This window comes from Pinus tabuliformis, chromosome 3_1 (genome assembly GCF_031772625.1).
Source record: "Pinus tabuliformis cultivar Carrire ecotype Pingquan chromosome 3_1, CPIR1, whole genome shotgun sequence".
In the NCBI taxonomy this organism is placed as follows: Eukaryota; Viridiplantae; Streptophyta; class Pinopsida; order Pinales; family Pinaceae; genus Pinus; species Pinus tabuliformis.
This window is the reverse complement of record NC_142301.1, coordinates 925,531,502-925,675,680: the sequence shown is the minus strand read 5'-3', so window position 1 is coordinate 925,675,680 and position 144,179 is coordinate 925,531,502.

Here is a 144,179-nt window from a genome sequence, read left to right as displayed (position 1 = left end):
TATCACCTCTGGTGATGATGAAAAGGATCCAAATGAAGGGATCTTTTCTAAAAATAGGTTGATATCGGCTCTAAAGGATATCAAGGACATATCAAAGGCAATTCCTACACAAGAGGAGAAACTGAAACTCTATGAGCTTGAGAATGAGAATTTGAGCAAAACATTAGTTGATCTAAATTCTCAACAAGAGGAGGTTAGCAAACTGACTGGGATGTTAACCCATCAACCGAGTGTGAAGGAAGCTTGCCGCGAGAGACTACAAACTGAGGTAGTCTCATTGGTACATGACTTAGAAAAGTGAAAAATAGAGTTATCTCAATATCAGAAGTTGAAGGGAGTTCAAGGCTCCAACAACAAAGAAATAAAGGTTGTTGGATAGTAGCAGCAACAAGGAAAACAACAATAGTAAGGATAACAACAGCAACAAGGGAAGCAACAAAAAGAAGGTAAGAAAAGACAATGGTAGGACCCCTCATTTTTAGAGATAGAGCCTTCGAAGAAAAGGTAACCACTGTCATCAAAATAATTTTCATGGTTTTTATTTTTCTTGTAAAAAAATTGGTCATAAATCCATAGACTATAGATGGAATTCAAGGAAACAAAGTGTGTAGGGTAGCAGTAAACCAAGAATGCAAAAAAAGCTGGGAGAAGGCATGTTGGCCATGATAGGAGTTTTGACAAAAACATTGTCAAAAGGAGTAACTCCTCTGCCCCATTCTTAGGCCAAATTAGATGCTATGATTGTGGAAAATTTGGGCACAAGAGAGCTTGCTGCATAAATGAGAAGAAACTGAATACTTCTTAGCATAAGCATGTGAATGTAGCAGCTCGGGGTTTGAAGACAAGGACAAACAATGGAGTTGAGAAATATAGACTTGTCTTCAGTGCTCTGTGTCAAGAGAGAAAGATGAAAAGAGGAGGAAGAAATCAAAAGAGTGATCCTCCTACTTTTGTAGCAAACCCCTTTGTGAGGCAGAAAGGCATCAAGAGGATTTGGGTGAAGAAAGAGGAGCTAAATGAAAAATTTCCTCTACCCATGTGCAGCCAAGGGAAGACCCAAATAGGGGTAAAGAAGAAGCAAGATGGGATTGCTTCTGTTAGAAATCGACCTTTAAAGGTTTGGAGGAAGAAGGAGGATGATCTGATCAGGGGGAGTAGATCATCTGTTTCTCTTCATTGAAGGAAGATAAGGGCCTCAAGGGAGACCGAGTAAGTCAGATGCAGGAGGCCAAGAAGATGAACATAATGGTGCATTTGTTGGATAAAGGTGGAGTGAAACCAACATGAGAAGTACACAACAATATCTCTTGTTGTGGGAAGAAGATGAGCTGCAATAGAAGTGTGGAATGACAGGAAGCTCACATTCATTTATGTCCATAGGATTAGTCCCCACACAAAGGCAAGGAAGATTTGCAGGAGATCAGGGAGCATTGGCTCAGGGGGAGTTGATTTGATAAGCAATAGCAAGAAACAATGGGCAGCCTCAAAAAGGAAGATTGCCGAGCAAAGGAAAGGTTTGCATCTTTTGTGAAATACTCTTATTTCATTTAAGTTGTAAGTATAATTATTCATAGCAATCTTGTGTTCATGAAACACAATTTGTGTAAGATTTTTCATGTCCCTTAACCCTCAATTGGTATAGCTATGTCAATTGGTTGTGATGGGATCATGTTGAGAAAACATGTGTGCAAATAGACATTTATTTTTGAGAAAATAAATAGAATATTTTTCCTGGTACAGTGTTCCATTTGTATCATTTATTTGGTGCAAATGGTATGAGATGTAAAGCAGTCCCTATTATATGAGAATGATCTCAAGGGGAGAAGTGGAGATGCTCAATGTAGAAAAACTTATAGATTCACAAGCTCATGTAACGTACTAAAGAAAGAGACAAGAAACTACTTCTACTATCAGCCAGCGGAAGCCAATAGATTGATGAAAACAATAATCAACAAGAGGAAGATAATCAAATACACATAACACAATAAGTATCCGGGGAAAGCCACAACTCAAAACCCCACTATCTGTATTGCAAATATCATAAATACAAGATGATAATACAATGTTTTTTCTCTCAATAACAATCCCAACGCTCAGTTAAATAAATCTCCAACTCATAAGAAAAATCTTGGCCAACACTTAGCCAATTTTGCAACTCTCCAAGTCCCTATTTCCTTGTGCAATTGCTATGGCTGCTCAACCCATATTAATAGGAGGCCATTGCATCCAAATTTTGCAATCCCTTCAAGGTTTAGTTCCCAATTTTAGGCATGATCTATACAACTCAGTCAATCATACAACTGATAGTACATTGTCCTTGCACTCTAGTCTTAACTGGGTCTTTCTCAGAATCGACACACATGAGTTTCTGATGAGGGAATCTTTAGTTAACTAGAGTAGCACTAGTTAATGAATTAGTGCACCAACTAACTGTTAACTCACTATTAGTTCCGCAAACAATTTGGAACTAATTTAACCGGACTTAACTCAGTAAATTGATTTAACTAATTAAACTCATACTTAACTCATCTTGTACCCCTATAGAATAGGGAGAAAATATACATGACTTCAGAAAGACTTCCAACTCGAAATTCTTAAGCTAATTAAGTTAATTAAACTTAATTAACTATTTACAAGTTTCTATGAGAATAGAATTCAATTTTAATTCTGAATTTAATTCAAGGACAAATTAAACTGGAATTTTTTGTTGCCATTTATCAACACTCCCTCTCAACAAGAAATGGATTATCAGCTACCCCGATCCTATCTTTGTGAAACTCAAATTTACATCTTGATAGTGCCTTTGTAAAAAAGTCAACATCTTGCTCCTCCGTGGGAATGTACTCTAACAACATAATTTTCCTTAATACACAATCTCTGAGATGATGATATCAGATATCAATATGCTTGGACCGATCATGAAAAACTTGATTATCAAAGAGTTTGATACAACTCTCATTATCACAGTTGGATCCATTCGCTGACCAAACAAAGCAACCAGGATCTTCCTCATCCACATGGCCTCACATGCTGCCTGACTCGCAGTCATGTACTCTACCTCTATCGAACTTAGTGCAACTTATCTCTATTTCCTGTTGTACCAAGAAACTGTCGATGACCCAATACTGAAGATCCCTCTTGATGTGCTCTTCCTGTCAGATAGACTCCTTGCCCAATCTGCATTAGTGATGCCTTGAAGCTTCACTCCCTCTATCCATCTATACCATAATCCATACTGAGAAGTGCCCCTGAGGTATCTCAACACATGCTTTTTTTCCTTCCAATACAACTTGGTAGGCCTAACCATCTTTTGACTAAGTTGTTTAACTGCATAGAGTATATCCGGTCATGTGTTCACCAAGTACATGAGTGAACCCACAAGCTTCTTCTAAATGTCTTCCACTACTTCCCTTGAAGTAGCATCCTCCTTCCTCCAGTTACCTGCAAGAGGAGTTTCCATGGATTTGTTTCTCTCCATGTAGAATCTCTTGAGCATCTCATTGGCATACTTTCATTTAGACACAAATAATTCCCCATCTCCCTGCCATACCTCCATGCCAAGAAAGTAATAAATGAGTCTCATGTCCTTCATCTCAAACTCTCTTGCAAGGTCCTCCTTGCAATATTTGATCTACTGATCATCGCTTGTCAATATGTGATCATCAACATAAAGTACAATGATCAACAACTTACCTTCCACCACTATGTGGTATAGGTTAGCATCTGCTTCACTCTTCATGAAGCCCAACCCGATGAAGTAGCTATTATATTGGTGTACCAACCACATGGTGCTTGCTTCAACTCATACAACTCTCTCTTGAGTTAGCACACATGTGACTCACAATCAAAGGTTTCAAAAACTTTAGGCTGCTCTATGTACACCTCTTCCTCAATCATGCCATTAAGGAAGGTTGTCTTCACATCCATCTGATGGATCTTCCAAACCATATTTGTTGATAGTGAGAATATAGATCGGATTGATGAGTACCTTGCAATAGGAGAAAATGTCTCATCATAGTCAATCCCCTCTACTTGTGAAAAGCCATGGGCCACAAATCTAGCCTTATGCTTCTCCACACTACCATTAGTAACTAGCTTTACTTTGTAAAGCCAACGGGAGCTCACCACTGATTTGTCCTACGGTCTCAAGACCACATCCCAAACACCTCTATGAACTATGGAGTCACACTTCTCCACCATGGCATCAACCTAAACTGGCTGCCACACTGCTTCCTTAAAGGAATATGGCTTTGTCACAACACGTTCGCCCATAAGAGCCATGTATCCAGTATACCTCTCAAGTGACCTCCTCTGCCTGTGTTGAGAAGTGGGTGCTCCCACATACTGGTGAGCGCCAGTATTGCAACAATAATGTTTCAACTCCCGGGACTCCCTTTACTTTTATCAACCCGACAGTTCGTAACAAACTTGGAAGCGACAGTGCTGTATGCACAAGTACTAGCTCTTACCGCAGCTGTCACTTGGTCAGCTGGCACAAGTCCGCTAGGAGCTTAAGCCAACTTCTATGAGCTCTGAGAAGAAGCTTTTTAACTGATGGATGAAAGCTAACTCAAATAAGGTTGCTCTACTTGCAGAAAGAAACTGGAACGCTGAAAGGAAACATAAACCTTAACAAACCCTAATTTTACCAGCTAGCCCTACTGAAGCAAGAAAGAGGGTGAAAGCTATTGAAAGAGATGTCATTGACTTCTAGGAAGGTAAATACATGTATCTAAGCTACTTCTACAGTAACATTTGAAAAAAACATCTTTTTGTATTTTTGAATAAGTTTCCAGAATTATCATGCATGCGATTTGACTATTTTGACTGTGCAGAGGTGGATTGGCGAGAGGAAATGCTTGGAGGAGGTCGGGAAGGTTCAGACAAGGCCTAAGGGGTCCCTAACACCCTTCCAGAGAGTTTCACAGAGTTTTGATATCAATAAACCTCATTCGTGAGCCTCTACAGGAAGTCTGCAGGGGTTCTACAAGATGTTTGTAATTTTCTACAGGATGTCTGTAATATTCTACAGGTTGTTTAGAAATGGGATTTTGGAGGATGGATGGAGAGAGAAAGGTGAAGGAGTGAGTATGGAGTAGGACAGGGGTGTAAGGAGGTCTAGGGCTTGGTGGATGGAGTTGAGGAAAGATGAAGATGGCTGGATTTGTTCAAGGAGGAATGAAGCAATGTTGCACAAAAATTAGGGTTATGTGAGAAAATGGAAAACGTGAGGCAAGAATCCGTGTTAGGGGATGGAGCAGATGGGATTGATGGAGTGTGGGCAGATAGAGAAGTGGTACAGGTTCTCTGCAAGTTGTTTTTCCAACTGAACCAACGAATAATTGTAAAATTAGAGACCCAGTTACGTTGACCTAATCTGATCTAGCTGATAGTAAAGAGAATGAACAGAAGTTTTATTTGCAATGAAACCAGGTATACTAACTATGCAACGAAGCAATCAAGAATCTGAACGTGTAACCAACTTCTGCAACTAAAAATCAAACACTAATGATTGCATGGCAAAGCAAAGTCAGTGTTTTTGTGGGCAGCAAGGTCACCTTGATCCCAGCTCTTGATCCCACTGAGGGAGAGGTGAAATCAGAGGTGCTTGATGGCCCATTTCTGAAGCTTTTCCCTGTTAATAACCGATCAACTCAATCTGAACATCAAAATTCTTTCTAATCATCAACAGTGACTTAGTTAATCAGCAAGATTTAATCTAATTAACAGAAATGATTTTTCAAATACATAAAGAACAAATAACAATACATAAAGGAGGCCTTGGCACTTGGGTTGGGCCCAAACCCAAGAGCTGCAGGCTCCTATAAAGGACTCAGATCTGATGCCAAGTAAAGCTGCTTCTCATCACTAAAAAATAATCATCATAAGAAAGTTATACAGCAATAGCTACAAGAAAACGAGCTGAGAAAATGAGAGCACTGTAGTGCAAATACCAACAGTTCCAAAAGTAAACTACGAAGGCTGAGGCCTTCCTATTTATACACTACGAGGGGCCTAGCAGCCCTCCTAAATTCAAGGGACTTGGCTGTTCCAACTGCTAGTAAATAGTCACTCTTCCCAAAGTTGCTCGGCTGCCTTTAGGATTCGTTTTGGTGGCCTGTTGAGCTCCGAGTTGAGGGTGGATATTTCGAGGAAGGGCCATTTAATGCCAGAGACAACCTCCCTACGAATCTTCACCTCAAGCTTGGCTGTCACCTGGCCCATAATTGCTTGGTTTTTCTCCAAAACATGTCCAAAAAACCTAAAATAACCACGTATTAGCCTCCTTGGTAGAGTGACCACCCTTATTCGTTCAAATAACATAAACATACTAAAAAACATGCATAATCTATGAAAAACGGGGGATTGAACAAGGACAATTAGGCAAAATGAGCCCAATAAGTTACCCAATTCGGGGCTCATCATCACCCCCCTGCTAAATGGGTTGCTCATCCTCTGAGCAACTAGTCCAGCTCATCATCCTGTATGGCTTTGACCGCTTCCCTCACATCCCAGGCCTCCGCGGTGATATCCTCTTCCCGGTCGTGGAATCCTGCTTTCCTTTCCACTTCCTCCCATTGTCTACCTTCCTCCTCTTCCTTAACTCCTTCTAGCAATCCCAAAAGCAAAGGAGGACTGAATTTCAGGCCAATCCAATTGGCCTGCAGATTATGTATCAATTGTTTGTAGAGAGGTACCCTTGCCAAGGCTTCCCTCATCCTGGTGGGAGAGTGGTATTCCTTTATCTTCAAGCTGTGAGGCAGTGTGTTCCACCGCCTTGTGCAGGCATGCAGGCAGTTTTCTCCCAACAGTCTCTCCATGTCCTCAAAGTGGGCAATAGCTTGAGCCTGTTGCTCAATGTATTCCGGTAGATCCTGAGGGCTGTTGGCCAAGTGCTGGTGGGCGCTTATCACTGCTGAGGGGTCATCTGGCTCTGCTCTGATCATTAGTGGCTCACTGAGTTCTCTGCCTATGATGCTGCGGACCTCTGCTACTCTCTTCTCCTCATGACTCATCCAAGAAACCATGGCCATAAGTTGGACATCTCCTATCACAGTGTTGGGATCCCATGCATTCATGTCCGGAAGGGCGAAGTTGTGCAAGTAGAACTCTGATAATTTGGCCCCGTCCTCTGATGAACTACTGCCACATAGAGCTACAAACTGATGATAATTTTGGAATGGGGTGTTTCCCCTTTGGGCCAAGGTGTTGATTTGAAACTGTAACCAATGATCCTTGAGGTATAGGGCATAGGATTTGGCAGGCTACCTACACTGCAAAGCTTCCATTGCCCAGCTAGCCATGTAGGCCAATTGGGCCTCCTTTTCTTGTACCTGCTGTTTCAGAGACTGTATCTCCAGGCCTGCTTGCAATTCTTTTTCCTGTAGCTGTCAATTCAGTGTCTCAATTTTAGCCTGCATCCCTTCCCTTCTCTGTTGTTCATCAGTGGTATATTTGGCTATTGTGAGCTCCTCCTATTGTTGTTGTTCTCCCAAGATGTGAGGCATGTCTTCCTTCCTCTGTCCCTGTAACTGTAGCTACTGTCTAAGCAGCTCATTTTCTTCCTGTAGCTTGACCCGCTGGCTGCTCTCCACATGTCGTACCATAGCCAATTACCTTCTTGCCTCTTTGAGTTGTTCCTCCAGAGGACCTATATCTGCCACACCCTTGGACTTAGCGATCTTCATCCAAGTGTGGGTCCTCACTCTCTCTTCTTCTAGTGCAAGGAAAAGTGGCACTGTGAATTTTTGAGCAATGATATTTCCAGCCTCTAGGAAGTTATAGTAGGAGCCCAAGCTGGGCTGGGGGCTAGGTTCCACAATGTTCTCCACCTTTTCTTCCTCCTATGGTGATTTAGCTGCCTCACCTTCCATTTCTTCGGTCTCCTTTAGCCTAGCCAGTGTTTCCTGTAGAATAGTCTCAGCATCCTGTAGAGAGGCCTTTGTGTCCAAAATTTTCATTCTTTCTCTCTAGGTAGATGTCTTCGGGCCTCCCCGTTCATAAGTGATGGATGCCTTGGAGGGATACCTCTCATTTTGTGTAGTTGGGGTGTCCACAATCGTGATTGGTTCTTTTGATGGTGGCTGGGGTCTGCCAGTCTTTATCCTCATGCTCCTTCTTGCCTTAAAATACATGGAAGGCTACCTATTCTGCTTCCCTTTCTACTTTGGAGATGCACTTAGGGTGGCCAGCACAGCTGCTGCCTCCCTGGCTAAAATCTCAGGTGATTTTTCCTTCTGTTGCCCTTTTTCCAGACTTCCTGTAGAAAGTCCTGTGCTGACTATTTTCTGGCTTCCTGTAGAAACGATTTTCTAGCTTCTTGTAGAAATGGTCTTCCGGCTTCCTGTAGAAATGGTTTTCACTGTTTTGGCTTGCTTGGCTGGGGGTGCCTTCTCTTTTAATTTTGTTGTGGTTGCCTTGGGTGTGCCCTCACTTGCTTGGACTTTTTCAGTCCTCTCTGCCCTGATTTGCAATTGTTTCTCCCTTGGTGTTTGTGACTTTCTTCCACCCACAGTCTTGGCCTCAGCATCTTGGCCTTTCCCTCGTTCCTCTTCTTGTTCCTTTTGTGGTGGTCTGTCCTGGGTTTCCTTAGCCTTGGCTTTCTCTTCTGTCTCAATATGCTCCCTTTCCTCACTACTGGATGAAGTGAGTTCCTCGGATAGAATCCGAATATCATCATCCTTGGACATATTGCGGGAAATCTCCCAGGAGAGAGGGACAATATAGGTATGGAGGGCATCTTCCACTAGAAGCTTGATAAGCCCATGATGGGCTAGCTGGTCCAGTGTCCCTTCCTTCAATTTTGTGCCACACTCAATTAATGATTGTAGGAGGAAATAGGGGATGCTTAACTTTTGTTCTGGGGGTAAATCCATCCTATGTCTGAGTTCACTTAGCAACCGGAAGTGGTAACCATAAACAATACTAAACTGACCCTCACAGGTAATGTATTTCATGATTTGAAGGCTGACCTCGCTCCAAAAAGGGTGTAGGCTGGCTCTCCGGAGCCCATTATTATCTTCTGAAAACTGTTCCTCTGGTAGGAAGAATTCTTTCTTGGCTTTTTGGCCCAATGCCCTCTCCTCTTTATTCCAGGGTATCCCCAATGGCAGATAATTGACTCGACTAATGAGTTGCAGGGTAAGCTTTAAGGTCAACCCTCTAAAATTTACAGTGGCCAGTGTCTTGGATTTAGGCTGCAGGGACATTAAGAACTCTTCTGTTACCTCATTGTCTGAACTTGAATTCTGTCACAGAAGGTCATCCAATTGGCACGGGTAAATAGGTCTACCACCTCGGGAGTTTCTCACAATTTCCTAGAATCCGAGGGTTCCTTTCTGATAAACCCTCCTTGCATGGTGAGAATACTCTGTTTTGGCTTGTGCTCTGATCAGAAGGGGAATTCTGTGTTTTTCCTCCCCAGAACTTTGAAGACAGTATCCCTCAGGTCTTTATATTTCACTTTGCACCAATTCCCTGGTTATAATGTTGTTGTTGCCCACAACTCGACTGTCAAAATGGAATTAGGCTCCCACAGACAGAGTGCAAAGCTTAATTTTCATCCCCAACCACATAAAAGTCACATTCTTTATGCACAGGTTAGCCCTCATAGTGGTTTATCGTTTCTATAGGAGGAATTTCTTAACAGGAACTGTGGAGGAGAATTTGACGCAGAACCAACCGAAAAATTCCGTGTATCACACAGGCAAACTACTATTCTTGACCCACAGGCAAACTTGCTTCTACTTCTCCTACTCCAGACAGTTTAATTCACCACCTTTAGAAATATCATGCATGGGAATGGTGTTTTCGAGCCTACCTCTCTTTGAAACTCCAATTTCGACACAGAAAGTCCAAGTTTCTCTACTCCGGGAGGCTATGTCGTGTTTCCTGTAGAGCTCCTTCCTGTAGAAAGCTTTGCTAGGTTCTGGAGGACGTCATAGCGCTTCTGAACAAGCTTGGGACGCGGGAGGATTTTGAAATGGGCCAAGAAGCTCGGGCTAACAAACTGCAGAGGAGGAGGACGCGTACTTTGCTGAAAATAGTTGCAAGTATAAATGACAGCGGTTCATCGTGAGTTCTTTAGTCGAGAAATTTTGAATTACAGGGCAATTCATGGTGAGGAGGTGAGGTGTCCAGGCTGATCCGTTAGCCAACGTCACGGCCATCATTCCTTGGTGTGTCTCTGACCGCCATTTCCTTTCTCTACCATTAACCGCCACCATTACTGTCAATCTGCCGATTCTCCCTGACTGGACACTTCCCACGTGTTGGTTGCATGTCTCTTTGGCGTAAACAAGCTCGTTCGGATCCGACGAGGCCATTCGACTGACTATGGGTGGCCAGTTGACTAGCCACCGAATTCATTCAATCCACACCATTTCACAAACATGCAATTTTCAGAGTATAGTTTATGCAATTTGACGAATAAGGTTAGACACTTACCTGTGTGGTCGTGGACGTGTTCTGCAGGCTTCGAGACGTGGAACGATGGCTTTGCTCACTGCTGCTTCATGCACAGGCGCTGGAACTCCTTCTTTCATTGGCTGATGCTGTATGCACGGCTTCGGGACCCGATCCTCTGGTTGTAAACGCTGCATGCACAGGCTCCGTCTGATTTCAGCTGTTGAGGAGGTGTTCACGTCCAAGCGGAGCTTGTTACATGTCCCCTGTGTCGATTTCAGCTGCTATTGACTCCATAGTATGTGCTCCAGACGGATCAGCTGCTACAGGATTCCTGTAGGACATCCTGTAGCTGCTTCTCCTCCTGGGATGCATGTTGAAACGAGCAAGGTTGTATTCGCGGATGAAGGGTCCTAATGGAGCTTTGACAGGTAGAGTGTGCGAGCCTTTGTGTGCTTGATTTGTCACTTGAGAAAAAAATTTCAATCTGAGGAAAACAAGACTCTTTGTATGACTGTGTAGGAATACATAACCAGATTATTGCAATGGCAGTGGAAAGAGATGAAACCGGTGATGGATGGAAGAGAGGGGTGGCTGCAGGCCTCATCAACAGACTTCAAGCTTTAAATCCCTTTCCAGAATCGATTTTGGCCTGCCTGAAGGCTCTACAGGATGTTTCCTGTAGAAATGTAGAACTTCCTGTAGAAAGCCCCAAAACTTCTTGTAGAAAGCTCAGAACTTCCTGTAGGAGGTTGAATCTCAACTCGAATGTGTTCAAATCCTGGAAAAAGTGAGTGGCCATGGAGGAAGTGTCTGTGAGGATTTCTGGTAGCTTGGTATGAACCCCTGTCCTCATTTTGTGCGACCTTCTTTATCTGCACTGTATTCCCTGCAACCTGCAATAATTCCAGAGATTAGACCCGTTTCTTTTACTTTTTCTCTTTTTTCCTTTTTTTCCTTTTTTCTTTTTTCTCTGAGAGATAGTAGAGGTGCCTCCATGATATTTTCACCCCCACTATCAGCCCTGGGCGCCTCAGAGAGGTTTTCACCCAAGGATCTTTTTATTCCATTTCTTTATTTTTTGAGAGGCAGCTGGGGCGCCTCCGTGAGGTTTTCACCCTCACTGTCTGCCCTCGGCGCCTCAAAGAGGTTTTCACCCAGGGATCTTTTTTATTCCCTTTTTTCTCTCTTTTTTTTTTCCTTTTTTTGTTTTTGTTTTGTTTTGTTTGATGCTCAAGGTGTGGGTGGAATAGAGGCAGAACCCTGCTCCACTACCAACACTGATTTTTCCAAAGTTTCATTGAACTCCTGCCTCGAAAGGGGTTTCCTATAGATTTTCAAACAATGCCCATTGACAAGCATGGGGATGGCTTCTTCATCAATGGTCCTAATAAGGACTGAACCATTGTCATTGCATTTCTCCACTGTATATGGTCCTAACCATATTGTCCTCAACTTTCCTTTGAAATCCTTTTATCTTGAGTCGTACAACAGCGCCCAATCTCCCGGCTGGAATTGCTTTTCATTAAGGTGTCGGTCATGCCATATCTTCCTCTGGAGTTGAAATACTTCTGAGTGGAGGAGGGCCTGCATTCTGTGTTCATCTAATCCATTCATCTACAATAATCTTTCACGTTGAGCATGGATGAGATCTAGGTCCAACTGAGCTGCCACCCTCAATGTGTTGTACTCGAACTCTATTGACAACAAAGCTTTCTTCCCGTAGACCAGCTCATAAGGTGTGAAACCTGTTGTAGTCTTCCAAGTGGTGTTGTAGGCCCAGGTGGCCTCAACCAGGTGATCTGCCCAATCCTTTCTGTTGCTTGCTCACCACCTTAGTCAAAATCCCTTCCAATTCTCTATTAGTGACTTCCACCTGCCCATTTGCTTGGGGATGATATGGGGTGGAAGTCTTGTGCTTGATCTTGTGATGAGCGAGCAAGTATTCAATTAGGTTGGAGGTGAACTCGCTTCCTTGATCGGTGACTAACTCTCTTGGGTAGCCAAACTTGTAGAAGACATTTTCCCTTAAAAACTCAGCCACCTTTTCTTCTGTTGCTACTTTGATTGCCTTTTTTTCTGCCCACTTGGTCAGATAGTTGGTGCACACAATGTTGTAAGACCTTTGCTTTGAAGGAGGGTTGATAGGACCCACAAAATCCATGCCCCACTTCTCAAATGGCTCGAAGGTCATTCGAGGTTGGAGAGGAATTTCATTCCTTGGAGTTGTTTTCCCCATCCTCTGACATCGGTCACACTGGTTGATGTATCTTCTGACATCTTGATGATGAGTAGGCCAATAGTAGCTTGCTTGTAGAATTTTGAAGGCAGTCCTTTTTGCTGCAAAGTGGCCTCCACAAGGTCCATCATGACAGGTTAGGAGGATGTCAAATACTTCCTCCTCCCTAATACAATGCCTCAAGATTTGATCTGGGCCAAGTTTAAACAGGTTGCCCCCGATCCAAGTGAATGGGGCGCTCTTCCTTACAATTCTACTCTTCTCCTTTGAGGATAGATGCGGAGGGAACTGTGCTGAGACCAAGTAATTTTCTATATCAGTAAACCATGGAGAGAGTACTGAGATAGCAAAAAGATGTTCATCTGGCATCTGGTCATCCATTGTTCCTTCTTCACCTGTAGGAAAATCCAATCTAGACAAGAATTCAGCAACAACATTTTCCTTACCTGGTTTGTCTACAATAGTCAAATCAAATTGCTGCAACAAAAGTAACCATCTAATGATACGAGCATTGACATCAAGCTTATTAATTAAATATCTAATCGCAACATGATCAGTGTGTTCAAATGTTTGATAACCAGTGATGTAATGTCTGAACTTGTTTAGGGAATGAACTACAGCCAGGAACTCTTTCTCGGTTACAGTGTAGTTCATTTCTGCCTTGGACAGGTTTTTGCTGACGAAGTATATGGCATATGGCAGTTTCTCCTCAACTTTTCCTAAGGCTGCCCCTATGGCTTTTTCGAGGCATCAGTGTGGATGTGGAAAGGTAGGGCCCGGTTTTGACCTCTTAAGATCGGGGCAGACACCAACTTATCTTTCAACTCCTCTAGTGCCCCCTGACAGTCGTCAGTCCATTTGAACTCAACATCTTTCCCTAAGAGGCCAAACAATGGCGAGGGTAGCTTACTGAAATCTTTAATGAATCTTCGATAATATCCTGCTAAGCCTAGGAAACTCTGAACATCTCTTACCTTTTGAGGAGGTGGGACCTTTTGGATGATAGCAATATTGTTAGGATCCACCTGTAATCCTTGCCGAGAAATGGTATGACCTAGCATGGTCCCTTCAGTCATCAAGAATTCACATTTTTCAGGACTGAGGGACAGGTTCATCTCAATGCACTTAGTTATGACTTTTCCCAGATTAATCAATGCTTCTTGGAAGTTGGACCCATAAGGAGTAAATTCATCCATATAGATTTCTACTGAATCATGGACCAACTCAGAAAATATGCTTAATACTGCTCTCTAGAAAGTGGTAGGAGCATTGCATAGCCCAAAGGGAAGGACTTGGTAGGCAAAGGTACCCCATGGACAAGTGAAGGTGGTTTTATCTTGGTCCTCCGGGCTTATTTGGATCTGGTTATACCCGCTGAACCCATCTAGGAAAGAGAAGAACTTCTTCCCTGCCAGTCCATCCAACACTTGGTCTATGAAAGGAAAAGGGAAATGGTATTTCTTGGTGGCTTTATTGAGTTCTCAGTGATATACACAGATTCACCACTTCCCGTTCTTCTTGGGCAAAAGCACTAGAGGTGAGACCCACTCACTACCGGAGATAGGGTAGATGAATCCTGCATCCAACAATTTTTGCAATTCTTCTTTGACAATGTCTTTAAGGGATGGATTCATTCTTCTCTGAGGCTGCCTGACTGGTTTACAATCTTCTTTAATGTATATGTGATGGGTATAGACCAAAGGATGGACTCCTTTCATCTCCTTATAGCTCCAAGCAAAAACCTCCAGGTGATTGTTCAGTAAACTACACAGCTCCTTCTCCTGGAAGGGAGATAGGGAGGAGCTGATCTTCAAGGTTCTTTTGGGGCCAAATTCCACATTCTTAATTCTGGGAGCGATCGGATCAATCACACAGAGGTCTACTAAAGTGCTGGCTTGGATATCTTCCACCAGTTCCTCTAAGGACAGTGCACTGGGAGGTGGATTTTGAATCAAAGTCTCAATCAAATCATCCTCAGTTTGAGGGCCTCCCCTGGTGGTTTCTACTGTGCACAATGGTGTAGAGTAGACCTCATCCTCATCTCCTTCTTCCAACCAGAGTGGTAAGTCATGTTCTAGCAGAGGTTGGGCAGGAGGATATAGGACTAGCTACTTGGACATGGGCCCATTCTTGATGGTCATGCTTCCAGCTCGAAAACTGATGTAAGCATCCGCAGTGGCTAACCAAGGCCTTCCCAAAATGAGGGGGTATCCAGTGAGCTTTGACTTTGGCTGAAGGACCAAGAAATCCGCAGGGTGCTCCCAAGAGTCAACAGAGACCAAGACATCTTCCACAATCCCTTCGGGAGTCACAGTGGAGAGATCTACCAACTACAGGACTGTCGAGGTCTTCCTTAAGGAACTCTGAAGGTTGAGTTTAAGCATGGTGTCCCTGGTCATCACATTAATGGCAGCCCCTAGATCAATCAAGGTATGGGGGATTATGGTGCCATTAATGTCGAAATCAACTACAAGACTCCCAGGGTCCAAATACTTTGGACAGATTACTTGCCCCAACATTAGATCGGACAGTTGTCCTATGACATTGATAGTCGAGGCATCTCTCTTTCACCTGCCTGGGTGCCCGAAACACTTCTCCTTAATCAATTTGTTGTATATCAATACATCTTTGATGGCCTAGAGAAGTGGTATTTTCACACACAACTGTTTAAGTTCTCCCAGAAGTTCAGTCTCCTCTAGGTTTGGTTGCGTGGTTACTGTTAGTCGCTTAGGAAAGGGTGGAATGGCTTTGGGTTCACTTTCCTATTTCTCTTCCTCGTCCTCTGGGGAAGGAGGTTAGCGATCTAGAAGGGTCTTCCCAGATCGCAGGTTGATCTCCTGGATCTCCACTGCATAAGTAGGGCATGTTGTCTCCCAGTGTATACCTGCTGGGCCTGTCGGTTGTTGGGGTTCAGGTTCGGTTGAGTAGGCATCTAGGGTGGTCTTGGAGGAGCAGGGGGTAATGGTTGTGGTTGAGCCGGTGGTGGAGGCAGAATGGCGGGAGGAGAGTTGTATTGGGGCCTCCACCCCGGTTGAGGTACATTCCACTGAGGTTGCGGCTGGACATGTGAGTGAAACGAATGAGTAGTGGGTTGAGTATGATATTGAGGTGGATAAGACCACGAAGGAGGTGCGGACCAGGAAGTATGAGCAGGGGGACCCCAAGAAGGCATGTGAGCAGATTAGTTGGGGCTATAATAAGCTTGGGATTTCCCTTGCATCCCTTGATTGTAAGGTCTGGGCCCATGCGGCCTCCTTTGGTTGAGGAAGTAGAGAGGTTCAATGGTTGCCTCAGTCCCTTGGTACATGGCTTTAAATCTAGGCAAGGTTGGGTATTGGTTCGTGGGGTGGTTTTCCTCACAAACGAAACATACCTCTACTGAGTGCAATGGACACTCGTTCTTAGGGTGCTTCCTTGTACATCTAGGACAAAAAATGGCCAAAGTCCTCTCAGCTTCCTCTTTCTTTTGTTGGATTCGGAAAGTATCAAGTTGCATGGAAATGGTCTGTCTCATCTCACTTTTGAGGTCTTCCATCTAATTAGCAAACTCATGCTTGGAGAAGGTAGTACTAGCTGAAAGTGGATTCCCCCTACCTCTTTTCCGGGCTGCCCTAGAGTGGTTTCTAAACACAGTCTTTATGTCCTCATAAGGTAGTTGGTAGATGTCTCCTCCAGCTAGCATGTGAAGGGTATCTAGAAGGTCTTCAGGGACTCCTCGGAGTAGAACCAGCTTTAGAGATTCAGGGTCAAGTGTGCACCTGGCCCATTTATAGCTGAGTTGGAACCTTTCCTCGTAGTCTTCTAAAGACTCATCATTTCCCATGGTCATCCGAAAGATTTCTCCCTTTGTTTCCTTTGACCTACAGTAATCCCGGTATTTTTTGTTAAAGGCTTGCTGCATCTGAGCCCAAGTGGTGATATTGTTTCTAGGTAACCCCATGAACCAGCGTAATGCTGCATCCTTGAGGGTAGAGGGAAAGAGTTGCAACTTTTTCTTGTCTTCTGTATAGTCATAAGTTCAACAAAGGACAACAAACTCAAACAGGAAGGTCTCAGGGTCTTCAGTGGTCAATCCATGGAAATGAGGCAAGGCTGAGGGACTTATGTTCTTCATCTTCATGTCCCCGTTGGTCTCTCGGATGGGAAAGGTACCTTCTATCCTCTCATCATCATTTCTGTTTTCAGCCATGGTCTCAAAATTAATGTTTTCTTGCTCTTCTTCTGTTATAGGATCTTCATATATTCTCAGGAGGTTCACCTGTAGGTTCTTCTAGGTCACTGCCACCAAAGAAGAGAGAAGGGTGACTCAGTGAAGTGGTGGGGGTGTTGGGTAGGCATTTTATGGTATTATCTTTGTTCCTACGAGGCATCAAAAGATTTTTGGTTTCTTTTGATTTTTTCTGCTTGTACCTACAAAACTGAAATAGATGGAATTGCAACTAACTAAAATCTATCTTGCGGAAATGAAAATGCGGAATTGAAATGAAAGCAGGAAAGGACTAATCTATTTTGATGAAATCAATTTGCGAGAATGAAATGCTAGAGTACGCTTGCAGAGTTGAAATTGCGGAATTGAAAGGCTAATCTATGAAAGCAGGAAATGTCTAATTTACTTTTGCATAAAGGAAATTGCATAATGGAACTAAAATAAACTACTTAGCAGAAGGTTAGAGTAGGAAAATAGAAGAAAAGCAGCAATCACAAATACTCTGACACTTCCCCAGCAACGGCGCCAAAAATAGTGGTGAGCTTCAGTATTGCAGCAATAATTTTGCAACTCCTAGGACTCCCTTCTTTACTTTTATCAAACTGGTAGTTCGTAACAAACTTGGAAGCGATGGTGCTGTATGCACAAGTACTAGCTCTTGCCGCAGCTGTCACTTGGTCAGCTGGCACAAGTCCGCTAGGAGCTTAAGTCAACTTCTATGAGCTCTGAGAAGAAGCTTTTTAACTGATGGACGAAAGCTAACTCAAATAAGGTTGTTCTACTTGCAGAAAGAAACTGGAACGTTGAAAGGAAACATAAACCTTAGCAAACCCTAATTTTACCAGCTAGCCCTACTGAAGCAAGAAAGAGGGTGAAAGCTATTGAAAGAGATGTCATTGACTTCTAGGAAGGTAAATACATGTATCTAAGCTACTTCTACAGTAACATCTGAAAAAAAAACATCTTTTTGTATTTTTTAATAAGTTGCCAGAATTATCATGCATGCGATTTGACTGTTTTGATTGTGCAAAGGTGGATTGGCAAGAGGAAATGCTTGGATGAGGTCGGGAAGGTTCAGAGAGGGCCTAAGGGGTCCCTAACACCCTTCCAGAGAGTTTCACAGAGTTTGGATATCAAGAAACCTCATTCGTGAGCCTCTACAGGAAGTCTGCAGGGGTTCTACAGGATGTCTGTAATATTCTACAGGTTGTTCAGAAATGGGATTTTGGAGGATGGATGGAGAGAGAAAGGTGAAGGAGTGAGTATGGAGGTAGGATAGGGGTGTAAGGAGGTCCAGGACTTGGTGCATGGAATTGAGGAAAGATGAAGATGGCTGGATTTGTTCAAGGAGGAATGAAGCAATGTTGCACAAAAATTAGGGTTATGTGAGCAAATGGCAAACGTGAGGCAAGAATCCGTGTTAGGGGATGGAGCAGATGGGATTGATGGAGTGTGGGTAGATAGAGAAGTGGTACAGGTGCTCTGCAAGTTGTTTTTCCAACTGAACCAACGAATAATTGTAAAATCAGAGACCTAGTTACGTTGACCTAATCTGATCTAGCTGACAGTAAAGAGAATGAACAGAAGTTTTAACTGCAACGAAACCAGGTATACTAACTATGCAACGAAGCAATCAAGAATCTGAACATGTAACCAAATTCTGCAACTAAAAATCAAACACTAATGATTGCATGGCAAAGCAAAGTCAGTGTTTTTGTGGGCAGCAAGGTCACCTTGATCCCAGCTCCTGATCCCACTGAGGGAGAGGTGAAATCAAAGGTGCTTGATGGCCCTTTTCTAAAGCTTTTCCCTGTTAATAAGTGATCAACTCAATCTGAACATCAAAATTCTTTCTAATAATCAACAGTGACTTAGTTAATCAGCAAGATTTAATCTACTTAACAGAAATGATTTTGCAAATACATAAAGAACAAATAACAATACATAAAGGAGGCCTTGGCACTTGGGTTGGGCCCAACCCCAAGAGCTGCAGGCTCCTATAAAGGACTCATATCTGATGCCAAGTAAAGCTGCTTCTCATTACTCAAAAATAATCATCACAAGAAAGTTATACAGCAGTAGCTATAAGAAAACGAGATGAGAAAATGACAGCACTATAGTGCAAATACCAACAGTTCCAAAAGTAAAATACGAAGGCTGAGGCCTTCCTATTTATACACTACGAGGGGCCTAGCAGCCCTCCTAAATTCAAGGGACTCATTTTTTCCAACTGCTAGTAAACAGTCACTCTTCCCAAAGCTACTCGGCTGCCTTTAGGATTCGTTTTGGTGGCCTGTTGAGCTCGGAGTTGAGGGCGGAGATTTCGAGGAAGGGCCATTTAATGCTAGAGACAACCTCCATACGAATCCTCACCTCAAGCTTGGCTGTCACCTGGCCCATAATTGCTTGGTTTTGCTCCAAAATTTGTCCAAAAAACCTGAAATAACCACATATTAGCCTCCTTGGTAGAGTGACCACCCTTATTCGTTCAAATAACATAAACATTCTAAAAAACATGCATAATCTATGAAAAATGGGGGATTGAGCAAGGACAATTAGGCAAAATGAGCCCAATAAGTTACCCAATTCGAGGCTCATCACATACTCCCGTGCATCATCCAACAATTTGTCATCCTCTTTGGTGTGCTTTCTTCCCTCTCTGGAAGACTTGAACATAAATCATTGTGTTACATGCATCAACCCACAAGTGTAGTGGTAGGCCTTGATCAAGCAATATTTCCCTCTTTCCACTACTATGCTTTTGTTCTTCCTTTCGGCCACCCCATTCTATTGAGGGTTATGGGGTGCTGTCAACTCCCATTTAATCCCTTTCGCTGCACAGAATTTCTTAAACTCATTTGAAACATACTCACCACTGTTATCACTCCATATAGCTTTAACCTTCTTTCCTGACTCTTTCTCAACCAATGCTTTAAACTCACAAAAATTTGTGAAAGTTTGATCCCTTTTCTGCATGACAAATATCCAACATTTACGAGAATATCCACCAACAAATATAACATAATACCTATGTTTGGATGTGGACCTTGTTGGGCGAAAGTATTGTTGTTTAATAATTTCCCAATCATTAATTGTCAACCCGATGATTTCATAGAATTACGAGGCACATGCACAATATATGCAGAATTGAAGCCAAATTAACCTAATCTAATGTTTGAAATTGAAGTACACAACTGAAGTTGAATTGCATAAATTAAATTAATCTAGAAATATGAAATTGCATAAAAGAAAACAGAAAATGAAAAACAACAAAATAACAAATTGCAAAATCAAACACATGTGAGCTCATATTCACACTAAAGAAATCTCAATCTATTACATTACATTGACTTCCAATCCTCTCCAATCATAACATTACATAACATAACCTAACATTACATTCTTCTCATATCAGATATGATCTCAAATAGAGAGAGAGCACTCATATTTATACATGAGTTGCTTTGAAAAGGAGATAAGAAACTCATAATTACAACTCCACTTTTCTCTCAAACAATTTCCATAATCACAAAATATGATCCCTTCATATCCTCATACAAATCTTGGATGAGATATTCATATCCTCATGATCTTCTCCTTGAAACAGGCTTGAATGATTATCTCCTCAAATCTCTTTGAATAATCCTTTATTGAGATATTTTCTCCCATGAGATATGTTTGACTTCTCCCAAATATTCTTTCAATCTTGAAGCGAATTCGAAATTGAACCTTGGAGGCCACATAAGAGTGGCTTGGAAACTTCTAAATCACCAACACATGTCACCAAACTTGTTCCACCTTTAGGTATAAGTAAATCTATGTTATTTTTCGAACTTTTAATCACAAATCGACTCTAAATACCTGAAACTAATAACTTTGGAAAATACTAATGTCACCACATGTGAACATGAAAATGGAGGCTAATGTAAGGTTATAGAGTTGCGAAATATGAGTGAAATAGTGGTGATGAAGGTTAAAATGTATGACATTTTGAAGACATTTTGGAGGCTGAACATACCCCCCAACTGAAGTTATTGCATGTCCTCATGGAATCTATTGCATTTATTTACTTTAATCATGATTTTATCTTTTGAATTGTCTTCCTTTTATATGAACTTTGGCTAATATTGATCTTTCAACTTCGCATAATCATTTGATAACTTTGTTCCTTTTGTGAAGTGTTCTTTTGAAAAAAAATTGATTGCAACATATTACTTTGGTTGGTTCTTGTGTGGCAACCAAATTTTATTAGTATTGGTTCTTGTGTAACAATACTTTTGTGTTGCATAAAAAATACTTTTGAAATCATTTAATAAGCTATCTAATGTGCTCATCCTTCGATCATCATTTGCAAAACATATAACTTTTGAATCATAATTCAATAGTAGTTTTTTGGAAAAGTATGTTGGTTATGATGACATGTGATATCAAAGGTGATGATGAAATATGAATGTGATATGTATCGTGAAATGTGAACATGAGGCATGAACATGAATTGGTATCCTCTCACCCGGCTAAAGGTATCTTGGTTTTTATGAAATGCGAAAGGGAATATGGTGAAGTATTTTCCAAAAATTATAATTTCAGTATTAAAGGAATTATATGATAAAAAAATAGAAAATAACATATCTTCACTTACCTAAGAAGTGGGAAAACCATGCATATCTCAAAAGTTGATGAAGTATGCAATGGGAATGTGGCTGATTTTACTGCTGGATAATGGAAAATATGGTTGTTGCCGCTTCTGGATAACATATCAAAAGATAGATTCTGAAAGTGGAACTGTGGTACTCTCATATGGTTGAAAACATACTACTGCAACTGCTAATGGAGTGATAAAAAGTATATAGTCTTCACTTGCTACAAAACTAGATGGTACAATTCTAGTCATGCGAATAAATGTGTTGATGTCGAGCATGAAGAGAATTCATTGGATTACCAACAATTAATGAATGTTGTTAACCAATGCAAGGAAAAAACAACATTAATTTTAATGAGTTCTAAGGTACCCAAGTACATCTTGCGAAGTGCGAATAGATGAGTTGATGTCGATCCACTTGCAAGATCCAATGATCAAAGGACATTGATGTATTCCCATGATTGCTAGTGAGAGAACTTGTCATTAAGGAATACATGCCTCAAGGTACTAATAAGGACTCTAGTCTTTATCCCAGAAAGGTATTGAGGTCGATGGGTCAAGACTTGTTGAAAGGTGGTCTTTAGGGAATCTCACATCAGTCAACGCGAGTTTGTACAAAGTGATTGGTAAGACTATAGATAAAATATCTCATGATAAAACCATTTTTAAGGCAAGGAAAACAAGGCAATGTAGAGATCTAGATGGTTTTATTTGTAAGCAAAAAGATGAACTAAAAAGAAGGCAAAAATGAATGTGACTCAGAAAAGTAGCCATGTGTGAAGTCATGAGGGTAAGGAAATGAATCAATGGACTCCAATATGGATGACTAATAAGCTTTAAAGGAGTAATGTGGGTAAACATATCATGACGGTTTTATTGTTATTTATGGAGATCACATATGTATGAACTTGGATTGTCTGCGCACCTGTAAAAGCTTAGTGTAAATTATGTATGAAAACTGTGAGAGCTTTTGAAAAACATAAAATGCAAAAATGAGTATGAATGCTAGCAACCAATTAAAATAAAATGAATTATTTTTCACCTGTTGTCGTTGTGTGTAAATTCCTTTGAAGTAACTCAAAGAAAGAAATTAGCATAAATGGTTTCCAAGAATTATGAAATGTCCATTTGCAAAATATTTTTGTTTTTGGTTTTAAGTTTTATTTATTTGTTTTTAATTGTTTTGATTTTTATATATATTTTTATTTTATTTTTTTGCCAACAAAGTTAACCAAGATATTCCCAGATTTTCTATTTCATAAAAATACCCTACTTATGGAGGCCAAAACGATAGACTACGCATAGACCCATTGTGGGGCATTGCCAATTTTTCTATCACTGATAAGAAGCATGCCATTAAGCTCATCTTAACTCTTACGGACATGTTGACCTAAAAAATATTCTTGTCGTAGAGGAGAGGGGTGTTAACATTTGGATCATACCTTGAATGTTGGTTCGTCAATGGAAAACATGCCCAGAGCCTCTAGTTGGCATGGCACCGATTTTCACCATTGTTGCCTTTGTGCATCATTAAGTACAATGGATAAGGTTCGATGAGGTTGCATAAAGCATGTTCGATTACAATTATTGTTGCGCTGGCATATTCAGATACTCCTGAAAAATATGGATCAAGACACAATTTTTTGGCCCTTGCTGAGGAATCCATTTATATACTTCTGTGTAAAACACAGGTCTTTGATCAGATTGACAGAACTAAAATTTCCATTCGAAATTTCTGTGGAACTTTAGTGAGAAGTAGAGAGACATCTCTAATTCCCATTATCTCTAAGAACTGCAACAAGTTTACCATATATACTGACAAACGTATGATTTACAAACCAAGGAAAAGAGAAGCGTTCAAGCACTATAAATTTTTCAGTGTTAAATACTCGTAGTGCCAAGTCGTTATTTGTAGTCATTAGTCGTGTTGCACCACTTGCATCATTGTATATCTCTACTGAATTAGTGATACCATTCTCATCATGAGATAGTTTTGTACGGAATCTCACTCCTGGTTTGTCCAAATACTTGCAAATAAGTTCTCCCTGAAAACCACCAACAACAACTAAATTGTCCTTCATATACATTGCCCTTACCTGGATCCTTGTCAAAACTTGTGGCGATGAACTGGGATGTTTCACAGATGGAACAAACTGACCAGCAACATTAAGAACTTCTTCCCCTTTCTGTTTTAGTGAAGAATAATGCATGATAGAGCAATTCTGCATGAGGTAAACATCATGCTTTGATGTTGCCCACACTAAATTCCTCAACATCATGAACGCTAATATGGATGGATCCTCTAGCCAACTTTTCAGTAGATACTTTTTCCCTGTCATGTTATGTTTCCAACATGGGACAAAATTTCATGTTCACAAGGTACACTCGCCTTTATACATCCCCTTGATGCAACCATTGTATCCCTGAAAATAAATAGAAGAGTACCTGCAAAACTACCAATATTTTTGATAAGCAATGAGACCCTTTTAATTCATCGTGTTAACACCTAGACTGTAAATTGTGTGAAGGTTTGCATTCAATAATAGTGTAATATATGTCTTTGCCCGTTCTTGGATCATTCACATACTTATGCGGATAATTTCGTCAATGTCGATTCCTTCCAATTTCTCTGCCTTCTCAAAAAACCCTGGAACTTCGAGCGTTAGCAAGGAAGAGAGCTTGTCTCTCGCTGCTACATTAATGAAGAGAATGAAAACCATGTGTAGGAAAGATAGGTCATCCTAGCCTAAACGAGGAAACTCGTTGGCGATCATTATCCTGCCTAAGGGATCAATCAAAGAAGCCTTCAAGATCTGGAGAAAGGGGAAAAATGTAGTGAAACAATGGCCACAACTATTGCTTTCAAAATCCACGTTAAAATTTACTTCGAAGCTCAGGTGATAGAAAATCCGGTACACACTTTGAAATTCTCTAGTGTTTGTGTTGAATCCTTTCTGGACCACCAATCACGGATGTCATTATAATATGGTCATAGATGAAAGTAGGAAACTGTTGTTGCAACCCCAAAATTACCTGGTGAGACAATTTCAATCAACGAACCTTCTACACTATTAAGAGCTTCATTGAGTGGAACCATTTCACCTCTCTATGAGTTACAAACTGGTGAGTTTCCCTTACATACCACATCATATATAGAATACAACTTGTCTTAGTTTTGGATAAAGAATAAACCAACATCTTTGACATTACTTCCAGGCTATGTTCATCAATTCCTGTTTGTTCCTTCATAGATGAAAAGGCCAACTGGAGAAACTTGTCCTTCATTACATCTTCATTATCTCCAGCATTTAGAACACTTCCCACTACCCTCTTATTTGCACCTTTTTCCTTTTTCTTTACCCAATTCTTCTTGTCAGACTCAAAAGATCCTCCAGGTAAGTTGTTAAAACCATCGACTTCTTTCTCAACAAGAGACCAGACTCCTTTTGTAATTGAACCATAAGTGAGGATGCACCTCTCTTTCATAGCATCAACTATGAATACTGCAACTTTAGATGTTGGCCACGCCTTTATGTCAGACATTGTATTTGGGGATTCAAGCACTATGCATGTTCCACAGGCCTCTTTAACCATTCTCTCAGTGGGTGTAACATGATGCTAAGGGTAACTACATAATGATTTATTAGAACCCTTCATGACTCCCCATATACGCTATAAGTTTTGTGCGTGAAACTACAACAAGCTTGCAGAAGTTGAGGCAGTTAAGGAATTCAAGATGTGGATAATTTTTCCGATGATAATAATTTACAACAATACAACTGCCTGCATCTTCTTAGCAACTTGTTGCTGAGCCGAATCATAAGGTTCTACATGCCGCTGATATTCATTCCACTTATGGCCCACTAGAGTTGAGACGAAAGTATGTATGAGAAGTACCCAATGTCATGCATTATGCATATTCATCATGTATTTCGATTCGATACAGTAGGCATTGAAAATGATTCCACTGTTATATTCAGATTGAATTCATTGAGAACAATGCTCTGTTTGCATGAGGAGGTATCACGGCATCTACTTTTCCTTTGCAGAAAAATATAACCAACCAAGAACTTCAAAATAAAAAACAATGCAAAATCTTGTGAATACGAAGCTTCTATCCAACGCTGGACAATTCTTTTACTTTCCACGTAGAACACTTTTGATTCACGTTATACATCTTAGAAAAATTGGAATTCTTTGATCATAGAGAATATCTTGGTGCGATTTCTTCCAACAGAAGCCTGATTTTCCTCATAGATAGATGGGTTTTGAGGATTTTTCTCCCCTACTAGCTCCGTTGACTTCTCAAAAAAACTACGAACCAATCCCAACTTATTCATGCTCCGGTTGGAAACCATGTCAAGTGGTGAGCTCAGCGAACCCTATGCAAGAAGAGCTAGGAATCAAATTCCAAGAAGGAGGTTCGATGTATCGTAAAATTTTTAAAACAAGATTTCTCCCTTAAATTTCACATCACTGTCTTTAATGAACCTAAGTTTCCTCATGGATTTTCAAGGATCTTGAAACAAGATTTTGTTTTTTTAAAGGCTGAGATCACAATTATTTCTGGTATTCCTTGTCATCAAACAGAGGTATCATTGCACCTCTATCAATAGCAAGGCTGACTGGAGTTAATGCCCAGGTAATTATGAAATGATCTTGGTTGATTCAGGGACTAGAGGGCTTCCGCTTGCTGCAAACACAAACACATAGTTTGAGGTGTCACAATATATGAACACAAAGAAAGGGAAGAACGAAGGAAGGTTGAAGGAGTGGTGGCCATAAGAAAGATATTGATTGAAAAAAATGATGGTGGAAGCTGAGCGAAACAGAGCAGATGCAGAAGCATAAGTGAAGAGCCAAAATGTTGGGCGAAGTGAATAACTAGTGTGAGGTGGCCTGCTTCAAGACCTGAACACAAAAAGAGTGGACCCACTAAGTCGACTATGAAATCAATGGTTGCTTCTCCAATCCCTGTGGGTAGGAGGGATATTAAGTGGTGGTAATTGAACAATTGTGTTTTTTTTGGTATTAAAAACTACTATTTAAAAAAATAAAAATAAAAATCCTATTCCTATTTTTTTAAATTTTTATGTTGCATCAAAAATTAAAAAGAAATTAACTTTTATTCCTAATAATTTTTTATTTTTTTTTAATTTTTTGTGTTGTATTAAAAAAAAAAAATGAATTGTATTCCTAATTTTTTTATTTTTTATGTTGTATTAAAATTGAAATCTTTAAAAAGAATTTAAATTTTATTCTAACTCTAAAACAATCTAGAAACTTTATTGATTTACGATGAAGAAGAATGTTTTTTTAGCAAATGGAGACAAAATGATTTGCACGTGAAATTGATTAAGCATATTACAAACCCTTTCTTTATTCATTCCTGAAAACGTTTATAGACATCGTACTTTCTGATCCTCGAGATTATGCAAAGATGCAAGAGGAGAGCATACTTATTCGAAACTGAAAATATCATCCTACCTACTCTATGTTAATTGGAAATTACAAACTATTACGTGTAATTAAATTTTCAATGTAACCATTCACACCGTAGTAATAAAAATATATTCATTACCAATTTTGCATTAAAAAATAATTGAATCTAGTTTTTGTGATTGTGATTTAATGAAATAAAAACAAAAACGAAATTGATCTAACTTGGTATTTGTTTGAAACCATCGAAACCATCTTTCGATAAGGCTTTCATAGGCATGATTTCCACTCTGATTCAGATCATGCTGCAACTTTTCTTTGTCCTCCTTAATCTCCTATTTGAATAATTTTTCCTCATCAGATGTACAAGATTCTTCTAAGGTTGATTCGTTGTTTTCTTCTGGAGGTGTAGTTAATCTTTTGGTTGCTATCAAGATATCTTCTTCACAAGAAGAGGAGATCCTGAATCTTGATAGGATCTGAGTGAGTTGTTCCAAACTTATAATCATCATTGAATCATCTTACTGATACACATATGGATTAGTGATATACATATGGATTAGTGGGAGCGCCCAAAACTAAAATCTGAATGTAAAACTAAATGAAAATAAACTAGTTTCATGTACTTATTCTTGCGAAAACCATAAATCATACTTTGCATAAATTAAACACACTTGCGGTTATCAAGCAAGAAAACTAAAACAAACTATGATAATCTATGAAGTAGTAAATAACAACTAGTGATTCAGTTGTCAAGCAAGCAAACTAGGATAGATGGTAAGAAAGCAGTTTAATGACAATCAAATCAAACCTAGGAAATAAAATCACTCTTGCGGAAAAGTAAACTAAACTTCGATTCATTGTGCCTCCCAAGAAACAACGCCAAAATGTTGGGTGAAAGTATTGTCATTTAATAATTTCCCAATCACTAATTGTCAACCCAAGGATTTCGTAGACTTACGAGGCACATGCACAATATATGCATAATTGAATCCAAATTAACCTAATCTAATGTTTGAAATTGAAGTACAAAACTGAAGTTGAATTGCATAAATTAAATTAATCTAGAAATATGAAATTGCATAAAGAAAACAGCAAATGAAAAACAACAAAATAACAAATAGAAAAAAAACACATGTGAGCTCACATTCACACTAAAGAAATCTCAACCTATTACATTACACTGAATTACAATCCTCTCCAATCATAACATTACATAACATAACCTAACATTACATTCCTCTCCTACCAGATCTGATCTCAAATAGAGAGAGAGCATTCATATTTATACATGAGTTTCTTTGAAAAGGAGATAATCAACTCAGAAATACAACTCCACTTTTCTCTCAACCAATTTCCATAACAAAATATGATCCCTTCAAATCCTCACACAAATCTTGGATGAGATATTCATATCCTCATGATCTTCTCCTTGAAATGGGCTTGAATTATTATCTCCACAAATCTCTTTGAATAATCCTTTATTGAGATATTTTCTCCCATGAGATATGTTTGACTTCTCCCAAATCTTCTTTCAATCTTGAAGAGAATTCGAAATTGAACCTTGGAGGCCACATAAGAGTGCCTTGGAAGCTTCCAAATCACCTACACATCACCAAACTTGTTCCACCTTTAGGTATAAGTAAATCTATGTTATTTTTCTAACTTTTAATCATAAATCCACTCTAAATACTTGAAACTAATAACTTCGGAAAATACTAATGTCACCACATATGAACATGAAATGGAGGCTAATGTAAGGTTATAGAGTTGAGAAATATGAGTGAAATAGGGGTGATAAAGGTAAAAATGTATGACATTTTGAAGACATTTTGGAGGCTCAATAGATGTTGTCAAGAACGGTCCACACAAATATGAATGGAATATCTCTAGAATAGAATTTGTTCAACTGTCTCTTTCATGAAAGGAAGACTTGGTGTATTTTCCCAAAGTAAATCCCTTTCATGTATCAACTTGCTCAAGCGTACCTTTGGGAAGGCTGCTAGAGATCTGCTGCAATATCTTCAAAGCTCCATGATGCAAGTGGCCCAATTGCCTATGGCACAACTTGCTGACGTCTGGGCTCTTCACCCTTTTTTCTTTTGAGCTCAAAGAAGAACACTCCTCTACCTCCAACTTATAGAGATTCTTCACCCAAATCCCCATCTTCTTTACTTGACTCGTGGCTATGTGTTGAAGGAACGCCTTTCCTTTCGAGAAGATCACATCAAAGCCTCTATCCTCAAGCATGGAAACGAATAGCAAGTTATTCTTCAGCCCAGGCACATACATAACATTCTTCAAGGTGAGTGGATTCCCATGCTCCCTGTGAAAGTAACTATGCCCAATCCAGTAACACTATACTTCCCGTCGTCACCCATCTCAATATGCATATGGAGATCTTTCTCCTCCAGGTCACTGAATAAATCCTTGTTGCCAGTCATGTGGAATGAAACTCCACTATCTAAGTACCATACACTTCCCATCATTGATGACACCATTCATGAAATGAGGGAAAATTCCAATTCGAATTGAGAGGCCAAAGCCTTACCTGCCACTCCTCGTGAGGACTTCTTCTTGGACTTTTTGAGTGGAAAATTTGTAGCAAAATGACCCAACTCATGACAATGAAAGAATTTAAATTTGGCCATGTCTTTCTTCTTAAATCCATGATAAGAATTTGATTTAGAATGGGAAGCTTTCCCTTTGCCCTTCTTTGCCTTAATCGCTAAGGCACAGTTCTCTTCATCATTAGTCTTTGATGAAGAGCCATCCCTAGTGTTCCCCCTGATCTCCTCCTACATCAAATCTGGCCATAGTCGTTCCCAATCTAACAGCTTCTCTCGACCATTGATAGAGTCCTGATAACTATGCCAAGGGAGTACTAGAAGAGAAAGACTCACCATATCCTCCTTGGAAACTGTGATTCTAACAATTCCAAGTTCATCAAAAAATTTAGTGAACTTGATCAAGTATTTTTAAATCATCTCACCTTTCTCCATTTTGATTTTTCAAAGTTTGTCGTTCAATGCCAATTTCCTTTGGTCACTATTGTTCTGATACAAATCTGTCAATGTTTTCCACATGGCATACAAAGTTTCCTTTCCATGGAGACTCGAGACAATAGATCAATGAAAAAAATAATCGACAAGAGGAAGATAATCAAATACACATAACAACATAAGTATCCGGGGAAAGCCACAATTCAAAACCCCACTATTTGTATTGCATATATCAGAAATCCAAGATGATAATATAATGCTTTTTCTCTCAAGAACAATCCCAACACTCATGAAAATCAATCTCCAACTCACAAGAAAACTCTTGGCCAACAACTAGCCAATTTTGCAGCTCTCCAAGTCCCTATTTCCTTGTGCAATCCATATGGCTGATCAACGCATATTAATGGGAGGCCAGTGCATCCAAAACTATGCAATCCCTTCAAGGTTCAATTCTTGATTGCATGCATTTATGTATACAACTCAGTAAATCATACAACTGAGTACACTGTCCCTGCACTCTAGTATCAACTGGGTCTTTCTCAGAATCGATATGCACGAGTTTATGATGAGGGAATCTTCAATTAACTAGGGTAGCACTAGTTAATGCATTAGTGCACCAATTGACTGTTAACTCACTATTAGTTCCTCAAACAGTTTGGAACTAATTTAACTGGACTTAACTCAACAAACTAAGTTAACTAATTACAACTCATACTTAACTCATCTTGTACCCCTATAAAATAGGGAGAACATATACATGAATTCAGAAAGACTTCCAACTCGAAATTCCTAAGATAATTATGTTAATTAAACTAAATTAATTATTTACAAGTTTCTATGAGAATAGAATTTGATTTTGATTCTCAGTTTAATTCAAGGACACATTAAATTGGAATTTCTTGTTGCCATTTCTCAACACTCAATAAAATGAGGGTAGTCTCAGAAGCAACGACAACAACGAAGAAGGGAGAGCCGAAATGCATCATTATAACTTGGTATTTTCAGTAGTAGTAATACCATGTCCAGTTTAATAAGTATCAATATTTTTGATGCAAAAGGATGCATCGGTGGATAGCGTGCTCAACCAACAACCATAAGGTGTCCAAAACTTGAAGGACAAATCAGAGGAAGTATATTTTCATGGGAACATATCACATTTTCCCAGTTTATAGAGCAACAACAATGACAATCCTGGTAGAGAGGTCTCTAAGAAATAATGCAAATCACGACAGCTAGACTCTGGTTGTCACATTCAGTGAGAGCATTGGGAGAGAAAGGCAGCTTGTAGCTGCTTTTTATTGATGTCAAAGGGGCAGAAAAGTTGTGGATAAATTGTGATGGAAAGAAGGTCATTGGTGTCTCATGCCATAAGATGTGTGGAAGAAGCTTGAGGTTTAGCCATCAATTGGAAAAGAATAGGATGGTGTGCTACAATCAATGCCAAAGGGGGAAATTATTGGATAGTTGGAATTGTGTGCATGGCCAGTGGCCTTGAGAAGGCATTTGAAAGTGTGTTGGAATTGATGATAATAGTCATGTTGAGGAGTTTTTTTGGGACGTTTTCTTGCCTAACAAATGGCAAGAGTGTTGGCATTGATGTCAACTAGACAAGCTTGGTTGCTTGTTGCAGCAGATGCTGGTAGTGATGGCTCAGGAGGAATCTCTTGGTAGCTACAGGCTTCATGTAGAAAATCATCATAGTAGCAAGCTTATTGGAAAAGCCATAAAATAATGATTACAATGATGGCCCAAGATGGAAGTCCATAGGAGTTGTAGGCCTAATGTTAAGGACACATTGTGGGTGAGTTTCCTAGTTGTCTAGAGAGGCAAGGAACAAAAGGATGGAAGTGATATTGGATCCACCTTTTGAGGTAGAATATGGGATTAGTGGCTAATTGGACCCTCTCCTTTGGAAAGTGCTCGAGAAGAGCTTTCCAATGATATGCTCAAGTACATAGATGGATTTATGTCTCAAAAGTTATGAACTGATGAAGTTTATGGGTTTGAAGCCTCAAGCAGGGGAATTGAGCATATTGGAGATCGAATATTAGAGGCTAAGCCATATCATTAATCGACAATTAGAGTGCAGCGATATCAAAAATTGCAAATAGTAGGTCTCACAAGTTGGAGCATCAGAGGTCCCGCAAATCAGAAGTCTCGCGGATCAAAGATCCTGCATATAAGAAGTTCCACAAATCAGAGGTCTTGCAAGTCAACGCATCGAATGTCCTGCATATCAGAAGTACCGCAGATCATAGGTCCCACAAATCAAAGGAAAGGAACAAGGCCAAATAAATGATTGATAGTCAGTGGGTCTAGACCATATCACATATTGATGATCGATGTTTTCAAAGTGACAACAATGGGAAAGTGCCGATCAACAAATGCCGGCTGAGCTTGAAAAGGCCGAGATAGTGAATTCTTTGTTAAATCTCTAGGAAGGACAAAAGAGAAAATATAAAGGAATTCATCGCAAAACCAAGGTGGACAAGGTAGTTTCTCTCTCCTCTAAGTAGGACATGTCGTGGCATCTGATTGGGTCCAATATGGACACATGCCATCTAGTGATGGGATCCGATGAGGACAAGTGGTAGTGTTTAGTTGGCTCCGATAAGGATAGATGGCAACATCGAAGGAGCTCTGACGATGACACATGGCAGTGTTTGGTAGGCTCTGATAAGGACAAATGGCAGTGTCTGGTAACCTCCTATAAGGACACATGGCAGTAGGTTGTGAGCTCTAATGAGAACAAATGGCAATATCTGATTGGTTTCATTAAGGGACACGTGGATGCTTACGTCATCATGACATCATGGTACGGAGGGACATGTGGCAGGTTGTTTCAGTGTTTATGGATGGCCTAATGTGCCATATCTAAGTGACATGTATCACTGGTAGAAGATGCCACACGGTATGAGATGATGTCACTTTGACAATCGACGATTGGAGGTTTGCAATGGTTGGCTCATGTGGCATAATGAACTTTCGCCACAATGCGGAATAACAGGTAGTCTGGAAGGCTTAAGGAACTAAGGGCTAGGTCTGAATAGAGGGCCTAATTAACAATCAACGATCAACGATTTGTGATGGAAAACACATTGTCATAAAGTGGAAATTTCCAATAAGGGGCTCTGATGTGCTAAGCACATGGTCTAGAGGAAAGACAAGAAACCAAGGGCATGACACTTTATAAAGGGAAAAAGGCTCCCGGACAAGATTCTATAGGCCTTAGCACCTTAAGGCTAAGCCTTAGGTCACATCCTTCAATCTTGTGGTGAGAAATGTGCAACAATGGCTATGCAGTAGGGAGCTAGGAAATCAGAGATCAACGATCGACGGTTTGTTGTTGCTAGCACAATGGCACAAATGAAACACGCCAATAAAGATGGATCTGATATGTGTTAGTGCTTAGTTTTTAGGCTACTAAGAAACCAAAGGCACAGAGATTTAACACAACGAGAAAGGCCCTCGGTAGAGTCTAATGGACTTAGTGCCTAAAGTCTAAGCCATTGGTCACCACCCTCGGTCCTATGGTAAAATTAGATAAAGGGGCCAGATAGAAAAAAAAAGGCCAAGAATGATAGGAATTCACTAGTTTCACATGTTTGGTTATGAATGAAGTTCCGATAGAGGAAAATGCTTTGATAGTGCTATGTAGTGTAAATCCTCCGATAGATCAGTAGTACAAAGGTGTATTGACGGCTGTGTGAATCGACAGTTTTGGTTTTGAATGTAGAGCTGTAAGATTGATGGTTGAAGATATACCATGCAGGCATGATAGAAATACCATGCCTAAGTATAGAGACCTGTAGTACAAAAAAGCCATGCTATAGTGCTGTCAAGCTATGTAAGCCTTGAACATGTATGGAGAGTCTCAGTGATGGGAGAGCTGTAGAAAGAGAGGATTGTGCCTAGCTTGAGTAAGAAGGTGATCTGAGAATTAATTATTAGTATGGAGAAAACATTGAGGATAGTTAGAGGCCCATTCTCAAGTGAATGTAGTGACATAGACCAAGTCCGATGCAGATAGTAGAATGTAGGGCCATGGCAAGGTACAACGTGTAGTGTTGACACAAGACAGTGTGGCAGCATCGATCGGGGAGACAACAGAGGAAAAAAACCCAGGAGCTTGATTGATCATGGGGGGAAAACAATATTTTTTCCATAGAGGCAAGAGAAAAGAGCTCTGAGTAAGTGCACTATTGTGATAGGTTGTGTAAGAGCCATTTATGTGTGTAAAGGCCAAGTGTGCCTAAGTAGAAGAAAAGAGAAGACCCCAAGAGCATCACTCTATGTGTGAGGCTAAATTTCTTCTGTGCTCTATGTGTAAAGGCCAAATTTTCCTGTGTGTAAGGCCGAAAGTGCCTGTGTATGTAAGGCATGAAGTGCATGTGTGCTGAGAAAAAGTCAGAGAATCATGTGTTGTGTGAGTAGGGTTGAGTGTGTGCCTTTGAGAGCATAAGCCCGAGATTTGAGCCTGTGCAATGTGAAGCAAGGCCGAGAACCAAGCTTGTTCTGTGGAAAGAAAGAGGTAGAGAGTAGAGAGCATAGGGTTGAGAGCAACTATTGTTGAGAGGATCACATGACTGTTAAAGAGAGTTAAAGAGAGTTGTAGAGAGTTGCAAAGTGCAACAGACTGAGCAGAGTTTAAATCTGTTATCAGGTAGAGGCACTTCCAAATCACAAAGGAAATTTGGTTCCTATTTGAATGTGGGTTGGTGTCTGCATACAAGAAGTTAGTGCTTCCATCTCTAGTGGAGCTTGATAAGGCTTGGAGATCAGTGCATCCTACAAGTTGGTGCTTTTATAAATCCCAAGAGCTACAAGTTGATGCGTGCAACAAATCCATGAGGTCGGTGCCTCATATGGTGCTTCTAGTAAGTTGGACAGGGGTCTACAAACATAGGGAGTTGGTGCTTACTACTAGTTGGTGCTAGCAAACAAATCAAAGGGAGTTGGTGCTTCCTGCTAAAAAAAATAGATTGATGTAATAGAGTGGGTGATCTTAATTTACATCAATAACAACAACAAGCTTTGTGGTTTTTTCCTGAAATGGTTTCTACGTGGAAAACCTTATGTCTATGTGTATGATGCTTTTGGTTTGTTTTCTTGTGTGTTGAGTTTATGTTGTTTCCATATTATATAATATTGTTGGTTATATGGTTGGATGCCAATTTTAAATAAGAAAAGTAAACTGGCATAAATAAGTAAAAATTAGCCTTAATACTAATTCACCCCCCCTCTCAGTATCATCATTGTTTCCCAACAAAACCTGCTATTTTAGCCTATGCTAAAGCCCTACTAAAAACCACTACCAAAAGAAGATTGTTGGGCCTAGGAATTATCCTTAAAATACATCCACTTTCACTCCATTCACACATTTTCTCACCTCTATTCCACCACCCTGTCACCACATCAGCTTCACTTTCATCATTATATGGGTTACCTTTGTGTTTTCCAAAACATTATTAATTCTTAGTATTTTTAAGAGAATTTATGGTTAAACTTTAGAAAATAATCTCCATATACTTGTACCTAACAATTAGAATGAGTTTGTTGACATGTGTAGGTACAAAGGAAGCTTCCAAGGCATATTTATGTGGCACTCTATGTTCAAATTCGAATTTGAGGAGATCATGGACCTGATGGAGAAGATCATGGACGTCATGGAGGAGATCATGGAGGATAGGGTTATGTGTCACCATTGGTTGAGAAATATGTAGGTCAAAGGAGGGAATAGTGGATTTATATTTATGAGTTTGTTATCATAGCTTTTGTATAAATAGGAGTGTTATATCCTTCATTTGTAATCTTCATTTTGTAATCTTAATTTTTAGAATTTAGAAACTTAGTTCTTCATTTGTAATTTTAGAATAATTGTGATGTAGAGTTTAGGACCTCTTGGAATGTAGAACTTGGAGCTTGTGATTGCAATTTGCAATTCACGATAAATAAAGTGGATTGGATTTTCTTCTACATTTGGCTTCTTTCTAAGCGTGCTCGTGGAGCTATGGAGGGCCCCCATTTCGTCACTTGCATACTTGTTTTGGTATAGTAAGATTTCTTTCATTTATGTTTTTAATTTCATTAGTTTAAATATCTTGATGTTGGAAATATAAATGAATAGTCTCTTGTAAGAGAGGTTTAATATTTCCTGTAATCAATTTGAATTATGTTTAAATGCCTTCATTTCTTAGTTAATTGATTAAGATGTTAAAAATATTAATGGACAGTCTCCCGTAAGGGAGCTTTAATATTTCTTACACTTGTCACAATGTCTTTAGATTTCATTTTGTTAAATGACTGAATAGGTGTTGGAGATCCCAATGAAAGACCTCCTGTAAGGGAGCTTTGGCATTTCTTCACCTAGCTTAGTTTAGTTGTCTCTAAGTCCATATATATTGGATGATCCTTGAAGTTTACTTACCCAGGTTAATAGTAAATGGAACTCTAATTTTCATCCGCATTTTAGACCAAACATTTTGGCGCCGTTACCGGGGAGGATAATTTAGAGATAGACTTAGGAAGTTATTTTTATTGCAATTTCTTTTTATGGACTAACTTGTGAAAGCTAGTGACAGCAGGATCTTCATAACATAGTTTAAGTTTGAGCATTTTTATTTATTTATTTTCGTACTTAGATTCAAATTCAGTCTTTTGAAACCCCCCATTTCTTACTAATCCATCTACGGATGAGAAAATTAAAGATGTTGAACAGGTACATCTTGGAGAGCAAGGATAATATCAAAGATTGGTTTCAAAAGAATCTTGCGTCAAATCCAAGGATCAAACATGTTACTCACATCCTTGCAAACAATCAGGTAAAAATTTCAAATTTAGATGCGAGCATTTCTGAATTTTTAGTTTGTAGATGGCTTCACTGGAAGCATTCTTTTACCTAAGAAATAAAAAAATATTCAAGTTAAAATAGCATAGATTAGAAAAATAAAACCAGATCTGGTAGAGTTTTCTTTTAGTCTTTTTTTTTTAACATAAAAATAATAAAAAAATCATCAACATTTCCCATGAATAAATTAGTAAGAGCCACTTCATGCATGCTAACCTACAAAAATAAAAATAAAAACAAATCAATAGATTAATATGCTCTCTTCCTTCGCTTCGAGCGATCAGGAAGACCAGAAAATCTATCCTAAAAAAATTCATCCTAAGTCAATAAAAAATCCTAGGTTGTTTTAGAGTAAAATAAAATTTAAATTCTTAAAAAAAAAAAGATTTTGATTTAAAATAAATAAATAAATTCAATTTCTTTAAAAAATTGATTTTAATTAAAATAAAATAGAAGAAAAGTCAAAGTCTTTAGAAATAAATTTAATATTTTAATTTGTTGCAAAAAAAAATAGAAATAGAATTTATTTTTGATTTCTAATTTAAAAAATATATCAATTTTAATTTAGTTAAAAAAAATAACAACAACATTAGAAAATAAATCAAATTAAAAAAAAAACAATAATACAAAATAAATTTCATATATATAAAAAAAACAATAAAACAAATACACAAACATTAGACCAATAAAAAATACCTCATTAACACACAAGTCACTGGAACAACCAGTTGGGACTCCCTCTCCAGTTTTCCCTGTTTCGAAGAATCCATCGTGCATCTCTCTTTTCTTTCCAAAGTCATCCATGGCGAATTTTAGAGGACTGCTCGCCATATTTTTTTCAGCACCACAACTGTTCATTATGGAAGTGGCCTACTGTGACTGGGAGGATGATTTCACGTGATTTGAGGACTCAAAATCTGCAGGGGATCCCTGAGCTCCTGAGCTCTTAGCTAGCAAAGATTAGAGTATCCCAGAGCTCTCAGCGAGTAAAGGAAATGTGATTTCACTGCGATCCAAGTAGCTATCAATTTAATTCCAGTGAATAACTAGAAACCCGTCACCATCAAAGTCTATCCCGACATTTATAGGGAGAATGTGCAAATTCCGTTAGGTTGTTAGTCACGCCATCATTTGAGGCAACTTCATATCGAGTGAATCAAGGAGATTATGAAAAGAAGAAAGGATTAAATGCAAACAAATCAAAACCAACTGCTATCCACCATCTATCATTCTGTTGCAGCTTATTTTGATCCAAAATTTTGATTTCACGGCATGAGAAATCTCCAGCTCTAGAATGTAGGTGAAGAGATATGGTTATTGCACTACCCACAATTTTTCACGCGATTTCCCAGTATCCCGCGATATCTGTGATTGGTTTCAAGATCATCGGAAACCCTAGGCCCGAGGATGAATTAATTGTCACAACGGTCATCAGGGACAACGAAAATGAACTATGCCTTGCAATATTCTCATGGAGAATTCCTGTAATAGATAGGCATGACATAGACCAAACATCCCAACCTGTAGCATTCTGTGGTCAGCTCCGGATAGGCATTTGGATCTCAGCGTTGGCTCTCAACACTGTAGCACCAATGCCAACATATAGCTCTCATGGAAATAAATGCAAATACCACTGCTTTCTCGAATCCCAACCAATACTCCCGCAATCCTTTGTTGTTCAAGAAATAGGGTAATCAAATCAGTCGTTAAATGGTTCTGCGCCATACATTACATCCTTAGAAAACTTTAGATTTCATCCTATTGTTGGATCATCACTGAGATGGACAATCTTCTCTTTCATAATGTTGGCTTGGAATTTTTTTTTAATGCTCTCACTAAATCAAGGAATGATTTTAGCTCATTTTAATCTATGGTAATTACATCGCTTGATCTTTAGGTGACGTTGAATCAATCTGTGGTCATATAAATTACAATTGTCTTAAGAACCTGGCACTGCATAAATGACAATGGTCTGCCCGCAATGGTATGGCTCAAATAAGTTACATGGATGGCATGCGATGATACAACATGGCTGTATATATTATAGCATGTCTCCATCATTCAAACAATGGTCTGCTTCTTCACAAACAACATGCTCTTGCTGGCTACAGTATGGTATAACCTCTCCCTAGCTACAGTATGGTAGGATCTCTCACTGGACACATTATTATTGGACTGTGCATACAATTTTGTGTGATTTTCTGGAACTTGCTAGTGGCCGCAAGGATGGAATGCACTACTTGATATGTATGAGAAGAATGGAGGGAGGTGAGGATCTGGAAAGGCTACCAGGGCAAGTGATTGTCGACATTCTAAGCCGACTATATGATGCTTATGGCTTAATTTGCTCTAGATTAGCTATATCATATTTTACTATACATATAGGCAATTTCTAAGGTCAACGTCTGTCTGAATAAGGGTATCGCGGGTGGTCTTGATGAAGAAGAAGATGACATTGTAGATGACTACAATGAGTTTGAAAAAAATCTAATTTCGATTGTCTTTATTATCAGTGTTATGTAACATAGTATGTTTCTTTCGATTTTATAGAAAATTGGAGTATAGCTACACTCACATGGGTTATTCTATTTTGATACAAGAGTGAAGCCAAATCCACAATCCTACAAGGGACTAGTCGAAGGAAGACTGTTGTGGCACGTGTTCTCCTCCTAGAGGACTGCACAGGTTTTGGTTGTTGGGGGATTCGGTTTTGAAACCAGCTTCAGTCACCCTGCACATTACAAGCGCACACAAAAAAATTGATCTAGTATCTACACCAAGCGCACTCAGAAAATTGATCAAAAGGATGAATGAATGAAGTACTGGACGGATGAATGAAGAATTTGAGAGAGTTATTGAAGTTTGGCTACCCCACGGGGGTTTTGGATCCAACATTCTCAGAATGTGACCAGAAAAGTGATTGAGGTTTAATTTTATTTAATTGTAAATATTAAATTAATTTAGTTTGAACATTTTAGATTTTTATTTTTATATGTGATAGAGTAAAATTTAGAAAGAAATGATTATTTAGTTTAAAACAAAAATCAAAACAATTAATTTAAAAAAAAAAGAAACTACAAAGAGCAGCCACATGAGTATGAAAACAACATTTCATGAAATTCAGGCACATGAGTATCAAATCAAGTTTCACCTGTTTTATCATGAAATTCCAAACTTTGTTATACTTTGTTTTAATATGCCATGACAAAGATGGAAATTTGAAGGAAATTTTGCTCCTCCATAAATTTAATCCATTAAAATGGATCCAGGTTAATTTTATATCTAAGATTGATAAATAAAGTTATGCATTGGCCTTTGTGAGATTCCAAAAATTAAAAAATGCACCATACACCTTTTAAAAATAGAACACTTGGAAGCAAATCTCACAAAGGAGGATTCATTTATCGAACAATTGGAGGATTATGCTTAGAGTTGGCTTCATCAAGGTTGTATGCATTTATGAGACAAATTAATCTGCAACATATGCTCTTTGTCATTCGAGGAGACAACTGACACAAAGAGGGAGATGAGTTAATTTTCATGGTTATTTTTATAAAAAATGGATTGTTATCAGCATCAGGAATTAGACTAAACTTACACTTTTGATTATCCATAATCTGTTTCATTTGGCATTAATTTTTGCATAGGAATCATCAAGGAATTGGCCATTCCTTGTTGAACACACTAATGTTTTTTTTATGCCAAGTTTTTTTAGCAGGTTTTGGATGATCAACTGAACATTAAGGGGATTAAATTGTGACGACAATTGGTCTTCAAATGACTAATTTCATGAGAAATCCTAAAGAACAAGTCCATGAACATAAATGAAATTTCCAGAAAATTACAAGTTCTTGAACTTCCAGTAATAGTTTAATGGTTTCAAATGTTGCATGACAGATAAGAAAATTCAAAGACTTGTGGATTGTTCGAAAAGGTACAAGGATGGTGAAATACCTATCCACACTTGAATTTGATGTGAAGATTTTCTATATTTGAAAGTTTGCATGCCATAAATAATTTTTTTCCCAGCAAGAGTCATTATCCAAACCTACATAACACTTCATTACATTCCACATACACTTCATTACATTTCCTTCAATCCTAACCCACCAATAAAACCAACGAAGCTCATCTACAAAATTTTTGGCCAACTTTACAGATTCATTGCTAGTTTCCTTTTATCTACGCTTGCAAATAAAACCTTGCTTCCATACACCATTGACTCCATAGTACTTGAGTCTAAATATTTTTCTAAAAACACCTTGAAGCTTGCATGCCTTAAGGGCAAGCTATCATGCCGATAAATAAGGGAATACATCAATATCCCTTGTTCGTCAGATCTTCTGAGTATTCGACAACAACAAATTCAATCATACTTAGAAACATGTGTTCAGGGCATCTTGACTCTCATCCACATCAAAGATGGGAGATCTCGTGTTGACTACTGGCATCCATCAATGGCTTTGTAAAAAGTATTTAAAAGATAATTGAATTCCAACACAATCATGGTTGTTACACAAGAACCAACCATGATGCATTCCAACGAAATATTTACAATAAAAATAACATGATCATTATGCAAAGATCATACATTGAATTTGAATGCAACAAACAAAATAGGTTGAAACACAAGAACCAACCAAGTTGCAATTCAACAAACACACTTTGCAAAAGTTAAGTAAATGATATCATGCAAAGTCTAAGTCAAAGCTCAAGTATCAAACATAATGTAATAGATTGCATGAGGACATGCAATACCTTCAGTTTGGGGGTATGTTGGGCCTAGGAATTATCATTAAAATACATCTACTTTCACTCCATTCACACATTTTCTCACCTCTATTCCACCACCATGTCACCACATCAGCTTCACTTTCATCATTATATGGGTTACCTTTTTGTTTTCCAAAACATTATTAATTCTTAGTATTTTTAAGAGAATTTATGGTTGAACTTTAGAAAATAATCTCCATATACTTATACCTAACGATTAGAATGAGTTTGTTGACATGTGTAGGTACAAAGGAAGCTTCCAAGGCATATTTATGTGACACTCTATGTTCAAATTCGAATTTGAGGAGATCATGGACCTGACGGAGATGATCATGGACCTCAGGGAGGAGATCATGGAGGATAGGGTTATGTGTCACCATTGGTTGAGAAATATGTGGGTCAAAGGAGGGAATAGTGGATTTACATTTATGAGTTTGTTATCATAGCGTTTGTATAAATAGGAGTGTTATCTCCTTCACTTGTAATCTTCATTTTGTAATCTTAATTTGTAGAATTTAGAAACTTAGTTCTTCATTTGTAATTTTAGATTTTATAATCAGTGTGATGTAGATTTTAGGACCTCTTGGAATGTAGAACTTGGAGCTTGTAATTGCAATTTGCAATTGACGATAAATAAAGTGGATTGGATTTTATTCTACATTTGACTTCTTTCTAAGCGTGCTTGTGGAGCTATGGAGGGTCCCCATTGCCTCGCTTGCATACTTGTTTTGGTATAGTAAGATTTCTTTCATTTATGTTTTTAATTTCGTTAGTTTAAATATCTTGATGCTGGAAATATAAATGAATAGTCTCTTGTAAGAGAGCTTTAATATTTCCTGTAATCAATTTGAATTATGTTTAAATGCCTTCATTTCTTAGATAATTGATTAAGATGTTAGAAATATTAATGAATAGTCTCTTGTAAGGGAGCTTTAATATTTCTTACACTTGTCACAATGTCTTTAGATTTCATTTTGTTAAATGACTGAATAGGTGTTGGAGATCCCAATGAAATACCTTATGCAAGGGAGTTTTGTCATTTCTTCACCTAGCTTAGTTTAGTTTTCTCTAAGTCCATATATATTGGATGATCCTTGAAGTTTACTTACTAGGGTTGATAGTAAATGGAACTCTAATTTGCATCCACGTTTTAGACCAAACAAAGAGCTTGCTATCAAAATTCAATGTCAACATATTGGTTTTATTGATAGTAGCAAGGCTCACAAAATAAACTAATAATCTCCATAAGAAAATATACAATAATAATCAACAAATTCCCATGATTCAAACCAGAAGTATCTACTTTAAAAACTCCATTGAGGCAAGCCTAGGTCAGTAGAAGAAATAAGAAATAATTTTCCTACTCCAAAAACGACATTGATTTATCATATGTGTATGAGAATTTACAGTTCAATAGGAATTATTATTTAGGTGTCTTTATCTACAAAAATTATCACCATGGCATCAAGATCCACAAATAAAAAGAAGGTTACAATCCAATCATGAAAGCAAACAACAATAACACAATACTTGATTTGTTCTAAGACTTGACCAACATCCATTGACTATTGCATAGTCTCATTCGATTTCTTATTTGGATACTCAGTCGACTCAAATACTCATTTGACTACCACTGACACCACTCAATCAACCTTCAACTCATTTCACTCTTGACTTGGTCTGACTCACACATACTTCAACAAAGATCATTGATTATCCTACTTGTCTAGCGGAAAGGATGACTCTTAACATGTCAGACGACATCATGCACAATCCACAGACACCATGAAAGAACCATTGACATGGTAGTGTATCTTCATCTTATCCTTCTTCTGGGAAATAGCTAGCAATAAGTGGTTTGGTCTTCCTTATCAATTATGTTATTGTCTTGTATCTGAAACATAGTGGGTTGGACACCCAAGCATTCCCCAACAATGCATGTATGAAGTAAGCTCAAGTAGAATGAATTTCACATAATTTCTCTCACTCCAACCTTTCTCTTTCTCATTACAAGTCTGTCGACTCAACACACCTCCATTTGGGGTATTGCTTACAGACTAAGAAGACCGGAATTCTAAATTTATGGTTACCAATGATAGTTTGACAAGCACACTTAGTTAGTTGAATAGGGGACTAAGGACATGAGTTATTTGATACATTCTATTTTCATTCAAGAGAATTCACTAACACAAACATGTGGAAATAGGACCATGAGTGAGAAGCTTGGCTTCTTTATTGAAGGTTGAAGACAAGACATTTGTTTTTTTTTGTAAGCAAGCATTTCTACATTATATTAATAGAACAAAATTTACACAATGTATAGACATAGTATCCATCTCTGCCTTAGAATGAGTAAACCAGAGTGTGTGATAAAAAATTCTCTGCCCCTGCGAGGGGAAACCAGATTCTAAAGTTTTCAAAGAGTTTACATGTGAAATATATTTCCATTCATCTCGTAATGGAGGGTTGAGCCTTGCGACACCATGGCTGATGATTGTAAAGACAAGATAAATTCAAACTGTAATGGTGTTAGGAGCTTCTTGGGTATATACCATGCACACTTAGGCCTATAAAAAGAGGCAAGGTTGCTATGACATCCATTAAGCCAAAACATGGTCACTGTGATATTCATGAATCAAAATTAAAGTTCAATTACCAACCTTATGCTCACCAAGTCACCGGTGGCTAACACATGTCACACTAGAGATTCATTGTAGCCATGGTGGTTTGTCTTTGTACTTGGGTGCTTCATTGGGAATCCATAGTGTTGGAATCCTCAGGGGCCTCTTCTAGGATGTAGCACCCATAAGGGCTAGGATGAGGGGGGAGGGAGGATGATCTCTATGGGGAGGAAAAGGGGATGAGTTGGCGGGAGGAGAATGTTAGGGAGACATAGCAGGGGATGGGATATTGGGGTGATAGTCAATTTTAAGGTCTCTGGAAAGTCATTTTAGCGAGGAGGTGGAATGGATGATATGTGCAGAAAGCTCCACTATCAAGCCTGAGTGGATTTAAAATTTTCAGGCTCCCTATATTTCAGCTGATAGGCCAGGAGATTGCAGGGAGCCTAAAGGGATGTGCGCCCTTGCAGGTCTCCTCCTCTTCTATGGAAACCATGTGTTGTAGTGTTTTTGAAGCACAAGTGTACCAAAAAACACCCCCTTAGCAGTGGATTGTTACCTGCAAAGGATCACAGTCAAAATTGGTGTTGTTAGTGGACATACTTAAATAAACACAACATTGTAAATAATGGATGCAATTCATACAAAAACATAAACTTAACCAAAGAGGTGCATGAACATAATAATTCTCAAATGGAGAAAACACATCAATAATATGTGGAAAAATCTCTCTTTATTGATTGCTAGTGGTAGAGGTTGAATACAATCAGAATACTAGAACACTTGAAGAGAATTCCTTGAGCTAGGGAGCTCAAAAAATCCTCAGCAAGGATGTTTCTTTTCCTCAATCCCTTTTCAAGTTTCTCCTCTCTCCCAAAGAAGTATGAAGGCTCTCCAAAGGGTGGATTTCTCTTCACTCACTAAGATTTTAGGTTTCTTAGAAGCAATTTGGCCAACATGCTAGTTCTCTTCACTTCCTTGGTTCAACAATGAAATGGTGGTTTTATTACAAGCAATTTGGCTAGGATAAAAATGTCACTTCTTTTGGTTCTCCCATGGCCTGTTTATATAGAGTTTTTTGAATCCCTCTTCCCTCTATTTGTACATGTATGATAAAGACACATGAGTAGGACGAGAGGATTCCATTGAGGCTTGCACTTCTCGAAGGCAACTCAAATTCGATTGTACTAGGCCGACCTCATATCAAGAAATCTGCTCCAAGTGTGTGGAGTGGTCTCGGACTGTTGAGTTACCTTTTCTGCAACTACGTGACTTTTTTTATGATATGTTCCGAGAACTTATCTAAGAAATGTAAGCATAACCTTAATTGATTTCCTTTATAAACTTTGGACCTTAGGAGAAACTTTGATTTTTTGAGTCTTTATAATGTATTCGGCTGGAAAAATGTCCACTTGTGCATTCTATTGGATGCTTTTAATGTCTTATGGATTGTACTAGCACGTGTACAATTTTCTGGTGTTAACACCATGCTTCTTCTAATGTGCTCAAGGATATTATTATCAAAATGGGTTACAATGGTTACATCATCCAAATTTATGGGGGGGACAACCGCATCCTCTTCTCCTACCTAGGTGACGTCTCCTTCCTCTGTCATTGCTCATAATGGGGATGCAAGGGTTGGGCATCACGAGACTATGGTTGAGATAGGCCCTATTAATTAATTCCCGATTTTATTAATGTTATATATCCCACTCCAAGTATTCTGTGTTTACAATAAGTAAAAAGTTTCGATTTTCTACTGCAGTAGAATGTAAAAAAAATGTATGAAACAACAACATAACATAATAATCTCATGGGGATGGAGTAATTGACAATTACAAAAAAATTTCTATAAAAAATGAAGGGTCTTTGTCTTCTTTCTCTGCTATTCCTAAGACCCTCAAGTTGGTTTTCCCTCTTGTCCTGTTACGATGGCAGAGGCTCTTCCTCTTGCAGCTCTGAGGTGGGATGAGGTGGGCAAGGGGTGAGGACGAAGGCTTGGCTTCCTCTTGCAGCTCAGAGGTGGGCGAAGGCGGGCTTGGACTAGGGTGATGGCGAAGGCTTTCCTCTTGCAGTTCGAAGGTGGGTAGAGGTGGGCTCGGGGTAGGGAAAGGGCTCGCGCGACAAGTTAACAAGCCGACTTTGGCTTTGTTTTAATTTTTGTGTTATATATGTGTGTGTGTGTTTCATTTTTTCTTTTCTTTTTTTGTTTTTTACTTTTTTTTTTCTTTTTTTTTTGTTTTCAATTTTTAATTAGTTCCAAGAAAATTTTGTATTTTTGACATCATTGAAATATTATGGAAAGGTCTTCTAGATGTTGGGACTGATTCTGAGAATGAGCAGTGAGGTAATTAAGATAGGCCAAGATTAGATGAACAAGGTCATGAAAGATAAATGTCATGGTGTGTTAGAAGGTGTCTCCAAAATTTTTGAGACCAAAGAGCATAACACAATAGGTGAAAATGCACCATGGTTTGGTGGAAGTAATTTTATATTGATTTCGTATGGTGAATCTAGATTTGGTTATACCTAGAGAATCCATCCATAAAAGAAAATACCTCATGCTCAATGCATTTGTCAATAAATTAATCAATGAATGGTGTTAGGGAATTGTCTTTGGGACAAGCTTGGTTCAAATCCTAAAAATAAATACAAATGTAGATAGTGCCTTGATTTTTGTTCATAAGATTGGTGATGTTCATGTGATGGGATAGATAAAACTATATTTATGAAACTTGTCGAACTCAACCTTGATGGCCATAGTTTTGGAGGGTTGAAGAAGCCTCTATTTTTTCCAGACAATGGATGTACTTATCCATGGGTTGATGTGTTGTTTGACAATGGATGGACCAAATCTAGGAATTTTAGTGTACAACTAGAAACTCTTAAAAGAGGGATTTAAAATGCAAGCACTTCCTCTATGGAACATGTTTCTTCAAGGAGAATTATTTTCTTGATGTCTAGGGTTAATTCCCACTTTAATAGTGGGAGAAATACTAGTCATATTTCCCTCTTCAAAAGTATATTGGGTAGGGATCAAGTTCTTAAGACAATCAACATATCCATGGAGAATGAAGTCTTTTGTTTCAATTACACAAATTTCTTAGGATGGGGAAAGTTGAAACACATCCTAGGGGAGGAAGAAGGATTGATGATGCATTAAATCCCATGGGTAGTCAGGTGTCATTGTTACCTCTAGAATGTCCTCACCTAAGTGAAGGATGTGGGAAGAAGGGGTGATGGACTTCTCAGAGGCATGAGTTGGTTTGATTGGCTTTTGGGTCCCATAAATATCACATGTGTGTGACACACTACTAGTTACTAAGGTGCCTATAGATTTTGAGGGAATGAAAACAAAGGAGACTTTAGCTAAGAGGAACTTGCAGCCTTACCCAAGGTCAATGGAGGGTAGGTGTTGATACCTGAGGGAAGGAGTGGCTACTATGGGAAATAAGCCTAGTAGATGTAGAAATGTAACAAATGTGTGCACAATCATGTGTATCATGGGCTCCAAGAGGATCCTAGGGAATTTATTATTGAAGATTATCTAGAGAGTTGTCCAAGGTAGGACATGGAATATCTTTCCAAGGATGCATTAAGTCAACCAAGGTAGGAGGTGGGTCCCTCTCCTTAGCAGAAGGTTGTTTGTTACACACAAAGGATGATCCTGACATAGATAAGGTGGTAGATGGTATCACCTCAAATGAAATTAGCATACACACTTGAGTTGAACCTATCTGCTAAAACAAAGGTGGTTCACCTTGATATGTGCCAAGTAACGTAGAATATTTGAAGGTCTTAGACCCAATTTGAATGTATGACAAAAATATTGACTTACCCTTATGAGGCGAAGTATGTTGTCTAGGTTAGACATTGGTTAGGGTTCATAGTGCATGATGGTTGATGGTAATGACCTTCCTATTGTGAGGAATCATCATCATATGAAATATTGATGAAGAGATGACTTCCATAGCATACATATAGCTAAATCCAATGAGTATATTGTAGTCTAAGGGTGCATCTATGACCTCAATATTTATTAAGACCATTCTTCTTGCTAGCTCTATGGGGATGTTTTGATAAATACTTGGGTTGAGATGGGTGGACATGATAAGCTCAAAGGGTTAATGGTGGATGGGGTAAGCTCAGGGGAGACCAAATTCTTCCACACATATTTGGACATGCAAGTGAGGTATTTGGAAAGCTACCAATGAGGGGAGTTAAGGCTCTATATTATCCAAATTAAATGTAATGATTTGGGAACTTTAAGGGTTGACTTCCCCAAACTCTAATAGTAATCATTCCTTTATGAAGGATGGGTTTGTAAAACCTCCAATGTTGACATAGCTACAGAGGATTAGGCTATATCATCAAGGATTCTAGAATTATGAGCTACCCTTGCATGAGGGTTGTATTGTGGTATGCCTTAAAGGCTCCTTTGGTATGCAATGTGTAGGGTTGATACAAAGGTGTGGAATCATTAAGGGAACACTCATTAGAAGTTGGATGGCTTCCAATTTGGTTGAAAGTAAGCCAAGAAGCATATTGTACTAGTATTGTCAAGTTTGGAGATGAATATTTATTGAAATCATGTAAATTTTTGGATAATTTGGATCTCTAGGTTGATCTTGACCTAGGATGACAAAGAGGAATTGAGAGAGAGGAGGAGAGAGGGAGGGATATAAAGGAGAAAGGGCGAGATAGAGGGATGGAGTTGAAGGTGGGAGGGAAGAAGAAATACAAAGAGAGAGAAGTGGAGAAAGAGAGAGAGGGAGTGACAAGGAAGAGATGGAGAGAAGGATGGGGGGAGAAGGAGAGAAGGAGTGAGATAGTGACAGAATTGGAGGGTAGAGAGAGAGAGGGAGATGGGAGAGAAAGGGAGAGAGATCAAGTAGGAGAGATAGTGAGGGGGTGGGAGAAAGAGATGGAGTTGGAGGGGGGAGAGAGGGTTGAGGTAAAAAGAAAGACGTAGAGAAAGAAAGGTGGAAACATAATTTAAGTAGTTTCTAGAAAGAAACAAATGTCAATCGATTATATTTATGTATGTCTATAAAGAAAGTATTAAGATACAAATCCAATAATCCAAAACATGTTTATTCATTTTTCCATCATATTTGGATAAGGAAATTTTAGTATCAAGTTTGAAGTTAGGGTGGAACTCCCAAGTTTTCAATGTAGAGCTTAATCAATGCATTGAACAATAACTAAATGATAGTAAAGAGGCTACATTCTTCCTGATTTGGCAATTCATCATTGCACAAAAGCATGAAGAAATAGAAAATCAGGATACTTTCATAAACATATAAAATTTAAAATCTTAGGTGTGGAAATGAATAGTGTAAATGTTGAAAATTAAATCCTAGGTGGAGAAATGGCTAGGGTAAATGTTCATTAGGGGAATTTTGAGGTCTAAAATGGGCCTCCTAAGAAAAATACACAACCAACATAAAATTTATAACAACCAATAGGATTAAAGATGATGATGTCAACCATGGGGGATGATTCACCATTTTTGGAGTAAAAAAGTAAAAAGATTAAAAAATAATAAAACTACTCTTTAAACTCAAATTTTCAATTTATCTCTCTAAGGTTTTACTCAAATTTCAAGCAGGAGTATTTATTTGATGAGAAATTTAATTCCTCATCTAAAGAGTACCCATGTTGCATACTTCTGATGGACCCTGCTACATGAACAATGGGAAATACATGAAAAAACGTGATTGCAATCACATTTTTTCATGTATTTATCATTTTTTGTGTAGCAGAGTCCATAAAAAGTATGCAACATGGGTACTCCTTGGATGAGGAATAAAATTATGCATCCAACGAGTGTTGTCGCTCGAAATTTGAGTAAACCCATAGGGAGATAAGTTGAAAATACTAGTTGAAAAATTATTTTTTCCTTTTTTCCCTCTAAAATTTGTTGTTATAATCTAATCTTATTTTATTATTTCCACTATTATTTTATAATTTCCTTAGGAGACCCATTTTAGACCTCAAAATTCCCCTAATTAAATATCATTTGAAACCCAAGGATATAATTGTTGATATCAGAGGGTGAAGTCTATATGAAGTATAGAAGGTGATGTCACATAAGAGAGTTGGGAGTGAGAGATACAAATCATAAAGTGCACGTGTGTTTGGGGTGGAATTAAGCTTATGGAACTCAATTTATAAAAAATTATGAGGAATATAAGCTTTCTAGGTTTACACAATGACTAAGAGAACCAAGAGAGGATAAAAGTTATAAGGGTGGAGCACAGACCTCAAGGAACCTATTGAGTAAAAAATGTCCAAGTGGGCATGAAAACAAAAGAAGCAGAAACAAAGAATATGATAGATGGGGTTGAAGAGAAGTTTCAATAATATTTAACACCATGATGAATGGAATGAAACATGTTTGGACTAATTGTTTAAAATATAACAAGAAAACAATAATAACTCGAAACATATTGTTTATTTTATCCACTTGGTGAAAACTCGTTTTAGAAAATAATAATAATTCAAAACATATTACTAACTTATACAATTTTATAAACCCTCCCATGCCCATATATGAGTCTTCAAACTCTCCCATAACATCATTGCATGTATCTACTATAACCATGTCAAATTTAAATGCATACAAGCAAAAACTGAACATATTTCAACATTGACCCTTTTCACAGGTCACTATGTGTGCGGTCAATTAATTATAACATAATTTAAAATAATTGGTAAATGTTAAGTGGTGGATTGGTACTTAGGGGTAGGCCCACAACAAGTAACAATAAACTTGACACCAAGAGCATAAGAGAGACATATCATAAATTATGTGTGATTCATTGAGGTGTCATTCCTTTTCATATAAATGATGTTGATGATGATAAGAATGACGATGACAATGACATCAATGATGATGATGTTGATGTTGATGAGGATGATGATGATGATGGTGATGACAAAGATGATGAAAAGGATGTGGATGATGATGATGTTAAATATTATGTGGATGAAAAATATGATGATGACGACGATGATAACGTTGATGAAGATGGAAAAGATGATGACGATGATGATGATGACAATGAAATTCATGATGACGATGACGAAAAATATGATGATGAAGGGTAAGAAGTTTTCTCAAATGGAAGGGTAAATATTTTTCTCAACCTCTGGACTATGAAGTACATTATAATCGTGTAACTGGTAAATAGTAATAAATAATTTCATCTCCTTTACATTTATATATCTTATAATTTTGTCTTTTAATTGTTGAATTATTCCTACAGATTTGAGTCTTATAACCCTCCCACATCGTCAATGAATGCATCTACCATAACCATGTCAAATTTCAATGCATACAAGCACAAACTGAAAATATTTCTGCATTGGCCCCATTCTCAAGCCATGGGTAGTCATAGGCCCATATATCAATTATAAACCAACTTTTAATACCAAAAATTAATTTATTTAATTTTATAAAAATCATTATGAGACCCCCTTGTGGAATTCTATTCATGGGTAGTCATGCATTTACGTTACTTATTTTTTGTGGGCACCCCTTGCCAAGTCAGGCCGATCCACCAAGTCGTCAAAAGGGTACCCTTGTTGAGTGTGCGCCTTGGTGTTCCCAGCATAAGACACCCCCATGGGAACTAGGTGCCCTGGTGTTCCCAACACACGAAGCCCCCATTGGCATCAGATGCTTTGGCGTGCCTAGCACGTGATGCCCCCATGGGTGCCTAAGCGCCAGCCTTCGTGCGAGCATGACCAGAGAGTAGGTGTTCACCCTGATGTGAAAATCAGTGAACATAAATCATTAAGTAATCAATGACAACAAAATATCATCATTTTTTATTTTCATGCTACATGATCAGTTAATTATAAACCAACGTTTAACACCCAAACCATAATTTAATCAGTTTTCTAAAAGTCATTATGAGACCCCCTTATGGGAACGTTTTTCATGGGAATTCATGGGCCAACATTTCTTCTTTTGTGTAGGTTCCCCTTGCCAAGTTAGGCTAACCCACCAAATCATTTCACGAACGCCCCTGCCGGGTGTGCGCCATGGCATGCCCAACACAAGACACATATTACATCCAAATGTTACAAGTTAATGAACTAATGCAGATGAACATACTAACATTTAAAACAAAGGAAAAAATAAATTATTTATCATGTATATAGTACTAAATGTCACAAAATATATTACACACCTTAGGAGTCGTGTCACACATGTGTTTGAAAAACCATTCACCACCTTTAAGTTTACCAACAAAAATATATCAAAGAGAAGAGATGTTTTTCAACCTTCCTAAAGAGGTTTAGTTGCCATCTAAAGTATAGATAAATTAAAATCATGATCATCATACTGGTTTTCATCATGATCCATTTCAACATTATTAAATGTCTTCTAGATTAATATATTTGTCCCATCTTCTTCAATTGTGTCATCTGCGTCATTATCTTCTTCCATAGGATCATTAACTTCATCCTCAATATTATTTGCTCCATGTTCTTGAACATGCGCTTGTACTACAACCACCTCTTCCTCGTTGAGCAATGCCCTAGGGGGTTGATACTATATAATTACAATCAATGAAGTAAATTAGTATATATAGAAAATATTAAAACCTTGATATAACAATAATTTACAAATATAATATATAAGGAAAACAAAGGCAACAAATGCAAATATAAAGACAACTAACTATATGAGACCAAGAAAAAAATACAATAAATCAATGATGAAACTTGTGTAATTTATCAATATATTTAAGACTATGTTGAAAAAATCTATGAAAGATGTTACTTTTTTTGACCTGTAGGAAGTTAGACACTTTCTGAGATATAGTCACGACCATAATAAAAAACATATTGATCTTATTTTTCTTTCATCATTATAATGTCATATGCTTTCTTAATGTCACATTTTTCATAATATACTTTAAAAACTCATTAATAATGCTCCATAAAAACCCATTTTTAACCTCTAAATCCTCTAGGTCCAAATTAACCCCCTAAACATACATCAACCCTTTAACACCTTAACCCCATTCCCCTAATCCTTCAAACCCTTAACCCCTAATCCCTTAACCCCTGACCCCTAAACCCTTAAACATTAATAACCCCTTATCCCTAATTCCATAAAGTAATTAACCCCTAATTTGATTGAACCCCTTAATTGACCCTAACGAAAATAATCAAATAATATTTCTAGTCCACATCAAGATGACAACATAGTTCAAACACCTCTCAAAGAATAATATAAGATACATTTACAATAGAAAGATAATAAAATTTACACTACAAATACATACAATATAAAATACAATATAAATATAAACATTTACAAAAACAATCTACCATAAAAAGACATATCATAAATAACTTACAAATGGATGATATTCATTTCTGCCTTCAACATGTCCATAGTCTCTACGATGTTTTTTAGCTGATTTTATTATAACTTTCCTTGGCCTCAAGCCCTTGCAATTTCTATAAGGGCAGTAGCATTTTCAATCCTCACTAGAAGCCCTCGATGTTGATCCTTGCATGCATCCTTGGTCTCCTTGAAGAATGTTATGTGACATTTTTTGTCACCAAACTTTCAGTGATGATTTTGTTCAAAAATTAACTTCAAAATAAGCCTACAACCTTTCAAAACAATCACAATTAATATATATATAACAACTATGTCAAAGCTATATGATCTTAGGGCCTCTCTCTCTCTCTCTCTCTCTCGATATATATATATATATATATATATATATATATATATATATATATATATATATATATATATATATATATATATATATATATATATATTTAATAACTTTATATATAATTTGTATTATAATCATATCATATAATATAATATAATATAATATTAATATTAATATATTATAGATATTAATATTAATATATATTAATGATATATTAATAATATTATATTTAATTATACTATTAATGTTATATTTATTTTAATTGGTTAAACTAATTAATGTAAAGCGGTCCCATATTAGATGTTGTTAGCGAAAAACACCATTAATGGTGGAATTGAACATTATGCAATGATTATTTTCCATTTGTTGGAAATTGGACAACACATTTTCATATTAGATATATTGTCTGATATTCGAGAAAAAATAATAAACATCGAATATTCGACGACAGGAGGGATTATAAGAAACTATTATATAATCAACATGATAGGACAATCCATCAAATATTCTACTGTTAAAGAACTCCCATCAAATATTCAATGGACGTCACGATTTTAGAAAGAAAAACAAAACAAAAAATACATTCACCTTCAAACACTTTTTCCAATTTTATCGTTCCGCTGGATTCCGTCGTTGGAATTTTTGCCCAAATGTAGTAGTGAGGAGATAAGTGTGCAATGTAATGGATTATTCATGTGTGATCTGGTTTGAAACATGTGTGCACCAGGAAGCAAGGAAAAGGCTCAAATCTGATAGATCTAAAAGTGTATTGAAGACTAATGGATATACTTGCTTGATATATTTATGTTTGATCCATGGTTATAGCGATGGTATGAGATTTATGTGTTTGATCCGCATAAAGTATGTTGTGCTTGCAACAATGGTTTGATTCAATAATTTTGATATTTGTATGCTAGTTTGCTTCATTAATTTTGTGTACATATGAAAATCTGCTTCAATATGGTCACATATACTTATTGAGTTAATATGTCTTGATTACTGCTTGATCTCAGTTGTTAAAAAAAAATTGGATTTCGATTGATGTAAGTATTGAGGATTGTCTTGGTTAGTCAGAATGAGCTGCTAGAAATGTTATATTATTCAGTATTTTGAAATATGTATGCAAGTTTTATACATGGGAGGCACGTATGTACGTAGATATGTTTAATGGAAGTCGCATATATGTCATAGGGTTTGTAATTGCTACTTGGTGATGACAATTGATGAAGTCTATATTATTTGTTGTTGTTTGTCAATGATATCTTGATCAAGATGGTTTGTATGTTACAATGTTGATTGGATTGATTTGGCTATGGCATGGTATATTAATCAGTGATTGAGTTTTTAGTGATTCAGTATTGGTATATATGTTATTGTATATTACAGCGAAATGTGATTGGCTTAATACTTTTATTCAATGTTTCAATGGTTGTTTTAGTGGTACAATGATTTAGTTAGTCAATGGTTCAATATTCATTGAATTGAGATATGTACGCAGGTTTGATGCATAGGAATTGTGTATATACACAAATATCTATCATATCAATTGCATATATATTCTGAAGTAAACCTGATTAGGTTTTGTAACGACTGCAAATTAGTTCTGTGATGACTGACTGGTATCTAACAATGTGGTTAATTAGTGAATGGTTGAGTAGTATCTTGATTGGTTGATTAGTATTGATTCGATTAGTGATTGGTTGATTGATATCTTAAGTTGATTTGAACAAGAATTCAGTGGATGGTTTCAAAATGGTTAATTGGTATTGAGCATATTGTTGGGTGTGGGTCCAGTTTGAAAATATGATGAAAGGTAGCCTGGATGTTTTGATGTGTATTTTATACAAGTGGATCCAGTATGAAATATTATGAAATGTGGTCCACAAGGTACTGAGGTTTGTAGCCTTCAGTGAAGGGGTAGGAGCTCCTTTCCAATAGGAGATCGTAAACAAGATTAGGGGGTTGTAGCTCCCTTCCAGTGGGTGCTAGAGAACGAGTGGAGGTTGCAACCTCCTATAGGTAGGAGCTTGCGTGCTGGTAAGAGTCCACACTAGTACGAAATTTGTAAGAAGGTTTTCTTTATAATAAAAGAAGAAGACGAAGACGGAAACAAAGGTGGTTTTCTCCCACATTTGGTTTCCACCTAAAATCTCGGTGTCCTTTTGTGTTGATGTGTTGATGTGTTGATTATGTGTGATGGTTTATTTTTATCTTACTACTCATGGTTAATAAATAATGAATGGCTAATTAAATAATGATATCATGGTTAAAGTTAAACATATGATGGAAATTATGAAAAATGGGCAATCTGGATATACGTGGATCTCATTAGTTAAAATTGCATACACACTCTGGCTGTTTGAATAACAATCACATACAAAATTATGAATTTGAAGTTGAAGATAAAGTGAAATAAAAATATTGATTCAACCCCCCCCCCTGGTATTTTTCCCAACAATTGGTATCAAAGCAAGTCTCTCAGAAGGAGATTGATCTCTTGAATGGAGATCTAGAAAGATGTGTAGCCAAGATGGAATTTTCTCTTCTAATCCACCTTTGTTTATTAGTACTAACTTTATGTTTTGGAAGGTAAAAATGAGAGTGTATTTGTAGTCATTAGGAGTTGATGCATGGGGAGATGTTGAAGGTGTATATCATTAACCAACCCCCATTCCCATAGATAATGCAGGAAAGGAGCACTATGAGAATTTTGCAAAGGCAGTAAATTCTATCTTGGGAGGATTAACAAAATCTGAGTTCATGAAAGTCATGCAACTGGACACTCAAAAGGAAATATGGGATAAGTTTATTCAGAGTTATAAAGGTGATACTAAGGTAAAGAGTGTCAAACTCCAACAATACATAATTTAATATGATTTACTAACACTATGAAGGGGCTTGGGGATAAGATAGAGGATGCTTATATTATTGAAAATAATTTGAGATCACTAACCCCAAAGTTTGATGCCAAAGTATCTTCCATTGAAGAAATGCGAGATTTGAAAATTCTCTCTAGAATAGATTCATGGGATCTTGATCGCTTACGAAATGAGAAAAAAATGGGAATACATCATATATCAGAGAAGTTGCATTGAAAGCCACATACAAAGAAAATAAAAAAGAACCTAAATATACAAGATATATTTCAAATGAGGAAGAAGTGAATTTTGTGAAGAAGTTGTAAAATTGGTAAATTCAAAGGTAAACTTCCATTTAAGTGTTTTTCTTGTGGAAGAGTAGGTCATTATGCATCCAAATTTCCATATAAAGAAAATGATAATAAGAAATAAAAAGGAAAGGATGTTGACAAAAAAAATGCCAAAAAGAATTTTTTTGTCAAGAAAAGTTTTTATTTTAGTGAAGATAGTCAAAGCACATCTGATGACCAGGAATATTTAGATTCAAATTATAACACTAGTTACAAAATACTTATGGCTCTTGAAGATCAATCAACTAGTGAATCAGATAATTGTGAAGAAGATGATTTAATGAAAGCATTGAAAGAAATTGATAGACTTAGGAATGCAAACAAAGAACTAGAAACAAAAGAAAGTAGTATTGTCAAGGAAATGAACTTGCTAAAGTCTCAATTAGAAGTAGGCAGTAGAAGAACAAAAGAATAAGCAAGAAAACTTCAAGAAAATGAGAGGCATTATGAAAAGTTAGAAACATAAATTGTGACTCTAAGGGAAGATTATGAGAAAACGAAAAAAGGGGTAAAGGAACTTGAATCACTAGGAAATATTGTTAATGAAAAATTCTCTAGTCTAATAAAGACATACAATGGATACAAACAAAGGTTTCAGATCCGAAAGATGATATGGACCCATAAAAGACTGAATCAAGTCACTTATTAGATATGAAAACTTCAAGGTCAAAGAAAGCTATATCAAGTCGTTCAAGTTCAGTTCCCAGGTATAAAATATGGTTTTATGGATATTGTTTCAGTTGGTAACTCATTTCAACATAACACCACTAATTGCAGGTCAAGCAAATGGAATGGAATCTCACAAGCCTCTAGTTACATGAGATGGTTTAAACATCACAATTTTGAAGACACGATAATGAATTGCAAACAATTGGAGGAAGGAGGAGAAACAATCAGAGACGTAGGGCAGATTGTCCCTACTGCTATCCATTTTTCTTTAAGCATACTTCTAATAATGACTGTAGAAGTAAATGTGAGGTACATAGCCTCATAAAAAATAGATGATGACTTTTAGGTCCACATGATCAATGGTGTATGATCTTAGAGGGATCTATGCATGTGTACTTTGATGATGATTTCATTGCTATTCTTTTGGTGATGTTTATGTAGTACTAATGATGCATCTGATGAAGTGACTGTGACCAGGAAAAAATATGACATGTTTAGGGGAAGGTGTGGCTATGAAAAATCATCATTTTACATTCTATATGTGTTTCCTATGAATGAAAGTTGCGTATATACACAATTATTGACTTACACATTCGTGTATGTTCCTCTGTGATGATAAAGGAGTAACACAAATTCAGGAGGAGATTCTCATGTGCATTATTAAAGGATGTAATGTGATAAAAATTGATAATGTAGAGTTGGAGCAGGTTCAGAGGGAGAATCTTCTCTGCTTCTAATGGTTCATTGTTGGTATTAAGTTTTTCTTAGCACTCCTTATCGCGTGATGTTGCCAATGATGAGCGCATGGTTATTATTACTGTCATAAATATTATTTCATTACTCACTATTGAAAATATATATGTTGTTGTCACGATGTCATGGATGCATGGATTGCACGTGGTGAAGTTATGGATGGTGCTTTATTATTGTTGCTATAAATCAGTATTCGTAATGTACTTGACGAGGAAGAAACATATGCTACATTCACTGATGATGTTAGTTGATAATCAATATGTTGTGGATCCTTTCTATTCTACTTAATAGCTTGTGATGTTGGAAGTACTCTTTGTTTTCACATGTGTTATTGGTACATGGAGAAAATATGTTTCTTGTGATGTTGTGGTCCAAGAGATTGATATGATTCTACTACTTGAGGATTGTGGGTCTTCCTATATTTGGAGAAAGTGTGTTGACCTTGATGACATGAAGACAAGGGGATGAGTTTCTAATCTTATACTGCTTCGACATTTGCTTAATATTGTTTGGATATGTTTCTTCTTGATGATATGGGTGTTCATGCTGCTATTATGTCATTTATGTTGCTGTTGTTAAATGGTTACGATGCAGATGCCTATATGGTGCATGTTGGTTGCTGATGAGTATCATGGTTTTGCTACAAAATATACTTCATTGTTGAGATCTTTGTTTATGGTTATAGATGTCATGTATGTCTCTTGGTGTAAAGGTCATGAAAAGACCCATTTTGTAGTCATTGTAAAATTAAGTCATGCTTGGGCTATTGGAATCAAAGTGATGTCATGTATGTAACCCCATTATTTTGGGTGATTGATGTAAAATTTGGGTCCAATATGTAACCCCATTTTGTTGGGTGATTTATCATAGAGTCATTGATTATTGGAGAATTCATATGTGCTTATGGATAACCATGTACTTGAGTAATAAATTCTTGTACTTCTATTGCATATCTCTAGAAGGTCCAACATATAGTTAGGGGGAGCATGGTCAGTATGAAGATTTCAAGTTTCATAACAAAAAATAATACTTACACCGTTGAGCTCTATAAGAGAAGTACTTCTTTCATCCTGATTAAACCCTTTACCCTTGATGTCAAAGGGGGAGAGAATACTTGGTGTTTGCAGGTGGTTTCCAAACACCAAAATGGTTGCTATCAAGTACAAAGTGGGAGATTGTTGGCATTATGGCTGATGTGTTGTCCTTGATGGCGGCCTTCATGTCATATATGTCCTTGATGTCAACTTGGTTATAACATAATGATTTTCCCTTGATGATTATAGAACTATTGTAGATGACATAATTGATGGTACATGTATTATGGTACAGACATTACAGAGGATATGAAAGATAATTGGTAGTTTAGTTATAGAATACATGTAAATTATGAAGTTTGAATAGTATACACAACCCTTGTGAATAATATTTGCGTACAAACATAGGTTCTGTGAAAAAAAGTTGTGTACATAATCCAAACCATGGCAAACAAAAACCAGGAGCCATTACCATGGTAATCACCCATAATATTATGTTGTCAACATTTATTTGATCTTGTCAAATGCATACCAACAACATTACCAAAGTATTTTCCTGTGGTATTGGCAAAGTTAAGACCTATATAAGGAGATGGAGATCAAGGATATAAGTGTGCAATGTAATGGATTATCCATGTGTGATATGATTTGAAACAAGTGTGCACCAAGGCTAAATGAGAAGGATCAGATCTGATAGATTTGAAAGTATATTGAATACTAATGGATACACTTGCTTGGTCTATTTATGTTTGATATGCGTTTATAGTGATGGTATGATCTATATGTGTTTGATCCTGACAGTGAAGTATGTAGAAAGTATGTTGTGCTTGCAACAATGGTTTGATTCAATAATTTTAAGATATGTACGGTAGTTGGTTTCATTAATGTCATGTACATAGTGAATCTACTTCAATATGGTCATGTATACTTACTCAGGTAATATGTATTGATTATTGCCTGATCTGGGTTGTTAATAGATGTTTGGATGTCGACTGATGTAAGTATTGAGGATTGTCTTGGTTAGTCATAATGATATGCTAGAAATGTTTTGGTATTCAATATTTTGAAATATGTATGCAGGTTTTATACATGGGAAGCACCTATATATACAGATTTGTTTAATGGAAGTCACATATATGTTCTAGGGTTTGTAATTTTGCTTAGTGATGACAGTTGAGGAAGTCTGTATTATTTGATTGTGTCCATCAATGATGTATTGATTAGGATGGTTTGTATCTGGTAGTGTTGATTGGATTGATTTTGATATGGCCTGGTATATTAATCAATAATTGAGTTTTAAGTGATTCAATATTGGGATATGTGATTGGATGTTGCAGTGATTCAATATTTGTATTCGTTGATTTGTGATTGATTCAATGATTGATGATTGGCTCAGTACTTGTATTCAATGATTCACTGGTACAGTGATTCAGTTAGTCAATGGTTCAGTGATTTTAAATCTGTACATAGGTTTGATGCATAGGAAACATGTATATACATAGACATCTCTCAAAACAGTTGCATATATATTAAAAACTAAATCTAACCAGGGTTTGCAATGACTACATATTGGTTTTGTGATGATTGTATGATATCTAATAGTGTGGTTAATTAGTGAATGGTTGAGAAATATCTTGATTGGTTGATTGGTCTTGATTCGATCAATGATTGGTTGATTGGTCTTGATTCGATCAATGATTGGTTGATTGGTATCTTGTGTTGATCTATGGTTGGTTGATTTGAACAAGTATTCAGTGGATGGATTCAAAATGGTTAATTGATATTGAACATATTGTCGGGTGTGGGTCTAGTTTGAAAATATGATGAAAGGTGGCATACATGTTTTGATGTGTATTTGAGACATATGTATCTAGTATGAAATATTATGAAATGTGGTCCATGATGTGATAAGGGTTGTAGCCTTTAGTGAGGGGGTAGGATCTCCCTTCCGGTAGGAGCCAGTAAACAAGATTAGGGGGTTGTAGCTCCATTCTAGTGGGTGTTGGAGAATGAGTGGAGGTAGTATCCTCCTGAAAGTCGGATCTTGCATGCTAGTAAGAGTCTGTACTATTACAAAATTTGTAATAATATTTTCTTTATAATAAAAATAGAAGAAAAATATGACAACAATGATGGTTTTCTCCCACAATGGGGTTCCACCTAAAATCCCGATGTCCTTATGTGTTGATGTGTTGATTATGTGTGATGGTATATTTTTCTCTTATTACTCATGGTTAATAAATAATGAATTGATAATGAAATAATAATGCATTGGTTAACATTAAACATCTGATCGTAATTATGAAAAATTGGTAATATGGATTGTTATAGGACAAATTGACCTCCTCATCAACTCAGAGGTGAAAGACAAGATGACTGAAGCAATGACCACAATTGCAGGCCTATAATCCACAGTAACGCCCTCTATACACTAACAACCTGCTTTATAAAGCTTGTTACCAAGCATAAAGGAGCGTTAATCACCCTGCTAACTCATGTTGTTAGAACAAGGGGAGCGTTAGTGAACTTAAGGGATGTTCAGAAGGTCACGCCAACGAATCTGCTCATAAATATCTAGATATTAAATCCCTAAATTTTCTCAAGAAAAGAAAGGAAACTGCAAAAATCAATATATTTGGAGAAATTCTATTCTGAGAATGAAGGCAAATGGGAAAAATCTTGTAAATAGGGCAGGTTCATGGCTTTTGCCCCAATGAACTCTAGGTGGAGCTTGGCAGCCTTAATTTGATTGCTACATAAGCAGCAAGAGGGCCATTGCAAAAGGGTCAAAGCATTTGGAAGGATAACCCATAGAGCTATTGTAAACTGTCATATTCTTGAAGGAGCTAGCTAAAAGAAGGAGAGAGAGAGAGAGGAAGAAGGGTTAAGGAAGGCTGATGCAACGAATTGTTGTAATCACTCTTCCATTCTGAATATAGAACTGCAGTTGTGTTCCCTACTCCAAAGTGTCAGTGATATTTTTCATTTATTTGTTCATTCTGATGCTTGTCGAGTTGAGTAGTTAAGTTATACATTAATACATGTTTGTTATGGATTCTTACATTAGTTGTCAAGAGTGTATGCTATGATTGGTTTGCCTTGTCCTTTGTGCAGGAATTGTCTTGGAGCCGACCTTGAAGGAGTTCTTCTTTCTGCATAGAGATCCCCAAGCAAATCTAGAAGGAACCAAAGGTGATCCTCTTTCCATACCTTATCAGTTTATGTTTGATAGATGAACATGTGTGTAACTGGTAGCTTTTGCAGATAATATTACAGTCTGCCGAAGGTCCCGGGAAGACCTTTGAGGGTACTTTTCATCTCGCACATTTTACCCCATAGCAAAATTGGCGACTCTGTTGGGGACTATACATCTAGTTCCGAGTCAACCTGGACTCCTCGTAGTTCTTCTCTTTCTTCTATGAGCTACCCGCTTCTTCAAATCCTTTCTGATCCACCATCTATATTGTTACATCCTACAAGTTTGCATTCTCCTCAGAAACTGATCCTAAATACCCTTTGTTTGAGCTATTTCCCTCACTAATGCAGGTTGCTAGTTTACATAGAGCTTTATAAAGCTCTTTGACTGTGCACAAGGAGTGTTAGTGGCCAAACTAACTCTTTGTTTACACAGAAACAGAGCGTTAGTTACCCATTTCCATGTTTTCCAGAAGATTCTATGGACCAAAAGGGGGGAAACTTGTCTTAGGGGCTAAAGTAAGATCTGAAACAATATCATGTTAACAAATTTGGTGTCTTGAAAAACTATTTTTAAGAAAATGTTTTAGTTTTTATCTCTTCAAAGACATTTTTTTTGAAAGAAAGGCTGATAAATTGTATTGTTCCTTCTGTCAAAATAGTTGTAAGTTGCTTCATTTTGGTTTTCAGTGGTTGTTAGGGAATATTGAGAAAAGAATCTTTCAGTTATGAAAGTGTTGAATGGCTTTAGATGCACTGACAAATCCATGAATATGTGAAAAGATACATGTGTAGAATAAGACTTGTTTGCATAAGAAATTGAAAATTTCTTTTCAAGGCATTGTTCTGCATGGTTTATTGAGTCGAGAGTCTCATCATATTCATACGTCAACACCCCTACCGAAGAAAAATAATCAAGTACACTAAAATTTACATTAAAATCAATCAGTTACTCTTTTTGAGCAAACCAACATTAGCTAGATTAGGACCTTGGGATAGGCATGTGAGTGAGTTTCCCAAGGTTGAAAACTAAAACTAGTGTCGTTAACGAGTGAAAAATCCTTCTACACTCATATTACCAGGACCACTCCACTAACAACGGAGCGAAATACAAGACAATATCAGACTGTAATTGAAGGTAGCCTGTCTTCTCTTACAACTCCTTTGGGCATTCTATGTATTGGGGGTCCCTTCGAGGATTTCAGAACTAAGTCAAGGACTTAGGTATCCTGCCCACACACTGTGCTATCTACGACTATGTCCCCCCTGGTCATGTCTATGATTTGAGGTATCTCTAGTGGCCAAAACTTCTAGGTACTTACAGAAGGTGACTGGGACGGGCTGTCCTGGTACCTAAAACAGACAGATCTACTTGTATTTAGTTTTTGGGAGGGTGCTCGTCTTCACGAGAGTACTTGGCCCCTCCATATGAGGTTCAAGCGAAGCTCAAAAGTAACCGTAACCATACATTTGGCCATCCTTCTCTGTTATTCATTGAGAGACTGGGTTTCATCTCCAGTAATCGGTGCTTATTAGACGAGGTAATTTACCTTTGATTGTTGATTGACATATTTAGTGTATTTTTTCTTTTTAGGTACCTGAGTGCTATTATTTTCGAGACTTTAAAGAATATCAAATTAAAATCTATTTGATAAAACTTAACAGTCACTATGGCTACATTCAGCCCTCATCGTCAATCCAGACGATTGTTGGGACTTCCTCCACTCATTGTGGAGGATCCGCCGAGTTCCACTAACTCGAATTCCTCATCTTCGAGGAATCAATCTCCTAAATTTCACATAGGATCTGTGTGGACGACCGGCGATTCCAGTTTGCTGGAGGATTTCTTCACGGAAAGATTTCTTCCTCACTTTAACACTCCACTTACAAATCCGTCGGATCCTATCGTTGCTCCCGTGGTACCTGTACTTCCTTCTTCAGTAGGTGGAACTTTCCCATCTATCCAGTCGATGCCTCAAGGGTTGTGGAATTATAGAGACATTGTTGGTCCTCTACCACTTCCCCAGTCGACGATCATCACAACACCAGTAATGTGGAATCTCACTATCCCATTTGTCCCAAGTACGACAACTCACATAACACCCTCTATAAGTGGAACCCAGCAGATGCCAAGTTCCACTCCTATGGTGCCACAAAGCATACCTTCGACTAGTGCCACATATAGTGCTCCATATAACACTCAATGCAGCACTATAGGTGTGGTTCCAGTTTACCAACAACAAGGTCGACTGCCAATGTACAGTTCCAACCCCCAGATTCAGATATCTACGGCGGTTCCCAATATGCACATGCCGGTGGGGAATGTCACAGTTCCCCCTCCGTTCTCAAGCATGCATGGATAGTCGTTGATTGACATGAGTGTTCCCTCTGTCAATCAAAGCCATATGGTTAGTTCTGTGTTGGTTGGAAATCCATAAGGGATTCCCACCCAATCCATGGGGGCACCCTATTCACAAATTCAGATGAGTCAAGGGGACACCGCTTATACTAGGGGTAACTTCATACCCCAATATCAAAATCCTCATGGAAATCCACTCTACAACACCATACCGCAATGCAACTGCTACACCACGCAACCCATGTACACCATGGGGAACCAAACGATGGGAGGAGTACAGAGCTCCTCAGGTCATTCGTCATCACCATGGTCTGAGTCGGGGGCACCCAACAATTTGCCTTTTTTGGCAACGTTGGATATTCCCAACTTATACAAGTTGATAAACGACCCCATCTACCACAACTTAAAATGGCCTCCGATCCCGCATAAAGTACCTATGGACATTCCAAAGTTTGACAGAAAACAAGGGGAGGATCTGGGCACCCATGTCACCACCTACCATCTCTGGTGTGTTTCAAAATCTATGGTGGATGATAGTGTCCAATTACGTCTTTTTCCCTGCAACCTCACTGGCAATGCCACAAAATGGTATATTGAGTTACCACGCACGTCAATGAATACCTTTGACATTTTAGTGATGGAGTTCCTAAAGCACTTTCAGTTACCTATCCACTATGAGACAGGGACAGAGCTCCTTCATTTCATCAAGATACCGCCACCCACATCTCTGATCATATCCATGAATGGAGATGTAGGCAGAGGTTAGTTAAAGCTCCCATCCCTGATTTTCTCTTAATGGACTGGTTCTGTAAGTCGTTAATCCCACAAATCGCTAGAGATGTCACTCTAGGTGGTGCGGTCATAGAAGACCAATCCATACATCGTGCCCAACACTTAGATTTGATTTATTCACAGTCTGGCACTCTCTACGACATAATCCCCTATGCTCCCGGTAACCCCAATCCTCCCACCACTCAGCACCCTAGAGCACATGCCAACGGGATTGTCGACGCAACCTCTGGGGTCGTTGTAAAACAACTCAGTAGTTCCATTGCCAAGCTGGTAGTGGACCCCTCTACCAAAGCAACTGCTCTTCTTGCCACTGCGATTAACTCTGTGCAGTCTACACAGAAATCCGATGGCAAGAACAAGAAGAATAAGAACAAGACCTCTCCTTCTAAAAAGCATTCATCTAAGCAGCCCAACCCGAAACAGAAGGTTGTTGTGCCTCCTGATGTGGAAAAGGATAAAGGCACCAACTATTCGTGCAAACTCTATCTTGAAGAACACGTAACCTGGCGTTGTCCGCGTCTTCAAGAATGCATGAAGTACCTTGCCAAGAGAGATTCTGGTAAGGCACCTGCTGTCCTTAGAAATCCTTTTCCTACTCAACAGCAGCAAAATCTTGTTACCAACCAACCACAACGCATGTCAGGGGGCAGCGACGGTTCACAACATCTTTCAGCTGGTGAAGGAAGTTCTACCATTTACACATTTGAAATGGTAGAACTCGCCACAAGAGCCAAATCTCATGGAGCTCTTGTCTCTCCAACAGCAGAACCATCCTTAGGTCAAAACCCATTGTCGCCCAATGATCTGCATATCGAAAGGCCGATTGAGGACTTTGTAATTCGACCCCCCAAGGGGGCACTTCGACGCACAATGCACAATACATCTGCACGTGCTGCCCAACACTACAAAATCATAGAGGATTTGGTGCAAGCGTTGTCGGCTATTTCGGCGCTCGAAGTATTACAAACATGCCCCAGCCAATGAAAAACTTCTCCTTCGGTTATCAGGGGTATTGGCCCTACTGATTCCATGCTTGGTATTTTCAACATGGACAAGTGTAAACCTCCCCTTTCCCACCAGCTTGCATTTTAGGTGCATATCACTTCGAAAGGTAAAGGTATACATCGAATTGTCATCGACGAAGGTGCTTCAACTTATGTCACGTTGGCTTCATGTTGGCTTACCCTGGGTTCCCCAACCCTATCCCCGCCGTTGAACTCCCTTAAAGCTTTTGACGGCCACACCTTTATCCCAAAAGGATACCTAGCCAGTTTTCCCATCACTTTGGCTGGGAAATCCGTAACAGTGGACGTAGAAGTCGTAGACAGAAAACTCGACTATAATCTCTTGTTGGGTTACAGTTGGACATATGCCATGACGGTCGTCGTATCTACTATCTTTCGCATCATCCAATTTCCATTGGATGGAAAGGTTATTGCAGTAGATCAGTTGTCTTTCTGCACCCCTGATTATTCACCATTATCAAGTGGCTTCATACACCTAGTAGGAGGTGGAACTGACTCTTATGTCAGTTTAGGTACCGGTTTATTGAAGGCTTCTTCCCTCATGGGTTGTTTCCCTCTTCAGTTGCTGCCTGTTTCACAAATGGTCAATATGCTTTCATTTATTCCTCATGAAAAGACTGATCCATGGATCCTACCGGCTCCTTCGGACATTGACACATACGGAGAGAAAATGTCGTTGTCACCAGCTGAATCGACCTACCAAGCCATTCAATTTACATCTGAATCTCCAGTCACTTTGGTTTCGGCCAATGGTATCACTGCCTCTCCCATAACCACTCTTTCTTTCGATCCACTCAATCAAGTCCTACCGATGGATGAATCTATTAGCGAGATCAAGAGGTTAGAAGAGCGACCTTGGGAGGATTCGCACCATCATGTTTTAATATATGATTCGGACATGATGCCTCTTCAAATCCTGTCACCTGATGCACATGAAATCGTTTCCTCACCGTATATGACTATCCAACTTTTGGACTCGGAAGGAAACAGGGGCAATATTTCACAAACATTTCTCCCTGATATTTCTGTCATGACAGGCATCGTGGAAAACATACAGAGTGGAGCCAATCACAATCCTGAGGAAATTATGAGCTTCACCTACCCGTTTAGGGACTTCCGTGATGTTTTTCCTTGGTCTTATGAGGAAATTCATGGCATAGACCCTTCTAATGTCAAGCATGAGATCGAGAAAGATCGAGCGTTCTTTTTATGGTATTTTTCTTGCTCGTTAATCGTCTCCTTATTTTGACTCGTTAAACTACTACAAAGATGAATAGGGAACTTTTGGAGACATTATATTTCTCTTTAAAACATATAAACATCTCCAAGTTTTTTGTAGTAGGGCTCGTTAAACATATATACCACAATCAATAGAGCACTTTTAGGGATATTTTATCGCTCTTTAAAAAATATAAACATCCCCGAGTTTTCATCATTTGCACTCGTTAAATATATGCAACGATGGTCATAGCACTTTTTATGATATTTTATTGCTCTTCAAAAAAAAATAAACATATCTGAGTTTTTCATCATTTGCACTCGTTAAATATATGCAAATGATGCTCTGAGAAACTCTTTTTCAATCTTTTTCCAGCTCATAAACTGAAAGATACCAAAGGAGCATTCTTTTTAGGCACTTTTTTCTCGCTCTTTAAACTCAAAAAAACCCGAGCTGCGTCTTGCTGCTCGTTAAACTTTCTAAAGATGACCTGAGCATTCTTTTAGGTACTTTTTCTTACTAGTTAAAAAATGAAAAATCCTGAGTTTTTGTTACTGAGCTCGTTAAAGCGTCACGACAAAACACAAGTTTAGTTCGTCACCTCATACTCGTAACAAAATGAGGTCAACATCTATTGAAAATAGGTTTCTCTTTATCCGAGTTCAATAGATTAAAATACAGAAAAGTAACCGATCCGGGTATACAATTAACCTTTTGTCGCACCCGGTTAAAAACTATGACAAAGGGACCACCATGGAGTCTCTCTTTACAATCTTTTCAGACTCTCTAAAGATGAAAATACCACCGAGTTGTCTAATCTAGACTCTTTAAATACAAAGACAAGATATAGAGTCGTTCTTTTTACGATACTTTTCAGACTCTTAAAAGATGAAAAAATCGACAAGTTTGCCTGTCTGGACTCATTAAACTATTTAGATAGGGAAAAGATTTGTTCTTTTTGTAATCATTTTCAAACTCTTTAAACATGAAAAGAATGATGAGTTTACCCATTTTGACTCATTAAAAAATCAGACGGGGAAAGTGGACAATACAACTGTATTTCATATTTGAAAGCGTGGTTTGGCAGTAATCGTTCCCTTGAACATGGCACTCCCTCACATAAACCTTCATTTTGATAGCCTCTCAGTATGAACCCTACCAACCTATGAGTTTTTAGCCTATATACCCTGATGTAATTGCATCTCCGTATCTTAAACACTCTGTAGTGTTCATGAGTCTAGTGTTGTCTGGTTAAAACTATTGTCTTGCCTTCTATTGTTCAAGGGTCCCCATTTGTTTCCTCTATCAATCAATCCTACATATCTTTTCATCATGCCCTCTATTGTTTAGACCCAAATGCTCAAAAGATTCCTCAAAAAACAAAACCATTCTTGTCTGGTTTCGTGTCGACTGATGTAGGACATGTCATTGCCTACCTTTCGACAAGTTTCTTCCTATCGACTTCAACACTCTATCTAGGAAGATAACCCAGAAACACATTCAGTGCCTTGGTACTTGCAGACATTAGTGGCAGGTTACCTTGTGTTTGATCACGGATTTTCATTATTGGCTCCTGGTTAAGCGATTCTACGAGTGTTCGACGAAAAAAAATCTTTCACACTCGCTAGTTTTCATTGTGCATCTTCGAGACCATCACCATTATCGGTGTCCTTCCTCGCATCTGTTAACAATATCCATTATTGGTTGGTAATCAAATGATTTCATGCATGTTCGATGTCAACACATTTTATCACATGTACCGATCTATGTTGTTCGGTGAAGCGGGAATCAAGACCTTGGGTAGAGGCTTGCATCATTCAGCCTTGTTTCCTCTCCCAAGCCGTGGATATTGTTCTTTGGAGACAACTATTTCAAGATGATATATTATGACACTAGATCCGCCCTATGCCATATTGGCGGCCAGCATTGTTATATCTCAGATGAGAGAATTACTCTGACATAGCTACTCAGCATGGGAATGCCCGACTTAGGACATGATTTTAGCAGATTATATATATGTATATGTGTTGTATCAGGTTTTCCTTGCCGCCCGAGATTTTTCTCTCTCTCTACAAAGATTTTGACAGCAAATTACAGTGTTTTTTCATAAAGTATTTCAGCCATCATCTCTGCCTTTGTCTCATACTTCAGGGGGCATCTGTTATAGGACAAATTGACCTCTTCATCAACTCAGAGGTGAAAGACAAGATGACTGAAGCAATGACCACAATTGCAGGCCTAGAATCCACACTGACGCTCTCCATACACTGACAACCTGCTTTATAAAGCTTGTTACCAAGCATAAAGGAGTGTTATTCACCCTACTAACTCATGTTGTTAGACCAGGGGGAGCGTCAGTGAACTTAAGGGATGTTCAGAAGGTCATGCCAATGAATCTGCTCATAAATATCTAGATATTAAATCCCTAAATTTGCTCAAGAAAAGCAAGGAAACTCCAAAAATCAAGATATTTGGAGAAATTCTACTCTGAGAATGAAGGCAAATGGGAAAAAGCTTGTAAACAGGGCAGGTTCATGGATTTTTCCCTAATGAACTCTAGGTGGAGCTTGGCAGCCCTAATTTGATTGCTACATAAGCAGCAAGAGGGCCATTGCAAAAGGGTCAGAGCATTTGGAAGGTTAGCCCATAGAGTTGTTGTGAATTGTCATATTCTTGAAGGAGCTAGCTAAAAGAAGGAGAGAGAGAGGAAGAAGGGGTAAGGAAGGCTGATGCAACAGATTTTTATAATCACTCTTCCATTCTAAATATAGAACTGCAATTGTTTTCCCTACTCCAAAGTGTCAGTGATATTGTTCATTTATTTGTTCATTATGATGCTTGTCGAGTTGAGTAGTTAAGTTATACATTAACACATGTTTGTTATGGATTCTTAGATTAGTTTTCAAGAGTGTATGTTGTGATTGGTTTGCCTTATCCTTTGTGCAGGAATTGTCTTGGAGCCGGCCTTGAAGGAGTTCTTCTTGCCGCATAGAGATCCCCAAGCAAATCTAGAAGGAACCAAAGGTGATCCTCTTTCCATACCTTGTCAGTTTATGTTTGATATATGAACATGTGTGTAACTGGTAGCTTTGGCAGATAATCTTACAGTCTGTCGAAGGTCTCGGGAAGACCTTTGAGGGTAGTTTTCATCCCGTGCATTTTACCCCATAGCATGGATATACACTTATCTCATTAGTTAAAAGCACGTACACTTGTAGGTTGTTTGAATAATATTAGCATGCAAAATTTTGAATTTGAAGTTGAAGATAAAATGAAGTAAAGATACTGATTCACCCCCACCCCCTTAGTATTTTTCCCAACATCTCGTATATCTTGAATTTCTTTAAACTAGAAAAATCAAAGAACATGTGAATTGCCTCTAATCGAGCAATAGTTGAATAGGTCTCATCAAAGTCCAAACCTTCAATTTGTGCATAGCCCTTGCAAACTAAACTTGTCTTATTTCTTACCACTTCACCATGTTCATTCAATTATAATATTCTTGTCTACTAGTCTTGTAACAAGCTCCCATGTTTGGATTTTCTCGATCTGGTCAAGCCCTTCATTCATGGCCTTTAACCAATTATCATATTGGTTGGCTTGAGAAAAATTATTTGGTTCTGTTAGTGCCTAAATCTACCTCAGGCTGAGAAAGGTAGAATCCAGGGCCAACATCAAACCATGCTTAACCTGGTAGCTATCCCTACCAGGTCGGGAGAGGGCTCTCTCCAGGTCAATCTCAGCAAAATATGATCGATGAGGGCTTGAGATGACTGTTATGCTGACTTATTTTAGGCTAGGTATGTGTGTAAATGAGTTTGATTGAATAAAAAGATGTTTTTGTTGGCTCAAATGGAAAAGCAGATTTTGGGTGCGGGGAATGAGGCTCAGCTTTGCAGAGATCTCAATGGGGCAAAGTAGGCAACTGATTTTGGCACTTAAAATCAAATGAGGTGGATGGATTAGATAGGTGAGGAGTTGAAGAGGGAAAGAGAAGTCATGGATCCTCTCCAAACAGCTGAAAACATCAAGAAACTACAGAAAAATTCAAGTAGAGCACTGCAATTTCAATGGATTCTACTTACACTCTTGTTTGATTTAGTTAGGAAGAAACAAGATAGATAATCTCATACATAGCACATAAGTAAATTCACAATTACAGAGAAAAGCACTGTACCAAAACAAATGCAACAGGGATCCTAAAGAGTGTTGCAAACCCTGATCTCAATTCCTTAGCCAAAATGCAGATATGAGTGTACAATGAAGCTCTTTTCTTTCTCAAGAGTCCAACCATGCTAATGACTGAAAAAACATAAGATATAGGCAAAAAAAAAATCATCCTAGCCTCTAGGGGTCAAGCTCATAAGTTTAGGAGCTATTCCAACTAATTCTAAACTGAGAACTACAAATTAGGCAGTGGAACAACTTGCCTCTATAAACTAGGGAACTGATTCATTCAGTTGCAAACTAGCTTTTCATGGATGAATCTACCTCTATAAGTGAAAATTTGACATATTTACCTCATGATCCATCAATGTACATTAAATTACATCACAAATTTGACATTAAGAATGTGAAAAAGTCAAATTGGCAAAATCTAGGCGAAAAACAAAGTATACTTGGTCAAATTGGCAAAATTTTCCCTATGCGCCACGCTTGATTTCTCTATGCATAACGCCTGTTTGGAGCCACTTTTGAAGGTCTTCCCGATGTCAAAATTCACTCCAAGTGTTCTTGTTGGAAATATATGCCTGTCTACTTTCTTGTCCAAGTGGAATTTTTCAATTTGGCCTCCATTTGCCCCTCCAAAATTCAGTTCTCCCAACACTGCTTCCTGTGTGTCAAAATAGGGGCAGTAAGGTCATTTTTTGAGTGTTTTTGACCTTTTTGAGGGCTCAAAACCTGTCAAAATTTCTTGGAAATTGGTAGGAAAGAATATTTTTCCATGCCAAATCCAAAAATGCTGAGTTTTTATCATTTGGAGGCTCCCATCAAAAGCGAGCGCCAGGTGGTGCGGCGCGTAGGGCAGAAAATTCTGTGTTTTAGTCCAAAAATTTCAAAAATGCAAAAAGTGTCCCAATTTTTTTGAAATTTGGGCTGAGTCTTCTCCATCAAGTGTTGTGATGGGCCAAGGAAGCTTTAGCCAAGATCTAAAGTTTATCTAGCACTTTTTGCCTCCTCGATCTCTTCTTCAACTTTGCCTTCAAGCTCCTAATTCCAGCTTGGCACACCTTGTTTCTTGCCAAGTAATTATGGGCCATGTGCCTCAACATAGTTTTCGCATTTTTGGCCTTCTCTAGCATCCTTTCCCAAGTGAAAGTTTGTCCTATCGAGCCAAGATTCATGATCATCTTGAATTTCTTGCTCAAGTGTGGTCAATTTGATTTTCCTCCTCTTGGCAGCTTGCCGGTTTTGCCTTCATGTTTTTGAGTGCCATGGATGAGTGGGACTGATGAGGGGAGGGTTTGATGCTAGCTGTAGGGTTTTAGGGAATGAAAGGGTTTAGGGGATGATATTTATGGTTTGGGATGGCAATTAGGGTTTGGGGATTTGTAGTTAGGATTTGGGAAAATGGGAATTGGGGATAGGGATGACTGAATATGGGAGTTAGGGAATGGGTGGATAAGCTGAGAAAATGAATGGAGGAGTGAAAAAATGAGGGAGTGGTAGAACAAACTTGGCAGAAAAATGACAAGTACAAACCCTAGGCAATGGATTTTGAGAAATTGCAAGGTATTAGGGTTTGAATTTTCTTTTACACAACCACCATAAACTTTAAGAAAAACTCCTTTACTAGCAAGGAAAAGATCTTGACTTACTTGCGCACTAGAAGAGTTGAGTGATTTTGGAAATTTGAGGGAGTTTTTTGAGAGAATCAGGTTTGGCAGCTCTATTCACTGCACCTTAAACCCAACGTGCCGCGCCAGTTATGTGCGTCGCGCCCATGTAAATTTGCATTGGAAATTGCAGCCCAATGCGCCGCACGAGTTGCCCAATGTGTAGCACTTTTTTCAGGAGATTTTTGGAGGCCTTACTGGTGTCAAAATTGGGAGTAGGATAGCTCATTGGAAAGTTTATTAAGTATACTTTCCAATCCAACTAGAATTTTTCAATTTGGAGTTCATTTTCCCTGTCAAAAATCAAATCTCCCAAGACTAGTCAAAATGTGCCAAATGAGGCTTCCTAAAGGCAGAGTGTTGTTGCAGTCAACTTTTGAAGGTCTTCCTCAACTCCAAATTGAGCTCATGATAGCTCATTGGAAAGATATTTGTGTCTAGTTAGTATTGGACTCATCAAAAAAGTCATTTGGCCAACCAAGCTATGAGAAAACTTGATTTTCCCAAGGTCACTTCAGAGGTGCATCAATTCTCCCGAGGCAACTGTATTTTTGACATGTATCCTAAACCATGACACGTGTAAACAGTGAAGGGGGTTTTTCTTCCTTGGCCTATTGTGGACAAAAACCTCTCTCAGTTTTCCCAAATTCATCTTTTATTTCTCAAAAACATCATTGGAGTAAAACCTATCTCGATGTGTGGAATAAGGGATTTGTCGAAATGAAGGGGATAAGGGGCTTCTAAATTCTTGAGAAAATTTTTTGAAATAGGGAGGGATGTTAAGAAGCAAGAGAAAGTGGAATTTCAAAGATTGAGTGAGGGAGGGTCCAAAAGGGCAAAACACAAGCCTAGCCTAGAAAATTGTTAAGTTGTAGCAAGAAAGTAGGGTATGTGCAAAAATGAGGAATTTGAGCGATATCAGTGGTGGGAAGTGTTTAATAAGGTACATTAAGGATAGGGTAAGGTGCATGAACATTAGGATACAATTTTGGCTAATTATTTGACCGACCAAGAGAAATTACCCTCAAAACCCTAGGAGAAGGAAATGAACCTTACCTAAGGGCAACTGAAGCATGAACAAGGTATAAAATGACCCAGTGGAACTTGACATGATGATGACAACTCTTTGAATGATGATACACTCAGTTGAATGGTGACATGGACTATTTGGACAACTTTGACAGGAGTAAAAGCAAACCCTAGACCTAATACCTAGTGACCAAATTTTACTTGAAGACTCACTGAAATGACAAAATTTGACCTTGACGCCTTAAAATCACTTTGTAAGAGCATGTTTGATCACTGGAGGAAGGTTGCAAAGACTGACACTAACAGGTTCCATCATAGACAATAGAGCTACATGCACTTGAGTAGGGGGGTTTAACAATCTTCTTCTTGTCTGCACATATGTATTATAATCACCAAAAATTTGGTGAGCTAGGTGGTGTTTTTGCACATACCTTGTAAGATATTTAGACTGTGGACTAAGGGATTATTCAATGTATTCATCTGAAAATGGCTCATCATCCTTATCATCATTTTTGACAGGATTATTGGAGATGATATCTAATTGTTGATTGTCTTCAATCTCAATGTGCTCATCAACATTAACAACAATGAAATCAACTATTATCCTTGTATTTTTTTTATAGCATCAAATGAGAGTATCCAAGAAAAATACCTTCAGAAGCTCTTGGATCGAACTTGCCAAGATTTTCACCATTATTCTTGATATAACACTTGCTTCCAAACAATCTAAAATGCTTGATTGTAGCAAGTCTGCCATACCAAAGTTCATACGGAGTTTTATCATTATTTGGTATGAAGTGTGGTTTGTTAAGAATAACACTGATGTGTGAATAACGTCAACCTAAAATCTCTATTATATATTTGTTGCTCCCATCATGGCTCTAGCCAATTGTTGAACTGATCTATTGGATATCTATGGTATACCATTATTATGTGGATTCTTTGCTATTGTTTGATTTTATTAACCTTATTGAATTGCAAGGCTTCAAATAAAGGGGATATTCGCATGTCTAAGATATGCAGAACAATTTCATAGGCAGCATTCTAAATATCTACATAAATTTATTTATGCAAACAACAAGGTTTTTCTACCACCATATCATAGGCTTAGAAATTGCCATAAGAATAATTTTGATGGAAAGGTTGAAAATAGAGGCCCTCCCATGATTATGGCTCCAGTTGATTGGCTTAAGAAGTATGAAGACGCTAAATTGAAAGCTTGGAAGGATTTTTTGATGTGGGTGATTCTAGTGAAGAACCAGAACAAGTTATAATTAAGATACTAGAAGGGATGAAAAGTAAATACATAATTTATGAGCTCCCATAATGGAAAGATCTAATTTTTTATCTCACCTATTAGATCCTATGCACATCTTCAAAAATGTCCCAGATTCAATATTTGACATATAGCGGGAAAAGAGAAGGACATGTTGTCTTTGAGGAGAGATATTACTCTTTTGCATATCAAATTTGATAGAAAACATTTGTGGCCAAACAAGGAAAATGAAAAATATGAAGAAGCTCCATGTATTTTGAAAAAGAATGCTAGACCAACTAAAAAATGGCATACGTTCAATAAGGACACCTACTGACTATGAGTCATTATTAGATAAAGCTTTTACAGTTGATGGACATATCACATGATTTAAAACACATGATTTTCATAATTTTATGAAGATAGTGTATATCATTATTTAACATTTATTGGTAAAATTGATTGGATACTAAATATATTATAATATTCTATGTGTAACAAAATAACTAATGACCTTTGATAAATGTGTTTGACAACATATCATGCCATTGGAAATTAGGGGGGATTCATGTCTCACTGTTGACTTGAGGAATGATATGGTATGTGGTATGTAATTTTAATGTGTGAGAGACATAGAGATATTGTATTGCATTTTAATTTTTGCAAAAAAAATTCATACTAATTTACTTTTCTTATATTAGGTGGGTGACATCCAAGGAGATCCACGAATGTGAAGTGCAAAAATGGAAGAAGGAAATTGCAAAAATTGTATATGTATTTGAGAAGGAGCTCCCTGCAAGTTTCATGGACCTACAAGTCCATTTACTTATACACCTAGTCGATGACATTGAATTGGCGAGTGTCGTATTGATGAGGTGGGTGTTTTTCTTTGAGAGATATATAAAAACTTTCAAAAGATATGTCTAACAAAAGGCACATCCAAAGGGTTGCATGGCTAAAGGGTATGTATTGAATGAAACATTATTCTTCCTATATGAATTCCTTGGTAAGGATTTTGAATATGGGCCACGCTTCTGGGATAAAGAATGACCATTAGATATTATTAATGAAGAAAAACCTTAATATAATGGTGTTCAAGTAGAAATTGGTAAGTAAACTCATGATCATTGTGGTTGATTTTATTGCAATCATTAATTTACTCTATAATTTATTTGTCAAAATTATAACACAACCTTTGGAGTTTGAAATAAACATGTTGACATGTAATAGGCATAGACGAAATTGCTATACTCAACAAGTTCATTCTATACCACACGGAATTTATGAACAAATGGATTGATTTGTATGATAAAAAGACAGAGGTGTTAGAAGAAAGGAGACAATTTAAGAGATTGAACCCATGGAATACCCCATTTCCTATTGATATGCAAGGAGAATGAGGCAAAGATTGCACACTAGAATGGGTTACTAAACAAATTCAAAATCAAATAGAAGATGCAGGTATAGACTCAAACATAACAGAAGATGAAAACATGTATAAAGGATGTGAAAGAAAGGTATAGTTGGAATTTTATAGAATGTTGTTTTCATACAATTTTGACACAATTAACTATTTTAATATTCGTCATTATATTTGTTTTAACTGAAATAAATGGTATGTCATAGGCAAGGAAATATTCAGCAATGTGGGCATATGGTCGACATAAACATGTAGAACATGTAGATGTAAAGAGACGATCCTTCGATTGTGGCATCATGGTTGATTTCAAGCAATAAAGTTGATCAAACCCAAAAGATAAGAATATTATTGAAGGGAATCTACAATTTGTTGGGAAAATACAAGAAATTATTGAGTTGGATTACTGCTCTTTTAAATGTTGCATTTTTAAGTGTAGATAGTATGAAAAATTTGAGAGGACACGAAGACATTATATCCATAGTGGATTATTTTCTATAGATTTGTCAAAATTCCTCTGAGAGGATAATGAGACTTATGTTCTACCAATTCATTGTGAGTAGGTATTTCTTTAACTCAAAGAAGAAGCAATAGTGATCAATAATCTATTAATACATTGTATATTGCAAATATATACATGTGTTTATTAATCAATAAAATTGTTATAACATATGTCTAATATATGTATGTACTTGTTCATGTGAAAATATTTTTCTATGAAGATATTCTGGACCCAAAATGGATATTTGTCATACATTATGATTCAATATCAAGACATGTATTTGATGATGCATTGGTGGATATTGACCAAAAAAATGATGGCCAACAAAATGAGAGAGAGGGATTAGAGAACGTCGAAGAAATTGAAATCCATGATGATGCTAAAGATGGCTATGTTTAGGCACAAGAACACAACAATACATAGTTAGACAATGTTATGGAAGACAATAATATTGATGGTATAGAAAATGATGATCCAAATACATTTGGTAACAATATGGATGGTCTACATTCATATTTTAATGATGATGAAGTTTATGCAAGTCAAAATGAGGATAATGATAATATTGACTACTTGAAAGATCATATGAACATTGACAATGATACATTGGATGACATTGTTGCAGACAATGATGTTAATGACCAAGACTTCTAATTTTTCAGAATTAGTTGTAATCCATGTTTAAAAATGATGATTCTTATGGCCTACACTTTGAAATTCTTAAGTGTTATTTGTGTCAATACAATTACCTATTGCAACATCATGAAAGTGTTCAAGATATTGTATGAATTATTGGAAAAAAAAATTAGGATTACTTGAATGCTTCTTCCATTCATTTTGTGTCAACATATGTTCATGAAGACATAAATGTTAATAAAATATTAATGCACATATCTCACAATTATTTGAATAAGCTATTTTGTTAAATTCATTATTTTTATATTGTTTGCAATTTAATGTTGGTCGACATAATTTTTATTATGTTTTACTGGGAACTAAACATAAAATAATCAAACAAAATAAAAGATTTTAAGCACCTAGAATTAGATGAAAATTTAATAAACTAAAGCTCAAATTTAGTTTCCTATTTCATATCAAAACATGAATACTCAATCTCAATAATATCTTTTAAATTAACATATATAACAATCCAAATCAATCTTATTTAAAAAAAAATATATTAAAAATTACATCACATATTGTAAAATAAACTTTATAATAAGAAAATAATTATAAATTTACAAAAAAATGCCATTAACCAATAATAAATAGGCCCTTACCCTTTAAAACCCCTTAGCCCCTAATGCCTAATCACTTGACCTTTAATCCCATAACCCCTAATCCCTGAACCCTTAAGACCTAATCCCTTAATCCATAATCCCAAAACATAAAAGCCCAAAATCTCCTAACCCATAAGTTGTTGACCCTTAAACCTTTTAGCCCTAATCCTCAAACCCTTAATCCCTAATCCATTAACACAAAATCCATAAATCACCTAACCCCTAAGCCATTGACCCTTAAACCCTTAACATAAAATCCCTAAATCCCCTAACCCATAAGTTGTTAACCTTGTTATCACGCAAAAAATCTCGATTGTGAAAGGAAAATCCTGAGGTAACCTCAAACCAAACTTTTAGATTGGAAAATAGTCATTCCAATCCATAGAGGGATCTCTCTATGAGTTTGCTATCTAGTGTCACTTCAAAAACAACTCATCTAATAAAACAATGGCCACATCCTCAACTAGAACAAGAGGTATAAATTTGAAAGGGTGGAGAAGCTAAAACCATTTGGCATGGAGTCAAAAGGTCTGAAAATTAACCAAGAGGTCTCCAAGATGCTGGTGGTATGCACAAATAAATTACAAAGGTGAGGTAGGTGGTATTTCCTTCGACAAAGTCATCATTGAGTATGGTGGTGTAATAAAGAAAACAACCCATAAAAATAGAGCATCAGAGATGAATTCTCGAGTTGTTTTAGAAGGAAAATAGTGAAAGTGTGAGATTGTGATGAAAACAAAGAATCAAAGATGAATTCAGAATCATTTGCTTATATTCAAACACTAAAGATAACGAATCAAATGAAATACTGGAAGGAAACAATCACTAAATAACACAAACTGAAAAATACCAACACATGAATCTATGGTTTCAATTGCTCAAGTACTTATGATCTAGAAAACTTTAATTAATTTCATAAAAAAAAGTCTTTACATACACACAATGGTATTTATTTTCTCAAAATCCCAACCTTTTCCTCATCGTGATGAGGGAATTTATACAAAATATTAAATTCTAAAATCTTTGGGGAAAATACCCCAATATTAACAACAAAATAAGATAAATATCCAATCTGTTGCAGAAATCCTAGGATTGTCTGAGTTACAATTAGTTGAAGTACAATATTCCTCCAATGCAATTCATTTCTCGCTGAATGAAGTTATCACTTTCCATATGGTTGTTGATGGGAATGATGTTGCTATCATCTATTTATACAAAGTATCCAATTTTGTGTGAAAAGCATAAGAGATTGATGGTAAATCATTGACGACTCTTCTTGTTTGATTAAGAAGATTAAATTTTTTTTCTAAAAGGTCGAAAATGTTTTGACCCATTAGATTAAAATAAGTATGATTGAATTGTGATGTGTCATTTCTCTTTCTTGAAAGTTGACCCGATACTCTTCATCTAGGAAGCAATCATTGGTCATTCTAGAATCTTGGTAGACCATGCACAAAATGATCCTAGAAGATATCTTTAAAACCAGATACTATGCTTAACATATAATTTTCTTTTCCTATCACATCCTTTATTAATCCATCTTTCACAATACACTTTTTAGCTTGAAATACAAGGTCGGTCTGTCCTGTATTCCTGAAAAAACCAATTGAGATTTGTTCCTTGTGTTAAGAAATCTTACAACATATATGGATTTCATATGTTTGTCTCCTAGATCCTTCTGAAAAATGGAAGCCTAAGTCAAACAAGAATTTTCCAATTATTTTTCATCTTCAACCTATGCAAAATAATCCTTCAATCTTTTAAGTTCCACAACAAGATAGTTCCAAATAACATATTTAGTATCAATCAAACTGAGATTCATTGAATTTAATCTTGCCTTTAATTATTTCTGTTTAGCCATAACTTCCTCAAGGGCCTTTATTTTTTGTTCATTATCTTTCTCTAATTTAGTCAGCTCCTCTTTTAATTTTTTGCACTCCATATCTTTAACTGTCAAGTTTCCCAATTCTTTGGATAATGCAATATCAAGATCATCCCCTTAGAGATGTTCAATCTGTGATTTTGAAAGTGTTTGAACTTCTTGATTTAACTCTTCAATTAGTTAATACTCCAATGGTTCCTTTAGCATCATGTAATTCTATTTCCAAGTGCTCCTTTTCCTAAAGTACTGTAAGAATCTTTGGAGTTTGAGGATGAGCATCATGTGGCATTTTGAGATTTTTCTTTGGGACTTTGATTGCTATATCTTTTTCTTCTGGTAAATTAGAAACTTAACTTTACTTGCATCATCATCATCAAGTTCCATAATATTTCTTTGTATTTCAAATTTGCCCACTAAAAAAGCTTTGTTTTGTGCTTTCTCTGTCTTCAATTGATTCTCTAATTTCTTCACATTTGACTACAATTTTTCATTTGTAGTGGAATCATTAACCAAATCTATACAAATGAGTTGACCTGCTTCTTTGAAAAAAACAATTTTATCAAAAATATTAACTGATTCATATTCAATTTGAACTGAGTGGTCTTAACTCCTTCAAGAGATTTACTTCCTTTAGGAATAGGCTCTATCACTACAATATTTAAAGACATGTCTTTGTTATCTACCACAGTAAGTAAATGAGGAGGATCTTTGCTTTTAAGCTATTCAACTTTCTCCTATCTATCTTGGTAACCTCACTTTTTTATTTCACTGTAATAGGTTGTGATAGGATTTTCAACTGACATAGGTAAATTATCTATTGACTGAACAACCTTAACTTTTGTTGAATACTACTCATGAATTTGAATAACAAGCTCTCTTGCAGAAGATCTGTCCTTTGACTTATCAGTTACAAGCATCAAATATTTTTCCTGGGAACCTTTTGACCTCTTTCTCCTTTCTTCCTCAGTGACATCTTCTTCATCTATCTGCATCATATCCTTAGTAAATGGCCTTTTAGCTCCACTGTCAAGCTTGGTCGGGGTAACTATTTATGTCTCTACTTGTACTTGCTTCAAAACTTGTTCTAATTGCTCGAAGCAATTTTCTTCATTTCCCAATGGATTTCTATCAACATTTTCAACAATTGACCATTTCAACTTGTTTTCTAGCCTTTCCATTGTTGAACTACCCTGATGTTAATACTAATCCCTTCTTAGCTTCTTTATTTTGGCTAAAATGATATGATAAGGATCATAGTGACATGCATAATCATTTTCAAAATTGAAATAAGATATCAATTGATCAATTATCTGTGAATCTTCTATATTCATAACATTAAAAGGTCCCACTGTTATTGGAAATTTGAAAGACATTGCTAAATTATTTCTTGTAAAATGTATAAAATTTGAATCTAATCGTTGCCTTAAGATCTCCAAAGCATAAACCCGGGGAGTTAAAAATGAAGGTAGTTTATATGGTTGAACCTTTTCTCCATAAATCCTTATCATTGTATAGTCCTGACATAAGAACCAATCTCCTATTCTGGACCTTGAACCCAGTTGGAGACATTTATTCAGCTCTGTGCACACTCTTGGAAATTCTTCATGAATCAATACATACACCTTGGATATGAACTTGTTAACAAAATTGAAGAAACCCTACAATTGATTTCTAAGACATAATAGTCTATGAATCACTTAACTTACTCAAAAAGAAGTAACTCCTTCTAGTCCCAAAACATGTTGAAATTGATTAGTGAATTTATCCAAAATTAAGAAGATGAGATATGCTTGATATCTTAAGCTCTTAAGGGTGTTGAAACTACTCAATTGTTCATGCATTTCTTCTGCTATAAATTTAGGATAATTGAACTTTACCAACAATGACAAAGACCATAGAAAACCTAAGAAACTTTCAGTGACATACTCATCATGATTGAAACCCAAGATTTGAAAAATCATGGAGAAAATGATTTGCACTGGTTTAACAAACCACTCAGATTTTAGAGGGTAGATTAAAGTTAGGGACCTATAATTTTTATAGGATTACTTGATTGTAGATGATCATTATTATGTTTGAGATGTTGTAAATAATATTTCATCTTGCAATTATTTCCAAAGTGACTTCAATTATTAGGATCTGAGGTTATTTTTTGCATGACAATGTTTGGATCAGATCAGACTGCGGGTGTTTTCATCAGAAAGTGCTCAAACTCATCTTTCCAATGGTATATCCTACACCCAAATCTAACTCCTGGATTGAAAGATAGGCCAGAATGAAGTTTGGACTTCAAAAGAAGATAAAGGCCCAGGAACTATTTCCGCTACAGTTTAAATTATATTTGCATCTATCCTTTGTAAAAAACCTTTTCCCCCATTATGAATATGCAATATGATTTTTAACCCTAGCCGGGACCCACATAACCATCACCCCATTTCCAGATTTCCATTAACCCATCATGCCCATTTTATGTCTATTTCCATAAACTCTAGCCTAATCCATTATTTAATTCTCAAACCTTAGTCACATTTCCATAAACTCTAGCCTTAATCCATTAATATCCCAAATCTATCCTTAACCCATTAATATTCCAACTCTAGCCATATTCCATATTATTTCATTAATTATACTCCATTTGATACATAAACTCTAGCTGCATTCCCATTTGTTACTATACATTTAACTCTAGTTGTTTCCCCATATCATTAAATGTACCGCAAAGCCTTTTATAATACATTACGTTGTAATGTATTACAACATAACACATTATATATAAAAACCCCTTTATATATTATAACATGAATCGGGCCCGTAGGCCACGTGTCTCCAATCCTCAAAGGCAATCGTAATAGCATTTAGAATCGTCCCTAACCCACCAGCCGTGTGTTATCGCATATCGCACCATCCCACAGTCAGCCCCCCCATTACCATGTCTCATCCTCGATTGTGATAACACTCCTGCTGCCAATTTCAATAAAGTCTCGGCCTCTGATAAGTCCCTCCGCTGATGAAGTCCCCGTCGATTGCAATATAGTAATCGGCAATCGCACCAACTTTAAGTCCCTCCCCCGCAAGGTCCTCCTCCTAGTTGTGATTTTGATACAATACACAACGCCCTTTCCGGGCCTGTCGGGATTATTAATTGGATTTTGAAAAGCTTCAGGTTCGGGTTTGTGCTTAAGTCTTGCCGGATGCGATATTTTATATGTTACGACTTAATGGGCTATCAGGTCCGATCCGTCAGCAAAGCACTATGGAACAGGGTAAAGGTCCCACTCATCGATTGTGATAAGCCCTCTGGATGTGATAAATTATATGGTAAATTTAATGTGATATTAGGTCTTGTCGGCATTAAACACTACATGAGTTCACCTCTCTAATCACAAGCCTATTTTAATACAACGGCTCTAAAGCCTTTTTGGACCCCCGCGCTATGATACTCTTTAACGGCGAGGAGGGGTTCGAAAAGCAGTTTTCCCTGCTGCTATGTGTCCCTCCTTTATGATTTCACATCCCCCCTCTCAATATCGTTAACCACTTACACACCCCCTCTGAAAACCTCTTAGCCCGCACTTATTTCTCGCATAATCCCACTCGTGCTTATTGTTCCATCTCCCGGCCTCCATTCACGCAGTTGTATAACTCACTGTCCCAATTGTATTCTTTTCCACCAATCCCCAGCTGCCACGTGGCCCCTCCATGTGCATCCATTCACAATTCAAAATAATCACCCCGCTTTGTTGTGTTTATGTATATACCGAAGATTATTTCTTCTTCCCTATTAAAATTAAGTCCCATATTACCATGATTATTCAATAAACAATGGAATTAAATTAATGTAAAAGGGGAAATTAGTAAACTAAAAAGCACAAATGACAAGCAAAAGCAGCAAAGGAAAAGAAGACAGTGAGACACATCTGCCAACAAGACAGCAACATTGCTCATTTAAAGGCCTAATCACTACCAGAATACCCAGAAACAACACCAACGCTCAGCCCACTGATATTTTTTAAACAATTTAGTCTATTTTTATAATTTTTGTAATAAATTCTTGAATTCTGTTTCAAGATATTTTCATAGATATTCATAACAAATCTTGATATTTTAAATGAAGATATTTTGTAATTAATTTGTATAAATAATTCATCATTGGAAGTAATAGTTGTTGTATTTTGTACAAAAGAAAGCTATCGTATGTTTCTCAAGCCTCAGTGGACTTATCAGTAATAAAAATGACATTCTTCACAGGATTCATGTGTTGGACTATTTGGTGAGGTGCTCCTCTCATTGTCTATGTGTTATTCCTTTGTTTCCATGTTTATGTTTTCTTAAAATTGAATCATCTCACAGAAAGTTGATGACCAAAATTTGTTGAAAATAACACTCTGATTCTGGTTGTAGATAATGTTAATGTTTTCCTTTGGTATCATTTTAAGGAATTATTAATTTCTCTTTAACTTCTATTGAACTTGTATCTTTTCCTCCACTCCATTTCATTTTAATATAAAGGATTCAGTTATTTCAGCTACCTTTCCATGTGAAACTCGTTTGAAAATCTGAGACAAATCCATGTTAAGTTTGCAGACTCCATTTCCCAATGGCTCTTCCCGTGCTATTCCAACCAACCCAATTCATAAACCAAACTTAGAACACTCATAACTAGCCTAATATTTAATAAAACAAAGTTAAATTTTATAGAGAAATCCCTCTCTGAAGCTGGCAGGGATAGATCCCATCTTCCAAAGTAGGTTTGTGGTTACCTTTAAAAAAAAATTATGCAACCTCGAAAAATTCCAAATTGCTAACATATAGAAGTCTCAGAATTTACAACACTTTGGAAAAATGTAAGTTGTACTTCTAAAGCTAATGATCTGAAGGTTTGAACGAGAGTTCATTTAATTCTATGATGTTTTCATTCATAGGACTGCAAGACTATAACCCTAACATATTGAGAACTGATTTGGTAGTCAAGTAAATGACGATATTTGAAGTTTTATTTGACATTATTGATCTAACAAAAGTTGAATAATTCTTAGAGCACCATATGACCAATTCAGGGAAATTAATGACTTGAGGAACTATACACAATGGTAGACGTGAATCCCAAACTTTACACGCCTTGCTAATTTCATCATCCTGCTGAAAGAACAATGGAGGGATATTATCTTGATTAGTACATGACAAAATTAGGTCATAAACATCTCAGTCCTAGTCCACCAGGTTATTCTGGTTTGGGTTAGATATTTTATGGATGGAGACAATTTTATTAAAGGATTCCATTCTTTCGACTGCTAAAACATTGAGATGAAACATGAAACCAACCTTGAAAGATGAATTCTTGTTGACTTAGACATTTTAAAAATCTTCATTGTTGCCTGTAATAAATCCCTTTTCACCTATAAAGAATTGTAGGACACTGTGTTTTTACCGGGTAAAAAGAAATATTTATAAGTAAAGTGCTTGGTAAAAAGTTAGCAAATAGTAGATTGTTCTATCCATCGATTCGATCTAATAGCTAGATCAATGGTGGCAACTAGATCAATGGTGGAAACTAAGTGCAGAGATGAGAAAGGAACAATATTTAACAGCATAAGGGAATCCCACGTTGAATCCGTTAAGGGACACATGTTGCTTCTTGGTGAGTGCAAGATCTGAATGGTGTTTTATACTTTGCGTTGGTTCAAAATCCACAACACATATTCATCTTTTATCTCCAACTTTGTGTGATCTAGACCTTTGAACCATGAAATAGAATATGGTACTTTGGCCTTCGACACTTTGAACTATCCCACATGCAATAGAGTAAAAGGCTTGTCATTATTTAAATATCCCAGTTCCTAGATGTTATCTTGATGCGTAGTGCATATATATATATATATATATATATATATATATATATATATATATATATATACACACTCCAATGTTGGGCACCTTGTGTTGGTTGCTATTCATGTTCGACATGTGATGCTTCATATGTGTTGGAGTAAAATTGTTCTGACTTGGAGATTAAGTCTAGGAACCCAATATTTTTTATAAAAAGAACTATAACCATGTATATCAACCTAGTGTATAACAATAGCCTTAAAATTTTTGGACCCCAATATAAAAAAATTAATAGGTGATAATAGACTCTTAAACCCTTAAGCCTTAATCCATGAACCCTTAAGCCATAAACCCTTAAGCCCTAATCCCTTAACACAAAAACCTTAATTACCCTACACCCCGTGGGAATTCCCTATAAAATTATCACTCCTAATTCTTAATCCTAATTCCATAACCATTATAATTACTAACTCCATGATGTCCAAGCCTTATCACCCCTAAATTGTATAACACATAACAACTATAATCCCAAGCCCCTATAACCCTTAACACCTACTAATTTTGACCCCTAACGTCTATTATCTAATATAGCTTGTAACCATAACCACTATATCCCAAAAATCATAACCCTATCACCCTTAATTCTTGAAATGTAACCATTATCACTAATAAACTCATAACAACTATACTTGTTAATTAGTAACGTATATGATCCATAACCTAATCCCATATACAAACATATTCTCTAACTCCTATATGCCCTAGATGGGAATGAGGAATGATGACAATGAGACTGCATGATGAATGTTGATGCAAACATTGACAATCTCAAATATTATGTGGGGATGTCAGGAATCCTTGATTCTTGAAACCCTTGCATACTGTTAAGGCATGTGCCTAGTCTAACCATGTCAAATTTCGACGCATACAGGAATAGTTTGAAGAAATTTCAATGTTGGCCCCATTCACTACTCATCATGTAGTGTTGGTGGATGACATTGGTGATGGGCATGTTGGAATACATTCCATGACATTTCAAGAGAGTTTCAACAAAGATTCCATAGATGGGAATGAGGAATGATGACAATGAGACTGCATGATGAACATTGATGCAAATATGGATGATCTCAAAGATTATGCAAGGACATCACGCATCCTTGAGTCTTGAAACCCTCACATATCGTCAAGGCATGTGTCTATTCTAACCATGTCAAATTTCAATGCATACAATAATAGTTTGAATAAATTTCAACGTTGGCCCCATTCATTGCTCACCATGCGATGATGGATGACATTGGTGATGGGCATGTTGGAAGATGTTCCATGACATTTCAAGAGAGTTTTGAAAAAGATTCCATAGATGGAAATGATGAATGATGACAATGAGACTGCATGATGAACGTTGATGCAAACGTGGACAATATCAAAGATTATGCAGGGACATCAAGCATCCTTGAGTCTTGAAACCCTCACATACTGTCAAGGCATGTGTCTAGTCTAACCATGTCAAATTTTGATGCATACAAGAATAATTTGAAGAAATTTCAATGTTGGCCCCATTCACTGCTCACCGTGCAACATTAGTGGATGACATTAGCGATGGGTATTTTGGAAGGCATTCCATGACATTTCAAGAGAGTTCCGATAAAGCCCTAAATCCCTGAATCCATCGACCCTTAAACACTTAAGCCCTAATCCTTAATCCCTTAATCCATAAACCCTTATGCCCTAAGCACTTAAACATTAATCCCTTAACCCATAATCCCTAAGCCATTAACCATTAAACTACCTAACCCGTAAGTGCAAAATCCCTTAGCTCTTGACCCTTAATCCCTTAAACCCTAACCCCTAATCCCTCAACCCTTAATCCCTTAACCCCAAATCCCTAAATCCTATAATCATCAAAGCCACTATCCACTTAACCCCTAACACCTCAATTGATTAACTATTTAGGCACATCTGATGCTAAATATGGCACTAAAAAGGGAGCTAACAAAGGGACAAATTTATGCGTTAAAAGGGGAGATAAATTCAATAATAAAAAGGGAGCTAACCAAGGCACTAATTTTGGCACTAAAAGGGGAGTTAAATTTGACACTATTACTAGCTCTATTTTCGGTGCTATTAGCGCCTAAATGTTTTGTTGAACATAAATAATGGAAAAAATAACACCATCCCGCTAAATCGTGTGGGATTTTTAAAAAAATGGGGAAAAATATACTAAAACAGTTATTAGAAGAAAAAAGGGAGCTAATCACAAGGACTTATTGTGGTGCATAGTGACCTACTTTACCACATTTAAAGCGCTTGAAAGGTAACTTACCTTTGTACTTGCTTGATCCTCTCTTGAGCTTCCTCACAAACTCAAATTCCTCTTACTCTGATTCATAACATGAATCATTATGTTCTTCCTTGGTCTTCTTATCTGCATTGAAGGTTGAATCCTTTATTGTTGTCTTTCCATCGAAATTCTCATCTCATAGGCAGTAAGAGTGCTAAGTAGTTGATCCAAAGTGAGAGTCTTCAAAATTATCATCTCCTCAATGGCTGAAACCTTGGGATTAAATCTTTCAAGGAGAGATCTCAACACCTTTTGTACTACTATTGGCTCTTTTAACTCTTCATCAAGACCTCTTATAGTGTTCACAACATGTTGAGGGCTCAAAAATCTCTACCTACAATATTATAAGGGAGATCACCCGGTCGGGAACATAGAGAAACTCATTTTCCTTTGAAATGGTGGTTCTGACTAGTTAAACTAGGTCCAATTACCTTCTTTTTATCTCTATTGGCTTAAAGATGAATTTCACCTACCAATAGAGAAGAGACATCAGATCAGCCCTTATGTTGATCAAGTAAGAAAGTGATCCTTATGTTGATTTGGGGCTCAAAAAAGGTACAACTAAATTTTTCCTCTTTGATAAGAGGACTTCTAAAAATGTAAAATTAAATCTAAATGGAAACTAATCCTAGAATGCAAGCAAAAAGAAATAAATCATAAACCTATCTCAATTGGGAAGATGTAGCTCTAACCCAACCGAGAGAAAAGTATTTAAATGATTGAAATTTAAATATGTTTGGCTTATAATGAATATCAAGTTAACGAAATAGTTCAATTAACTGATAATATGGATACCAAAACACATTATGTTAAGAGATCTATTAACTCAAATAATTAATCAACAACATTTAGGAAGTAGTTCACAAAATGATGACGATTGTTAAATCAATAACTCGAATTATTAAACAATAATATAAGGAAATAGTTCACAAAATATTATTGTTTGTTAAATTAGAATTCAAAGACCGATTTCTAAGTAAATAGTTACTCAAAAATCGTAGTTCGGCACACAAGAGCAGAGATAAATAACAACAGATTGGAAAGCAAATTACTCACATCAACAATAGTGCACAAATATGAATAAAATGTCACATTTATGCTATTATAAAATGAAACCATTATTAAAACAATAGTATTTTAAATTTCAATTTATTGAAACCGTTTCTCTCGCTCTCATCTCCAACATCCCTTTACAATGTTTAAAATTTTGTTGTTAAAACAAGAGCTGCAATAGTGCAAGTTTTTCTCTCCATACATAATCCATAATGCAAAATAAAAATCTCAATAATCCCCATATATGAGTTTGTTTTTCTCTCTAACTACAACCTGAAATCCCTATTACAATAGTGCTTTAAGCATTACAAAATTGCAACAGAGAGAAACATTTTGCTCATTCTACAAACTACTATTTATAATTTACAAAATAAATTCCAAATAGGAGAGTCGTTAAAGAGTAATTATGCTCCAACAATTTTCATTGGTTCAAATTCATTTTCTTCTATTGTTGGAGTAATCCTATTGAATGAAATTTTCTTTTCTTCATCTCTTCAATTGTTTTCCTGTCAAAACCAATCAGAATTTAATTAAAATACAAATTGAAATCAAGATACCAAATCTGGAATATAAAATATCTTCCTATCAAAACTCAATTAAATAAAAGAAAAATATGAGCTTTCTATTGATCCCTGTAAAGATATAATTGGTAAAGGAGAACATAGATGAATGGATATGTATTCAACAGAGGTTATGAGCAAATGAAAATGCAGAAAATTAAACTCAGAAAATTAATTTTGTTTAAAAATTTGGAGCTTGATCTTCTGCTTAATTTTAGACTCATTAAATGATCAAATTTGGTTATGAAACTACTTCAGAAATATTCTTCATAATTTTATCTATCTAACGAGCTGTCTTGAGTCTCATTTGGCCAAGTAAAACTCAACTTATGAGCTTCCAAAGTTGAAAAATCAAAACTCCCAGAATTCTGGAAAATTTGTTGCCTAAGCCAAAAATTTGATTTTTTTATTTAAAAGTTAATCCTAAATTAAGTAATAATTAGTTCTTAATTAAAACTATTTTAATTGTAAATATAATATTAAATTTAATTAAGTATAAACAAAATTTAATTAATTTAAAAATTAAAATAAATTAAAATATAATATCATTATATTATATCAATATTGTAATTTCATTATATTAAAATTAAAATTATAATATATTAATTAAAAAACATGTTCATAAAACCAAAAACAAAATAAACGAAAAGTCAAACATTCACGTGCCATGAGAATGGAGGAGGGAGTTTACAAGAAGTGGAGGGATAAGGAGGTGCCATGAGAATGGAGGAGGGAGTTTACAAGAAGTGGAGGGATAAGGAGGTGGAGTGGGGTCTACATGGAATTAAAAATTCCATAAAATGAATTGTAGTCACTTTGCAGTTTTGATATTTTGGATTTGGTAATTTTTTTTAAATTACGAATTGGAATAAATTACCGAGATTCCGAAAACACATTTTTAACTGTCTACAATTTGGCTGGGTGATTTTGTAGGACTGTTAGTAAAAAATTGAAGAAATTAGTAAAAATTAACTAGGGATTAATATCTACAATGAATTACTAATTTAATTTCTAAAATTAAAATAACATACAATTTTGTAAAAAAATTAACCAAGGTGGTAAAAATTATCGAACTTCGGATAAGCACCATTTGCAAATCATGTAACCAAATGAGACAAAACAAGTACCGATGGAAAGTTAGCGAAAATTTGAATTCGATGAAGAAATCAAAATAGAAATCTAATGAAAATGAAAAAATGACAAAATTGTAGGACACTTAACCAAAAGAAAATAATGAAAAGGTGATTTAGCCAAAAATCAATAGAAAGAGTCCCCATTATTTGAAATAAATAAGTAAAAAATGAGGGGTGTTTGGTTTTCCCTAAAACAATTGGCGACACACTGAGAAAAACTAGTTATCTCTGGTTAAAGATAATGAACTTTAATTTACCCAAAGGTAAAAAATAATGGAGTTCATAAAATCGTCCAACAATAAAACATTTCCATGGGTCCCACTTAAATATATTAAGCAGTATGAGTTTGAAAAGATAAGTACTCAAAACAGACTTGAGTAAAAGTCATGAATCCAAATTTAGGAAAATTTTATTTTAAAATTATCTTATATGAAAAATAGAAGAAGGTATAGATAGGATTTTTTTTATAAATCATATATTCATTGTTATGAATGGTCTTTGACATCGCTTCGCTGCCAACGAACTTGAACAATACCTCGACGAAATTGTCTTTTATGCCATACAAGCCTAGTCCTGCTACCAGCGAGCATCCATAGCCTCGACGAGTTTACTTGTATTTCTCATGCTTCCTCTTTTAATCACCCTTTTGATAAACACATTTTGAGCTTTTAGTTTATGATGTACTTGAATGAAAGACGTGCGATGGTAATAGAGAGTTATGTTAATGGATACAATACTTTCGTAATGCTGACTTCGAATTCTTTTCCCGCGACTATCCATCAGAGGCTTTTATAAAGTGGAGGGTTGAGAGGGATTCATTGAGTTGAACTCAGATCAGTTTTTTCCTTGAAAAGGTAAACCCTATCACTTAGAAAGGATGTGTGTTCCTCCATGAGATAGTTTTTAAAGAAAACGATCTTATGATTTCATAAAAATATGTCTTTAATAATAAATGAAATTCACTGAAATAGATAGAGTAAAGATTTTCTATGTATTTCAACTATTGTTAAGTGAAGAAAAGGTATTTCACATTAATCAATGTGAAGTCACCAAAATCAAACCAAATCAGAAAGCAAAAGGAAAAGAACTCCAAACTGAAGTAAAAAATGAAGAAGTCAACAAACTCTAAAAATGAAGAAAACAAAAGCTGAAAGAAAATTCCAAATTTAAAGAACCAACTCCAACAAGTTTTAACTATACAAATGTCTCAACAAAAGAGTAAAATAAGATAAGCATGTGTACGTTTTGTTTTGTTTTTTTTTTTTTTTTTGCTCAAAATGGAAAGGGTGAATAGTAGTGTTCAGAGATAATAAGCTAAATGAGAAATTTATGTCTATGGCAATTTTTCTTGTTTCAAAGCAAAACCTGCATAAAAAGTATATTAACAGTTTTCTGATAAAAGCAATGCTCAATAAATAGACTAAAGGTTCAAAAAAAATCCCTAGTTTAGTTGATTTGATGAGGACCATTACTCCTCCTCCCAAAAACTTAAAAGAAAACCGAACAAAGGAGAATGAGCTCCAAATCTAATAAGGTAAAGGTGTGAAAAAATTATGGAGAGCTATAAAACCAGAGTCTAAGATCAACAAAGACTAAAGGAAAAACTAACACCAAAAGTAAGAAAATGAATGAAAGTGGGCGTATGAAACTTACCATTGGAAAATTTCATTTAATCTGACCTGAGAGATATCATCTTCTACAATAAAAGATTAATTTCTTCTTTTAATTAAAATTAAAAGTATGAATAAGTTGAATTAACTAAAATTTTATTGACCCAATATCATCATTTATTAAATCTAAACTAAAGCAATTAGTCAACTAAAAGATAACAATGTTTCATGTTCAAGGAATCGGAAATAAACGAAATCCATCAGAAATGAGAATGGAGATATGCTTCTTTATGAATCACAGCGATGATTGTTCTCTTTTCTTTTTCCATTCTAGATTTATATCAGATCCAAAATATTGAAATCGATTCAAAATCCAAATAATATAGCAATTATGTATATGAAGAGAACTTGACTCTTTATATAATAAGTATGGAGCTATATAACAAAAATTAAATAAAATAGAATTCTAACATGAATTAACCATGGTCCATTACCTTTACTTGTTCCAAATTCCTTATTAGCGAAACAAATTGTCGAGAAGAGTAAAAGAGGCCCATGTGCACATACACCATGAGAAATGCATATCCCTAAAGTTACAAAGTCATCCTGATGAATAGTTACTTGGATTTGATGAAATTATGATTGAAACACATCCAAGTTTTTTACCACCATGATAAAATGAAAGTATATATATATATATATATATATATATATATATATATATATAATGAAACAAGAATTCATGTGAGCATACTGAAATATCAAAATGAATTGATCAGAGCCCTACGAAGATACTTTAACTAGATAATCTGAAGTTCTGAGTTTCTGAGAGAATTCAAGCGAAAAGTAAGAAGTCAAGTTTTCCAAAAATATTAATGAGAAAAACTCTGATAAATAAAGACTTTGCTTCATAATATTTCCGGCAAAATTTATTTTCAAAATTTTAATTAAATTTTACCTCCGATATAAGAAATCCTAGTATTTCGAATATTAAAGGGAAGCAATATCTTATAATAAAAGTCTTTTATAACTTTCACAAACAAAACTTACGATATTGATCATGCCTAATAACGAATGCTTTTAAAATGTATAATGTGGGAAATTTTCCTCTTAAGTACATCAAACATTCATGTATCGAGAGTAAAAGTTTCTTAAGAGTTTACAAAGTAATTCCGACGACTTTCATTCCGATAATGAGATAATTTGAAGTTTTAACGATGTAAACTTTGAAATGGGAACTGATATTGTTACCCGTTTCATAGAGATAGCAAAAAAGTGACCTGATTTTGAAAAGGAGTGATGAAGAACGCACATGTTTTTTTTAGAGCATAGTTTTTGGCACTTTAATTTTTTTTATGTACATTACCTTTTAGAATGGTAGTGATTTTCATGTTGATTTAAAAAAGTGAGTATTCTGCATCACCCCCTTATTTTAAAAGACTTGTTTTTTGGCTTTAAATTTTCTAATGTATAAAATGTAAATAATTATTTTGTAAATTTGATCATTTTTGAAGTGGTCTTTTTCTTCACATTTTCTTGTTTTTTATTTTAATTTTAACTTTTTTTTTAGTGAGGTTTTTATTGTTTTGCATTTTTAAATTAGAAGATCGATATTTAGAATTTTCGATTTTTTACATATTTATACATCCTTAGTTAATTTTTCCATCCACATGAAATAATTGTTTCTAAAAAACAATATTTTTTAACAATGGACATAAAAATAACCATTTTTAACATAAATATAACTAAAAAACTACACGTTTTGATAATTTTTTTACTAGAATTGAAATGTTAAAATCACAATTTTTATATGATAATTTTAACTAAAAATGGCTAAATAATAGCTTTTTTTATGAATTTCATGTCAAAAAAATAATAATAATCATTTTTTTTTCAAAAACTAATGATTAACTTAAAAATCAATGCGAAAATCACATATTACAAATATTGAACGGATAACAACCCTAATTGAGTGTTTATTCTTCTCATAAGATGTCAAATTCAAAACATTGCAAAGCTTGATTTACAAGCATAACTTAAATTTAATCAACAATGTCACATAATCCAAACTCTTCGACCTCAAGAGTTTCATCATTGTCTTCTTCCACAATATTTTCTGCTTCCTTTTGCTCATTTTCCTCTTCTAATGGATCTTTGATGTCTGTAAATCTCCCAATGTATGTCTTTCCAAACATTCCATGTAATGGTGGTTGGGGTTCCTTTGCCTTTTCTTCCACACGTGATTCACTAAAGTCCCCTTTCTTCAACCCAATTTCTTGCATTGCATCTGGAAGAAATTGAAGAGCATTAATTCTTTGCTGAATGAAATTGCACTGTAGTGGATCTTTTTCAATTGCAATGCAATTTCTTCCTTTTTGAAGGCAACGTGCTAGTGTTGTACCTAATTATCAAGCACAAAAGAAATAATGAACTAAATTTGTACAATGACATATTAATTAAAAAATAACATATTGAAATTCAATTCCATATAATAGAACTTACTTGAGCCAGAAAATAAATTTAGAACCCAATCTCCTTCATTTGAACAAATGTCTATAAGATAGTTAATCAATAATTGTGGTTTTTGATAAATATTAACTATCTCTCCTTTTGCTTCTTTGTCTTCATATGTTAGTTTTCTCACAACAGCGTCATAAGTCAGTATTTGGCTATGACTCTTTTCGTCTACCCGATTAAAAATCATAGACATATGGCTATCATCTTTTGCCCAACTATCAATATGAATGAACTCACAATCATTTATAAATTGTTAATCTTCATTGTTAAGAAGATTTGACTTTTGCCTGTAACATGAAATAGTAAAAGTTCAATTAACTTGTACATAAATGAATTTTTCAACATTAATAAAATATACATTTTAAACGTCTTACCATGTAAGCTGCATCCTTGAATTTGTTTTCCCCTTGAAGCTTAACAATATCACTGCCAATTGTGTGTCTGAAAGAAATGTCACAAATCTCCATAATGGTGATGACGTGACTTCTACAAATCCCGCAACCACTTTACTAAGAGCTTGATAAGTATAAGGGTCACTATCATAGTCAATGTTTGGAATATTGAAACCATGGGGAATATCTGCAATGACCACCTGCCGTCACCCACGTCCGCCCCACCTGCTCACTCACCCCCTCACCCGTCCTCGCCCATGCCCTCACCCGCCCTCGCCCCCACACCCTCACCCCCTCACTCGCCCCCTCACCTGCCCTCTCGCCGACCCCCTCACACACCTACCCACCCCCTCACCCACCCTCGCCATCGCCCTCGCCCACCCCTTCACCCGCTCACCCGCCCCCTCACCCACCCTCGGCCACGCCCACGCCCGCCCGACCCCCTCACCCACCCTCGTCGGCACCCTCACCCGCCCTCGCCCACCCCACCCCCTCCCCCGCCCCACCCCCTCACCCGCCCTTTCCCACGCCCACGCCCACCCTACCCCCTCACTCGCCCACGCCCACCGGGAATCGCCCAGCCACCAGCCGGGCGGGCAGGCGCGCTGCCGGGGTGGCGTCAGCCCTGACCGAACCACCCCGACACCCAACCCGCCCGCCCGGCTGGTGGCTGGGCGATTCCCAGAATCGCCCAGCCACTAACCAGGCAGGCGAGCGGGCCGCCGGGGTGGCGCCAACCTAGGCCGTGCCACCCCGGCAGCTCGCCCGCCTGCCCGGTTGGTGGCTGGGCGATTCCCGAGCCGGCCGCCGGGGTGGCACCAGCCTAGGCCGCGCCACCCCGGCAGCTCGCCTGCCTGCCCGGTTGGTCGCTGGTCAATTCCCGAGCGGGCTGCCGGGGTGGCGCCAGCTTAGGCTGCGCCACCCCGGTGGCTCGCCCGCCTGCCCGGCTGGTGGCTGGGCGATTCCCGAAATCACCCAGCCACCAGCCGGGTGGGCGGTGCCAGCCCAGGCTGCACCACCGCGACGGCCCACCCACCCGCACGGCTGTTGGCTAGGTGATTCCCAGAATCGCCCAGCCACTAGCCGCCCACAGCCGGGCGGGCGGGCGGGCGGGCTGCCGGGGTGGCGCAGCCTGGGCTAGCGCCACCCCAGTGGCCCGCTTACCCGCCTGGTTGGTGGATGGGCGATTTCAAGAATCGCCCAACCACCAGCCGCCCGCACCCGCCCGCCTGGCTAGTGGCTAGGTGATTCCCTCCGCCTGGCTGGTAGCTGGGTGATTCCCGAAATCACCCAGCCACAAGCGGAGCGCCAGGCTGCTGGATGGGTGATTCCCGAAATCACCCAGCCACCAGTCGGGCGTCGCCTGGGTGGTGCCTAGGTGATTCCCGGAATCAACCAGCCACCAGCCGGGCGCGACCTGGGTGATGGCTGGATGATTCCTAGAAACACCTAGCCACCAACCGGGGACCTGGCTAGTGGCTCGGTGATTCGTCGCCCGGGTGGTGGCTCAGTGATTCCCGGAATCACCCAGCCACCAGCCGGACAACACCCCGGTGGTGGCTGGGTGTTTCCGGGAATCACCCGGCCACCAGTCAGGCGCCCAGGTGGTGGTGGCAGGGTGATTCCCGGAATCACCCAAGGACCCGACTGGTGGCACGGTGATTCCTGGAATCACCCAGGCACCCGACTGGTGGCAGGGTGATTCCCCGAATCACCCAGCCACCACCCGGGCGGAGGGAATCAACCAACCACCAGCTGAGCGGTCAGGCGCAGGCGGTTGGTGGCTGGGCGATTCCTGAAATCGCCCAAATCGCCCAGCCACCAACCGGGTGGGCAGGCGGGCCGCCGAGGTGGTGCCAGTCCAGGCCGCACCACCCCTGCGGCCCGCCCGCTCGCCCGGCTGCGGGCGGCTGGTGGTTGGGCGATTCCATGAATCACCCAGCCACCAACCGGGCGAGCGAGCGGGCCTCCGAGGTGGCGCAACCTAGGCTGGTGTTGCTTGCCCGACTGGCGGCTGGGCGATTCCGGGAATCACCCAGCCACCAGCCGGGCAAGTGGGCGAGCCGCCAGCACCTTGACGGCCCGCTCGCCAGCCTGGTTTGTGGCTGGGCAATTCCGGGAATCGCCCAGCCACCGGCCGCCCGCCCGGCTGGTGGTTGGGTGATTCCTGGAATCACCCAGCCACCAGTTGGGCAGGCGGGTTCGCTGTCGGGGTGGCTCAGCCAGGGCTGGCACCACCCCGTTAGCTCGCCCGCCCACCCGGCTGGTGGCTGGGCGATTCCCGGAATCGTCCAGCCACCAGTCGGGCGAGTGGGCAAGCCTCCGAGGTGGCACGCCCCAACCGTAGGCGTGGGCGAGTGAGGGGGTAGGGTGGGCGTGGGCGTGGGCAAGGGCGGGTGAGGGGGTGGGGCGGGCGAGGGCAGGTGAGGGGATAGGGTGGGCGAGGACGTGGGCGAGGGCGGGTGAGGGGGTGCCGCAAGCGAGGACGTGGGCGAGGGCAGGTGAGGGTGCGGGCGAGGTCAGGTGAGGGGGTGGGGCGGGTGTGGGCTTGGGCGGTTGGTGGCTAGGTGATTCCGGAATCGCCCAACCACCACCCAGCTAGTGGCTGGGCGATTTCGGGAATCACCCAACCACCAGCCGAGCAGGTGGGCAAGCCACCGGGGTGGCGTAGCTTGGGTTGGCGCCACCCCGACGGCCCGCCCGCCCACCCGGCTGGTGGCTGGGTGATTCCAGCAATCACCCAGCCACCAGTCGGGCGGGCGGGCGGGCCGCTGGGGTTGCGCGGCTTGGGCTAGCGCCACCCCAGCTGCCCGCCCCCCCCCCCGGCCCGGCTGGTGGTTGGGCGATTCTGGGAATCGCCCAGCCACCAGCCGCGCCACCCTGGGCTTTATAAGACCCGTTGCCAAGCTATTAGAGGGAGGGAAGGGCTACCTCGATCGCGTAGGCTCGCTCCGGGTGAAGCTATCTCGATCACGCCATCGCTCAGGGTAGTGTTGTACCGAGGAAGAGAGGTGCAAGGAGATCAAATTAAGTCGGTCAAATGAGTGCTTCTGGGGCCCGCCCATTATAGACAGATTGGCAGATCCCCTAGAAGCAAGGTTTTAGATTCCCTGATTCCCCTAGCTTGGGATTGGGCAGATCTGCCTGCTCGCTTGCCCAACTAGTGGCTGAGCGATTCCCGAAATTGCCCAGCCACCAGCCGAGTGGGCAAGCTGGTCACCGGGGTGGCGCGGCCTAGGCTGGCGCCACCCCGACGGCCCGCCCTCCTGCCCGGCTGGTGGCTGGGCGATTCCCGGAATCATTTTTCTTTTGTATCTAGCATGTTATGGTTGAAAACATGTTGAATTTATACTTAGGAAAGCAAAATGATATCCTACCAAAAACATTAATGTGTTTTTTCCTCATAAACAACTTTGTTTGGCACATAAAAATTTGGTTTTGCTAGCACTTTTTAAAAAGTTTGAAAATTGACCCTAAAAAAAAATCATTGTTCCAGTATCATCACTTTCGTTTTGAAGCTATATTTTGCACGAAAATTTCGTAGTAAATTTCGTAGTCACTGTCATTTTAAAACATGTTCAAAATTGACACCTAAAAAATAAAATCATCGTTCCAGTATACACACTTTTCATTTTTAGAAATGTTTTTGATGTTTTTTCGGGGTTTTTGGCCAGAGTCCCTGTTTTGAGTTTATAGTTCCCGTTTCAAAGTTTACATTGTTTTTTGTAAAAATGACTCAAAAGAGCACTTACATTTACATGTAAAATAAGCTTCTCAAGATACAAGTTCAAGATTTAAAAAATATGAGAATAAATCAGGTGTCAAGGATCTCGAAAACCTTTTTGAAGCCAAAAATTAACTTACAAAACTCCAAGACCACAAGTGAAGACAGCGAAATAGGAGCCATTTCCTTTCTTTGAGTATAATTGACATGACAGTGAAGGAAAAGGAAATGTGGATCTCGGAGAGTAAATAAGAGAATTTGTTTTAAATGCTTTCGACATAATACTAACTCGAGAGTCCAATAAGCCAACAAATCTGAAGTTCTGAGGAAAGATCTCGAAAAAATGTAAAAGCAAAGGATCGAAATTCCAAATTTGACCAATTAGAGGCCCTGAATCCTTTCGGAAGAAAGGAATATCACTAAAGGGAAAACAATATGAATGAGTGTGATGCAATGGTTCAACTCAACTTGGTTTTGTAAGATTTGGAACATGCATAGATAAAATTATGGATAAGATCATTTGATACAAAAGTTTTGTGTGAATTTTCCTTCGTTTGTAACAAATCAGAGCAATAAAGAATGTAAGTGTTTCATTTCAGTTACACTGATGAGAAGCATAATATAATTATTGACTCATATTTCTAAATGTAAATTCACATCGATCTACACACATAAATGTATCGGAAGAAAAATATCAGAGAAATCTTATGGATGTGTCTTTGAAATATGCGATATCCTCAATCTCTGATAATCTTTTACAACGTAATGGTTGAAAAGTAGAAACGAGAAGGGACATCAGAGGTTTGATATCGGGGATTGGAAAGTGTGACAGCAGATTGGAAGTCCCGATATGAAAGTTGTGATACGATTAGGGGAAATTTTATTAGAGATCGGAGGATTGGGAATATCAACAATCGGAGTATCAAAGATGTATGGACATCGTAGTATTGACAAAGTCATCTACCATAGGATAAGCGAGAAGGGATAATGGAGATTAGCAGATCAGGATATCGGAGATCAGTGATATAAGAATATTGGATGATGGGTGAAAAGAGATATCAAAGGATCGAGATATTAGAGGATCGACAGATTGGGATAACGGAATATTTTGATTACAGCTCATATGAAAGGTTCTGATATTCGGAAGCTCCGATAATGCTACGTGGCAATCCTGTGAGGTCAGACATTTTATTATTATATTCATAAACATTAGGGGAATTTTGAGGTCTAAAACGGGCCTCCCACGGAAATTATAAAATAATAATAAAATTAGATTAGATTGCATCATCAAATTTTAGAGGGAAAAAAAAACTATTTTTCAACTCATATTTTCAACTTATCTCCCTATGGGTTTACTCAAATTTCGAGCGACAACACTCATTGGATGCAAAATTTGATTCATCATCCAAGGAGTACCCATGTTCTTTACTTTCGATGAACCATACTATACGAAAAATGAGAAATGCATTCAAATGTGATTGCAATCACATTTTTCCATGTATTTCTCATTTTTCATGTAGCAAGATTCATCGAAAATATGCAACATGGGTACTCCTTAGATGAGAAATTAAATTTTGCATCCAATGAGTAATCCTGCTCAAAATTTGAGTAAAACTTTATCGATATAAGTTGAAAAAATAGTTTTATTATTTTATTATTTTTTAATCTTTTTACTTTTTTTACTCCAAAAGTTGTGAATCATCCCCCATGGTTGACATCATCATATTGAATCTTATTGGTTCTTATAAATTTTGTTTTGGTTGTATATTTTTCTTAGGAGGTCCATTTTAGACCTCAAAATTCCCCTAATGGAAGAGCTTAGCTCAACTTGACCTTTTAACAAAAACCCTTTTAATATTTAAATTAATTATCGGAAATATTATATCAGGGAATACTTTTACCGAAACTTTTCAATGAAGACAGTTATGATTTTATAATGCTCTGATATGAATCTTTCGATATTGTATTAAAGGCCTATCAAGGTTTTAATAAATAAAAGCAAAATTAAATAATCCTCAATTCCTAACGAAACAACAAATACTTCCCTGAACGTGTTACAAATTTAGAAAGGGTTGGTTGCTCACTTATCTCAAGTCTCTAACTATGAAAAAGAGAAACTAACAATGGATGAAGATGAACTTGTAAAATGCATACATGGAAGAATATTGACTGTAAATTTTACCTCATGAGTCTACAAATTCCCCCACACATTTATCAAAATTTGCATATGTTCAACATCTACTTATTAAATCTAAAATTCTAAGTAATGAATTTCGAATTGCATCCACCTCAAATTTACATCGGAAGACAAAAGTGATGAAAGTGAGCTTTTTAGAGATACTCGTGAATCGAAGATTTCCAAGCCATAGTAATTCTTTGGAATTTCTTCATACATGATCAATGTGATGAACTTTTACAAGACAATTAGGTGCTTTCACAAGTGTGTATGATCTAACTATATAAGAACTCTCATATATTCTAAGTCACTTTGCCATCAAATGAAAGGGGATGCCAAAAACTCATATTCATTACTTGCTTTTTAAAAATCAGCAATAATAAAATTAAAAAAAATTAAAAAATTCTAATCTAAATTAACATATTCCTATTTTCTAACTCATTGGAAGGAAATATGACTAGGTATAATCATACTTCCAGTGTAACCATGCTCTCATTTTAATTCCTACATGTATGTACAGGTCAAATATTAGTAACAAAAATACAAATATAATTAAACTAATTGAACTAAATCTGAATGTAAAATGTACATTTATTGCTAATATATTTACAAAAAGCAATTTATTTACAATCACCTTCTCTTAAAATTTCCCTTCCAACTGAATTTCAATTGGATCATAGAAATCTGGATGGATTTCCATTAATGATTAGAAGAGGTTCAAAAGAGGGGATAACAGACCAAATTGTGGAAATGAATTTTTAGATACAATGGCCTGCAAAATTTGTCAATCTTGTGTACAAATGTTAAATTATTAATAATCTTATTTGAAAGAAAACTGTCCAAATTTCTTTCAAATGGGACTATGAAATATGGATGGAAATTTGATATATTCAATTTAAAACTATTAATTGAATTAGATTGTTGGTCATATTGTGAAAATACACTCTCTTGTTGAAACTGCTTTTGAGAAGAAATAAGCAAATGATAAGATATGGACATCAATTGTAATTAGAAGAGCAATAGCTTTTGATGTTCATGATTATGATTAGAAACTTCATCTTCCCTTTCAGGCAATGCATTAATTGAGTGTTCAATATTGAATTTCTCAATATGCAAGCATAAGATATCTAAAAACTGAGAAATGAAAACATAAAACAAATCTAGAAACAACCAAAATAGATGAAGGAAAAATAATAAAATCAAATCATAATTTACATTATTGTTACAACACAATTGGAATTTATTTAAAACAATTCCCCCTGACAAACATTGGCCAAAATAATAAAATATGAAGGATCGTTAGCATTGACTTGTGGAAGAGGAAACTATTCTGGACCAAGAACAAGTGTAAGAGATTGATGATCATACGAATTGTAAGTTGGAAAAGACTCTCGAATGTTGAAATCATGAAGATAATTTCTTGATTGAGAATGAGAATTAGTTGGAACAATTTCTGAGTTAGAGTGTTATTCATTCCCACATATGATTGATCTCTGATCATGAGGATTTAATTGAGAGGAAGACAAATCAACATCCTCAATGTAAAAATAATTATCATAAATAACTTCATGAATTTCATTGAATTTTCTTCATTCCCATATAACAAATCAAAACAAGAAGGAAAATTAAGCTCAAGTTCATCAATGTTGGAAAAATGATCAATAAATAATTATTTATCCTGATAAAAACTAATAGGGAATTTATTTGGATCAACCTCTCTACTTTCTAGAACAATATTAATGCAATGAAAAGGCAAATTACTATCAGCAAAAATATCAGGGTAAAGGGAAAAATGTGAATTTGAATAAATGAATCTGAAATATTCTTTATTTGTCATTAGAATAAATTTTAGCCTAAAAGCGTCCATGAAATTTTCACGTAACTTTCATGTCATAATATTTAAACTAATCAAAATCCTTTAAATTTAAAGAGAGGTACGTGTAAATATTTTGAAAAAAAAAAATTAATTACATGTAAATATTACGGAGGGGAAAAAAATAAAAATAAAAATATTATTGTTTTAATTTTTTTTTTTTATCTCCTTATAGGTTTACTCAAATTCCAAGTGTAGACACTCATTGGATGCGAAATTAAATTCCACATCCAATGAGTACCCATCATGCATACTTTTGAGAAGACTCATTGATAAAAATTGAAGATACATTAAAAAAGAGTGTTCAACACGTTTTTTTAATGTATCTTTATTTTTTATCAATATGGGCCTTATCAAATGTATGCATGATGAGTACTTGTTGGATGTAGAATTAAATTTTTCATCCAATGTGTGTCTACACTTAAAATTTGAATAAATCTACAAGGAGATAAGCCAAAAATACAATTATAAAAGTAGTTTTCTAATTTTCACTCCAAAATTCATAACACTTATTTTATTACTTTAACTATTATTCTGTATATTTTTCCTTAGAAGGCCCCTTTTAGGCTGAATTTTCCTCCAATGATTTTCTTCATTAAAATTTCAAATTTAAGATCATTCAATTGATTAACTGTGCTTTCTTGAAGAATATTATTTGGATGCCTTGAATTTTGTACTTGATCAACATGATCAAATTTAGAAATTTCTATGGAAGATTGCATATTATTGGAAACTTGAATTTTTTCCTGTACTTGTTGATCTATAATCTAATTTTATGAATTTAATTCATAGTGATTTTCTGATTTCAAGGCAATTTTTTCTCCAAGATTGTTGCTAGTATCTTCTTGCATTTGAATAGTAAAATTTTCCAAGCTTTGTGATTGAGATTCACTGACATATGAAGGTGAATCTTGTTCATTATTAATATTATATGAAGTGTGCACTAAATGAAGGAATTTATCATACATGGTAGAGGCAACTTCATCATGATTAGTCTGCACCTCCATATTGGAATTCTCAATTATGTTAATAAAATTTGAAGATGATTGATCAAAGCTTGTAATAATTCCACGTGGATTGTGAGTGGAAATAAGAGAGTAAATATATTCAAACCAATCTAATAATTCATCTTCCGAAGGTTTAGTTTCAATTTTAAATCTCAAACAATTTAAACAAAATCTAATGGTAAAATCAATAAAAGACTCATTTTCAAACCTTAGTATATCTTCAATTTTGTCACATACCAATTTCTAGTCATAATCGTCAAACTCACAAAGGAACATTGTAATAAATTGATCCCCATTGTGAATTGAGGCAATTGGCAGAGATTGACACCAGCTTCTGGCTCTTCCCGAGAATGTAAGAGTAAAAATCTTGCATAAAATAGCTTCATCAATTCCTTGAAAATCAGAATTTGTAAATTTTTGAATAAATTGATAGGCATGATCAAAACCAGAAGCATTTCTCTTACCATTAAACTTTACCGGAGATAAGAGTTTTACTACTTCTAGTGGAGTATTGGCAGATGCACGTCCAGATAGACAACTCCAAATAGGGAGTTTGAGAGGAGACATTATGATAAAATAAAACTTTAAAATACAAAAACTCCAAAAGGCAACAAGTCGAAGGCCCTCCTAGCACCAAAAATGTTGAAAGCTCAAAAATATCTACCTACAACATTATAAGGGAGACCACTTGTTCGGGAACTTAGAGAAGCTCTTTTTTCGTTAAAATGATGGTTCTGATTGGTTAAACTAGGTCTAACTACCTTCTCTCTATCTCTACTCACTTGAAATCTGACTTTCACCTACCAATAGAGAAGAGACATCTAATCAACCCTACTGTTGATCAGACAAGAAAGTGATCCTTAAGTTGATCTGAGGTTCAACTAGGCCACAACTAAATTTTGTCTCTTTGATAAGAGGACTTCTAAGAATGTAGAATTAAATAAAAATGGAAACTAATATTAGAATGCAAACAAAAGGAAATAAATCTCAAACCTATCTCGATTAGAAAAATGTAGAACTAACTCAACTAAGAGCAAAGTATTTAAATGTCTGGGTTATAATGAATATCAAGCTAACGAAGTAGTTCACAAAATGATGATGATTGTTAAAATCAATAACTCGAATGATCAAACAATAATATAAATAAATAGTTCACAAAATGTTATTGTTTGTTAAATTAGAATTAAAAGACCGATTTCTGAGTAAATAGTTACTCAGAAATCGTAGTTCTACACACAAGAGCACATTGATAAATAACAACAAATTATAAGGGAAATTACTCACGTCGATAATAGTGCACAAATATGAATAAAATGACACATTTCTACTATTATAAAATGAAACCAATATTAAAACAATAGTATTTAAAATACCAATTTATTGAAACCATTTCTCTAGCTTTGATCTCCAACAACCCTTTACAGTGCTTGAACTTTGGCTATTAAAATAAGAGTTGCAATAGTGCAAGCTCTTCTCTCCATACATAATCCAGAATGCAAAAAAAAAAAAAAAAAATCTCAATAATCTCCAGACTTGAGTTTGATCCTCTCTCTACCTACAACATGAAATCCCTATTACAATAGTGCTTTAAGCATTACAAAATTGCAGCAAAGAGAAGCATTTTTCTCATTCTACAAACTATTATTTATAATTTACAAAATGAATTCTAAATAGGAGAGTTGTTGAAAAGTAATTATATTCCAACAATTTTCATGCGTTCAAATTCATTTTCTTCTATTGCTAAAGCAATCCTATTGATTGAAAAATTATTTTCCTTATCCCTTCAATTATTTTCATGTCAAAACCAATCAGAATTTAATTAAAATACAAATTGAAATCAAAATACCAAATTTGGAATACAAGATATCTTCGAATCAAAACTTAATTAAATTAAATAAAATTTGAGCTTTCTATTGATCCCTATAAAGATATAATTGGTCAAGGAAAAGATAGATGAATGGATATGTATTAAACAGAGGTTGTGAGAAAATAAAAATGCAGAAAAATAAATTCAGAAAATTAATTTTGTTTTAAAATTTGGATCTTGATCTTCTGCTTAATTTTTAACTCATTAAATGATCAAATCTGGTTACGAAATCACTTCAGAAATATTCTCCATGATTTTAACTATCCAACAAGTTGTCCTGGGCTTCATTTGGCCAAAGAAAACTCAAATTATGAGCTTCCAAAGTTGAAGAATCAAAACTACCAGAATTCTGGAAAATTTGTTGCCTAAACCAAAAATAAGAATTTTTTAATTAAAAGCTAATCCTAAATTAAATTATAATTAATTTTTAATTAATATTAATGTACTTATAAGCACAATATTAAATTTAATTAATTATAAAGTAATTATAAACCAAATTTAATTAATTTAAAAAAAAAAAAAAAAAAAATTAAAAGTTAATTAAAATACAATTATATTATATTAATATTATAATTTAATTATATTAAAATTATAATATAATTTATCATAATATAAATATAATATATTAATTTAAAAACATGTTAATAAAACCAAAAACAAAATAAACCAAAAGCCAAATATTCACGTGCCATGATAATGGAGGGAGTTTACGTGAGGTGGAAGGATAAGTAGGTGGAGTGGAGGATGAGGTGGAGAGATAAGGTGAAGTGGGGTCGACATGGTATTAAAAATTCTAAAAAATGAATTGTAGCCATTTTGCAATTTGCAATTTTGAGATTTCAGGTTTGGAAATTTCTTTTAAAATTAGGAATTGGAATAAATTACCGAGATCCGAAAACACATTTTTGAACTATTTACAATTTGGCTGGGTGATTTTGTAGGACTATTAGTGAAAAATGAATAAATTAGTAAAAATTAACTAGGGATTAATATTTATAATGAATTACTAATTTAATTACCAAAATTAAAATAGCATACAATTTCGTACAGTAGGACTATTAGTGAAAAATGAATAAATTAGTAAAAATTAACTAGGGATTAATATTTATAATGAATTACTAATTTAATTACCAAAATTAAAATAGCATACAATTTCGTACAATTTTTAACCCAGACGATACAAATTATCAAACTTCAGATGAACACCATTTGCAAACAGTGTAACCGAATGAGACGAAACGAATACCAATGGAAAGCTAGCAAAAAGTCGAATTCAATAAAACAATTAAAACAGAAATTTGATGAAAATGAAAAAATGGCAAAATTGTAAGACACTTAACAAAAAGAAAATAATAAAAAGGTGATTTAGCCAAAAATCAATGGAAAGGATTCTCATTATTTGAAATAAATAAGAAAAAAATGGGGGGGTGTTGGGTTTTCCCTACAACACAACCTCATCAACTCTAAGAAGGTACTTAACAATATCTTCATCATCATGCATTTTCAAATACTCAAATTGCATTTTAAAACCTTGAAGTTTGGCTTTCTTTATCTTGTTGTCACCTTCATAGCAGTTTCTCATCTTGTCTCACATAGTTTTTGAAAGGATTCTCATTATTTGAAATAAATAAGAAAAAAATGGGGGGGTGTTGAGTTTTCCCTACAACACAACCTCATCAACTCTAAGAAGGTACTTAACAATATCTTCATCATGCATGCATTTTCAAAGACTCAAATTGCATTTTAAAACCTTGAAGTTTGGCTTTCTTTATATTGTTGTCACCTTCATAGCAGTTTCTCATCTTGTCTCACATAGTTTTTGCAATAGTGAAATCCATGACATTGACTACTTCTAATTCAGGTATGCGAACAAACAGAGAATTCATAGCTTTAGCATTGCATGTAAACTCCATATTCTAATCTTTAGTAATCAAGGCTTGAGGTTTTTGATATTCTTATTCCACTACATCCCATACATTAGCACCACAAGATTGAATAGAGGTTTTCATCCTTACTTTCCAAATCACATAATTCATTCCATTGAACATAGATGCCATATTGGTGTATCATGCTTCTTGGTTTGCCATGGTCCCTGCTATTTCTTCCAGATGTTAAATTGATCCTGAAGTAACCTCGTGGATTTGATACCAATTGCTAGAAACCATGACAACACTGGGGGGGGGTGAATCAATATCGTGAGAATTTAACTATTTTCTTTCACTAGTAAAGAATACCAGGACACCTATAAACACTTCAACAACAATTCATATGAGCATCATAAGAATCAACACAAGAAGCACAAATAGAACATATAGATTCTTCAAACTTCTCTTCAATTATTTTCTCAAAGGAAACCTTCTACTCACTGTTACAAATTTCTTTGGCTACAACTAGAAGTAAACTACTACTCCCTAATTCATCAGCTACTACTAAAATGAGCAGCTACCCCTAGTTTATCATCTACCATTGAAAGGAGCGACAACGCTTGATTTATTTGTTACTATTGAAAGAAGCTCCAACCCATAATTCTTTACCATCTACTACTAAAAGGATCTACAACCCCTAATCTGCAAGTTGTCGCTTGCTTGACCTCGATTCATCTTTCATTTCATTTTCAAACTCAAATTATGAAGGTCACTTCCTTTCATCAAACGAATAAATTCATCTTCAATCACATACCCCAAATACCATAAAATCACCTTCAACAATCTCATACCATTAATCGATCCACCACACACTAACAACATCAATCCATGAATAATTCACTCTTTGCAAATTCAATTATGATTATATAGAATTAGAGATGATATTTTAATTTTTTGAGCTTTTAGTTAAGTTAAGCTCTTTTCATGCATAAACTCTTACTTTTGCTTTTGTTTCACTTCTGTCAAGTCTTCCGAATGTGTTCTTAAATTCTTTAGTCTCTAATATGTTGTCCTTGTGTGAAACTCTGAGTTAAAATGTCCAAATTTGCAATTCTGGAAAAATATCAAGGTTTAATTGTAACTTTCTAAATTTGGCCAATTTGTTAAATATGCTTATAAATATGTCCATGCCACCAAATATGTTCGCGACTTGTTCATGCCACACTTTCCTAAGTTTAGCGCATCGTTGGTTATGGTGAAATTCAACAAGTACGGCTCAATAACGCCAAATTCATAGCTGTTGACACATATACGTGCTAGGCCCTTAGTATAGGCCCACAAGGGGCTTAAATCATAATTGTGGAACAATTTTGGGCCTGAGTGCTTCTATACACCATTTTGTCACGTCTGATCAATAAACCTTCAACTGGATCAATCAACATCCTTTGACCTCCTTCTCATCATCCATGCACAAACCCATAAGCATGACTCATTCTAATCCCTGAGTTTCTCCCTGAAAGCACATTGTTTCAGTGATTTTAAGGACCAACACCCCCTAGTCTCCTACTGGACAACATTGACTACTAGGTTTCCCTACTCCGTACCTGCGTTGATCACCAGTAGGTTGCTCAGTGTTGGCGGTGCGTTGATTCTAGAAATTCGAGAAAAATAGAGTGAATCTTGAAGCCTCTTCTTCCAGAAGCTTCCAAGATCTATTGTAACCATTTACCTCAGATAAAAGTCTTCAATCCTACCTTGGAGTTTTCATCCCTTATCCCTTGAGCTCATTCTCCCATCAAGAGTGGATCTCAAGCCCTAATTGGTAAAATGATAAGAATTCATGAACTACCTCCTTCACCTATATATTTACTACCATCCATAGGCAAGGGGTTGGATTTTGGAGAGTGATTCTACCCTTATGTTGTTGATGTGAGATATATTTACATGCATTAGGGTGATTAGAGGTGCACTTTGTGACAAGGAAAGGACAAGTCAACTTGGAGGAGCTCTTTTATAGGATCAACACCTATTTTTGGTTGTAACTCACTCCATTTCTATTAATGCAAAGAGTTCTTTGTTTTCCTATATATGATATTATGGTTTCATATATTTCAATACCATGTTGATCTATTGAATAAAGTGATTAGATAATGCTACATAGATTTTGTGGATTGTTGGCTTGTGTTATCTGACTGTGCAGGTTCTAATAATAACGATTAGAGCTAGGATTGGAGCATTCAAGCCAAGGAAGGAGCGAAACATAGGACAGATCCCAGGTAGGCTTCATCTCGTTATCTATTTTCTTTAAGGAAAAAATTAGTCCTTTTGTCTTTTTGTTGTTTTAGGTCAATCCACTAGGCCTAGGGAAGATACTTTTGTATGTAGTCGTAGATTCCACATAACAGATTGGCGACCATACTAGGGAGAAGTGTATTCCCTTAGTGGTTTCTTTGTCCATTATGTTTGTCTTACCTATTTTCGAACCTTTATTATCTTATCCAGTCAAGAACATACCTAGAAAGACCTTTCATTAAGTCTCAATTGCAATCCTTGTGCAATAACTTTGCATCCCTAGATCGACGCACCCTCTGGTCCTCTAACAGAGTGTTTCACCCCAGCTAAACCTTCTTTGTGCCTGCGCAGCATAGCATTGGAGACTTCTTTGCACCTACGTTGGCCCCTATTCATGCACAAGTTTGTATTTGCCTTGATTTTCTCTCTGACCCTGCCTGATTCCAGTTGCTCTTCCTTGAGACTCTGAATGTCTTGTGGTCCCTCTAAAGCCTCCGTTTGGTTTGCTTTTGTTTTAATACCTTTGGTAAGGATTTGTTTGAAGATTTTCATTTGTTATTATCATTGGGTTGTTTGCAAACTGATTTTGTTTGATCATTGAGTGCTTATATGAATTGGTGTTCTAGTCATCGTTCTGAAAAGCTTGTTTGAATTAGTGATTAGACTTTGCATCTTAGTTTTCTTCATTTTTAAAAATTAAGTGACTTGAAAAGAAAAATATTTGCATTGGAATCTAGGGTTTTGTGTGTGCATTGGAATTTAGGGTTTTGTGTGTGCATTGGAATTGGAACAGTTGCATTGAAAAGGGAATTGCATTTTGCATATTGTTTGTTGCATACTCTTTGTCTCTTCCCTTCCTCAAATAGATTTTCATTAAATGAGAACGATTCTAGTTCCTCATGCTAGTTTTCATTTTAGGATATTCAGGTGACATTCACGGTGAGCCACAAAACTAAAATTTAATTTAAGATAAACAATAAAATTTATTGAATCAACCAAAGGAGCATTTGTAACATTAACACAAACATTTAGAGGTCTAGGCTAGAGATGTGTTATGGCGTCGTTAAACGTAGGAGTTGTCGTTGTTTGTGAGTGTTGTATCTTGGGGGTGAAATCTCGTTCCACGTACGTGAGTGTATAGGATCGTTCTCCACGTACCTCTAGGTATTTTGGATGACGCTCCACACACGTAAAGTATATGGAAATGCTCTCATCGAACAATTATGCATTACAAAACACTACTACGAACTGCTCTTCCACGTACCGTTGAGTATATTTTGGAATTCCCATATAGGTTTCTATCCTCGCCATAGGTAACTGAGTCGGTTGCCTTGTATACCGTGATACATTGAACACAACATTTCGGGAGATTTCCTGCACGTACGTTAAGTCCTTGGTTTGCCAAGGTGTATATTGCAATTCATGGTTACTTGGTAATCATTTATGCCTATATTACCCTCTCTTTTTTTTATTTTTGTGTTAATTTCTAAAATTTATTATCCAACATGGAAGAACATAATCTCCCACTTCGTCATTTACGTAGAATGCAAAATAAGCCTCCAGTTCCACCAGAGGCTACTCATGGTCGTCGTCAAAAGCATAAGAAGACGCAAAGTACAGAATCGGGAATTTTATGAACTACTTATGGTCTTCCTCCTGAATCTGAACAACCAGAATCATCGTTCCCTTTGAGCACTGAGTCAGATATCACCTATACTCTTGTTGGTGAATTTGACACAATCGAAACAGAAGCTCTTGAAACCTTATTGCCTGAGGTCATTGAGCCTGACCTTACTGATTCATATACTTTATGTCCTGAAGTTGTCAAACCTAAGGAACCTCAACCATCTTCACATGTTACTTTAGGTCCTTCTCCTTCTCTTCCTTTGTCTCAAACAAAACCTCCAACTATATATCTTAAACCTGACGATGAACCTATTCCATATAGAGTTGTGAGTATTGAAGAGATCCCACAAGAAGAGCAACGTCCGTCTACTTTGTTCACTGGACTGTTTTATCAGAACGATCCTCTTCCTCCTCTTCAGACTCTAACACAAACTCCTTTACTTGATTCTTTGGACTTACCTACAAATTTCTCGCTACAATCTTCATTGGGATTGTTAACCATGACTGGATCCAATTTGATCTCCCAACACATGTCCACCACTATGGTTGAGACATCAAATGTTTCTTACTCATCCATGTTTGCAACATTACTAGAGGCACATCTGTATGGTGGCCCGTCAGTCCCACCTGGTTATCATTCTTTATCTGGTAACTTCTCTGGTGCAGCTTCCAGTCCTTGGACTTGTCCCATGTCATACATTTCGAGAATTCCATCTAGTACTTCTCTTATGAATGCTACGCAACCTTCTCCTCTATCGACACCTACGATTGAACAACAGACTAGCCTTTATGTTAGTGGTCAAGGTTATCTTCAATAGCCTAAGTATCCTTATGTTGGGTGCCCTCCATCTGGATTGAATTTCAATCCATCATCCCCTCGTCCTATGGCATGGGGAAACCTATTGTTGGTATACCTAAAGTTGGTAATCAACCTTACTATAATCCTCCTTATCCTGGGATTGCTGCCAATCTTTGGAAAACTACTTTGCCCGTCCAACTTGGTTCATTTTGGGACCAATTGTTGAATCCTCAACCTGTGTCGTCTTCATCTAAAATTCTTACCTACCATCCATACCTCAACAAGTTAAAATACATGTGAGTCAACCTTCACAGGTTGTTGTTGCATCTCAACTTGTTCCATCAGTATTTGGTACTCCTCAAGTTACACTTACCCAACCTTTACAAGGTACCTTACAGTCTCAACCACTTGGGAAAGGTACTCCTCAAATTCCGATAGGATAGAATGTGTATAGTATGGCACAACCCCAATTGAACCCACCTTATATTGGGATGATGCAAAATCCCACAGGGCAACAGTATAGACCTTATTAGGGTGTTCCTCAAGTGCCTTTTCAAGGCCAACATATCCAAACCCAACCATTCCAGCCTTTGCAGGGTTATCCTGGAGTTGGTCAATAAGGTTACGCGTACGCTAGTTACCAGAATCCTCCTTACTCTGGTGCCCAGGTTCCTCTCTATCGGAACCCTCCTTATCTGGGAATGAAAGTACTTGTTTCTTAGGCTATTTCTTCTTATCCAGGCTATCCTCCACCACATTTGAACCGACAATTACATTTTGTGGCAACTTTCGAATTGGCATATTTGACTTGGCTTACCAATGTCCCATCGCTCATTTGCCTTGGTGGCTGATAATTCCCACCAAATTTCCATTTATCCCAAACTTCAATAGGTATCCTGGAGAAGACTCGTCAACTCATGTCATTACATATCATCTATGATGTTCTTTGAACTCCCCGTTGACATTGTTGGACCCGCCAACATGTCAAGGGGATCTCCTCGGTAAGAAGTCCCAATTAGACCTTAGACCATTTGGTGGAGTCCCAGCAGTGGGTCATAAGGTAATGCCTTGACTGCAATGTCGCACAGAGGCAAGTAAGATAACTTTGTCAGTAGCAAGGGTGTGACCGCTGCAGTGAGTCAAGGAAGGTGAATGAGAGGTTCTAACACATGGGGTGTGAGATGATTGCGCCCCTTAGCAACCTCTGGCAATACTCAGGTGAGAAGGGAACACATGAGTGAAGATGCATCACAAGTTGGAAAGAAGATCGGTCGACAATCCAAAGTGACGGTTAAACCAACATCACATCTGCAACAAGATCCATATAATCACATACGAAGCAGTTCATACACAAATACGTAAATTAAACAACATATATTGTTAAGAAATCGAAGCAGTCCAACTACAATAACAACATATGCATGAAAATGTGTTGGCTCTTATTATATAAAGAAGTGTAAGTCCCACTCATACAATACATCCATGTAAACCTGCTAGCCCCAATAGTGGAATGTTACAGCCACATCTGCCTGCTCCTCCAAAGAGATGAACTAGCTACGCGCAGTGGAGAAGCCAATGCGCGTTACAATATTGTCCAAGATTTCTCCAAGATAATCTAATCAGAAGCTTGGCTAACCAAAATCCCATACAATGAGTTATGAGGGACTATTTATAACAAAGGGTGGGGTGACCCTTGACATTCCCCTTTGTGACAGTTCAACTACCCTCATGACCCTTCACCTACTTTATGACTATTACATCCAACTATTGACACTTGACTTACACTTGACATGACTCAACATTACAATGCACATGTACCCATGTGAGACAACATGGCTTGAGCAAGCCATGCAAAACATCACTGACACTTGGTCCGCTGTGATGAGACCAATTCTTTGACATGCTTGCGATGGTGAAGGTGGTGATCTGATGCCAAGCTTGGTCATCCGTGATGGTGTGCATGCACCTCATGGTGACATCTTGTTGAAGGGTTCACTTGCCTTTGTTGTATCTGGTGCATTGGTTCGGTTCCTTCATCCAACTCATCTGCTAACATAGGCATGGTCTTCTTGGGTGCGGCTGAACTGGCACACACTAATGCATAGTGTCCATGTTGATCTTCAAGTGTGTGTTAGTGGTCATGCACATCAACTTTCTGAAGTACATGTTCAGCGCCAGTTGGACTTGCTTCTTGTCTTCGCTTTGGTGAGTGTGCTGAATGGGTTGGATTGCATGCATGCGCAAAATGACATGCATGCTGCTAAATCCCTTACATGTGATCAACATAACTGCTCAGCATGTTTGCTCCGTGCTAGCTGTTGGGATGGATCTTTAACTTGTACGGCCATAGTTTCATCCGTGAGTGCATGTTGTGCCCACTGATGTTCCTATTCCTGCTACAACTCATTCATCTATTTCTGCAGCTTCATGTTCTTCCTTGAGTTGTTGCTTCAGCACATGCAACTCCTTTGTTCCATTCTTTGTCTTCGTGTGATCTTCATGTCGCATCGTCACCTCATAGCCTAAGTCTCCCAAGTTGCTTTCATCATCAGTGGATCTGCTTGATATTGCAGCTTTGTTTCGCCTCTATGATGTCAACAACCTTCCTCTTGCATTCGTTGCATTCATTGCATTCATTATGTTGCCTTCAGCTGATGTTCATGATGTTGCTCGTTGTGATATCTTGATGTCCTTGTCTACGAACAACTTGATGTCTTCGTGAGTAGGAAAGCTCATAGACATTTGATCGACTGCATCTCCAAGTGTGCTCTGAGCAATGTCTTTGACTCTGCCCTCTTGGAAACCATTGCACCTACACTGTTGAGAGGCAGATGAGCACCTACAATCCCTGGAGACATGGAAACACTCATGGCAAGAAATTTGTCAGTCGAAAACCAAAATGAACTTGAGAATTGACTTGCAACATACTTGTGTGACTGATCATGAAGGTTGCGCAATTTCAGTCGGGAGCTCGGGAGACTAATTGACAAGACTGTGCAAGGCACAGTCTAGTATGGCTGTTGACTGCTGAAATTGTGCAATGTGCAATCTCAAATGGAAATGGTTGTAGGCTCAATGACTACATTGCACAATTTTATGGGCCAGCAGTCACTGTCCCTCGAAAATGTGCAAAACATTCCTAGGGGACAGTCACTGGGCAGAAATGTGCATTTCCTGAGAGGAAAAAAGAACCTTCCCTCTCGAGATTGCACAATGTTGTCTTGGTGAGGCAGAGTTCGGGCCAAGGCTGCCCAGACTCGCCGATAGGCAACTGAAAGTGAATGTGAGTGTGAATGCATGGTGATACTCAGTGTAAGCATAAGCGAATGATCATGCATGCAAATAGCGAATGCCCATTCAGAAAATGGAACAACATGCATGTGGGTGATGCGAGTCGCCGAATCGGTGACCGTTCGTGAAAAACAATTTCATGCATGCCACAACAGTGAGATAGCGGCGAAAACTGAAACAGTGTTAGGACAAGCTAATATACATGTAAACGACAGCAAGCGCTCACTGAAATCAAGCAAACAATACTCACACAAGTGAAAACACAAAAAGCGACAGAAATGCAACACAAGGCATAGGAAGCGAGTTTACCCCAAAACAGTTGAACTGAATGTGTTGACAGCTCCTGGATGTGATGTGGGATGTCAGAGTTGCAAGGTTGATATGAGGAATGAGCTCTGCAGCATCTGGTTGATGATTTTTGGTAACATCGAGGTTGTGATTCGCATGCCACAAATCTAGGGAAAGTGACACTTAGTGGGAGGTTTCTGAAATGATCCTTGCATGTAACCTCCAACTGCTAGAAAAAGATCCATGAAACAAGGGATTCCTTTGCATGCTACCTTGAGAGAAGCAGCCCACGCATGCAAGTCAGTTTTGCTCAGTCCTAGAGGGAACCGATCAACTCAGCTGCACATGCAAGAGACTGCTCGATTGTTGGGAGAAAATGTGCAATTCTGGCTGGGAGCTAGGTTCGCTGCCCAGGAGATTTGCGCAATTTCTAGGTAGAGCAGCTGACTTCTACCTAGATTTGCGCAAATTCTGGGCTGAGCAGTCCTACTGGGAAAAATTGTGCAATTCCTGATGGGAGTGTTGACTGGCAGAATTGCGAAATCTTGGAGCCCAGCAGGCTGCTAGAAAGGATTGTGCAATTTATAGAGGGAAGGTTGGTTGCCCTCCAGAATTGTGCAATTTCTTAGGGGAGCTACTAAGCCTGTAGTTGGACCAAGTCTAGGAGATCAACATGTGAAGGGAATGCATCGAGCTGTGATCGACAGACTGCCTTTGTGCAAGAAAAACACTGAAGCTTGTGAACTTGACGAAGCAAGGCAAGCTGATGTGAAGGTTAGGAGGGAGGCTCCAAAATAAAGCTAAGGAAAATTTTTGGAGGGTGGTTGTAGCCGCTACAACACTCCCTTAATGATGATTCCATACGATTACGTATGTTCCAACATACCCTTACAAGTACCCCAACTAAATGGTACATCAAGTTACCTAGGGCTTCGTTTCATGATTTCAATTCCTTGGCTACCACCTTCTTTACGCATTTCCAGTTACCCATCCAATATGAAACTGGAACGAAACTTCCAACCAACTTCAAAAAAAACTAAAACCACTCACATTTCATATCACATTCATGAGTGGCATCGTCGTCGCCGGTTCGTTAAGACCTATGTTCCAGATCAATTTCTAGCAGAATGATTTATTAAATCCTTGTTTCCACCTATCATAGAGGATGTAGCTAAAGGTGGAGTCATGACTGAAGAGAGTAATTTCTCATGCTCAGTATTTCGACCTCATCTATACCCAATATGGCACACTCTATGAAAAGATACCATATGCTTTGATACCTTCGAATGATGTTCCTCCCACTCTTGGTAAAGAATCTCATGTTGTTGATGGCATCATTTGTCCTTCTAGTTCGCAGACAGTGAGAAAACCATTTGGTGTTGCTCTCACTGCTTCTACCAAAAATTCTTCATCCAATCCTCCTACAACAACTTCTTCCAAAATAAATGTTGTTTCATTTTATAAAGGCAAATATCAACAACCAGGAAGTAAGCAGAAAGGAAAAGATAAAAATAAGAAAGATTCTTCAACACAGGACAAACAAACAAATCATTCCTTTGATGAGACACGAAAGCCTCGCTACCCATGTTTGATTTGCAAAGAGGAGCACTTTACTCATGTCTGTCCTCACCGTGCGGAAGTGAATCAGTTTCTGAAATCTTCCACTTCTCTTGTTGTGTTGATCGACCTGTTTCCCAATCAAGAGACCCATATGGTTGTCCGGGACCCATCTTCCTCTAACACAATTTTAATGCTCTCCTCCACGAAGCATAAATCTTATGTTATGGTGGCTACTCAGAACAAGGACTATGGTAATGCAACTCCTCCGAACGGTCAAGTTACTGATCAACCTGCCAATTCGGCATCACCTCCATCTAATCCCCCTCCACCCAAGATTCCTATGGAGTTAACTATTAAGCCTCCAAAGGGCATTGTTCATAAGTCTACTTTCAACCCTCGTGCTAGGGTTGCTAAAAATTATAACGTAATTGAGGACTTGGCTCGTCTCCATCATCTATGTCGACCCTCGAGGTGTTGCAAAACTGCCCCGCTCAGAAAAAGGATTTTCTTTCAGCTATTGGATCTCTGGATCCTTCAGATTCCAACCAAGTTGTCTTCAGTCATGAAAACTGTACCCCCCGCCTTCCAGCTCAATTGGCCTTTATCATTCAGGTCGTCATCCATTGTAAGAACATCAATCGTTCTGCTGTGGACGAGGGAGCCTCACCCTGCATCATGTCTATGTCCTACTGGAAAGCGATTGGTTCACCTCAACTGAGTCAGTCACCTACCACATTGAAGGCTTTTGATGGGAGAACATATAAGCCTTGTGGTATTATGAATTCATTACAAGTAGAATTAGGGGGAAAGTTGTATCCATAGAAGTGGAAGTTATTGACAGACCTCTTGATTATAATCTTCTATTGGGTCGTACATGGGTTTATGCCATGGTTGTAGTCATTTTGACTTATTTCCATATGATCACCTTTACTCATAAGGAAGGAATTGTGGCCATTGACCAAATCACCTTTTTCGCCTCTGATTATCATGTTACTAGAAGTGTCCCGCTTGTAGGGGAAACTCTACATTTTTATCGGTATGTCAAAGTAGGATTGTTGAAAGATTCCTCGCTCATGGGAACCTTTTCGCTCCCTCCTCATCCTCTTCTCAACAACTCAACTTAGGTTTCTTATAGCAATATGATCTCATCTTCTACTTTCCAGGTTGGTCCATGGATTGTATCTGATGAAACTACCATCCATAGCTTTGGGGACCAAATGTCACTTAGGCCTATTGAACTAGATTACAAAGCTATCTATTCGGCTTATGCGGCTCATACTTTCTCTTCGATCAATTGAGTTGATCAATCATTGGATTATGACATGTCTTCTAATCCATTCTCTCGTGTATTCTCTACCGATGAGAGGATCATGGAGATCATGATGCCAGACAATGCGTCGTGGGATGATCATCACCATCATTCCTCCTTACCATATTTTGTTGAGGGTAATATCAATGATGTCTATCTACCCAATTTCGTCAAATCTTTTATGAGTTGTGTTTCATCCACAAAGTCAATTCCAAGAAGAATCTCTCGAATATCGAAGAGATGATACCTCAACATCTTTGTTAAACCAGGTATTGTCAAAAATCTACACATTGGTGCATCTTTCTCTCCATCTAAGATTGAGACCTATAAAGCCTATTTCAGGAGTTTTGTGATGTCTTGATCTAGACTTATGAGAAAATGGCAAGTATCGACCCAAATATAGTAGTGCACGAGATTAAAACATATCCTAATGCTAAACTAGTCCAGAAATGCCTCTGTTTGGTCCATCTAGAGAAGGTTTCCAATATAAAGAGTGAAGTTGAAAAAATCTTTCGTGTTGGTTTCATCTACCTCGTTCCTCTCACAATGGGTCTAAAATAATGTCCTTGTCATGAAGAAATAGGGGACAATCCATGTATGCATCAATTATCAGGATGTGAATCGCGCTTCTCTGAAGGACAATTATCCGACCCCATTCATCGACCAAATTGTTAATGACTACGCCAGTTGTGAAATCTATTCGTTCATGGATGGTTTCTCCATATATAATCAAATCAACATTCTCTCAACGGATCAACCTAAGACTGCATTTATTTGTCCCTGGGGTACATTTTCTTACCGGAAACTCCCATTTGGTCTGAAGAATGTTGGGGCCATGTTTCAACGAGAAATGGATTACGCTTTTCATGATATTAAACATATCGTGCAACCCTATTTGGATGATCTCCCTGCTCATTCTAAGTATCGAGGCAATCACCCAATGCATTTTAGGGCCATTTTCTTATGGTGTAGACACTATAATATTCAACTAAATCCACACGAATGTGTGTTCTACGTTAGTTCTGGTCGAATTGTCAGTTTTGTTATTTCGAAACATAGAATTCGTATTGATCCTCTAAAAGTACAAGTAATCATCGACTTGCCTGCACCTTCTTCACTCATCCAGTTACAACGAATTCAAGGGAAAGCTAACTTCCTGTGATGATTCATCTTGAATTACGTTGAGTTGACCAAAGGATTCACTTGCCTGCTTAAGAAAGGGGTTCCCTTCCATTTGGATAATGCAACTTAGAAAGTGTATGATGCCCTAAAAGATGTTCTAGTTCAAGCATCTCTATTTTATCCCCCTAATTACCAGTGCGACTATTTCTTGTATCTCATTACTTCCATTTATACTATAGCAATGGTATTGGTGCAAGAATACAACGTAGGGACAAAACACCCCATATGTTATCTGATCCGAAACCTCAAAGATATCGAGATCAGGTATACCCACGTAGAAAAGTTTGCTTTGGCAGTCGTTCAAGCCGTTCAAAGGTTCCGCCATTACATCTTGCTCTGAAAAACTACGGTAGTTTCAGATTGCAACCCTATGATATACATATTTTCACGTCAATTGTTGGGGGGCAAATACTCTAAATGGATCGTCATCTTGCAAGATTTTGACCTAGAATTCATCAAATCCAAGTCAAAAAAATCCTTGCTTTTTGTTGAGCTTATGTGCAACCTTCCTTCCCTTAATTGGAATCGATATCTTACGATTCCACACCTATCGAGTCATCGTTTCTGATTTCGTCATCTGAACCGTGGTATGGAAGCATTCTAATTTATCTCCAAAACCAAAATTTCCAGTTTGATACCTCTCGCTCCAAGCAATGATGTATTTGATACCAAGCCAAGAATTACATCACCATTGGTGACACCCTTTATCAATGCAATATTGATATGATTTTACGAAGGTGCCTCACACATGAGGAGACCGAGAAAGTCCTGGGTGAATGCCACTTAGGGGCATGTGGCGGTCATTTATTTGGCTACGTTACCGCGCACAAGATCTTACGCGTTGGTTACTTTTGGCCTACCATTTTTGAAATTGTATTCTCATTGTCCAGAAGTGTCATACATGAAAAAATTATGATTGTAAGACCCATGCTCCACCCACTCCATTGCATCTCATTATCATTATCAGACTGTTTGTGAAATGGGGTATCGACTTCATGGCATGTAACCCTCATTCGGTTAGGGGGCATCGTTATATCATTGTCGCAATATATTATTTTACTAAATGGACCAAGGTGACGTCTACATTTAACAACACTGGCAAAACAACTACTTATTACCTTTTCAATCATGTGATCGCACGGTTTGGTGTTCCGCAAGCCATAGTTACGGATCATGGAAAACATTTTTGGAATCATATGATGACCAAACTAGCTGCTAATTTGGGACTTTCCCATGAAAGCTCCACTCCCTACTATCCGCAGGCTAATGGACGGGTTGAGGCTATCAATAAAGTTCGTAAAGCTATGCTTCAACGCATGGTATTTGCTCCTTTATGCTGCCTTGTGAGCATACTAAACCTCAATGAGGACTGCTACCGAATTTACACCCTTTCAGTTGGTTTATGGTTTGGAAGCAATCCTTCCAATCGAATGTGAGATTCCATCACTGAAACTAGTTGTCAAACTTCTTCCTACCACTTCTGTAGAAGATGAACGTATTTTACATCTGACCCAATTTGATGAGACATGGCGCAATGCCTCTATAGCTAATGAATCTCATAAAAGACGTATTAAGGTGCAATACGACAAAAATGTCAAGCCTCGTGTCTTCTCAGAGGGAGACATTGTTCTTTTATATGACCAAGAATATGATAATTCGGTTTGGGGAAGTTCCAACCTATGTGGTTGGATTTATATATTGTCAATTGTGTCCTTGTAAAAGGGGCCTATGAGTTAGTCAATTTTGATGGAGTTTCGTTGGCACAGCCTAGGAATGGGTTGTACCTGTAGGAATGGGTTGTACCTAAAGAAAAACTATGCTTGATCTGATGCCTAGTAACATTGTGTAGATACTATCTATAGGTGCCTTGAGTGTGTTTGCGGTGTGTCTCTTTAGAGTTTCCTAAGGTTTATGTTGATTCCTTTTACGTTTGGTTTGCAAATGTCGACATATCTTGGACCATTATTTGGTTATGTTGATAGTGCTAGTCGTAGTACTCGAAACCTATCCTCTGCAACGTGGACTATCTTTGCTCCAAATGGCGAGTTAGTGAGTCTGCAAGGGATTTGTATTGGTCTCTCTACCAACAATATCGATGAGCATAGCATAGTAGTCAAGCTATTGTCTGATGCTATTTCACATGGTATTTGTCGTTTAGTCGTTAGAGTTGACTCACAACCCATGGTACTACAACTTGCAAATGTTTATTCGGTTAGAAGTCCTACCATCTTGCATATGTTTTTAAGGGTTCGTCTTCTAGAAAGACATTTTGATTTCATACAATATGAACATATTTCTAGAAATATAAATACGTTGACAAATGCGCTTGCTAATCATGTTTTAGATAAACATTTGCAACGAATGTAAAGAAATTTCAATACGCATCACATCATTGAAAGTACAATAGGAACACGGAAACATTGAAGGTATATATATATATATATATATATATATATATATATATAAAGTTTGGTTTTACAAAATTTGTGCCCGAGACACATATGGCCACATGACCCATATACAAAACTACATGCAAATATCTAAGTAGACTAATCAAAGTGCTCATGATAACAAGCCATTGCATGAACTATCTTATGCAGTAGCCGACCAATATGGCTAGGCACTCCAATGGTGTGTTGTTGAAGTCGCAACGGAACCTGGTCGATCGCGGTCTCATCTATCCCGTGAGTCAACCCCTCCATGCGGCGCTCCACCTCAATTAAGATCTCGACTACATTTAGAGCACATAGTCTGTCTCGTCCTATTGCAAAAACCTGTGTTGGTTCTATTGTTTCTTGTGGTTGTTCTCCTGCACAACAGAGATATGAAGCACCTATCGGTTGAACAGGCCCAATATCTACATGAAAAATCAATAGTTTAAGTCTCGGAAACATCAAAAACACAAAAAATTGTAAAACTTTCAAAAATTCAAATGGTCGAAATATCTTACCTATAACATCCCATCGCTCACCCTCAGGAAGCACGAGCTCAGGGTCGTCGCGGAAATCCATCCCTGCGTATGGATAATCATTGACCATAATGAACTATCTACGTAGCCATCCAAAGAAGGCTGGTGAAAAGTTGATCGTCGACGAACCTGCATGTCGGGACATATGATCTATCCACCTCCTCATCTGTGGTACCCTCAGATCAACATGCTCAAGTGTAATCTATTGAGGCTATAGTAATGGAATCCGTTCTAGGGAAAAAGAGGCAGATGGAACTGTATCCAAAGTTTTTCAAATTTCCCTCTCTTGCTTTAGTAAGTTGTTCTTTCATATTGACCAATACCCCCTCACTCCAGTTGAAGATTGTTGGCTCTAAGCACTCCACATTATATTGCATGTATGATCTATTGGCCACATGAAGTGTTGAGCTACCCACCAATCTGGCAATAATGAACAAGATCGTTCTTAAGGGAAAATTGGTTACATATTTTATGTTGATCTTTCCATCTCTAGTTGGTTTGGATCAAGGTATGCAGTAAGTAGTGATATAGTCTTTCATTGTTTCTCCACCCCTTCTCCCACCTAGGAGAGAGATGGGGGCACCTCTCCTGGATAAATCGGTCAGAAAATATATGTCCTCTATTGTGATCTTGAGAAGATGTTCCCCAAATTGGAATGTATGTGCTTGCACATCCCATGCATGAACAAGATATTCTAGTAGCTCCATATGTTGCCTCCTATATGGAAGGCAAAAGAATTTCAGCAATCCACAGTCCTTTAGTGCCTGGATGGGAGCAGGATCATTAGCTGCATTTAAATCTTGTTTTTCTTGTTCTCTTCTCTCCAGATAAAAGCCATTTTATGCTAATGAAGACCTAAAACATTAAAGGTAGATTCATTAGGATCATTTTCATGCAACAAAACTCATAAAATTTGAAGGGAAACTAGCAAACAAATTTGGGATTTGTGCCCAATGCACCCCCAAGGAAGGAGACAGAGCATTGCACGTAGTGTACCATCACTTGCGTGCAATGCAATTTTCGACTCCCTGGGCCTTCGTTGGTCCTAGAGTGAATTTTTAGAACCTAGGGCCCTCAAAAATACCTAAAACTTGCATGAAATCATAAAATGGGACATGAATTGAAAGAAAGGTCTTAGCTCCTACCTGGAAGTGGCAGCACCTGAAACGATCCATCAGATTGAACGCAATCAGCTGCAGAAGAACGAGGAAAAAAAACTACTCATAACTCTCACTGTTGAAGGTAAATGTGAAAAGGTAAATATGAATAGTCATTTTGGGTAATTATGGTTATTTCTTCCATTATTTTATTCGCATTTGATGTTTTGACCTAGTTACAACCTATTTTTACCATGAAACAAGTAATTTTAATCTTTTTTGTGATGATTTGAGCAGGTCGATAACCATTTGACGGATTTTGCCATATTTTGAACAGATTGTTTTGACCAAGAAGTATACTTTTATCACTTTTTCAGGCTGTGTAAACTCACGAAAAAGGAACCCCCTGAAGTCCTATTTTAGCTCTTTTTAGACTCCCAAAATATGAAAAGATTGTCGAGCACTTGTCTTTTCGAACTTGTTAAAGTAAATGAAAATATGTCTACTCAGTATAAGTTTAACTTTTTTCCGAACTAAGATAGACTAACTACAAAAAATGAATACCTTAGTCGAACATGGCTAAGAGGTTCTCTTAGGTATTATTTTCTTCCTTTTCAGACTTAAGGGACTATCTACGAAAATGAGCATTAGGAGTTTTATTTTCTACCTCTTTTTCAACTCTCTAAACATGAAAAAGGTGTCAAGTTCTACCTTCGCTGGCCTCATTAAAACATCTAACAATGACGAATTCGTCATTCATGACGAGACCGAACCACTCCTCTGGGTTCGTTCAATATCCTCAGAGGGATTCATTTGAAGGATAGACTTACATATCAAGCATATGTTATCCTCCTTAAGCTTGTTAAAAAATAAAGAGGTATTGACCAATATGGTTGGGGTAATTGGGAAAATAGGGTACTCCATTTTGCTAATGGCAAGGCGTCGCTCTTGAACATGACACTCTTCCACCATCTCCGTGGTTGTCGGGTTGGGAAACCTACTTGTCTTTTGGTCTATCATATTGTTTCAAAGCCTCCGCTTTTAGTTTTGGGTCAATGTTTCCAACTTCATTAAGTGTCATCGTTGTGTTCAAGAGAAGTCATTCAGTTAATCTCTGTTATAATACTCTTAAGCCTAAATTCCATGTCTGCCTTTCCTGAACCAATTTTGTATTAGCATCATTCTGATCATTCTGTCTCCAATCATCATAGTTGTTTTATGTCGTTGATGGGGGATACATCAAGGCCCTCCTGCGACGGGTCGCTTCCTATTGACATCAGCTGATTATCCAGGAAGTTGACTTAGGAACACCCCGTGTTACCTTGGTACTTGCATACATCAATGGCAAGTTTCCTTGCTCTCAACGACAGATTTACATCACTGGCCTTCGACCGAAAGATTCTGTGTGGTGTTCGACATCAACTCATTTATTCACACCATACAAATTGTACTACAGTACCCTCAGAGCCATTACATCAATGGTGGTTTCTCTCGTGTCTGTTAATGCCTTACATCATTGGCCAGTAATCAGATGGTGCCTACCATGTTTGACTCTAGCTCATTGATTCACATGGTTAGACTCGTACATTGGTTGGTCGTGTTAACGAGATAGAAGAACCCAGGTCGAGTTTCATTCATCCAGGATGCGATTTCAAGAGTAATATAAGATTACAATGTATGATGACTATGATCATATAGGAATTCATCCAATCATGGGTCCACCATCATTCATCCGTGGACATGTCTTTTGATCATTGTACATGTAATGTTATCTTATGTGCCGAGTATGGGTATGTCTCCCTCAGCAAAGGTATCATGATGTAAATGTAATGTAACAAATGATGATCTCGCTAGTTGTTCTTGATCCCGACTTGTCACAAGGTAAAGCACTTCAATCATCAACTATCATTTCTGACTTTGCACTTTAGGGGGCAATCTATTATAGGCCATTTTGTCACGTCTGGTCAATAAGCCTTCAACTGGATCAATCAACATGCTTTGACCTCCTTCTAATCATCCTTGCACAAATCCCTAAGCATGACTCATTCTAATCCTTGGGTTTCTGCATGAAGGCACCTTGTTTTAGTGATTTTAAAGACCAACACTTCTTGGCCTCTTACTGGACAACGTTGACTACCAGGTTGCCCTACTCTGCACCTGCATTGATCACCAGCAGGTTGCTCAGTGTTGGGGGTGTGTTGATTCTAGAAATTCGGGAAAAAGAGAGAGAATCTCGAAGCCTCTTCTTCCATAAGCTTCCAAGATATGTTGTAACCATTTACCTTAGATAAAATTCTTGAATCCTATCCTATCCTACCTTGGAGTTTTCATCCCTTATCCCTTGAGCTCATCCTCCCATCAAGAGTGGATCTCAAGCCCTAATTGGTAAAAGGATAAGAATTCATGAACTACCTCCTTCACCTATATATTTACTACCATCCATAGGCAAGGGGTTGGCTTTTGGAGAGTGATTCTACCCTTATGTTGTTGATGTGAGAGATATATTTCCATGCATTAGGGTGATTAGAGGTGCACTTTGTGACAAGGAAAGGACAAGTCAACATGAAAGAGTTCTTTTACAGAATCAACACATATTTTTGGTTATAACTCACTCCATTTCTATTAATGCAAAGAGTTGTTTGTTTTCCTATATATGATGTTATGGTTTCATATATTTTAATACCATGTTGATCTATTGAATAAAGTGATTAGATGATGCTACATATGTTATGTGGATCGTTAGCTTGCATTATATGACTGTGCAGGGTCTAATAATAGCAATCAGAGCTAGGATTGGAGCATTAAAGCCAATTAAGGAGGGAAACATATGACATATTCCAGGTAGGCTTCATCCCGCTATCTATTTGCTTTAAGAAAAACATTAGTCCCTTTGTTTTTATGTTTTTCTAGGTCAATCTACTAGGCCTAGGGAAGATACTTATGTCTGCAGTCATAGATTCCACATAACAAGCACTAACACATAAGACCTGTGCATATTAGCCATTGTTGATATTCTATGCATTATACCCCCAACGGATTATCCACCATTCATCAACCTTCTGTGCCCTTGGTCACCACGCACAAACAAAACTATGTCCTAGAGCTTCTTTTCCACTATGCCACTAAACTATTTATTGCTGATGGTTTTTTGCGAAGCCCTCATATATGGCTTCATGGTAAAAACGGGGGGGGTGTCCCGCTTTTCATATGGACTGTCGATCTCTGGATCAGTGGTATGGGAAATACCTCCCAATGCAAGGCCTACCTTGTTGTTAACCCTCGAGTGGGCATGAGTCGCCGCATATTCTTCGATGAGTCAGGGTTGACGCATGGTGCACATCCACCAATAAAATTGTGCATATTTTAATGACCATTCCACTCTGCCAATATTAGGCCAAACACTGAATTTTTCATGGTTAAACCCACTGCTAAGTTGGACTGCCAATTCTAGTGCAATTTGCCAAAAAGATCAGTGAAATGTCAAAACCGTCAAATTTCCTAGGAACTTGTACATTGGACCTTTTGCCCATACAACTAAGGGTCGAGACCACAACCTTAATGAGGTCAGGAGTTGAACAAGCTTAGGGCTTTACATGTTTCATTCTCCGTCAACTGCATGGAGACCTGACTAAGCCAAAATTCATCAGCACTCAAAAACTTCGCAGAACATGACCCCTAGCATGACTTTCAATGTATTGCCACATCTTCATGATGACATCATACTTGTGTCGTATGAATTTAGCCCACTTGGCCATGCAAAAATTTTAAATTAGCATGTTATGTGCCCTTGGTTTGTACTTCCATGTCACCTGTGCTTATATCATGCTGACATTATGTCCCACCATGGCTCCACCTGTGCTTCCACTTCATCACCACCTATCCTTCTAAACTGGATCCCACATGGTCAGGGGTTGGGAGAGTCAGCTCATTTATTTGTTGTGCACCAACCCGACTATCTCATCTCACGACTAGCTTGATGGCCCGACTAGGTCGGGGGTCATGGCATAGCGAGGCCCGACTTGAAACCTTTACTTATTGACTCTTTTAACCTCTTTTAAGTTTTGAATTTTGACTTACAATATCTTTTGGTCCATGGAATTCTTTTCAAACTTCAACATACCGTTGAAAAGGGTTTTTTGAGCTCTATCCATCTGAGCAGTTTCCAAGTGGACTTGAGATGATTTGCTATATTAAAAATGGCTCACAAGTCTTTGCACCCATCTTTTCCTTTTGTCAATAACAGCGTATATATATATATACATACACACACACAACATTATGAAATATTGTGATTAAATATATGAATTGTTATTATTTTAATTTATATGGTAAAATTGATCTATAATATTATATATAATTATCAACTAAATATAAATAGAAATTATGGAATATCATAATTACAAAATATATATATATATATATATATATATACACTTTGGTCTTGAAAATAATTGTAAAATAGCAAACCTTGTAATGTGGGATAAAAAGAAGTTCCTCTTTGAAACTTTAGTCACTCCTGTTATCTTATATGGCTGTGAGGTTTGGGGTTGCAGCATCTCTAGAGAATCATGGAGAAAGATTGAGCAAATCCAGAAGCGTTTTATAACTTATAACCTGAAAATTAAAAGTAATACACCCTATCCTATTCTCCTTATAGAAGCAGGTCTTTCCCCTATTGAGAGCCTGGCTATGCTTAGGTTTCTGTTGTACAAGCACAAAATCAGTAACATAGACGATCATAGACTTCCTAAGCTAGCTTTAAATTCTAGCCAAAACCACCTAAGGCTCAATCGAGGGTGGCATAAAGACACAAGGGCTTGGTTAAACTATTGGGAGATCAACGAAAATGATGCATTGCAAAACATAAATAACATTAAAGATATTGTTACTTCTAAGTTCAAAGAAAAAATGTGGTGTGAGAAAGACTTAGCGGCTAAAAGAAAATTAAGTTATTATAAGAAGGTCATCAACCCCACCCTAGAAGATCAAAAGTATCTCTCTATTTTAACTATCTCAAAGAAGAAAATTAATATAGCAAAGATTAGAACGAATTCTCATGAGCTCCATAGTGAAACAGGTCATTGGGCAGTTCCTAAAACGCCATGGACGGAAAGGATCTGCCATATATGTGAGAATAGGGACATCGAGGATGAAAACCACTTCCTCTTAGAGTGCCCCGCGTATAACCACATTAGATCTCAGTTTCACAATCTTTGTTACAATACTGACCTTCCTAGCCTTTTACAATGTCAAAATTATAGTGAGCTCGGGAGGCTTCTCTCCAAGCTTTTTGAGCATAGGAATAAAATCTTAAATCAAAATAGATAATTTGTTTCTTTAGGTCCGATAGACCATTATTTGGTCTCAACGAACGTTAACCATCATCATCATCATCATCATCATCATATATATATATATATATATATATATATATATATATATATTGATAATTATAATTTAAACACAAAGTTATGAAATATTGTGATTAAATATATGAACTATTATTAATTTAATTTTTATGGTAAAATTAATCTATAATATTTTATATAATTATCAACTAAATATAAATATAAATTATGGAATATCATAGTTACACACATTAATTAATTTATTTTAATGTGATAAAAGTTTCTATAATTTTATTAATAAAACAAAAACGATTATTATTATTTTTTAATTAAATATACATTATATTTTATTATTAATATTTTTAAATCTAACTCTTACATATGCATCGTCTCTTCATATGAAATTGTAAAGTGCCTCTAAGCTCCCTAAATAAAAATATGCATTAATAATAAAAAAATTCTTAACTAAGAAATGATATTGATAAATAAAATAATCAAATCGATAAAATTAATGTCAATGGATAATTAGGCCGATAGGCCTTCCTTTGAAAGAGACTTTCGTCATCATTTTGTCTCTACGGTTGACACGTGTCGTCCACATTCAGCCCACATTCAGCGAGCAAACAGTTTTCGTATTAGGCCTCTTTTTAATATTTTTCAGCGGGCATTCAGCGTCTCCTTGGTCTCTTTGCAGCTGGCACGAGTTTTATTGCCCGGGTCTCGCAAAACCTCAACAGAAAATTGTTATGCCAACGCCTTTCTCCATAATGATGGCAGTCTCAAATCTTCACCCACTACATGAAGTCGGCAAAAATATCCTCCTCTGGCAGGGGTTGTATTTCTACTTTAAACCTCCTCTTGCAGTCTGACATTAGCGGCCTCCCTGCAGTGGACATCAAACAGGAAGACACTACGACGCTTCTCTACTCGTCGGGTACAATGGGCAAAAGCAAGGGAGTCATCTCCACCCATAGAAATCTCATTGCCATGATATCTGTAGCTCTGAGCAGACGGGATGAGATGGAGGGAGGGGAGAAGATATGTTTATTCATCATCCCGTTGTTTCATGTTTTCGGATTTTTCTGTACACTTTCTTGTATTGCAGCTGGGAGTACCATTGTGGTCCTGCCCAAATTCAATTTGGCTGAAATGCTTTCGGCCATACAGAAGTACAGAGTGAAGTCCCTGCCTGCTGCTCCGCCTATTTTGGTCGCTTTAAATAAGTCTTCTATTGTTGCCAATTACGATTTGGCTTCGCTTCACACGATCAGCTGCGGTGGAGCACCAATTGGCAAAGACATCATCAACAACTTCGCTGCTCGATTTCCAACTGTTCAAATTAAACAGGTCGTATTCAGCCCTAATTCGCAAATTTCCTCTTATCAATTTGATTTTAAGTTGCTTTTGAGCAGGGCTGAAATTGTAACTCCCTGTTTATCACATAAGACTTTCAGTCGTCCATTTCAACATCTGCCCTGTTTATAGAGTTTTTATCATCTCATGTTTAATTCAATCTCTCATGGTTAAACGATATAAAGGTTTATTAATAGCACTTCATATATCTTGAAGAAAACCTAAGCCTCACTTATAAGGCACACCTCTGTTTATTATTTATGTTTTTCTTGTTCATAGTCCCAGCAAAACTGTCTCCCAGCTTCGAAAGACATAACAGGCTTGATTCTGTTCCAACTTTCGAATTACACCAAATGACGAAATATCAAAACTTACTGTATTCCATGTTTAGCGATATGAATGTCTTTCTGTTTTGAGCAGAAGGCTAATTGAAGGAAGTTATTATTATGTAGGGTTATGGATTGACAGAGTCTAACGGGACAGTATCCTCGACTATAACCGATGAAGAAAACAGACATTATGGAACAGCGGCCTTGCTTGCAGCTCATGTGCAAGCTCAAGTGGTTGACACAACCACTAGCAAAGTTATGCCTCCAAACCACAAAGGGGAGCTCTGGTTGCGGGGACCTACAATCATGAAAGGTACTCCTTAGTCGCTATGTCATTTTCCATTGGAGACTACTTTCTGCAAAAATTTAACAAATTTGCAAACCTTGCTGATTTCGAGTATGTTTTTTGATTTTTTTAGTTTTGGGAGGGTGATTTGGATAATGCCCTGATCACCTTGAAAACCTAGATCGTATGAGAAAAATCTTAAACAGTTAAGTGAGGATGATAAAAAAACCATAAGCAGCAAGTGTTGAACTCCCCATGCACAATGAGACAATGGGTGCATAGTAAACATGTTGTACCCCAAGCTAAAATTCGCCTTAAAGAATCTTGAACATTTCTATTTAAGTGCACTCAGAAAGTTCGTATACCCAGAAGTGCACACCTTATGCTATTGTAAAGTTTTAAGAGCATATGTTTTGTAGCCACAAAAATTATCTTTCAAACAGGAAGGGTATTCTCCAGTCAATGAATCTATGCTTCCACAAAGTGGTGCATGAAGGCACTATGATAGCTCCCAAATCACATCTTAAATGTGATGGAGGGAGGGGAGAAGATATGTTTATTCATCATCCCGTTGTTTCATGTTTTCGGATTTTTCTGTACACTTTCCTGTATTGTAGCTGATTGTACCATTGTGGTCCTGCCCAAATTCGATTTGGCTGAAATGCTTTCGGCCATACAGAAGTACAGAGTGAAGTCCCTACCTGTTGCTCCACCTATTTTGGTCGCTTTAAATAAGTCTTCTATTGTTTCCAATTACGATTTGGCTTCGCTTCACACGATCAGTTGCGGTGGAGCACCAATTGGAAAAGACATCATCGACACCTTCGCTGCTCGATTTCCAACTGTTCAAATTAAACAGGTCGTATTCAACCCTAATTCGAAAATTTCCTCTTATCAATTTGATTTTAAGTTGCTTTTGAGTAGGGCTGAAATTGTAACTCCCTGTTTATCACATAAGACTTTCAGTCGTCCATTTCAACATCTGCCCTGTTTATAGAGTTTTTATCATCTCATGTTTAAGTCAATCTCCCATGGTTAAATGATATAAAGGTTTATTAATAGCACTTCATATATCTTGAAGAAAACCTAAGCCTCACTTATAAGGCACACCTCTGTTTATTATTTATGTTTTTCTTGTTCATAGTCCCAGCAAAACTGTCTCCCAGCTCCGAAAGACATAACAGGCTTGATTCTGTTCCAACTTTCGAATTACCCTAAATGACGAAAGATCAAAACTTAATGTATTCCATGTTTAGCGATATGAATGTCTTTCTGTTTTGTGCAGAAGGCTAATTGAAGGAAGTTATTATTATGTAGGGTTATGGATTGACAGAGTCTAACGAGACAGTATCCTCGACTATAACCGATGAAGAAAACAGACATTATGGAACAGCGGCCTTGCTTGCAGCTCATGTGCAAGCTCAAGTGGTTGACACAACTACTGGCAAAGCTATGCCTCCCAACCACAAAGGGGAGCTCTGGTTGTGGGGACCTACAATCATGAAAGGTACTCCTTAGTCGCGATGTCATTTTCCATTTGAGACTACTTTCTGCAAAAATTTAACAAATTTGCAGACCTTGCTGATTTCGAGTATGTTTTTCGAATTTTTTAGTTTTGAGAGGGTGATTTGGATAATGCCCTGATCACCTTGAAAACCTAGATCGTATGAGAAAAATCTTAAACATTTAAGTGAGGATGATAAAAAAACCATAAGCAGCAAGTGCTGAACTCCCCATGCACAATGAGACAATGGGTGCATAGTAAACATGTTGTACCCCAAGCTAAAATTTGCCTTAAAGAATCTCGAACATTTCTATTTAAGTGCACTCAGAAAGTTTGTATACCCAGAAGTGCACACCTTATGCTATTGTAAAGTTTTAAGAGCATATGTTTTGTAGCCACAACAATTATCTTTCAAACAGGAAGGGTATTCTCCAGTCAATGAATCTATGCTTCCACAAAGTGGTGCATGAAGGCACTATGATAGCTCCCAAATCACAACTTATAAATAAATGGGTGATATTGCATATGAAAATAAATGGATAAAAAACAGGGTGATATTGTATATGAGAATAAAAGGATTTGGACTTTTCTCTATATGGTGTTTCAGTTTCAATGCCAAAAACCTGCTAGAGCAGTTAAGAGGAAAACGATTAATGTTTGTTGGAGACTCAATGAGTCAAAACCAATGGGAATCCATGGTCTGCATGCTTCAAGCAGTGATTCCTAGCAATAAGAAAATTGTTAGTCAACAAGCTTCAATATTCAAGGCCTTGGTAAGCTGATAAATGTAGTTTCCATGGATAGTTGTGCATTTGATTATATGGTGAGTAATGAAGTCTTACAATCATCTTACTCTGAAAAGGATTATGATGCTTCTGTGGATTTTTTCTGGGCTCCACTTCTGGTTGATCTGCACAATAACAGTCAGAACCAGAGAATTCTCAATCTGGACACTCTTGCGGATAATGGTGTTTACTGGAAAGGAGTTGATGTATTGGTTTTTGAGTCATCCCATTGGTGGCAAGACCAAAGGTGGGAAGTATCAAAACTTTGAACTTTCTGATTAAAATTTTCAACGAGGGGCAACCAAATTTAGTGTTGTAAATGATATTAAAAATGTAATAGTTTGGAATGTGGTTGGACAGATGGGACCTAATCATGGCTAACAATCAGCTTTACACAAACATGGATCCACTTGTGGCTTACAAGAGGGCATTGACGACGTGGGGAAACTGGATACCTGCGAATATCGATCCCAAAAAATCACTTGTCTTCTTTAGCACCTCGTCCCCTACACATTACAGGTAAATCTTTATACAAACACACATTGTATATATTATAGGGCATTTTTGATGTGGATTGCAGTTTTCATGAATATTTTGGAATTGGAAGTTTAAGCTTTAAAAAAATATAACTGTTCTTATGATAGATCAAATTCCAAGATATTCATGAAATCTATTCAAGTAGCTATGGCTCTTATTTTAGGTATACGAAATGGTTTTCCTCATAAAATTGATGTAAATGTGCAGCCCAATTTATTGGAATCAGAAGAACGGGCAGAAATGCTATGGGCCAAATCTGGGACCTGGTTGGCCATAAGGAGGAAATCCTCTGCCTTGACTCGCTGGAGCAGTAAACATATCTGGCATTGCAAACCCATCCACAGGGCCCATTCCAATCCTGTCAAAGCCATAAGTATCACCAGAAACCATACCTGGATGAAAGCCCAAAGCCTTTGATCCTGCCATTCCCCGGCTACCCCTTGACATTGTCCCACGCCACATCATTCCTCTTCCCTTGCCTCTTCCTTGGCTTGCACTCCAAAGTCTGGCTTGAGCTTTCTTGGTCATCGCAAACACTGATTTGAACTTATTTCAATAAAACGTGAAAGAAAAAAATCACAAAATTATGCTTATTCCTGTATTGGGTTATGATGGAAACAAAAATTTACTTGTTGGGTTGCTCTAGATTTAAGATTTCTGGAATGAGTTGTTATTCACTTGTATTCGTTACCGTATGGGTGTATGATGACTATCAACATTTTGATTTGACTGTTTTGCAAAATTTTCACCCTAGTTGTTGTGTTGACTTTACATGCTCACACATTTGAATGTGTTTGGTTAACATTTTTTGTGTAGATTTTGGTTAAGTCTAGTTTTCTGTTTAGGAACAAGAGTTTTCTAGGGAGATTCTAGGTTTGGCAAATTTGTAGTTTCTTCTACTACTTGAGACTATGGACGACTCTGTTCCTCTGGGCTAGGTTTATATATAGAATCAGGCATACTGGTGCTATGAATTTGAATAAAGTACTCTGGTATTTTTCTAGGCTTGAAGTTTTAACAATTCATTGTGGTGATTTAGCTTGGTCTTCTGTGGATTTCTTTATTGGGTTTCAGTGTTTTTGCATAGCACACCGACTTGTTAAAATGGACTTGTTGAATTAGGATTAATTTGTATACATACATCGACCAGCCCACATACACCAATGACCTCGAATGCCTTCACTGAGCCTTTAATTCTTTAAATGGAACACTAAGGCATTCTAGCAACTCCGACTATTGTTTTTGGCTACTACTTGTCTGGTATGGCAGGTGTTGGGGTTTACCTTGTTATAAACTAGAAAAGAAATTAGATATCCCAAATGATTGAGGCCAGATTAAACTCAGGTATGTCCTACCACTTATTCTGAAGCTAAATATTATCCATGACTATAGTAACTACCCATAGCTCTAGAGGGTGTACTTGTGAATGCAACTGCAGAATTTTGTGAAAGGTTCACTTGTCTGTAGATTGCAGAAATTTGATGGACAACATATCAATTTTAGTTGAAGAGAGTTTCATTGTATGGGGCATGTTGTACCGGATTTAATTGTATTGTATATGTTTAATAATGAAAAATTAAAAATCATGAGGGGTATCGTTTTTACCACATACTTCTCAATTTATTAGTGCAGGGGAGTGCCATTAAATTTCTGTTATGAACTCGTTGCAGTGGAACATATTTTTATAAGAAAAATTGCAGCCTTGTTAGACAGTTCTTGCTTTATTGTTTCATTGCTTATACATGGATATTCAGCTCATACAAAAGGTTGTATCGATCTGGTTGGTATTGAGAGTACTTGGTCTCAGGTTGTATCGATCTGGTTCGTTTTCAAAGTACTGGGTCTCAGGCCTTTTGCAATTTGGTTTACCTTTCATAATTTTTATGATGTAGAACTTTCATTCTGTATCACGTAGAACTATCACTCTGCAAGTACAGTTTTACTATTAGCTTTGTAAATATTTTTCCTTAGCAATAGCTTATGGCTTGGACAAGAAGGGTGGAGAGGAAAATATTGTTGTTTTTCATCTTGGCGGTGGCACGTTTGATGTCGGTGTTCTGACTATTGACAACAGAGCTTTTGAGGGTTTGGCTACAAACGGTGATACCCATCTTGGAGGTACTCTGTCTGAACTCTGTCAGGCAGTTTTACATTATGAATTTGAATACGTGCACAGTTTTACATTATGAATTTGAATACGTGCACGGTGGTTATGATTGACTTTTTTGGTTGGCTTTCGAGCTTTGAACTTACCAGGATGTACACTCATATGAAGGTGAGGACTTTGACCAAAGGATAATGGAATATTTCATCAAATTGATCAAGAAAAAGCACGGAAAGGATATTAGTAAGGATTGCAGAAATGAAATAATACATTCAATGTGTTCCTTGTAATATGGATATAAACAAAACATCTAAAGAAAAGTAATTGCACAATGATCCAGTCCAAGAAAACAAGGTTTTCCACAAACCAATTAACTCTTCTAGAAAAATTCAAAAATTCCAATTAAATAATCCTATCGGCCTCTCTTTGTACCTTTTGGGACAATTGCTAGTTAGATAGTCATTTGAATCACCTCCTCCCAAAATACTAAATAAAATTCGTCGTCAAGGAGACAACTTTATTGAAAAAAACCTTAATTAAATTATTTGTCTTGCTTTTGAAATATGTTAATTTTAAATAAAAGGCCTACACCAATAGTAAAAACCACCCGGATAAATATGAAATTGACATAAAATGATCAAGCCCGCTAAAATTAATGTCAATGGATAACTGGATGGTTACGTGAATCACTTCTTCCCAAATACTAAATAGAATTTATTATAAGCTAGATATTTTTAATGATTTTTTTATTTGTTTTATAAATATGTTACTAAATAGAATTTATTATTAACTAGATTTTTTTAATGATTTCTTTGTAAAGGTGTGAGTTTTGAGAGGAGCCGCAAAAGTGGGAGGGGGTATTTTGTTGCCCCGACAAACAAGCTGAGATGAGTTATGCATGGGGATTATAAGCGGCCACTAACAACAAAGTGAAACTATTAACTTTGTGGAAAGGTTTGGATCTAGCTATATATTTCGGAATAAAGAAAATTAAATTGGTAGGGGACTTCCTGTTAGTTATAAGAATGTTCACAACCTCCAATGCTTATAAGCATGACAAAAGGGCTTCTATTGTTTCAAGAATAGACTAATAGTTAAAAAAAAATTGAACAATTTGAATTATTTCATATCCTTCAGAACTTAAACAAGACCGCCGACGAGCTCGTGAATCACGGTGTGACCTTGGGTAAAGGCAAGTGTGAGATTGATGGGGGGATATGTGCCACCTGCCCATTCCATAATAGAATGGTAGTTAGGGATGAATTTAATGCCCTCCTCATAATCGCTGATAGAGGGATGACGCATGTAAGTATAACTGGAAAACAAGACAGGTGGGGGATGGACTGTGAGCATTCAATGCATGGTGTCCTCCCGGATCCCCAAATTATCACCTCGCAAGGCATACATAGGCAAATAACTAAGTCTATGGAAAATATAGAGAATTTGATAGTTCATGGAGGAAGAAGGATTGTATATGTTTTTGGAGAATTAATGGTGAAGCGATGGACATCATCTCGTTACCTGGTGAATTGGTTGCAAGTGTGTTTTGGCATATCCCTTTGACAACAAGCATATTTAATGGGACTGAGGATTGAACACCTCCAGGCGATTATCGCACGAGCCGCTGAGAATGAAGAGCAGGAGGGAATTTGTTTATTTAAGGATATGCCGACTCCTCCCGAGTCACATGCTATAGCAAGTTTAGAGCGTTGATTCGATAATAGTGTCGGTTGGAAAGATACAATCATGGATTCAAAGGAAGGTTGGGATAAGAAATGCCCTGAGGAGGACCTGGCTCGTTGGAAGAGGGCCACAAAGTTTCTGTTTAAATTACTGATGGGTAGGCTTCATCTCATCACCCACTGGGTAGAACTACTGGAGAGGGATCGTGCAGCCAATGTTGAGCACATCAACGCGAAGTTTGAGAGTGTGGAGGCACCACTAGAGAGAAAGATAATGAAAAGGGAGATCGACCTCCTCACCTCTAATTCAGAGCTGATCAGAGATAGCATATTCCTTCAAGTGAAAGAAATTGTTGCAAGGTTGCCTAAGGACGTGGTAGCCCAGTGGCAAAAAGATGGGGCTTCAGGAGCGGGGTCGAGTAGTCGAGGCAAGGAGGTCATCGAGGAAGTGGGGAATTCTAGCCTTGGTTAATGTTTCTTTATGCATTGTCGTTATGTTTTGATTTTGGGTCTGTTTTTTTGGGTTTTTGGTAAATTTTAGTGTTTTGTTATAGTTTTTAAGGCAAGTAGGGGGAAGAAATTAATATTATGGATGTACTATGATATGTTAATAACTATTCAAACTCAAGCTAGTTTTGTTGTGATATTGTAAAAACGATTTTGGTCGTGTCAATCCATATTTTGAATATAAAAGTCCCTGCTCTATTTAAAAAAAAAGTTGTGTGAGTTATGAGATGATTGCATGCTTAACCTTTGGCTTGAGAAACCATGACCCAGTGACATCTAAGCCATCAAAATCACCCAGGAATTGCACTCCGCCTAGACCAAGCCAACACTTAACATAGCTGGATTTTTTTCCACGAAGTTTCTAACTTGTGACCACATCACTTGTCTTAACGATACACCCCATCATCGCCTATTCCATACCCCGTGGGCGTTAATTTTATTTTCATTAATTATTAATTTTTTTAACCAAAACAAAAAATTCTGGAGAATCGGTAATTTTAAAATATCAGCTGCCACTATTACACCAAATACAACTATTTCATAAATAACACAAACAGGACGATTACAACATGTCTTTGGATAGTTAAACCCAAGTGCCATGCACCTCGAAAAACAAATTGTTCACGAAACCACTTGAGCTAAGATTCTTTGATTTAACTTTGACTTTTCATAATCCCTTTTGTTTCAATAAATTCATTCAGACTTGTCTAGACAAGTGTCAATTTCGTCCAAATGACGACTTTCTCATCAAAATCTGATTATTATTATTTTTATTTTTTTCTCTCAAAAAATCTAAAATATGGAGGTTTTGGATCATTTTATTAAAAGTATAAATAGATTCAAAACTCTCAAGAACTTTAGAACATCGAAAATTATGAAACTTGACAACTGTAACCTAGATTTCCAAATATTTATATCAGATTTAATCACAATTATGCCGCAAAAACTATTCTTTTCCAAACATTTTTTCAATCTACTTTGTTATTCTCCTTCAATTTAAGTTCATAATTTTCACTTATTAGCTAACCAATTAACCATTCTATTTAAAACTTCCTATTTAAGATTCAAAAATATGATGTTTACTTTTATTTTTAATTCACTTATTTTAAAATTCTCATTTTCAATATTGTAAATATTATAAAAAAAATTAGTTAGTTTATTAAATTAGTTATCACTTTGTAAACTACTTCCATCTACTTAAAATAAGTCTTCGTCCCACAATTAACATTTTCATCTTAACATGTAATTTGAATTTTGTCCATGCTCGCCATATAGACATCTTAACAGGTAATTTGAATTGTTTCCATGCTTACCATATAGATAGCAATTATATAGATATTGCCATAATTTAAGAATCCTCCGTAGTGTGTCCAACATGGATTGCGAATCACAAATCCATTAAAGTTTAGCTTTTTCACTAAAGGTTTGTATAAGATATTCTTTAATTCTCCAACACTAAAGGTTTGTATAAGATATTCTTTAATTCTCCAACACTAAAGGTTTGTATAAGATATTCTTTAATTCACGATTTTGGAGATGAGTTTTAATTCACGATTTTGGAGATGAGTGATATTACATTTATGATATTAGAAAATTTATTTGAAGAGATCATTTTTTTGTCAGTTTAATCACGGTTCTTGTTAGTTTAATCACGGAAGAGCTTGATCTTGATCTTAAGAGTATCGAGAGATTTGAAACTATAACCTCAGATTTACTTAAAAGGTTCATTTCTTCATGGTTCTTGTCAGTTTAATCATGAAAAAACTTGATCTTGATCTTGATCTTAAGAGCGCCGAGAGATTTGAACACATAACCTCAGATTTACTTAAAAGAATTATTTCTTGTGAGTTCAATCACAAATACTGATCACAAGAGTGTAGAGTGAATTAAACCCATAACCTCTCAGTAAAAAAGTTGTTTTAATAATAAAAACTCACCAAAAATTAAATTTTTTTTTTATTTTTATTAAATTAAATATTATTTTGTTTTAAAAATCTATATTAAATAATAAATTTAATTTTCCATAAAAAAAAAACCTTGTAAATGCAAGATGTTTATATAATGTAAATTACAATGCAAACATTTCTATTTTATTCTGTTTTATTATTAATTATGAGTTTTTTTTAATAAAAAACCTTGTAAATGCAAGATAACCTTGTAAATGCAAGATGTTTATATAATGTAAATTACAATGCAAACATTTCTGTTTTATTCTGTTTTATTATTAATTATGAGTTTTTTTTAATAAAAAACCTTGTAAATGCAAGATGGTTATATAATGTAAATTACAATGCAAGTATTTTTGTTTTATTATTAATTAGGAGTATTTTTGTAAATGCAAGATGGTTATATAATGTTCAGATCTTTATATGCCCTCAATATAATCTATTTTGATTTTCTTTCTGAAAAAAACAAAAAAGATGGTTATATAATGTAGTTTTATTATTAATTAGGAGTATTTTTGTAAATGCAAGATGGTTATATAATGTTCAGATCTTTATATGCCCTCAATATAATCTATTTTGATTTTCTTTCTGAAAAATACAAAAAAAGATGGTTATATAATGTAGTTTTATTATTAATTATGAGTATTTTTGTAAATGCAAGATGGTTATATAATGTAAATTATATGCAAGCATTTTTGTTTTATTATTGATTATGATTTTTTTAATTTTATTATTTTTGTTTTATTATCAATTAGGATTTTTTTAATTTATTTATTCATTTTTGTTTTATTATTAATTTATTTATTCATTTTTGTTTTATTATTAATTATGATTTTTTTTATTTATTTATTTAAATATGTTTTGAGCTTCCCGTTTCATTTTTCTAAATATATTAATAAATTCTTAAATAAATTTGATTTTACACTAAATAAATAAATACTATAAATTTTATTATTCATATAGAAAAACCTCTATAAATTTTATTATTCATATAGAAAAACCTCTATACTAGGATAAACAAGTTAAATATATTAATAATTTCTTAAATAAATTTGATTCTACACTAAATAAATAAATACTATAAATTTTATTATTCATATACGAAAACCTCTCTACTAGGATAAACCAGCATTTCTGCTTGATTAATTATATTTTCATTAAATTTGTTGAATTTGGTTCTATCACATCTTTTCAAGAAAGTGTTGGTAATTACTTGACATATATTCGTAGTTAATTAACATGAATGCCGCTTAGTAAATGAATATCATGATTTATTTATTTATTATAAATTTAATATTTATTTATTATAAATTTAATGTTATTTTAGTAATTCATATTTGATTACACATTATTTAATAACTCATATGAATATTAGGAGTTTTTTATATTTTAGGATTTTATTAAGAATGGTAATGAAGACGTGGTTGTAGTTAAATTGCAAACATTAAGGAAGAATTTTGAAAATTCTCATATATAAAGTAGTGCAAAGTAATGAATCCATTCATGATTACATCACAAAATGCAAGATCTTATTAATTAGATGAGGTCAAGATCTTATTAATTAGATGAGGTCATTAGGTGAAGATGTTCAAAAAAAGAAGGCTAATTGAAAAGATTTTAAGAAGTGTTCTTCCCAAGTTTTAGATGGTCACCACTAGTATTATTATGGTCTTCAAACACTTAAATACAATGAAATTTGATGAATTAAGTGGATTCTTGTTAACTATTGAAGAAACTCAACCACCTGAGCAAGAAAAACATGTTTTTTTACCAAAACATAGAGGAAGAGGAAGAAGGAGTAGGAGTCAATATCAAAATCAAAATCAAAATCAAAATAGAAATCAGCAAAGTTCACAAGGAAATGCATCTCCTTCGAGAGGCAAAGGAAGGAATCCCAGTCGGTTCAGAGGAAGAGATAGAGATGGATCTCGCGAAAGAGGACAAGGAAGAGATGGAGGCATAAATGGAGGAAGAGGTGGAGGCATAAATGGAGGAAGAGGTGGAGGACCACAATGTTATTATTGCCAAAAATTTGGCCATCTTGAAAGAAAAATTACGAGATATGGAGCATAAGGGTGTTAATACAGTTGTTGAAGAAACTA